At 44.3% G+C, this 144179-nt stretch overlaps 2 protein-coding genes across 3 annotated transcripts; one reads left to right on the top strand and one right to left on the bottom strand.

Annotated features, from left to right (window-relative positions):
- Positions 1-50250: 50250 nt before the first annotated feature.
- Positions 50251-86560, bottom strand: LOC111154302 (cytochrome b5). 2 transcript variants are annotated; one of them, XM_022513810.1, is made up of 5 exons: positions 86336-86560; positions 58649-58777; positions 56374-56403; positions 52300-52334; positions 50251-50621 (listed from the first exon to the last, which is right to left on the bottom strand). In XM_022513810.1, the coding sequence occupies exons 1-5, from the start codon at positions 86462-86464 to the stop codon at positions 50540-50542; spliced, it is 405 nt and encodes a 134-aa protein (XP_022369518.1). In that variant the 5' UTR covers positions 86465-86560; the 3' UTR covers positions 50251-50539. The 2 variants fall into 2 exon arrangements, with proteins under 2 accessions (XP_022369518.1, XP_022369519.1); XM_022513811.1 differs by lacking the exon at positions 56374-56403.
- A 10980-nt stretch (positions 86561-97540) lies between these two features.
- Positions 97541-123435, top strand: LOC111154207 (chromosome unknown C18orf63 homolog). The gene is made up of 12 exons (XM_022513657.1): positions 97541-97695; positions 99374-99452; positions 101877-101933; positions 104473-104584; positions 105178-105219; positions 106761-106837; positions 112344-112453; positions 113357-113453; positions 113567-113652; positions 115302-115485; positions 122188-123207; positions 123379-123435. Exons 1-12 carry the CDS (start codon positions 97562-97564, stop codon positions 123433-123435), a joined length of 2055 nt encoding a protein of 684 aa, XP_022369365.1. The 5' UTR covers positions 97541-97561.
- Positions 123436-144179: the final 20744 nt, after the last annotated feature.

Here is a 144179-nt window from a genome sequence, read left to right as displayed (position 1 = left end):
TAGCCTCTCTACTTGACCCCACCCGCCAACAGCTACCTCCTCCAAAGCCTGGTCCTTCAGCCCTGCTGACCCCCCTCCAGCCCACCCCCTTAACACCAGACAAGGAGTTGCCCTCTCTTCTGCCATCAGATGACGGAGAATCTCTTCCTACACCCACTGCCTCCTCCCACAGTTGAAAGCTACCGACCTAAAATCAATTACTTTTAGAAGATTTTTTTTTTAAAGTAAGAAGAAATAATAGTGTTCTTCAAAACATTAAGAAATAATTCCTTAAGTAGATCTTTCTGGGGCTCTTGTAGTATCTGCGTTTCCTGTATGGGAAAGGATATGGGTCTGAGCTGTGGGGCTCCTGCCCAGGGAGGGAGATTGTCAGCGGGTGTGTGACCTGGAAGCTATCTCCTATGGGACAGACAAAGCAAAGTCTGTGACCCCCATCCCAACTCAGACGAACATGGGCCACAAACCACACACAGAGAGTAGAATACACACGCAAAGAATGGAAGAGAGGAAGAGGGAGACCGTTCTCAAGAATATCATTTTTTATCTCACTCTGTTAAATAAACAGATAAAATCTTTTAAAAAAAAGAATATAATTTTTCTGAGAAACACCTCACAGTCCAAACAGGGCAGGAACCCCCACGGGAGCATACTAGGAACAGAACACAGGAAGTGACAACGCCCTGTGTGACGAGAATGAAAGCCCTATTCCAGGGACACACCCCTCCTCCATGCACCATTCCCAGAGGTTCTGAGAACAGGGAGGAACTCGGTGAGTCAGGCTCTAGAGAGGAGGGGGGAGCCCGCTGGACAGGGCTTGCACTGAAGACGGCTGGTGGATGCCCTCACCTCCCAGGGTAAGGTCTAGATTTTGTCCTCTGGGAAATGGAGGACTTGACAGCAGAGGAAATGCATGATTACATTTATGTTAGGGAGGTCATCGGTCCTCAGAGTGGGAAATCTAGTCTGTCATAGACCAGAGTCCTAGTTTGGGGACCGTAAAATCCCCCCAAATTTGCTTGGGCAGCATGTCTGCTAGGATACTTTTTATTGTAAGTAATTTAAAGTCTGAATCAAACTGGCTTACTAAAGGGAAATTCTTGGCTCACACAACAGAAAAGCCCAGGGGTAGATCGGGGGTCAGGTGGGTTGGAATCGTGCAGCATCGACAGAGACCCGGTCTCTCCCCTTGGCCTCCCAAACTGATCCCATGTCTGATCTTCTCCAGTCTGTCCCAGAGCCACCTCTCTCCTCATTTACTGACAGACGGATAAAGAACAGCTCTTTCCCTATCCCTCCAAGCTGCGCTCCCACAGCCCCATTCAGATCATCCACCCTCCTGATCCCTGTGGCCCGGGGTTTCAGGAAAGATTCTCACTGCTTCCTGAGCCCATCCCTGTGTGATTTGCGCTCACAGCTAGAGCTGAGTAGGGGTATGCAGGAGCTCAAACAACATGGTCACCCAGTCCCGGGGAGCGTGAAGTGGACCTCAGTGAGACGAATGGAACTACAGGCCAAGGAACACCAAGGAAAGCCTAGCATGACCAGGAGCTGGATGAGGCAAGGAAGGATTCTCTGCCTGAGCCTTCAGCAGAAGAAGCATGGCTTGCCAACGCTTTGGCCTCAGACATCTTACCTCCAGAACTGTGAGAGAACAAATATCTATTGTCTTAAGCCACCAAGTTTGTGGTGATTTGTTATGGTAGACCTGGGAAACGAATACAATATTTATCATGGGGATATTTTATCAATTAGGATTATGTTCAGCTGCAAGGACTAGAAACCCTTAAAAAATGTGGCTTAAAACTATGGAAAGAGCCCAGATGTCCACTGATTGATGAATGGATAAAGAAGATGTGGTCTATATATACAATGGAATTTTACTCAGCCATCAGAAAGGATGAAATCTTGCCATTTTCAATGACATGGATGGAACTAGAGGGTATTATGCTAAGCGAAAGTAGTCAGAGAAAAACTATTATCATATGATTTCACTCATACGTGGAATTTAAGAAATAAAACAGATGAACATAGGGGAAAGGAAGGAAAAATAAAATAAGATAAAATCAGAGACAAGCAAACCATAAGAGACTCTGAACTATAGAGAAAAAACTGAGGGTCGCTGGAGGGGAGGCAGGCGGGGGGATGGGTTAGATGGGGGATGGGCACTAAGGAGGGCACTCATCCTGATGTGCGCTGGGTGTTGTATGTAAGGGATGAATCACTAAATTCTACTCCTGAAACCAATAGGACACTATACATTAGCTTATTTGAATTTAAATGAAAACTTGGTTAGGGGAGGGGATGTGGCTTAAACAGGGTTATTTCCATATGTAATAAGGAGGTTTAAAATCAACAATCAGGGACAATCACAGTGCTTCCAGCTGCCCTTGCAGACCTAGGGTCCTCCTGTCTTCCGGCTCCGTCACCTTAACCATAAGGCGCAACACGGCACAGAGCCAGGGGAACGCAGCAGCGCCTTCTGCTCAGAAAACATTGTCTTTTTATTTGGAAACAATGTCTTCAACAGGGCCTTCTGCCTGTATCTCATTACCCTATATCTATCTCTAACATAGTAACCAGTGGCAGACAGTCACTCCTGTTGCTAGAGTCTAGGAAATCGAACGTGTTAACAAATGAGGGTCAAGGACAGCACTAGCCGCAGTATAGAAAGCTCGCCTTGGTGTGGTGAAACTTCACTCGGGCCGCAGCAGGAAACTGTCGGAAAGTGAGTTAGTTGCAATCTTGTGCGTCTAATGGGTCTTGTAGCTGAACGTGGTTCCAGGGTCTCTTTGGCCCCTAGGAAGCTTAGAGTGAAATCTGACCCCCACCTACCATGTGAAGGTCCAATTAGCATTTGTTTCTAGGCTCCTCTTACCTGCTAGCTTTTCCTGTTTCTCCTTTGGCCACACCACATTCAAGGGTTTATTTTGATCTTGGATATTGTCCTGTATTTTTATAAACTGACTCAAGTCCTTCATCACAGGATGGAAAGGAGAGACCGAGTGTGTGAGAGAGAATGAGAGCTCAGTGCAACGGCTTTTTCGGGTGGGGGATAACGAAGTCTCTTTTGGATTTGCAAAGTTTTGAGATTAACTATGGGCTACTGAGATAGTTTTGAGATAACTATGCGCTACGGAATAAAAAGAATATCAAGAATGGGTGAAGATTTGAAAAAGGCGAACAAGTGGTAAGGTCATGGGAGTGGCTCAGACTATCAAGGGAAATGGTAGAATGAAAACAGAAAAAAGATAAAAAAAGAAAGGAATAAGGAAGTCTGTAAATAAGGAGCACGAGATCCTTAATGATTTGAAGCTTCTTTCTGGATTAGGGAAGTACCTGCTCGCCCTGCCTGTCCTCATAGAAGTTTTCCTTCCAAGGAGACAGTCTGGCATCACCTGTCTCATGTTTGTTAGAACGTTTTGCTCTTCTTTCATCAGTTTCATTTAACTCTTTACAACAGATCCAACTCCCCAACTAAAGACAGAAAGGAAGAAACCATTATGAAATCAGTTAGCGTCCCCATACACGTCCTTTATCGGTGACTATTTGAAATTTGGCCCAAACAGAAGCGTAAGACTGTGTCCCTAAGAACCCACTTTCCATCTGCTCCTAAAACAGCCCTTGTAACACATCCTAGGGTTTAGACAAGAAGTCCATTTTATGTTATTCCCTAGTGAATCCTGGAATCAAACCTAGTTGGTTTCCAAAATGAAGACCATATCCGATTGCTGCTGTCTTGTCCCTTCACACTTTGTGCGTGCACATGTGCATGCACTTCTATTTTCACTGAGAACACTGGGCAGACAACATTGGTGTCTGCCCATATCCCCTCACTCCCACCAAGTTAGTGCCGTTACCTGGTATTAACTGCCAGCACCTGTGGATATTGGCAAACCACGGACACACACATTTTTCCAAGCACACGCCCCTCCCCCCAGCTTCTGCCATTTGGAAACCATAACTGTTTTCTATGCCTGCCATAACAAATCACTACAAACTTAATGGCTTAAAACAACACAAATCTCTTACCTTATAGTTCTGTAAATATCATTAGCCCAACATGGGTCTCACCAGGTTCAAATCAAGGTGTCAGCAGCCCTGCAATCCTATCTGTGGACTCAAAGGGGCAATCTGTAACCTTGCTCATTTGATAGGGAGCGCACCGAATGTGTAGAGTGCTTTGGGTCCTACAGAGATTTTAACAGTATTTGTTCTTCCAATCCATGAGTGTGGGACATTTTCCAATTTCTTTGTGTCATCTTCATTTTGTTTCATGAGTGTTCCAACTTTTCAGGGTACAGATCTTTTTTACCTCTTTGGTTTGATCTTACGGTTTTCGGAGCAATTGTAAATGGGATCCATCCCTGATTTCTCTTTCTGCTGCTTCATGACTGGTGTATAGAAATGCAACAGATTTCTGTATGTTGATTTTGTATCCTGCGACTTTACTGAATTCATGTATCAGTTCTAGCAGGCTTTTTTGGTGGAGTCTTTCAAGTTTTCTATATAGAGTATCATAGGGAAAATTTGACTTCTTCCTTATTGATTTGGAGGCCTTTCATTTCTTTTTGTTGTCTGACTGCCGAGGCCCTGCTCACTTGGGAAGTAGGCAAATTCAATTCCTTGCAGTTACAGGACCAAGGTCACTGTTCCCTTGCTGGCTATCATTTGGGGGCCATTCCCAGTTTCCTGGAGTCGTTCTCATTCCTTGGATCCCCGCCTCCATCCTCAAAGCCAGCAATGTGGGTTAGACCCTCTCCCCCTTTGAGTCTCAGCTCCTTCTTCCAACATTTCGGTCTGACCCAGCTGGTAAGGCTTCTCCACTTTCAAGGACTCATGTGATGAACATCGCCCAGTGTCAGGCATCTCATAAGTAGGAACATCTGGGATGAAACCCAGGTATTTCAGCTACTGAGGCTGGGCCCTTAACCACTCCAAGATAATGCTTCTGTAACAAAACTCATTTGGGACAAAGAGAAAACAATGTCATGTGGAGACAGTGGGAAAGTGGGGCAAAAATCAGTCTACTGATACTGCCTTTCCTTAAAATGGTGATATTTGATTTATTATGGATATTTTTAATTAATTTTGATTTCTAAAAATATTTCATAGAAATGTTATCTCGATCACCATGTTTTTAGCCCCCCTACAGTGTGTGCCGGAGGTGAGGGCCTCACTCTCTTCCCCAGGGCTCAGACAGAAAAGAGCACAGGGCTGATTGCCCTTTATGGGAACCTGTGTTTACAAACCCTTTCCCAGATCCAGATGCAAACGTTGCTTAAAATCACAAAATGATGCCGTATGAAAGAAAGTGAGGAAAGGGAGCCAAAGCTGCTCATAATATTCTAAAACACACTGAACAATAAATCTTTTCTTTGTCTTTTCCACTGATCCTGAGGAGAGAGAAGATGGAGAAGACAAGACCCATTCTTTTCCTAATGAAATTGGCAGCATATCTCACTTTTCAGGAAATCACCAAAGAAGTTCAGAACCTCATTGGGTCAGAAGGGGGAGCTCTAGGCTTTTAGTTCTGTTTCCCCAGCGCCTCCGTTTTGGGGGTTTGTTTCTTGTTTTGTAAACAGAGGAACAGTGTTAAGGATTCTATATAATAAAAGGTCAACTCACTGAGTTGGTTACACCATTGAGGCTCGAAGCACCTGTCTTTTGCATTCCGCGCCTTCCCCAGGCGGTTTCACTCTGGTTGACCGACTACCAGTCTCCCAGGTAAGCCGACGGTCATCTTGGGAAAAGCTCAGTATTTACTGAGCCTTAAAATAACGCTTTAACCCTTTGGGGCCACTAGAGGGCCACAGACACCCACTGTAAGGAATTTCAGGCTCCAGAAATGTAATAAATTGGTAATCATTTACAAAGACATTCTTTTAAGACAGGTTCTTTGGGTTAGTCTTTTAAAGATAGCCATTTCTTTAGTATTCATTTGTATAGGATTAATTTGAATTTCAAGATCACCTAGTGAGTCCAATGAAATTTAAGGTAAAAAGCTGTTGACACGGCTTTCACAGATGGAACGGTATTTAACTGTTTCAGCCAAAATTCTGTTCCGTAGGAATCTGTCCTTGACAGCGAGGCCACCACTGACAAAGATCCTTGTCTTGGAGAACTGACAAATTCGAAGCGTGGCTAGTTCATGACAGTACTGGTTGGTGTCAGAGCAGAGCCTTGCCCAGGACAACGGGGTGCTGGCCAGGCTCTACTCGGCATTTCGGGGATCGAGGGGTTTAGCTGAAGGCGTGGAGCACAAGGGACACACAAGGGACTGGGACACACAGCCTTTAATATGACAACTGAGGCGATCTCTGTCCGCCTCAGGCTTTTATGGCTTGAGATCTAGGAAGTCCAGAATCAGTCCCGCACTCTCCTAAAGGGAAGATTGTGTTCACTGTTGGATTCATCGGAGAAAACAAAGAAACAGAGGAAACCCCCCAAACCTGACCACCTTTGAAATCTAAAGTTACCTACCAAAGGTCACTGTGATGTTTTTCCCCCAAGGAGCTTAATTTCTTTAAAATCCTTTAAAAGATATTTTTAAAAAGATTTTACTTATTTATTTGATAGATTGAGAGAGAGAGCACAAATTGGGGGAGCAATAAGCCGAGGGAGAAGCAATTCCCCGCTGAGCAGGGAGCCCCAGGCGGGGCTCAACCCCAGGACCCTGAGATCATGACCTGGGCGGAAGGCAGACGCTTAACCTACTGAGCCACCCAGGCGCCCCTTTAAACATATTTTTAATTACAGGAAGGGTGAAAAAAATCTATCTTCTCCAAAAGCCATGCTGTGTCGCCTGGTCAGGGAACACTCCTGGCCTCCTGCTTTGAGGAGGTGTGGCCCTGGGGCTCCTCTCACCTGGTGAAGCAGGGTCTGTCTTTTGTGTTCTGTACCATGGGGATGTGAAGGAGTCACCAAATAAGGGCAGAGTGTGAGCCTGAAAGTTCCTGCCAGTCCAAAATTCTGAACACTACCCTTTGTGCCACTCACCTGGCCCTGGACTCTGAGCCAGCTCTGAGCAGAGAGCAAGCAGTCCAGGGACATCTGAGCCCCATGGGCCAACCACTCGGTCCCCAGGAGCTCTCCAGATCGCAAACCAGGCATAAATCCACTGGATGTAGCCATCCACCTGAAGACAAATGTCTGACACCCACTGACATTCACTGTCTCCTGTCGGAGGGGAGGGGCTGAGGTGGTGGACATGACAGGGGACACACTGCAGCTCCAAACCCCTTGCCTGGGACAACGCAGGCCCCCAGCAAAGGGAGAGGAGAAAAGCCAGGCCCAGAAGGGGAGAGTGGGCATCATGCTTAGGAAAGGCTGATGAAGCCAAGTGGGGCCAGGAGTGTGGGGGCCAGACGGCGCAGGGGCACCCTGCAGTCAGTACCCTGAGTGGGGCTGCACTCTGGGGCTCAGCACTTGGGCGGGAAGGGCCCGCGATCGGAGCAGCAGGTACCCGTGGAAGGGCACGTGGAAGAGGATGAGGAGGATGAGAGAGGAGACGGGGACGAGGGCCCCCCACGAAAGGAAGGCGGCATGGAGGACCCAAGTGGCTCCGTGGGCCACCTCTAGCCCTTGTGGTGAGGCCTAGACCCAGGGTCTCCGGGAGCCAGGCCTAGGGGAGCGTGTTCGCTCACACAGATGAGCAGGGTAGCTCTCGTGCTCAGATAATGGCAGTGACAGGGACGTGGAGGGACGCACCCCCGCCCCGTGGGAACCCGGCCCAGCTGTGGGGCACAGGCTCAGAGGCCGTGGCCTCCTCCCCCTGCCTCTGAGAGTGGAGTCATGGGCCTGGCAGGAAGGGGCACCTGAGCGGGTGCTGGGGCCGCAGGTGGCCTCCTGCCCACAGACCCTGTCAAGAGGGGAGGCCCCAGAAAGGAAGTCAACGGCGGGTTCCCCTGCGGTACCCCAGACTGTCTCTGAGACCCTCCATGCCCGTTGGGGCTTGCGGACAGAATGACAGGTGTTCTGATGGGAGCTGGAGTCCCCAAGAGGGGGCCAGGGGGCAGGAAGAGGGTGAGCGAGGCCCAGCTGACTCATCGTAGGGAGAGTTCTCTGACTGCCTCGCAAAGGATGAGCTGACGCCGTAAGTCCCTTAAAGGCTGTCCCCACATGAGCCCGGTGTGTCCCTCTGACCCTCCACAGTCAGCGCAGGGCCTGGCACCAAGGATAAAGGGATGCCGTGCTTCAGGCAGGGCTGGGGCAGGAGGCCAGCTGGGACAAGGTGGCCAAGGTCCAGGTGAGGAGCAGGGGCTGAACTAAGGCCACAGCCTGGACATCCAGCCCCAAGAGAAGACACGTCCCAGGAGTAACATCAGTGGGCTGCGGCTTCAAATGACCAGGACGGTTAAGGTGGAAGCAGATCTGGAAATGGCGGCCGGTTTGCAAACCTGGATGACACGGGGCCAGCTGCCACAGAAGAGCTCGATCTGGAAGCGACGGAAGGTGGGGGGCTCGGAAAGAAGCGAATACGACGGAGTAAAAGGCTTGAAGATGATGCATGCCTGCCCAGCACACATCGGCTGGGGCCCCACGGGCTGGACAGGTCTACGCTGAGGCTCCATCCCGGGAGAGCCGGGGCTTGGGCTGCTGAGCACACAGGCGCGGCCAGTGAGCCACACACCAGCTGGGAACGACACGTCGCACACGTGCAGGGCTCTGCAAACCGGCAGTCTGCCACCTCCGTGCTTAGAGACATCATTGAAATCTCGCTCACGCCTCTACCCTGCTCTTGACAGAGAAAGTTGGGCTGCGGAGAGCGGAGTTTGGCTCGCCCACCTCTGGCCACGTTCACGACGGCTGAGACGCGGCTAATATTTGACGCATCTTATGAGATTGGAAGCGAAGGGCTGCCAGCGAGGAAAACTTGGTGCTCACAACGAGAGGTGAAGATGGACATGCGTAGAGTTTACACGCCAAGGTTAAAAATAGCATCCTTGGGGCGTCTGGATGGCTCAGTCGGTGAATCTTCTGCCTTCGGCTCAGGTCATGATCCCAGGGTCCTGGGACGGAGTCCCGCATCGGGCTCCTTGCTCAGTGGGGAGCCTGCTTCTCCCTGCCTTGCTGCTGCTCCCCCTGCTTGTGCTCTCGCTCTCTCTCTCTTTTTCTTTCTCTCTGACAAATAAATAAATCTTGGGGGAAAAAATAGCGTCCTTATTCTTTTAAAGGTGAGATCTTTTCTCCTGGGATATTTTTCTCTTTAATTTTGAATTTCATCTATTTGTCTACATTTTGGTACAATCAAGTCCAAAGAAGAGGCTCACAACCTCCGAAAATATTTCAGATATTAAGAAGGACACGGCAGAATCGGAACAGGCTTCTGTGTGTGGAGCTCGGAGATCGCCGGTCTGTCGTGGAGGCGAAGGATCCGTAACTGACAAAAACAGGACGCGGAGCTCTCGCTTCCAAGTGTCGGTCCCCCGCGCTCTGCACACCAGACAACAAAGTGACAGCCACTACCGATGTCAGAGCCAGTGAGCCATCAACAAGGGATCTCTGTAAGGTCCGAATGACGAGGGAGGGGGGCCAGTCATCCTTTCTCTACGCCGCTCCTTTCAGAGTGTGTGAGTGAAGGTTTCTACCTTTGGGAGAGGGAATCCCAAGGTCCAAGCAGAGGGGGAAGGCCGTGGTCTGGAGGCCGTCAGACAACCCGGAGCTGCAGAAACCTGAAGATTCCACTGTGAGTATTTAGCTTGGAGGAGGAGAAGGAAACAGATGTGGCCTCGTGCGCCAAGAAGCTTTGTCCGCACGCAGCCTTGCGGCTGTGGGGAGCACGAGTCCTGGAGTTCTTGGCTGTGAGCCCCGGAGCGCGTTCCCTGATCTGTAAGCCGGGGGTACGACGGCGCCTTCCTCAGATCCTCGTGGGAAGTCTTGTGGGAAGGATAAAGATGCGGGGGCGAGACGCACCGGTCTCCAGGTGCCCCGCAGGCGGGCAGAGCTCCCTGAAGGCTGACGACTGTGATTATTATCAGCTCCCTGGGAAGAGAAGTGAGACCCAACCAGTCACATGCTACGTGCAATTAAGAAGGGACTTTGCAACAGTCAGCATGACTGGGTGAGAAAGGCCTGTTTCGGGACAATAGTCTTCTTCCACGACCATCACGCCTTGTGTCACTGGTACGTGGGCTCAGGTCACAAGCCCCTGGTGTGGGAAGAAGATCGGAAAGAAGTGGGTCCTGTCTACCCTGCAGGACGGGAGCAAGGGGGAGCTCACAGATGTGGGGGACACAGCGGACGGGGTGGGGCTGTGCCCAGCTGCCGCCTTCTGCCGTCGTCCAGCGGCCATGCCTACACCACACGGGCCACCAGCCACCTTCTCCCCACGGGAGAAGCACAATGCTTGCGTGGTCTTCCCTGGGGCCGGGGGCCGGGGGCAGGGGTGGAAAGTGCCGCTACTATCTCTGTCAACAAAATTCAAAGCACTGATCTCCCTGTTTCCTCCTTGAGTGCCTGCTGTTAGGGGGTGCTTGGTTTAGCCAAAGTCCATGGGGGGGGCGGGGGACTTTAGAAAAATTAAAATTTGGGGTTGATGCATTATCCAGGTTACTGACACGAGGAACAGGGAAGGAGAATGGGAAGTTCATCAGAAAAAAATCCCCACCTCTGTCATTTAGAATGAAACCCGTGCGGCGGGCCCCAGGGGCCAGGAGGTCAGAGGCGGCTCAGAGGTTTGCAGAGTGAGTCCAATGGACTGCGCTGCTTCCTGTTCCCCCCGATGGGCTGAACAGCATGGACACCGCATAAAAGGCTCTTGGATTTAAGTCTCCCTTTGTTCTCCTAACCCTCGCACAATTTCTCTTCCTGTTCCAAGAATTTGGAATCCGCCCGAGTGTGAACTGGAACGCCGGGCTGAGTGCGGGAGGCCCGAGACTAGGGCCCGCTTACTCCGTGGCCCGCAAGCCTGCCGGGTCCGGGGCTCCCTCTCCCCTCCGGGACCATGCTTCCCCCGTCGTGGCCTGGGCACCGCGGGGCGGGCGCAGCCCGTGTTCCTAGGAGGCGCCCTTGGGCTCGGCTTGCCGGGGAGGATGTAGGGTGTCTTCCCTGCCATGAACGCCGCGGGTGCCGTCCTGAGTCTGTCATGGAGCAACGCGCAGGGCCGCGCTGTGCGATCGGAGGCAGAGCCAGTGGGCGACGCCAGCCCCCAGCCTGGCGCAGAGGGAGGACGCCTGCTCGGACGGGGACCGAACTGGCTTTGAGTCCTGCTTCTCCTGCCTCGCAAACTAAAACCTGAAGCCTTACTTCACTGCTTCCACATCTGTAAAATGATGGTCGCCGTTGGGCGTTAGTTCTGTCCCTGCGAGAGACACGCGGTCGTGGTGTCATTTGGACACAGAGTCCTTGCAGGTGGATCCGTATGTAAAGGAAGACACGCACGCGGGGTTCCGCGGGCCTCCCGTCCCCATGGGGAGAGAAGGTTGAGGTTGGAGGGCTGTGTCCACACGGCAAGAAACACTCAGAGACTCCAGCAACGCCAGGAGCTAGAAGAAATAAGGAAGGACCCTCCTCCCCACCCGCCAGAGCCTCCCTGCTAACGCCCGAAGTGGGGATTATGTCCTCCAGAACCGTGAGAGAATGAGCGTCTGCTGTTTACACACCTACCTGGGACATTCTGTGACGGTGGCCCTGAGAAACCCTACAGTAGTGTATCTTGGTCCGGGAGCTAGTAGTGGGGATTGAGTGAGATTATGTAACAAAATGTTTATTACATGTTGGATATCGTCTGTCCCTTTCCTTCCTCTTCCCCGGGGGAGTGGTAGCGTCAGTGCGTTCAGGAAGGAGCTTGAGGGCCCTGCTGTCATTTGAGAACCCAAGGGGGAGTGGTACTGGGATTGTTGCTCAGTTGGCTTTTCAATGCATGGCCCCGTTCGCAGGCTGCAGCCTACTTCTCCCCTGTGCCTTGCCTTACGGGGAAGAGTCTAGGTCTGGGCTGGGGACCGGATGCCTCCACTGGCCCAAGTCCCGGCCAGGGTGGCCCCGAAGTCTGGGCAGAAGCAGAAGGCGGTGGCCCCAGCTGAGTGTCCCCATCAGGGATGGCAGAGGGACCTGCGGCCAGCCTCCCCCCAGCCCTCCGGTGACTCACACCGGCCAGACGATCTCCAAGCACCCCCTGAGCTCTGTCATCCTAAATTCCATGACACAGGGTCTAGGAACCCCAAGGTGCTAGCAGCTCAAGGGTTGTGTTGTTCCCACAAAAACTTCTCGCAATCAGGTTAATATTTGACGCCTCATTCTAGTGAACCCTCTGTGCTTGCGAGAGCTCCGCATTTGCCAGAGATCGTTTACGCTGTTTGCCGTGGGTTCAACAAGGCTCCGGTCCCAGGAACAAAGTCAAGGTCTGAGGAGACAGAGAGAGAAGGCCTTTCCAGAGCGTCCACGTGCCTTCCGGTGGGCACTACAAGACGAGGGGTGGTGACCTGTCCGTGTCACTCCAGCGGAGAGCCCAGGGGAGCACAGCCCTGACCCGGTGGGGGGTCTGGCCAGAGGGGGCACAGAAGCCCGTTCTCTGAGAGGGCAGGGCAGAGGTGGTGAAATCAGCCCAAAGTTGACGGGTCTCTGTGGAGAAGCACGGATTTGTAGCCCCTCTGACCTCAGTGCAGTCCCAGGGCCAGGGAACCTATTAGGGCTTGAATTGTATGTCCCCCAAATTCATGCGGGGGCCCAGAATGCGACTGCAGTTAGAAATCCAGTTGGTGAGGACATAATGAACTAAGGTGAGGTAACGCTGCAGTGGGGTGACCCGTGATTCAACATGAGTGTCCTGATAAAACGGAGACATTTGGACACAAGCCCACGCACACACCAGGGAGAACGCACGTGAACACGGAGGCCGAGATCAGGGAGATGCTGGAACTGAGGAACCGCAGAGACTGTCAGGAAAGCCCTGAGGCTGGGAAGAGCCCAGGGACAGAGTCGTGCGCACCCCCCACAATGCTTGGAAGGAACCAGTCATGCGGACCCCTTTCTCTCACAGCTCTGGCCTCCCCGACTGGCAGAGAAGAGATTCCTGTGGTTGGAGCTGTGCAGTCTGAGATCCCGCGGCCCAGCGACACCAGGAAGCCAGTGCGGGGTCATCCCAGCCACGGAGCAGGAGATCCAGCCCCGCGGGGCACCAGGAAGACAGGAGAGTGGCGGACAGGGCAGCCAGCAACCTGCAGACTCCGGCACACTCGCTGCGGTGGGGCTGGAGGAGGCCCCGACTTCTCCATCAAGTCCCCACAAGAGCCACACAGGTGTGGTCTCCGTGGCAAAGCCAAGCTTGGAGGCTCCAGCAGCCGTGGAAGGGATCTGCAGGGTGATCAGCCTAAGAAAGCAAGAGCCGGCCACCGCGGTGCTGAGTCCCCTGCGCCCGGCCATGCCCTGTGCGTTCCCCACGCCCCCCTCCAACAGGGAAAGCCAAGGGTGCGGGGGAGCCCCGCGTGGGAGCCCTGTGACCTGTGGGGCAGGAATCTGAGTCAGCGGAAGGGAGTGGCCCTGTGTGAAAAAAGGGGCCAGAGGATGTGGGGAGTAGAGCCCCAAGAGGAGCTGACTGCCACGGCTGGGGCAGCAGGGCAAATGTGCGGTGCAGGGAGAGCTCCCCATTGCAAGCTTTGCTTCAGAATGCAGAGTGAAGTCGATATGATGACACGAACATCAATCATTCGATGACAGGATGCTCAGAGACCATCTGCATTGACCCCCGAGGGCTGAAGAGAAAAGTGCCCAACTTATGTTCAAATGCAAACATACCCGAATGTAGAAGGTACTAGTGAAATCAACTCATGTATCAGGAAATAATTGTAGTTTGTTGTCACTGAACCATTAAATCACTTAAAATGGTGAAACGCTCCCCAAAAGTTTCTCTCATGAACAAGTCATGAGAGTTGTTGCACAATTCAGTCACTGAGATTCGGGCAACAGACCCGTTCCTGCAGAGGATGCCTTTGCTTTCTGGACTCCATGCACTGCTGAGGGGAAAGAGTTCTTATATCGAGTTTTTATTAAAAAAATAAAGAATACACCCAAATGACTTGGATGTCTATGTCCCTCTAAGCTTTGAAAAACTGATATACTTTTTTTTTTTTTAAAGTAGGCTCTATACCCAATGTGGGGCTTGAACTCACAACCCTGAGATCAAGAGTTGCATGCTTTTCTGACGGAGCCAGCCACATGCCTCAGGTCCCTCTAAGCTTTGAAATGGTTTAATCAAATATCAGCCTGAGAAGAATGTTAGCATCAATCTACGTACCAGGAAAAAATCAAGTACATTCTGAGAATATTTCTGAAAGTGACAGATTCAAGAATAAGTTTAAACTCCTTATGTATCTTCAGAAAACAGTGTATCTTAAAATGTAATTGGATAGTTGAATATGGAAATAAAGTTTTCTGCCAATGGCAGGATTTCCTTCTTTCTCATGGCTGAATAACTCTCCACCGTACAGTTACCCCATTTTCCTTACCTACTCACCCGCTGATGGACATTAGCTGCTTCCGTGTCTTGACCACGGCGCGCGGGGGGCACGGATGATCCTTTCACGCCCTGATTTCATTTCCTTCGAGTATGTACCAGAAGCGGGATTGCTGGATCACACTGTATTTCTAATTTTTAATTTTTTGAGGAAACTCCATACTGTTTTCCACAGCAGCTGCACCAATTTACGTTCCCACTAACGGGGCACAAGCCTTCTCTTTTCTCCACATCCTTGCTGACGCTGGTGGCTTCTTGTGTTTCTGAGTTTGGCCGCTGCGACAGGCGTGAGGGGATGACTCGCGGTGGCTCTGAGGTGCGTTTCGCTGACGGCGAGTGATGGCTCTGAGGTGCGTTTCGCTGATGGCGAGTGATGCTGGCGTCTTTTCCTGTCTTGTGTCGACAATAACGTGGGTGGACATTGAGCGTACTCTGCTGAGTGGACTAAGTCCAACGGAGAGAGACGAATGCCCTAGAGCGTCACTTATCTGTGGAATCTACAAAAAAGTTAGACTTAAAGGAACAGAGGGCAGAAAAGGGGCAATGGCGGTGGGGAGGTCCAACCTTACCCCACTAGATGGAGAAGGCCTGAGGATCTCACATGCAACGCGGCGACTGTAGTTGATAACGTGGTACTGCATGATGGAAATTTGCTAAGAGGGTGGGACTTCAGTGTTCTCTGCAGAAACACAGAAGATACACGTGGGATGGCCAACCAGATGGGGCCCCCCTTTTGCAATGTGTGTGTACAGCAAATCACCACAATGCACACTTCAAACATCTCAGAATTTTATATGTCGATTTTTACCTTGATATAGCTGAAGTTGAAAAAAGTTGTTTTTAAAATGTTCTTGGTCTACATGAAGAAGGATTTTTTACACTAGGAGATGTGTCAGGGCAGGGAGATAGTGAGCTGCGCGGATCCAAGAGGAAGGAGAACCAGGAGGTGAGGCTCCATGGTCCGGGTCCTGCAGGCGCGAGGAGCACGGCTCCCAGAGGACGCATCTTAGAAGCTTGGCTGCTCCCCTCCCTTCTCGGGCCCCCTACTCACCTTCTATCGGCTAAGTCAGGATGCTATTCGGGAATAAACTGACCTTGTACTTGAGAAATTAATCTCGTGTGGGTCAGACCTTTTACTGAGCATCCAACGTCAGAAATCAAGTTTAAACATAAAAAAAAAAAAAAAAAATTAACTGCCCCTGGAATCCAAAAGAGGTTTCAGGAGCCAAATGTGAGGAACGCCGTGGATGCAGCTGGGCCTCAAGAATGCGCAGAGGCGGCCTTGACACCTGCAGCAATCTTCCCTCTGTAGCTTCTCTCTGTTCTCTCGAAGCAGCTGGCTCCCTTCCCTTCTCAGAAACGGCAGCAGCGCTCTGGCGTCTCAGCCCATGGCCTCTGTGCTCAGGGCCGGGCTCCCCTCAGCTCGACCGCAGAAAGTCCCTGGAGATAACCACCCCCAGACCATCTGCTGGGGTCTGAGCAGAAATCCAGTGTCACCCCAGAGCTCTGTGACGGGAGTCGGGATTGCCAGGGCCAGGGGGAGCCATTCCTGACGTCAGGGGCAAGTCAGCGGTGGGGGGCCAAGAGGAGGTGACATGGTTCTCACCAAGCAACACGCAGACATCCGTCACAGCCAGAGCCAGTGGCAGGAGTCACCTCCCCAAGGTGTGATCAGCTCCCAGGAGCCAGTTAGCAAAGCCTTAAATCCTACAACTTTAGACCCTGGACTAGGCTAAAATGTCAAGGAGTCTTCACACCAAGTCTGTCTGCAACAGCTCTGAGTCTTGCCTATCACATTAAAACCAAAACGGGATCGCGTTCTACCCCATTTCACTTCAGCCCTGGAAGTACGAGAAACTCAGTGTTGAGTCAGCATCCAGCCAGTATCCAGATGACAAGTAAGTGGATTGGGGAGGTGTGTGGTTTTTTTTAGACAACATCCTGGGGTCAGAACATACATACCTCAGTCTTCCTTGCAGTTTAATCTACAGTACTCGCGCTTCACATCAGCCATGCAGAAACACCTTTCCTTCGACGGCTGCTGACAGGCGCGCCTAGCTTTACGTCAGGTGCTGTGACATGTGCTGAGGTCCCAGTGATCAGAAGGACCTGGTCCTTCCTCAGGAGCCTTCTGAGAACCCGAGTCTTGTCATCAGAATAACTGAGATAATGAACACCTACTGTCCCCACGGCTGTAAGGAGACCCACCAGATAGTGCCCATCACACTCTAGAACATCCAAGATTCATTACAGTCTATTAACTTTCTGATGTGAAACAGGTATTACTCTGACGTATTCTCATTTCGGAAACCCAATTATGGGAAATATTGTTTTACCATCAGTTTTCTACATATTAAGTTTATAATAATAATAGTTGTTATCCATTCAAGCAACATTTGAAATATGTTTGACGGTTTGGGACAGTCTCAGTTCTAATTAAACTGGTTAATAGTTAATCAAAAATCCCATGCCTCAAGCATTTTGAATAATTAGAGGCTTCTAGTAAAAATAGCAAGACAAGAAAAATTAAACCTTTTGGAAACAAAGTTAAAGAAATGAGAGTTTTAAGTAAGATTTAAAATATTGTCGAGTTTTTTTTTAAGATTTTGTTTATTTATTTGACACATACAGAGAGAGAGAGAGAGAGAGGGAGAGAGGGAACACAAGCAGGGGAAGCGGGAGAGGGAGAAGCAGGCTTCCTGTGGAGCAGAGAGCCCCATGTGGGGCTCCATCCCAGGACCCTGAGATCATGACCTGAGCTGAAGGCAGAGGCTTTAACCCACTGAGCCACCCAGGTACCCCTGTCGAGTTTTTTTAATGTGAATAATGTCATTCATGTATAAGAAACTCCGTCTGAGGTGCAGTGAGGTATTGCAATGATCTTATTGATATGTTATTTTTTAGTCAAAACTTAATAAGAGGTAATTGGTCATGGTTCTCAGGTTTCTAGAGCATTTTTTGAATTTCTTAGAGATGAAAAGCTGACATACTTATGTGACCTGGGAGTGAGCAACTCACTTTCAGAACCATGAAATTAGTAGGAATTTCACCTTTCGTTGACTATGCCTGAGCACTCAGGAATCCCTTCTAGAAAATTCTACCGCTTATAGGGCAGCAATGATGGATTTGGGAGTAGAATGCCACTGACTGCGGTGTTGTGTGCAGACATTTACACCAGGGCAATACCTGCGAGTGTTGAGTTGTGAGACATTTAGTTCTTTTCTTCCAAAGAGCAAATGCTTGAAGATCTTGAGGGCTGTCAACCAAAAGTAAATCAGCATGGAAGGATGAGAAATGGCATTTTTCCAGATAAAGCTTACTATGTGCGTGATGTGGAAATATTATTTCTAAGCCCATGACACATAACCAAAAGAGAATACCATGTCACATGTAGAAATGTCAAAGTCTGGAAGAGACAAGGCCCATCTGTTGATTCAGTAAACAGGGGCCACGGAATTGCTTCTGTTCACGCCTGCTCAGTTCAAGCCAGTGCTAGAAACCAAAGCTGCTTATGAAAATGAACACCCACATTTGATAATAAAAATGCTGGATGCTTCCCCATGATCTTATTTAGTTCCTTGTAGACATTCATCAGTAAGGTGGTATAATAGCATCATGCTGTATACATTCAGAATTCATGATCTTCAAAGAAGAGACTTAGGTCAAAGTAACAGAATTATTACAAAATGTTTAATTTGAGCTACGTAATTCATATTGCTTTTGAAAATGCAATTCTATGTCAAGATAACCAGACACAGTTCTAGCTGTGGGAAATAATACATAAAAGAAATCCTATTTTTAGATTTGCATGTCCAATAATGGTCATATTATTTCAGTCTTGGCCAGAATTCCAGATTTAGAATATTTTCCACTCTCAAAATAGAAGCACGTATGGGCACATGAACTATATCTCAATAAAGCTGTTTGACAACAGCATAGGCATGCACAATTGCCGATACGGCTTGGATGCCTTCTAGGAGGGTCCCCGAAGCCGCGGCTCATTATTCAAGTTTTACAGTATAAATGTATTAAAATTCTAGCACAGCACATGCTCCTGGATGTCCTATCAAATCCCTGAGAAGAGCTAGCATTTATTGAACACTTACTAAACACCATGAAATGCTACACTTTTCACACACACACTGATTTCTCACAATGACCTTACAACGTAGGTGCCATGACTTTCTTACATGAAAGAGGATACAAAGACATGAAGAGTTTGTACAAATTGCCAAAATTCGCCCTGTTGGTGGGGGGTGGGCCAGCATCCTAGCTCAGGCAGTAGGGCTCCAAGAGCAGACTGGGTGCCAGGCCAGGCGAGGACAGAATCGGATGCCAACGCCCAGCTTGCTCCATCTCCCAAGCCGAGCCCAGGTGGAGGCCCCTCTGTGGACCTCTGGTCACATCCCTGAACCACCATCCTCCCTTTCAAAGCTCCATAAGCATGCCGCGGAAAGATGCTGAACTGGAAGTCAGAATCAGAGGCCCTAGAATAGAGCAGCTGTGAGACATTGGGGTTGTCCCACAGGACGTCTAGGGACCCCTCCCAGCGCTGCCTTCACTAACAAACATGGAACAGCTCTGGGAACTCCATGGGCTTCCTTCTTTCGGGGGGTGGAACTACCCTGCAGGGGGCAGTTCAGACTTGGGGCTCTGGAGGCAACATGGAACAAGCACCGCTGATGGCAGGGGTCACAGGGGCCCTTCCACAGGTGGCCTGGATTGGAGGGCCTCCAGCTGTCCCCCATGCATCCCCACCAAACGCTCTCGTGGGGCCTGGAGGATGGAAGCAGGCGGCTCCCTCCCTTTCCCGGACCCCAGAGAGTGATTCGAGAAGTCGTCCATACGGTCTTCTCCGGGGACTCCACCCTGGAGATGGGGTCATTCACATGGTCCTGCTGCGTGTCTCTGTGAGGGGTGAAAACTTTCTATAAAGGCTACTGGGCTAGGCCCCTGTTTAGCCATTAGAGAGATCCCTAACTAGTCTGAGCCTCTTTCAAAATCATAATGTAAAACAACTGAAATCAATTAAGAAAAAAAACACCCCCCCCCCGCCCTAAATGTCCAGCCTCTGCACCAACTTAGTTTTCTTCCACCTTCAAATGTTCTCATGCTAAGGTTTAGTAATAGCTTACCTAACTTCAACCTTTCCCTGTCAGTGGTCAGAACGTAGCATTACCCCAACTTCAAAGCTTCTTAGTTGCCAAAAACAAAATTTGAAATACTGCCTTGTAAAACAAAAGGTTTCTGAAAACAACGGAATGAACTAACAAGGCCTGAACTTCAGAACACATCGAACGCTTCTGTAATCTCATCCACGCACACAGAAACTAGTCCACTGCCAATCCAGAAGGGATTGTCCAATACGACCAACACAGAGCACAAAATCAACTTCCTGGTCTGCAGAATTTGACCAGACACTGGTCTTCTTCCTCCTTCTACAGACTGTAATTAAAGCACACACACACACAGACACACACACCAAAATGAAACCCCCTCTTCTGGGTCCACTCTCGATCTCTTGCTCTGAAACTTTCATTTGATAGAACTCTTTTCTCTTTATATAGAGAGTGAGGCAATTGTTAATACTTAACTTACAAATACTCTTTGGCCATTTAAATTGATTTTTAGTACCTTTCTCTTTTCTTTTTTAAAATTTTTTTTAATTTAAGTCATTTCTAAACCGCATGTGGGGTTCAAATTCACGACCCCAAGATCAAGAGTCGCACACTTGTCCAACTAAGCCGGCCAGCTGCCCTGCTCTCTAGTATCTTGATCAAATAGTGAGCAAAAAGAATAACAAAATATTTAAAAGGAGTACCTTGGTTCTTGCTAGCGGTATTGCTGAAAGTCCTAGTCCATGAAGAAAGGATAATTTTCAAAAATACTGGCCACCAGATGTGCGACAGCCCAGCCCTGGACAGGAAGCTCCCAAGGTTGCGTATGGGGGGCGGTAATCAAGGCCTTGCCCCCGGGATGGAGGATGGGATGAGAGGAAATGCTCAAAAGTTTCATGTCTGCCTCAGGAACTATATGTCACAGCCCATACGCATTTCATCATCCCTCGTGACCTTTTCAGAAATACACATTCAAAGCTAGCTTTTGCTGAGAAGTATCAACTATATATCTAAAACAATGTGCTTTCTGCTTCTCTTTGACTTTAAAAAGATCATTCTGGGTGTCTAAACCAATGCATGTGGAGGTCTAATATCATGGGACAACGTGACATCGAATGGTTCCTGTCCAGCTTTCAGGCCTTTTGGACTTGAGGTGGTCTGGTCTACAGGCTATCCCCAGCAGTGTGGTTTGAAGGCCTGGGACTGACCTTCTTTGCACCTTAATTAGTTCTGTGATCTCTGCCTTTGTTTCTTCCAGTGTGGAATGAAGCCATCATCCCCCGGGCATCAGTCAGGATCTGATCAGGAGAACTGAAACCACGCCAAGGGTCTGAGATCCAACTCAGTGCTGCTGCATTTGCTAAGCTGCTGATCCAAGAACCAAGAAGCTACACGGGGCTCATGGAGGCAAGGCAGAGCGTGCCCTGCGGCAGAGGGAAAGATAGATGGACACAGGGAAGGGCGGTGGTCATAGGCCTCCCTGGGATGATGGAAGGCCTCGTCAGCGGAGTTGCAGCCCTGCAGTCCTCGGTGAGGCAGAACGGAGGCCACACGCCCTGCTCCTCCCCTGCCGGCTGCCTGGTACTGCTGCTAACGGAGCTCACCAGGGCCGGGGCCTCAGGAGCCAGGGAGGCACCGGCAGCGTGGGTGCTCTTCTGAAACGGCGCGGGCCAGGTAGGGGCAGGGAGGGATAGATTCACGTGCATAATTGTTGGGGACCAGCACCCTGCACGGCAGACTTGGAACGACTAGAACTGACATTCCTAAAGCAGGTTGTGCTCCAAACAGTGAGTTCTCAGGGCGCCTGGGTGGCATGGTCAGTGAAACCCCGACTCTTGGTTTTGGCTCAGGTCGTGATCCCTCGGTGGGGAGACTGAGCCCCATGTTGGACTCTGTGCTCAGCAGGGAGTCTGCTTGGAATTCTCTCCCTCCGCACCCCCACTCCTGTGCTCTTTCTATATATATCTCTCAAAATTAATAAATCAATCTTAAAAAAAAAAAAAACACGTGAGCTCTGGTGTGCATGGGTCCTTGGGACTTGGAGCGATGCTTTTGAGTGAACTCTTGTGACTTATAAATAGGACAGACTGGGAATAAACAACCAGAGGAAAGAAAGTATGATGTAGGAAAAGTCAAACAAGCAAATATTTCCATCTGATAAGGAGTTCATCACTCCCACTGGGATGTCGTGGGCACAGTGGATCCCTGTAAGACATAATGGAGACGAGTATCACTTCTCTGTGTACTTGGAACAGGGGCCAGGAGAATGGCCCACGCACCTCACACCTTCCCAAGACATCTCCAAGCTCACAGGTGTATTCAGAACTGTACAAAGGTACACACAGATCACAGTTTAAAAACACCTCTTTTGGGGCGCCTGGACGGCTCAGTCAGTGAAGTGTCTGCTTTCGGCTCAGGTCATGATCGCGGGGTCCTGGGATCGAGTTCCGCATCAGGCTCTCTGCTCAGCGGGAAGCCTGCTTCTCGCTCTCCCTCTGGTCCTCCCCTCCCCACCCCCTTGTGTGTGCTCTTTCCATCTCCCTCTCGCTGTCCCTCAAATAAACTCTTTAGAAAAACGTCTCTTTTATAATCCTGTACATATCATTTTCAAGACCTATCAGGCATCTCAAAAGATGTCAGATTAAACCCCAGCTATTACCTGAGGGTCGAACAGTGATTGCCAAGCCTCTAAACCACAAGCCTTCGAGGACACTGGGGGCAGCACACTTTCAGGAAGAAGTGATCACAAACACTACACACGAAGGCAGACACAGGCTTGCGGACTCCTGAGCCTCCAAGTTACCCTGTTCTCGTGTTTAAACGGAACCGTCCATGGGCTTCCTCGCCTGGCTTCTGCAGCCAAAACCCTGCTCGTCCCTGGCCCATTGTTTCGCAATGTTATAGTTTATAATTTACAAGGAATCTGGACTCAAAGAGGTTGCAGGACTTGCTGCCTGAGGTCACAGTCTATTAAAGGCAACACGTGAACTTCAGACCCACCTCTCCCAGCTGCCAGCTCTGCGCTCCTTCTGTTTCAGCCAGAGGCCCCGTGAAGCTCGAGGATTGTGCTCTCACTCGCGGTGCAGGGACCTGAGATGGGGCAACAGCGAGCTGCCTTCCAAAATGGTCAGGTCAGCCAGTGCTGCCATGATTGTACCAACCCAACCTGCGTTGCAACATGGCTGGAAATATCAATTCAAATTGCAACAGATTGTACTGCAAAGGCCAATTTTGTTTGTTGAGAAAGCCAGACTTGGCACAACTCCAGTGCTCATTTGGAAAAAAAGCTCTTTGTACTTCTAAGAGCACCTTTCAAGCACATTTGCTTTATATTTTGTCTGCCTGTCCTTCTGGGCTCTCCCTACCTCTGTCCTAGCACATGCCCTCCCCCGTGGCTTCCTCCAGGCCATTGCCGTCTGCCCGGTTGGTGCCCACAGGTCTGTGTCTCTATAAGGATTCTAGCACACTGTAGGACTCAATAAATGAGTGCATGAATGAGTAAAAGGCAATGACCAATCATCACGCTTGCTGGAAATAGCCAATTTCTACAGCAATAAAGATGAAAAGCCTGCATGTCTCAGATGGGTGTCCCCTAATAGTTGACCCTAGGACAAGCCTACAAGTTCAAAGAGTTCATGGGAGAGGTGACCCCAGAGTGTGGGAGTGACACAGGGAAGGGAGGAGACACAAGGAAGGTAGTGGTAGGGATATAGTCACAGGCAACGGGGACTCCAGAGAGGGCAAGGATTCTGTCTCCGTGTTGCCCCCAGAGATGAGAGGAAGCCAGCTATCTACCACCCACCCACGGCTGTGCCCACTAACTGAGTCACTCCTGGGACATTACCTCCCTAGCACATCACGCCTGCCCACTAGCCATCCAGCCATGGTCCCCAGCAGAGCCGGAGAATGCCTCAGGCAGAGACACAGGAAGCCTGTGGCTCTGTGAGAGCTGCCCCAGAGAGCGAGGCTTGGGACTCCCCATGCACCTACTTAGGTACCATTGAGCCCTCCTGACAGGTGAAAATCTGCGGCAGCATTGGGTCATGCTCCAGAGCCTAGAGAAGCACCAAGGTGGGGTGGGGTGTGCCAGGATCCCGTAATGACGTGGTTTCGAAATGCCGTACATTTATTAATGAAAACCATGCGTTCCAGCTGTATACGCTTCTTTACCAGAAATGCCACTTCAGAAACAAATATATTGAGAACCCAAGACACCAGAAGACACTCACTTTTTTTTTTTCTTTGACTCATTAGGACTTTCTTCCTTTCTTTTTTTCTCCTTTGTTTTCTTTTCTTTCCCTTTCTTTTCTTTTCTTTCCTTTCTTCTTTCTTTCATTCTTTTAGTTTCTGAGGCAGAATTCAGTCAGTCATCAGTTGCATGTAACACCCAGTGCTCATCCCATCACGTGCCCTCCTGAACGCCCACCCCCCAGTTACCCCATCCCTCCACCCCTCTCCCCTTCAGCAGCCCTCAGTTTGTTGGCTATGATTAAGAGTCTCTTATGGTTTGTCTCCCTCTCTGGTTTCATCTTGTTTTCCCTTTTTCTCTCCCTTCCCATGTGATCCTCTGTTTTGCTTCTTAAACTTCACATATGAGTGAGATCATATAATTGTCTTTCTCTGATTGACTTACTTCACTTAGCATATAATACCTTCTAGTTCTATCCTCGTCATTGGTTAAGATTTCATTCTTTTTGATGGCTGAGTAATATTCCTGTGTGTGTGTATGTGTGTGTGTACACCACATCTTCTTTATCCATTCATTTGGTGATGGATATCTTGTTTTTTTCCATATTTTGCTTATTATGGACATTGCTACTATAAACATTGGGGCACGGTTCACTACATTTGTACCCTTTGGATAAATACCCAGTAGTGCAACTGCTGGGTCGTAGGTAGCTCTATTTTTAGCTTTCTGAGGAGCCTCCATACAGTTTTCCAGAGTGGCTGCACCGGCTTGCATTCCCTCCACAGTGCAGGAGGGTTCCCCTCTCCACAAAAGAGGCTCATTCTTAAAAAAAACAAAGAAGCTATTCATTAAGTTCTTGCTTAAAAAATGTCAAATATATCTTTAGCTCACCAGTCAGCAGCCCACCTACAAAGGAAGAATGAGCAGTTTGCACCTTTTGGCACTTTAGGGAATCTTAGATGGAGCAGAGAAGGCCGGGTCTGTGCTTGGGTGAGAAAGAAGAGAGGCAGGAGGAAGGGTCGAGAGCCACGAGCGTCACGCCCAGGACGGGTGTGTCTTCGTTCCCGAGGGGCGGCTCCTAGAAACACAGGGAGCAGCCACACCGAACGCAGGCCAGCCCACCCTGCACTGCCTGGGACTCGCAGGACACACAGCAGCCATGGGGCCCCCACCCCAGTCCCTTTCCATCACCCTACTTGGTGAGGGTCCCATCTATATTCCAATTCTGCCGACTGGCCAGCCGATACTCCGTGTAGCACTTTTTCCTCCAGCTCAGCATCTGCCTCCCTTCGTCACATCTGTAGTCATGTTCACTCTGGAATGTTCCTACAGCTTGTCTTTACCTCTTAGGACATTACATTGCTGAAGAACAGTCTCCTCTCCCTCCCAGTGGCACTGTCCTCATTTAGGGTTTGATGCATTCCTGGCCAGTGACCCATGTACGCAATTCTGGGTCCCAATCCGGGCATCCTGCCTGGAGGAATGCCCTGTCCACTGGCCTCTCACTAGGAATGCAAACGAGCACCCCATTGAGGCATCACCAGCTTCCTACCCCGCAGTTACTATGGCTTCCCTTGCGATGAGCACCCGGTCCAAGAGGGGACACACGATGGCCAGCACAGACTCTGACCCTCACGAAATATTCCGCTTAGACTCAGCATCCATGGTGATTCTCGCCCGAGCCAGCGTTCCCCGTGAGGACTGCAGACTGTCCCCACGTCACAGTCACCACCCAGCAGAGGCATTTTCTTAATGCTGGTCCAGATAAAAACTCACCCTTGGGAAGGACACCTCCGTGATAGAAAGGCACTAATTTGTCCAGTCAGTCAAGAAATTGCTGAGCCCTATGTCCCATGAAAGGCCTCCTTGCCCTCCCATTTATTTATTCTTCATTATCATTACGGACTCACTGATCCCCATTTTTTGCAGTGGTCTGTAAGTCATTACCGTGCGCAGCCGCGCCTGCCCAGGTCTGGCGGGATCGGCTAAAGGGAGCCCTGCCGAAGTGGCTCCTGGGTCCTTCCGACCAGTCCCGTCTTTTATTTTATTTCATTTTTTTTAAAGATTTATTTATTTGACAGAGAGAGACACAGTGAGAGAGGGAACACAGGCAGGGGGAGTGGGAGAAGAGGAAACAGGCTTCCCGCCGAGCAGAGAGCACGATGCGGGGCTTGATCCCAGGACCCTGGGATCATGACCCGAGCCGAAGGCGGACGCTTAAGGACTGAGCCACACAGGCGCCCCTAGTCCTGTCTTTTAAAGTCACTCTGTTTTTTGTAGCATAAGGCATCCCAGGCTCACGGACCCACACAGGGTTTCCTGGCCCTGATATTAGCTGTTTCCCAGAGGAGCCCTGGCTCCTTCTGAGGGGAAAGTCCTTGACAAAGGTCTGGGCAAGTGCTAGCTTCTGTGACAGGGGCGTCCTTTCCAAGAGGCAGTTTTTACCTGAACCGGCATGACGCAACAAGACTCTCCCTCTGTTCTCAGAGCTCAGGCTACGAGCAGGCAAACAACACAGACACTCCGACAGAGCAGACTGGTACTGCTGGGGGCTGCCCCACCAGAGAAGCCACCCCCGCAAGACAGGGGTCCCACGATCTGCCCTCAGCCACTGGTCACCTGTATGTTCGTCTTCGCGGTTCTGGAAAGAAAGCTGTCAGGCTGTGGAAACTAGAAAATGGAGGAGTGCCCTCGCTGGGATGCCTGTGGAAACCCATGCGGGCATGACTTGAATTTGTCCTTTGTCATCGTGGTGATGAAATGAATTCAGCGATGGGGGCGCCTGGGTGGCTCCGTCGGTTCAGCAGCCGACTCCTGATTTCGGTTCAGGTATTGATCTCAGGGCCCTGGGACTGAGTCCCGTGTCAGCTCCCCACGCTCTGTGGAGAGTCTGCTAGAGGATCCCCTCACTCCTCTCTGCCCCTCCCTGAGCGCGCTCTCTCAAGTAAATAAACCCTAAAGGAATAAATAACAAATGAATTCCTTAGGGCCCTAATCATGAATCTGGGGACAGCAATGGCCCCGGAGAGCTCACAGCCCATGTACTCTTTCTTCTTTAAACGTCATATTGTGAAAAGTCTACAACATGCACAAACAGGAAAGAGCCCGTACAGCCTCACCCCATCTTCTTATTCATCACCGCACCCCAGCTCTGCTGTAGCTTTTGGCAAGAACATACGAGAGCAAATTGTAGACAAACTCGAGTCTGACTCTCTCACGGTTAAGGACAATACCATCATCATCTCCAGCAAAACATATAGTAATAACCTGCTTACCCAGTATCATGGCGGAGGCAGCCCCAGTCCAGGCGCCCTCCTCCCCAGTTCTCTCCACAATGTCCCATTACACTGTGTTTATTTTTTTTTAAAGATTTTATTTATTTATTTGTCAGAGAGAGAGAGGGAGAGAGAGCAAGCACAGGCAGACAGAATGGCAGGCAGAGGCAGAGGGAGAAGCAGGCTCCCCGATGAGCAAGGAGCCCGATGTGGGACTCGATCCCAGGACGCTGGGATCATGACCTGAGCCGAAGGCAGGTGCTTAACCAACTGAGCCACCCAGGCGTCCCTACACTGTGTTTAAATAAGGATCTAAGCCAACAAGGCCAACACCCTTTACGCCATGGATTTTGCTCTGAAGAGCTTCCTCCTCTTTTTAATGCCACTTACTGGTTGAAGACTCGGGAGTTCTGATAGAATTTCCCATGTCCTGGGTGTGGTTGAGTGTCAAGTCAGCCCTTAATATACGAAGAGAAATGATCCAGGGAACCGAGGGAGAGGCAGACCTGGTGGGTGACGAGGTGCTAAGAAGAGAGAAAAGGGCACGTTCCACAGGTGCCACTGAGGGGGTGACAACGGTTTGAAGAGACAGAAAGAGACAAGGCAGGCGGCTTCGCTCACTAAGGGAACCCCTCTGCAATTATGACACAGACCAGCCAGAAGAAGCTGGCCCCGCGGGGAGCTGGTGCTCCCGCACCCAGAAACTGGTGCGCGGGGGTCACAGGAAAAGCAGTCTTCCCTTTCAGAGTTCTGGAAGGAGGTCGCCAAACCCACCCAAGGCTTCTGCGTGTGCTGCCAGCCCTTGAGGCTGATGCACTGGGGTTCCTACCACCAGAAGGCACCCCGTGAGTATCGTTCACATGAAAACCAAAAACCCATCTCATGGCATCTCACAGCTCTCCAAAATAAACAAAACATTCCTCGAAATCGCTTATCTTTTTATGTTTATTTTTACTTGACAACTTGATCTTGATCTTTTTTTGTTTGTTTAAATATCTGTTTGTGTTAGGAGGTCATGATCCAGGGGGTACAGAGAGATGCAGCACTGGTTATCATGCAGGAAAATGCTGGCCACTCAGGTCCCCCCGACCCGCTGTCCCAAATGGGACACATCCCCTCTTCTTCCTGGACTTGTTTGCTGGGGCCGCCGTAACAAGAGTCCACAGCAGACAACAGCAACGTATTCTCTCATAGTGCTGCGGGCCAGAAATGCAAAATCTAGGTGTGGACGGGGCTGTGCTCCTTCGGAAACCTGCAGGGCTGGGGAGCCTTCCTGCCTCTTCCAGCTTCTGCTGCTGTGGGCAGTCTGTGCCATTCCTGGGCTTCTAGCTGGATCACTCGTCTCTCACCCTTCATCGTGGCCATCTCTGCATGTGTCCCTGTCCTCACATAGCTGTCTGCTCATGAGGACCGACTGAACCAGGGGTCCACCCCACTCCACTGTACCTCATCATAACAAATTACATCCATAACAGCCCGATTTCTGAACAACCTCGTCCTTAGCGACCAGTGACTTGGACTTCTACGTGGCTTTTGGGGGAACCTTCATTCAACCCTTGACATTCCTCTCCCACACACGAGTTCAGCGTAACTTAAGCATACATATGGAGCTCTCAATAAAGTACCAACTACCAACCTCTCCTCAGCTTAAAGATTAATTTATTTAAGAGTGAACGAGTAGGGTGGGGGTGCAGAGGGAGAGAGAGAGACAAAGGGTCTCAAGCAGCCTCCTTGCTGAGCGCAGAGCCTGACGTGAGCCTCGATCTCACGACCCTGAGATCATGACCTGAGCCGAAATCAAGAGTTGGATGCTCAACTGAATGAGGTATCCATGCATCCCACCCTCCCCTCAATGTAAAATAATCTGTCTTATCCCAACTGACAGAGGAAATTCTACAGGCCACCAATACCTCGAGGCTGTGTATGATGTCACTAAAAGAGAAAGTAGCCCATCGCCCTTCAGTTGCAGGTGCAGAATAATTCAGGACCTCCCATCAGTCGGGCGGGACAGGTGGGAGCATGAAATGCTGGCATCCGAGTGGAAAAGGAGCACAACAAGCACGGCCAAGACTCAGAGCAGAACTGTGAGACTCGGAGACTCACGGGCCCACTGTGCGCACACGCACCGCTGGGCGGCCTTGCGCGGTCCCGAGCGTGGCGTGTGGCCAGCTGCCAGCGCCCTCCTTCGGAGAGGGAGCCAGGGTCCACGACGGGGCACTGCTCAGGAAGTGGTAGGTATTGTCGCCTGCCCTAAATTCTGGAGGTTTTTAAAAAGTGAGGGATTAACATCTGAAACGTGAGAAAAGATGTAGTCATTCCTTGGAAGAAAGTAACTCACATCCGTATATACAAGACCCGGCATTTCCAGGTTCTCAACCTGTCAGAGCCCCTAGCGACCGGCTCAGCACCAGTATTTGGAGATGCCATCTTCATCTGATGACTCCTAGATGATGTAACTTCTACATACATTCAGAAAGAATAATCATGACGACCAAAGTCTCATAGAAAGAAAAATAAGATGAAAGGAACCCATAATTAATATTTATTTCAATCTGTAAGTGCTTGGTGCGTACAGTTACGACAGAAGACAAAAAGGTCTCTGCACGTTTCCAAACTCCCCAGAGGACCATCTGCCCTGAGAAGCCCTGGGGCTGTGCTCTGTGACCAGGGTCACTGGCTGCACCACAGAGATCCCGGAGCCCAGCGGACCCGTCTGTGGGGTGCCAAAGTCTCTGGCTGGGCCAGAAAGCCAGCCCCTCCCTGCGTGTGCGCCAGAAGACGCAGAACATATAGCCCAGCCAGAAGTAAAGGAAGAAAAAACAAAGCAGACTCACTGGGGAAGTGACGTTGGAAGGAAGAGAATATGGCAGAGAACGAGGCAGACACTCGCCCCCGGAAATGGCTCCAACTGTGTGGGGTTCCAGGTTCAATGTCATCCCTGAGCTCCTCACACTGCCCCGTCTTTGCTTTAAGACGCTCTAACACAACTTCGTGCCTGAAAATGAACACGGTCCTAATAATGCAGTGAACGGGAAGTTTTAATGAGGCTTTTTATTTTTTTTAAGCTAATAGAAATCCTATCCCATTGCCGGCGGGAAACGTGATGCTACCAGGGACGTGAACAGTAGCTGTGAGGAGGTGTAATTTTTAGTTCTTCACCAGTCACAAATTCAATACAGAGCTTCAGGCAAAAATATGCAGCAAATGCCCCTTCCCCCCAGCTGAAGACTGGAAGTCTGAACTCCGCCGACTCCCAGGGACCTCGACACGCACCCATGCGTGCACAGGGCAGAAGGTGCCCCGGGAAGGCCTGGCTTGCTTTTGCCCATCAGCCTCACGGCACCTTCTGGCAAAGCTCCACTCCCAGCTAGGTGCTGAGTCATTGGCATGGGCACTGCCAGGCGGGTCAGGTTTTCAACCCAGAAGGAACAGCAGGCAGTGAAACCACCTGTTGCCCCAAGTGCCTGTGATGAACAGATTTGTCAAGGCGGACAGGTGGGACTTTGTTCTGGGCTCGGCTCCGCCCCGTCCAGCGGCCCTTGGATTTGCGGAGCGTGTGGGGCGGCTGAGTTCTTCGTCCCAGCAGGGTCTGTTCGACATGCTTTTCCCTCCTGCCAGCCTTGCTCTCGCTCGTCTGGGCTTGCGGGGACAGCTAGACCGAGCTGGGGCCCAAGGAGCTCCGCAGACACCGTTCAGGCCGCTGAAGTTTCCAGGAGCACTGGCCAGGGGGCACGACACCATTTTTCCAGGATAAAAATGTTGGTCTGGATCTGGGTCTCCTTCACTGTTCATGTTTTCCTTTCCACCAAGGAGGTGGGATCACTGGTTGCTTGCACAGTATTTTTCTGCTTTACATGCTAATGAATTAAACAATGGGCCCAACAGTTACAGTTTTATTTACAAAGAATAGAAATGTATTGTCTATCAGAAACTCCCCGTGTGGACTCTGTTCATCAAAACCTGATTCTTTCTCAGGAATATTCCTGGCATTCCCAGGAGGCTCACGTGGTACATTTTGAGCAGAAATGATGAAGAAGAGGTCCAGCAGAAGTTGGACTATAAACAGGGGCATCTGGGGGGCTCAGTCGGTGGAGCATCTGACTGTTGGTTTCAGCTCAGGTCCTGATCTCAGGGTCGTGAGATCAAGCCCCCTGTGGGGCTCTGAGCTCAGTGCAGAATCTACTTAAGTTTGTTTCTCTTGCCCTCTGCCCCTTCCCCCTACTCTCTCTCAAATAAATAAATAAATCTTAAAAAAAGAAAAAGTTGTAGTGTTCGACACACCCGCCTCCTACTATGACCCAGAAAAACCAATGCGACAGACTAACTGCCAACTAACTAGTTGTGCCCAAGTCAATCAGGACAACGGGAGATGCTTCCCTCATCCCCATCCTCCGCTCCTGGACTTTTCCAGGAGAGTTAACTGCCAGGTGAGTCAGCCTCGGAACTGCCCCCAGATAACCTACCTCTGAACTCTTGGTTTATAGCACGGGTTTTGTTACCGATTAGTCAATCGACTAGATTATCAATTATACATAATTGATAAAAATATAATAAAACATACGGTGATAATTGACTCGTGGTGGTTAGGAAATTAGTTGCCAGTTTGGTAGTCTAGCTTTCATGATCTTAGAAAGGGTTTCCAGAAGGGCTCCTTGGCCGGCTTTCTCCAAAGAGAACTCAATTACTTCCTGAAAGTAAAAGCCAAGAAGTTTAGGTCACATGAAAATATAATAATGCTTTGATGCACCACATGCAAAATGAGAACATGAATCTTGTCTATCATTTAATTGTTGGGCTAAACTTAAGACCAATACTTAAAGGCAGGCAGACACAGAAGATATGAAACATATCTTCTTTCTTTTCTCCCGCCCACACAAGAGTTCAAGGCAGCGGGGGCCGTGCGAGGCAAGGCCCTGGTGCAGCCTTTAGCCTCTATGGGGAAGCAGTTACAACGAGAATACTTTTCTCACCCAAATGGCATGCCCTGCACAACGATGGGGACACATCCCCACACCAGAAAGGCAAGAGCCAAGAGATGCTCAGAATCTGACTTTCCTTATTAACATCTCGTGCAATCCTTCACTTTACACCCCTTAGAAAGAAGGTGTATGGGTTTTTTTTTTTAATTTATTAGAGAGAGAGAGAGAGAGAGAGAGAGAGAGAGAGCATGAGCACAGACAGACAGAGTGGTAGGCAGAGGCAGAGGGAGAAGCAAGCTCCCCGCTGAGCAAGGAGCCCGATGAGGGACTCGATCCCAGGACGCTGGGATCATGACCTGAGCCGAAGGCAGCCGCTTAACCAACTGAGCCACCCAGGCGTCCCAGGTGTATGGGTTTTAATAGCTCCTTGACCTTGAACCCTGGCAGTGGAAGCGAAGACCTCGCTAGCTATAGCAACCACGGGGGTAACCTGCAGACGTTTGGGCTCAGGAAGGGGCACGTCCCCTTCTCTCTGGGGACAGGGTTTGGAACTGACAAATCGGGGGCAGGAGGAGGGAGGGGTGTGTTTCACTGATAAACACAGTTCAGTTAGACCCACACATGTGCAGTCGGACTTAGGATTTCTCTCTCCCCACACAAGCCAGTGCCTGTTACCTGATGAAACTCGATGACTCAGTGGTAATGAATTATGGGTCCCGGTTGAGCCTGTGGGCCATCTGAGTGACATCGGTGTTCGCAGGAAAGCTCAGCAAGCCACAGAGCATATGTTCTAACCCAGAAGCACTGCCTGCAGCCCGAGAACGGGCGCAGGTCTGACTTACCCCACCACGCACAAATCCCTCTGGCCGTTTCCAAATATTCACTCCAAGTTGAAAAATTCAAACAATCGTGTGTGCCCTGAGGGCCCCTCGATGCATTCTCAGTATTTATGGGAAGGCCCTTGTTTGGGGCCAAGCCAGTGTTTGAGGGAACATCCATGACAGGGATGGAGACTCCCCTCCAAAGAAAAGCGTCCGTCCCCGACCCCGACTGCCGCCGGCACCCACGTGAAGGGGGCCCCTGAGCACTAACCTGCTCCCTTTTGCCGACCTGACCTTGGATTTGCTCTGAATCATAACTCTTCCAGGCTGGGACTGACAGACGTGGTGGTCGGGGAGGCCAAGGGTGCCCACACCTGTCTCCCATGGGCTGGCCACTGCGGGATGGCCACAGGCGCAAACGCATCTCTGCTACCAGCTGGGACGCAGCAAGAGCAGCACAGAGGTGGTTCAGAGCCATCAGCTCCGGGGCTTCAGTGCGGGAGCTTCCCCCTCCTTGGAGCATGGTTCTAAGGTCCAGCTTGTGTTCACTGCCCGTCTTTTGAGGAGCAAGTGACAAAAACAACCTAAAACTGGCTTAGATAAGCAAGGGGATTTATGAATTTCAACTCTCGGGTTGAACTGACAGAAACTGGCATTCTTGTAGGGCAACACTTGTCAAATGGTCAGCAGTATACTATGCTTCCAGTGTTATAAAAAGCCCCATGATAGATCATGCTAGCTTCAGGACAGGCATGATCCAGCAGCTTAGTGAGTGTCTCCAAGGACTCAGATTTCCCCATCTTTCTAGCCTGCCTTCCACAGGGACAGGCTCATCTCAGACCTCATGAGTCCTCACCCCAGCAGGACCCAAAGTATCTCATGATGTCAAAATGGCTGCAACATGCCAAGTCATATATCCCTATACCCTATTACTGAGAAGAGGAGAAACAGCCTCTTCAGAAGCACACACAGAGGGAAGAGGTACCACCTTCCCACAAACACTGGCAAACAGCTCCTCCACCTCCTTGGTTCTGACAGAGTGAAATACTTCTTCACTACAGTCAGGAGATGGGATGTTTTTAGCTCAAGCTCATCATGGCTCACCCTGGAGGTAGGAGGCAGGTCAATCCCACCCACAACACAGAGCTGAGAGCAAGGGAAGTTGACCTCCTGCCAGTCAAATCGCGGTGCTGCGAGCAAGTGCGAACGGACACTGGTGGCAGAGAGGAGACGCCCAGGGCAGGTTGCTACCATTTCGGTGAGTGTGACCAGAACAAGCCTTTACACTCAGTAAGCGCCCTGAGTGGTAGCAGCCGCCTCGCGAGAGGAAGGCCATGGGGCCAAGGGACCTTACTTCCTGCCTGTGGGGCCACGTGGGGCCTCACTTTGCGAGGACACTGGACAGTGCATTTGAACCCAGCTGGGGATACCAGACCCTGCCATGTGCATGGTCTCTGACCCAGCTGGCGTCTAGGTGCTGCCCAGGCAACCCTCCGTCCCTTCTGCACGGCACTCCTCATTCCGTCCTCTGCCACCTCCCCTCACGGAAGATGCGAGGCGTGGATTCCCATTTCCCCTTCTCTTACTGACTCTTCTGGAACATTCCGGCCTCCTTGGCCCTTCCAGCCCAGGGACCTGTGGCCCCGAGGAGCTCCATTCTCCCACACCCTCCAGCCCCATCATACCAGCGTTCTGGACAAAGCAGTCTCCCCCGAGAAGGCCGGCCAGGACTGTCCTGCCGCTCTCCTAGGGCATGATTGCAGTCTCAATCCTGGCATGTGGCTTCAGAGCCAGCCTGACAGGAATTGGGTCCCAGCTGTCACTTGCTGGTGACCTTGGGGGAGTTCTCTCTCGGCCTCTGTGGCTTCATCTTTAACACAGAGATTACAGCAGGTTCCTACCTCCTGTGCATGTGCGGATTGGGTGAGGTCTTAACGTGACACCCTCCAAAGTGTGCCTGGCCTGTGGCAAAGCTGCCAGGGCTGTGGGCCGGCACCTGCTCTTCTCTGTCCTCCCAAGGATATCTCTGTGGCAGCCTCTCCCTCGGCCTCAGAGCCCTGGCCTCCCTGCGACCTCTGTGCTCAGCCTCCTCCCAGGCCTCCCTGTCCCCTAGATGGAGAGCTGATGGCTTCTGTCTCTGCCTGTATGATAGGGCACCACCAACTCCCAGATGCCCAAGCCAGTCTCCTGGAACCTTCTCCAGCTTGCTCATGTCTTGGCGGGTTTGTACCTCCAGGGCTTTCAACAAAAACTGACATATGGAAACTTCTCACTGGGCTGAATGGGTAGATGGAAGGTTTCTGGTCAAGGGATTCAGAAGGGGAGTGTGGAGTGACAAGGTCATACTTGAGGTCATGACAACAGTTGCCTTCCTCCAGGTTGGACGAATAGAGGAGTGCAGACAGAGCCTCAGGGAACAACCCATTCAGGGGGGCGGAGGGTATTCCTCCAAAGGCCTCCAGAGTAACCCTGCTGCGGTGGGCCGAGATCCTTCGTTTAACAAACTCATGGATGCTGCTGGGCTTCACAACGGACGTGGGGTAGCCTGGGTGGAGGCCTTGTGGACTTCCTTTAAAAGTGAGTTCATGAATGTTTTACTACAATAAAGGTACTAACAGTACCTTTATTGTAGTAAAGACGCAGCCTTTTGCGTTTTGATCTAGACAGATTCCTGCTATCCGTTATAAAGTGAAAAACTATCTTTCCAATGCGATTCCACTTTTCTAAAGGAACTTGAGAAGCAGTTCTGGAAGAATATATATATTGAGAGGCTAACTGAAGTTATTTTTACGTGGTCACCGATTTAAATTTTATTTTCATATATTTCTGATTTATAGGTCTTGTTTTCTTTTTTCTATAAATATGTACAAAGGTAATAACTGTAACTTAAAAATTCCCACTTTGAGAAGTGTAAATACGTGAAAACATATTTATAAAGACACATACTCATTCCTAGGCTTGCGTTCCTGTGCTTGGCCACCCGTAGTCTCTCATCTGCAGAGAGCTCCCTCTACATGCAAATCGGGTGATGGCTGTAGAAGCCAGGCTTGCCTCCTTGTTCCTCTTCAAATATGACCAGCACACTGCTGCCATAGGTCCTTTGCACTTGCTGTCTGGCTCAGGTCATGCTTTCCAACAGCATGACTGGTTCCCTCACTTCATGCCGATCTGCACCCAGAGGTCTCCCATTCATGGAGGATCTCCTAATCCCCCTAGAATCGCACCCCCAGCCCTGGACACTTCCTCCTCCTCCACTTCATTACACCACTCACTGACTGGTGTTCCACGTGTGTGTCTTATTTGCAGGTCCCGCGGATGTCGCTTCCGGGGGGCAGGGGCTGTTTAGACCTGTGGCCCAGGCCAAGATGGTTCCTAACTCAATGCATAGTTGGAGGGTAAATTTGGGGAACGGTTGTGACCTGAAGAGGGATGATTTTGCCTTCTTTCTTACACTGACACTAGTGGTCCTTGATCGTTAGGGAATATCAGCCCCCCCCCCCCATCAGTTCCTAATACCTGTCCCAGAACAACAAGCATGAACGAAATGTTCCACGTAGTTTCTGGGGCTCTGAGGACCTTCTGGAGCGGCTTCATGAAGCTGAAATCCACTGCCCTAAAGCACAGGTGTCCGTCTTCCGAGCCTAATTTGCGAGTAAGTGACCAGAACGATCTTTCCTTCGGGTTCGTCGGGTCAGAGAGAGGCGGCGCGGGCACAGCACAAAGGACACCTTTCCCCTCACGGCCCGAGCTCGCCGCGGGGGAGGACGAGTCAGCAGCCCGGAGTCCGCACAAGGAACCGCCGCCGGAGCTCTGCCGTCCACCCCGCTCAGTGTCGTCGCGGGATTAGCTGTCTCCCTCGGCGTCTCTGAGGGCCGTGACACCCGCTCCCACGGGCGCTGCTGCGCTCCCCCGAGGGGCCGCCCTCCCGGGCCCCGCGCCCCTCCCCCCGGGGCAGCGCTGACCCGCTCCGTCCGTCCCGCCGCGCTGCCCGCCGTGGGCCGTGTCCGCAGACGCGTCCTGCCTCGGCCTGCGCGTCCGGCAGCTGCCACGAGCGCGGCGCCGAGGACGAGAACGTCCCGGGAAGGCCGCAGAGGAAGCCGGACGCGGTGGGACGCTTGGTCAAGGGGCTGTTCACACGGGGCTGGTCACGAGCCAGCGGGACACGACAAAGGCCACGCAGAGGACTAACGCCCCAGCAGGGCCGCGGCCCCGAAGTCGGGGCTCTCGGCGACAGCAAGGGCCTCTGGACGACGCGCCTGACGCCATCCGGGGCGCCCCCCGCGCGGCTGCGGCCGAGGAGACGAACGCCCGAGCACAGGAGAACGCGTTAAATCAAACGGTTCCCGCTTTACCCGACTCTGAGTAACCGCCACCCAACCGCACCGTTCAAGGGGCCTCGGCTGCCCTGTGAAAGCGGGAGGGCAGCGACCCCGCAGCCCGACAAAGCCCGCGGGCGCGAGGGGATTCACTCCCACGAGCCCCGCGTGTTCCGTCCGGGCCTGGCTCCGCCGAGAGGCCGCCGCGGGCCTTCCGGAACCCGAGGGAGGGGCTCCGGGCCTGCAGGGGGCGCAGAGCGCGGACACGAGCAGAACAGACGCGACGCGGGCTGCGGGCCAGAGGAAAGGGCTGTGGGCTCCGCTCTCACCCGACGCGCCCCGGGAAGCGGCCGAGCAGGGGCGCGTGCTCAGCCGGGCTGACCCCGGAAGGGCGCTCGCGGGGGCGCGGGGCGCAAGAGCGAAGACCTGCCCCGCGGCCTCCCTGAAGGGCTCCTCGAGCCCACGAGCGCGTCAGCCAAGCCCCGGAGTCGTTTGAACGGGTATTCAGGGTCTCGGGGTCCGTGACCGGCTCCCCCCGAAAGGAGAGGGAAAATGCTCCCGTGGCGACCGCCGAGCCTCACAACTCCGTCTGGGAAGCGGAGAGCACGGGTTTCCGAGGAGCCGCGCGCGGCTCGGCCCCGCACCAGTGGCCGCAGCGGAAAGGCGGCTCGCAGGTGCCCGGGCTGGCTGCCAAGTGAACTGCGCCGGCCCCGAGGGTCCGCAGACTGGGCCGACGGGCCGTGCTGGAGCCCGGAGATAGCGCCTCGGGCGGAGATAACGGCGCTTCAGCAGCCCCTAATCAACCGGCCGAGAGCAGGAGCTGCCCTGACCTCGGACACGCCACCGGCCATGCCCACCCTCCTGCTCCCGGCTGATAACCTTCCTCCCTCTCCTGGACGGGCTCCGAGGCCGAGGCTCCCACGTAGCCTTTCGGAGGGTTTCGTCAGCCGACGGGATCCAGCCGGTCAAGAGCGTCCGAGCTCTGTCAGCGAACACTTTGTCTGCCTCGGGCCGCGAGAGAACCTTCTGGAGTCCGCACCCTCGCTCCAGTACACAACGCTCCTTCTCCGGACTGCAGTTCTTACCAACCACCACCTTCGAAGGCTGAGGAGGACTTGGTCAAGTGTCTTCAGCACTGCCTCGGACTTGGTGACGCCACCGAGGCTTCGGGGCTAGAGTGACACCGAAGTGGTGTCTTTGTGTGAACCGTCTGATGGTGGTGGGGAGTCCACGTTAGGAGTCGAGATGGGGGTGGGGGAGCAGCTATGGGACTTCATCATTAGTTTAGTTATTCAGTCAACAAACACCTCCCATGCTCCAGGAATTGGAGGAGCATGGGACAGCATGGGACAACATAATGGCATGGCCAGATCCGGGTGGGAGGAGCCGGGGCTGCTGGCAGCCACAGTCCAGTGAAGAGCTGAACGTGTACGCTAAGGTGGTGACACGGGAGGTGGAGAAAAGAGATGGGTATTAGAGCCCATCGTCCTTCCAGCTGTTTCTTACTATTGATTGCAAAAGCCAAACATTTTCATTCAAACTGTATAAGGACAAAATATAAAGAGCCCCTTCTCTGGCTTCACACCCCACACATCACAGGAGACCACTTTTAACAGATGGCTGATTTTAGGAAGGGACACTAAGGGAGAGCAGGATGTCACTCCCCATTTCTGGTGTGACCTGGGAAGACACTTCTGAGATAACAAACCAGAGGACTATTTCTTAAAGGATGAGCATGCTTGGATCTTGAATTTCTTAAATAACAGCTGTGTTGAAATGTAATTCCCATACAATACAGCTCACCTGCCTAAGTTGCACAATTCCACGGGGCGTTCATATGTTCACATACGTGCAACCATCATCCCAGGCAACTTTAGGACGTTTTCATCCCACCAAAAAGAGACCCAGCACACATTAGCCACGACTCCCCATTTACCCTTGAACTAGTGAACTAAGCAATGAATGTGAAGGTAATGCTACTCCTCTTTGTTACAATATTAATTTTTTCCCATTTGTCCATTCTCAATTGATTTCTTCCTAAATCAATTGCTAATTGCTTTAGTTCCTAAAGAGCTATTGGCATGAAAAGCATAATCATGAAACTGAAACTCAGCTCAGAATAATATTAGGATAATGAAACAAGAGTTTTCAAAATTATTGAGTGTTCATCACAGGATACATGTCACTTAAAATGATGGGAATTGTGAATTCTTTCTATGAGGACTTTTAATTGTTCAGTTACTTCCAGAATCCTCCATGGCTTCAAGACTATTAAATCAAATTTCATCATCTAAAAGTGACAACATACCATTTGAATGGTTCCTTATATTATGTGGACTGAAGGTGAAATGCTTGCAATTGCATATTTTGAGTTGTTTTTCTGAGGGACCTAAACTGTTGACAAAAGCTAATTTGTTTCACTTGCTTCTTTAAGTGGTGATGGAGTATACAACCGCCTCACAGCAGGACATGAGTGCTTCTAACAAACTTCAGCCAGGTCCTGGAGAGACTCCAAATGCCCTCAGATGCAGAGACCACCTGTGGGATCGGAAGGACCTGCTGCGCACTCACCCTCCTTAAAGCAACTCCTTTAATGTGTCAGAAATGCTACACCTCGTGCAGGCTTTGGTTCATACTGAATTTCATGACTCATTGGATTCTTTGCATCACCAGCCTCAGTAGGAACAAAAGGCCTGTGACCAGGAAGATACCAGGCTGAGACAAGAGTGGAGAAGCAGGAAAACAAGACTTGCCTCTTTCTCCATTTTTAGGACTTTCCTTAACAGATGCATCGTTCCCACCAACAACCTGGCATTTGTTTTCGATCTCGATGGAAATGTTCACGTTTGACAATCAAAAAACAAGTGGATTTAGATTTCAGAATTTATGTAATGATTTTGTCTCTCTCAAATTCTCAAACATTTGTTGATTGACTGCAGGATATACTTTCTGATAGAACCCTCCCCTCCTCAACCATCATGATGGAAACACTTCGTATCCTTTCTTATTGTTTTGGAGTTTGATACCCAGGTTTCCTGCACAAAACATCTTCCTCACCTGTTGTTGCCCCTCCCTCAGTCTGTCCCTGCTTCTGAGCAGCTGAACAGAGCACATGTGTTAAGTCTAGCCCAGAGCCTGCCATCATGTCTTCACTCCTCCCTGGAGGACTGCAAGGCTCTCCGAGAACAGGGACCATATCATTCCCTGTCACCTTATATGCAAGCCTGTGTTGCAAACGATGATGCCACGGGAGTGGATCCTGATCTCTCAAGGAGGACTCTACTATTCTAGAAAGTACGAGAGTTCCCCACCCTGGGGCCAAACCAAACTGCACCTCCAGAGAGAGTGAACACAAATACAGTCAGAGAGGAACACAGAGAGGAGTTTAGACACTGGATCTCAGCCCAGCCTCACAGACCCTGTATGTGGGTGTGATGTGTCTGTGTGCTGTAAGCATCACAATTACAGTTTGTTTTTCTGGAATTTCGCATACCAAATACCTTATCCTAACTAAAGCAATCTTTCCTCTAAAGCGATCCAGATGGGGGAAGTACAAACATTCAAAACACATGTGCACCAAGCAGAGGGGTACGAGCTTGATGGTCTTTTTGTTTCTCTTTTTTAAGAAATTTTATATGAGGGGGTGCCTGGGTGGCTCAGCGGGTTAAAGCCTCTGCTTTCGGTTCAGGTCATGATCCCAGGGTCCTGGGATTGAGCCCCACTTCGGGCTCTCTGCTCAGTGGGGAGCCTGCTTCCCCCTCTCTCTGCCTGACTCTCTGCCTACTTGTGAGCTCTGTCAAATAAATAAATAAAATATTTAAAAAATTTTTGAGAGAGAGAGAGTGTGTACGAGCACATGAGTGGGAGGGGCACAGGGAAAGGAAGAGAGAATTTCAAGCAGACTCCACACTGCGCACAGAGCCCAACGGAGGGGTTGATCTCACAACCCTGGGATCATGATCTGACCCAAAGCCAAGAGTCAGGCACTTAACTGACTGAGCCACCCAGGGGCCCCAGTCATTTCATTCTGATCCTCACAAGACCGGAGTCCACTCACATGTATGTGGTAGGGTAGTACAAACACAGGAAACACATATAGTAGGTCTGAGTATTTTCAAATCTGCTAACGTCTACTAGCTAATGGCCTAAAACACTAGGTTTGAATTTAGGACTTTCAGATTCCTTCAAGTTCTATGGCAGAAGGTGGCAGCATGAGGAGAACCAGCCCCAGCCCTGGTGATGTGCCAGCCATGTCCACATTCATAGACCCAAGGATGACGATAACCACCACAGACAAAGGTAAATCCTGTCAGGGTACAAAACATTCCTGCTAAGGCAGGACTGTTAATGGATTCATTCCCAAGGACTGTCACATTTGCCCATTCAAGCCAGGGGTCATTTCAGCACATTTGGGAAGTAAATCTCCTGGCCTGAAATAGTCATTCTAAATTCCTGGCAAAGATGGACACTGCTGGTACAATGTTTTCATGACTGGACAGATCAGATTTAGATAATTATGAGAACCTGGGGATGAGTAGATATTTGTGTCTCATTGTGCAAGTACAGTTAGAACCGAAAAAGGCAAAAAACAAGGCACTGGATGTTCTGGCCATGAAAGTCAGAGTCTGTGACTTCTGAGGGGAGTCCAGCTGCAGTTTACAGTAGCATTGGGAATGGAAGAGAAATTGGTCCAGGGAAGACCAGGGGTCTCCAGAATCATGGAAAGATCAGTTTTTGATGACAAATCCAATAGTCTGAAAGGTTACCTCCTCCACCCCTCACCTTAGCAATGGACTGAGAAAGACAGATGGTGGTGTCATCTTTCCAGGAAAATGTCGCAGTGAAGGGGAGAGAGGAGAGGGATTCATGGCTAGGTAAAGTATGAAGTCTTGATCTGGCATCTTGTGTGAAAGCAGTCTGCTCTGATGTTGATTATTTTGTCAGTTTGATTTTGAGGTGTCTGGTGTTTGCACGGGACCAGATGACTGGTGGCACCTTCTTCAGTTGTGATGCACGTGCCCAAGGATTGACACTGTCATTTGGCAGCAGTGTCAGTGACCAAGAATTCTTACTGGGTCCTTTCCATCAGTCTCACTTTTTTTTTTTTTTTAAAGATTTTATATATTTATTTGACACAGACAGATCACAAGTAGGCAGAGAGGCAGGCAGAGAGAGAGAGAGGGAAGCAGGCTCCCTGCTGAGCAGAGAGCCCGATGTGGGGCTCGATCCCAGGACCCTGAGACCATGACCTGAGCCGAAGGTAGAGGCTTAACCCACTGAGCCACCCAGGCGCCCCCATCAGTCTCACTTTTGTAAAAGCATCAGAGTAAAATGGTAACTGTCTCTAAATGATAAAAGCTTGTAAAATGTCCACTGTTAAATCTGATGAGAGTTCATTTAAAAAGGAAATGTAGTTATTTCTGTGATATACAACACTTTAATAACTGAAATTATTACTAAGAACATTATAGCAGGTCCTTGAGGAGAACACAGGCGGCAACCTCTTCCACCTTGGCCACAGCTGCAGCCGCTTCTTCCTAGAAACATCGCCAATGGCAAGGGAAGCAAGGGCAAAAATGAACTACTGGGACTTCATCAAGGTACAATGCTTTTTCACAGCAAAGGAAACAGTCAACAAAACCAAAAGACAACTGACAGAATGGGAGAAGATATTTGCAAATGACATATCAGATAAATGGCTGGTATCCAAAATCTATAAAGAACTCCTCAAACTCAACACCCAAAGAACAAATAATCCAATCGAGAAATAGGCAGAAGACATGAACAGGCATTTCTGCAAAGAAGACATCCAAATGGCCAACAGACACATGAAAAAGTGCTCCACATCACTCGGAATCAGGGAAACACAAGTGAAAAGCACAGGGAAATACCACCTCACACCAGTCAGAATGGCTAAAATTAACTAGTCAGGAAATGACAGATGCTGGTGAGGATGTGGAGAAAGGGGAACCCTCCTACACTGTTGGTGGGAAGGCAAGCTGGTGCAGCCACTCTCGAAAACAGCATGGAGGTTCCTCAAAAAGTTGAAAATAGAGCTACCCTACCACCCAGCAATTGCACTACTGGGTATTTACCCCAAAGATACAAATGTAGCAATCCGCAGGGGCACCTGCACCCCGGTGTTTATAGCAGCAATGTCCACAATAGCCAAACTATGGAAAGAACCTACATGTCCATCAACAGATGAATGGATATAGAAGATGTGGTATAGATACACAATGGAATACTATGCAGCCATCAAAATCCCGAAATCTTGCCATTTGCAACAACATGGTTGGAACTAGAGGGTAATTATGCTAAGTGAAATAAGTCAATCAGAGAAAGACAGTTATCATATGATCTCACTGATATGAAGAATTTGAGAAACAAGGTAGAAGATCATACGGGAAGGGAGGGAAAAATGAAACAAGATGAAACCAGAGAGGGAGACAAAACCATAAGAGACTCTTAATCTCAGGAAACAAACTGAGGGTTGCTGGAGGGGAGGAGAGTAGGGGAGTGAGAGGGATAGGGTAGCTGGATGATGGACACTGGGGAGGGTATGTGCTACGGGGAGTGCTGTGAATTGTGTAAGCCTGATGAATCAGAGACCTGTACCCCTGAAATAATACATTATATGTTAATAAAAAAAAGAAAGAACATTATAATAGGACATATCAGATTTCTAGGAATTTTATACAATTTCCAGAATACTTGCAACATATACTTACACAACACAAAGAAGGCTTAGTATGACTTATTTGACAACACTTCCCATGTAACCTAACATATCAAATAAGGCTAATTAGTTTAACATCTTTCTAAAAAGATAAGGTGATTTTACAAATCTTCTGAGATGCAGTAGGGTCTCTGGAAAATCCCAAAGTTATTTCCAGCTCAAAAAGACATCAATTAGAATTTGGTTTTGGGGGAAGTTTATAAAAAATATCACAAGGTTTTAAAGCACTTGGTCAAATAGGATCACAGGCCACGGTGAAATGATACTTAGTTATCCATTTAATCATAATGACAATGACTTCGGCAAATGCAGACAGTTAAACAGTTGTGTAAAAAACTTAGCTCTAGCAATAGAGAAGACTCAGTTTTCTTTAGTAATCAAAGTCATGAAAAACACATTATGAAACCAGGAAATTATTATATTTTTTAAGATTTTATTTACTTAAGAGAAAGCATATGCATGAGCAGGGAGGAGGGGGAGGGGGAGAGGGAGAGGGAGAAACAGACTCCCTGCTAAGGAGAGAGCCTGACATGGGGCTCAATCCCAGAACCCTGAAATCATGACCTGACCATGACCTTTGTTTTCTAGGCAAACACAGAATCTCTGATTTCTAGATTACTTAAAAAGTTAAGGACAACCTTTTCACAACCTCTTATCAAAAGCAGACCAATAGTCCAAGAACACTTTGCCCTTTTAAAAACGAGAACACCCAAATCTAATTTTGAAGATTACTTTTTTCTTTTCTTTCTTTCTCTTTCTTTCTTTCTTTCTTTCTTTCTTTCTTTCTTTCTTTCTTTCTTTCTTTCTTTCGTTCTTTCTTTCTTAAGAGATCATTCACACATGGATGGGGATACAGAGGGAGAAAATCATTTCTTAAAGATTTTATCTATTTATTTGGGCGGGGGGCGGGGGGGACAGGGAAGACGGAGGGAGAGAGTCTTAAGCAGACTATGGACTGAGCACAGAGCCCAAGGTGAGGCTTGATCTCATGACCCTGAGATCATGACCTGAGCCAAAGCCTGTAGTCCAACACTTCACTGACTATGCCACTCAGGCTTCCCAGGGAAAGAGAATCTTAAGCAGGTTCCACACCCAGCACAGAGCCCAGCATGGAGACAACTCTGAGCTTGAACTCATAACCTTGAGAGCATGACCTGAGCTGAAATCAAGAGTCAGACGCTTAACCAACTGAGCCACCCAGATGGCCCTGCAGATTACTTTTAACATTAAATTTATTCACTGAAAAAAAAATCTTAAATTTGTTCTAAGCCAGCTTGACCATACACAAAATTCTTTTGCAAAGATTCCTTTTCCACAAACTTCTACAACTTTTCAAATATCCCTTCAAATTTTTTGCCGTTTTTCCTTTTTCCCATTCTGAAATAACCAGTCTCACTTTAGAACAAAATCACTCTCTTTTCTCTCAACAAAAATGTACCTTTATTCCCCACACCTTCTCTTACCAAAAACATGCATCTTACTTTCCTTGCTAATCTTTCCCTTATTATTTCTAGTACCTTACACCAGGTTCTAATTTTTAATGCTTCAAATATCTTAATTTCTGAGGAAAATAAGGAAGTTAACAATTGTGAGCTGTCTTTTACTTCTGAATTCTCTGGCTTGGCAAATTCATAAATATATGTTATATTTCCTCGAACACATGCTTTCTCAGTATGACACAACACGTACTCAGTCATACACTCAAATAGCTTTAGCTGCTCTGTAAAGAGAAGCCAGAAAGTAGACAAACCTATCCATACTCAGTAATCAATGTTTCAGTATTTTATTCAGAAATGGCCTAGGTATTCCATGACTAATTTAACTTAACAAAACTTCAAGGTTTCAGGTTACAAAAGCATTTGGGAAACTATTTAAAAAGTTAAAAACTAAAAAAAAAAAAAAAAAAGTTATAAACTTCTGACCCACTTATAACTAGTTATTCATTCTCTCAACAATTTACTTATGGAAATTCCATCATACCAGGTTATTTTTCCTGATGGCAAATTTTATAAACCGAAACATGAGCTTATTCAACTAATAAATCCAGGCAGAATAAAAGATATAAGTGTGCATATTTAATGTTGATAATTCTATAGACATGTCTATTTCAATTAAACCAACAAATTCTAATCAGCTTTAATACTGAGTATTTTCCCAGATCACATGAACCTGAAAAGCATTTAGGCCTTTATGCTATTTGTGAGAATTTTATGAACACTTAATTCATTTCAGCACCTAATTTTCTTTAAGTCAACTGGATAGAGCTCTTTTACAAACTTTGGCAAGCCATATGGAGGTGGAAAATACCCCACAAGTACAATATGTATGTATAAACACCTATACACATAGACGTCAACAGAGACCTTATAGCTTTTGTTTTAAAACTTTAGGCATGAGGTAGAATAATGCAGAACTCACTACCTGGATCCAAATTGAATGTCTGGAAGATGAAATAAGTAAATGTTACCTGCTCAGTTGACTAAAGCTTTTTACTGGTATTTGTTGAGAAGACACTTAAGATTTTTCAATTGCCCAAGTTTCATATAACCCTTTCCCCCTTTTGTTTTTCTTCTGGTAAGAATGACCTCCCTGAAGTGTGTATTCAAAGGCGAGGCCTAGCTAAGGGTGTGGGGAAAAGACTAGGTAGAGCATTTACATCCCAAAGGCAAGGTGGGGTGGGGGCAGGTAAGTTCCTCCCAGAAGAAACTTTGTTTCCTAAGACAAGAGTTTTTACAATACTGACCAGCCATTCGAGACGATAGACGTGGTTTTAGGATTGGTAACAATAGGTGAACTTTGAATTGATCCCAGAGTTGCAAAGGGCTGCGAAGGGTTGATCTGTCTGTCCGTCTAACCACATTATCTTTGATTTGTTATGTTTCAGGGAGATTTCCAGCGAAGATGAAAATCAAAGATTTCTATATTCTGTATTTAGACCTGCTTGTCTTTGGGAAGTTTTAGTAAATCCTTTTTACAAAGCCTTCAGAAGGTTTTTCTTTCCTTCTGGATGCACAGTTTCATTTTAGCTCAGGGGAGAAGGCCTACAATAAAGTGACGATTAGGCACTGACTATCAGCTTCTGGTCTGGCTATCTTTTGACCACAGAGCTACTTTACAAAAATCTTTTAAATATTTGTTAGTTTTTAGCTTGGACAAACAATAAATATTTTTGGCAGGAGTGAACATCCCCTCTTGGATGTTAAGAGGGGTCCCCCTGCAAAGAGATACAAAGATGACTACCTTCCCAAGATCCAGGGAGTAACTCCCAAAGACAGCCAAAACAAAGAAGTGACAACTGTCATGTCCAAGGCAGGCAGAAAGCCAAGCCAAGTTCTTAGGACACAAAAGGAGACCAGCGAAAGGGCAAGACCTATCCCTGCGGGGAGAGTGAGTCGATAACCAATGGGTTTTGGAAAGGAAGAGACAACACAAGAAATTTTATTTTCCCCTCTTGACTGGGCACTGCAGACCGCGATCCAGGAGAGCTGGCTCTGGTAAGGATCCTCACCCTTAGCCCGCCTCTGCTAGCTTCCCCAAGACCTCACCCACAGGCTCCACGCGGACTTAGTGCAGCTGCAGTGTCCACCAGAACCTGGCAAGGTTTTCCGTTCATTTTCAGTTTCCCTGGGCTGTTTAAGAGAATAACAGTCATTTACCAAAAACCCCTCAAGTCCCATCAACTCTGGGAGGGGCCCAGATAGGAGTTCTCCTTTGAGAGTAGATACAGAGGCATCCATAAGGCCACACCAGCTTAGCAAACTTTGTAGTCTGGTTCCTCAGTTCTTTTCAAAGCATTCAGCTGCGGTCATGAGTTCTATCAAAGTGATGGGAGCTCAGTTCCATCATGGTTTGCTTTTTTTAACTAGTCTACTCGTCTCAGGAATTGGTCCATTTACAAATAGGGCAGCAAGAGCAAGGTTGAGTGACCTCGTTTATTATACGCAACTGGGGTACCACAGGAAGAGAGCTTCCAGATGGGCTGGAAAGTTGGCCAAGGTTCATCTTGCTTGTTTGCTTATTTGAATAAACCAAATGGGGCAGGCAGGGAAAACTCCTTCCTACAATGGTTTTTAAAAGGTCAATCACCATTCTTGCAAGCATTTTCTGGGCTGTGAGGGAACTGTAATTAAGAGCAAGAACCCTAAATGTCTTCAGGTTTATACCAATCTGCTTCAGGCATCCATTTCGGGGCTTCCTTGGGGCTAACCTGCATGCGCATAAGCCCACAGAGATCTGGAAGCCTGGGTCCCTGGACCTGCTAATGACTCTGAATTCTTCAGGAAACTTTTGGGAATCCTCCCTGGTCTGAGGAAATTCTTTGACTATGGCCCCTTAGTTCAGTCTTTGACCAAGGAGTTTAAGATATCTGAGGATGATCTCCTGCAGCCTGGGGGAACCCATTCTGTTTGTTTGGTTTGGGAGCCCTGGCCTTCAAAATCTTGCCCAATGGGAACATTCCTCATAAGAGCCATCGTAATTCTAGGTTGTATTCAGTAAAACTTTGTCATTGTTGTAAATATCTACAGCTTCTGGACCACAGTTCTTAGACAACAAATAAGAAGTTGCGCCAAAAAGGTGGTGTGCTCAACTCTTGGAACAAAGGCTTTGGGTTTTCTGGGGCCTGAGTAATATCCAAAGGGATGTGTTGTTGGGGTGGGGACTGTGTGGTGTTCTCTAGTGTATCTCACCATGTGGAGACCTTCCTGAGGTTGGCGGGTAACCTAGTGTCAATCTAACCTGTTCCGTGACCAACTTCTGGGTGAAGTTGGGTGGCAAGCTTTCCAACAGCTATTAGATGCTCAGCCCATGCCCACCAATCATACAGCTTTGGGCATCCAAGATTCCCATTAGCAATAGCCCTTAACTACACAAAACACACTGGATCCAGGCCAGCTTACGTGAACCACCAGCAACACGGAATCAGAGACTTAACCAAGGGCTGAGGATCCTGACCCGATGGGACTTCGGACTGGACTGCCAGCAGTTTTCAACATGAAGTCAGTGACAGTCATCTAATGTGAGCTTGGGAAGCCAGTTAGGTCAGGAGCTTGACACAAAGAAAGTAGAGCTCAGAACGGAGAGGAAATTACCCACGGCCCTTGGGAACAAGAAAGAGAATGCGGTTTGTGGGTGCCATGCCTATGTTTCTCATGGCCCCCGAAGCTGTCAGAAGTACCCTTCAGATCCCATCACTGCCACCCAATCTGTTAAAACCCAAAATTCATCTGAATAAAATGTAAAGATCTTATTAGTTTTATTCAATAATTCATCAACCGGGCAATATCCTGTCAGGCAAATAGAAACTCCAAGAGCTGTACCAAATGGAAGACATTCACGGGCAGAGAGAGACTGAGCAGAGCTGTTTCAAGCAAAGTCACCTGAGTTTGAGGGGTCGGCGCGTGGGGGTGGGTGTCCACCGGGGATTATCTTGCTAGCACTGACCAGATTAATTCCAGACTGGCTGGCCTAAGATGCCACTCCTGAGAGAGGCTGAAACTGCCCAACAGTTTAGGTATCAAATCTTGGTGTGGTGACATGGGTTTAGCACAAGTGACTCAATTTGGGGCCTGTTGCCTCTTTTTAAACAATACTCTGTAATTAAAAAATTCCTTTCTAAGGTGTTTCAGTTACTTCTGAAGAACTCCAGTGCTTATCAGTTGGTTAGTATGCCAACAGAAACTTGCACAGTCATACATAACCACAAAGTACTTGGAATCTAATTCATCCCTTAAGCTTCCACATTTAAAGGGAAAAAAGGTATGGGGAAGAGAATAAAGATGACAGAATTAGTGTACTGGAACTCAAATGAGAAAATGAATGGAGCCATACCAGACTTCCTCTGGGCTCACCGCCACCAGCTACATTTCTTCAAAAATTGGATTCCAAATGTCCCATAATCTCTTTCAAATTTTGCTTTTGTGAAGTAGGAAATCAACCATTTCCTTAATGAGTATATAAAGTTTTTGCCTCTGAATGAGGAATTTTTTTTTAAACTTTAGAACCTATATGACTGAGAATCTCTTCAGTAAATTTTTAGTCTGTGAGAGGGAACAGTTAAAATGTCCTCTCATGGTTCACAGGTTTCCTTTTACGTTGACTGTAGTTTTTAATCAAAGAAGAGATGAGAGTCTTTTTCATAGGTCCTATAGGTCACCTTCTCATTTTATCATCTATTTCAAGTAGAACAATTAGAAATCTTCATTTCTGAGCTTTTCTTAATTCCCTGGGAAAGGAAACTATGCTGGAGCAGGCAGTACTGGCTTAAGGGAGACAGAAAGCTGCCCAAGGAGAGATCTAAGGACACTGTCCATCTCACTTCATAGAGACTACTTGAGTCTGAATGATTAGCACATTAAATGAGTCTGCTAAATAATGAGATTCTAAATGTTGGAACAGTTATATTCCAAATAGACAGGCAAACGTGGTATGTTTTAAAAGCCAGATATATTTTTAAAAGATCATGCTTACAATAAGTAAATTATGTAGTGATGAAACATCAAAAAAAGTTGATGAACAAAAGGCACATTCTAAGAGTTCAGGTGTAGAAAGAACAGAAGAGTTCTTTTTGGTTTGGTTCAAAGTAGGAGAAAAGGGAAACAGGTATGTTAAAATTATTTTTCAGGTGAAGGTTTCTGTCAGTTGAAGCAGTGAACATTAGCTTCTCTCTCCCTGGTCCAAAGCAGTCTCTTCTTTCCTTGGCTTCTGAGAATGTGTTTAATCTTCCGCGGTGTAGAGGTGATACATCAGAGCCACCACAAGCGCCGAGATGGCTGGGATCACCCAGTTGGTCCACCAGCTGGAAGGAAACGGCAATAATGCTTGCGTGATGTTCAACGCATGGGACTCAAAACCTTTGCTCCTTCTGATTACCATGAAAATCACTGTGGCATGTCTGTACTACCTCTGTAACCTGCCTGGACGAAACGTCAACTCTGAGTTGCTTAAATCAATGTGAGCGCAACACATGCCCTAGTATACCAGCAAGGGCTCTAGCTTTGTTAAGAAAATTAATGATCCCCATCCCCAGGCCACTTAAATCTATTTCTCTAAACTTACACAAAGAGCTATCAATCGCTCCCCCAACAGATGCTCCCTACAGATAGTGACTTACCTAAGGACACCAACTCTGGGTTATGTCTCACAGGTTCACAAAAAGTAAATATTCCTTACAGGTTTTATTCTACTTACATATGTTAAGAATTTAAAATAGCTAAACTGAGAACAAGAAAATCAAGGTTCTCATCTTGGGAGAGCCACTAGCAAGCTTTACACCCAAGAGAAAAAGCACATCTCCAGGACTGTGAAGTTAAGGAGTTTGAGTCATAGGATTATTGAGGTTGCTATGAGCACCACAGCGCTATGTTCCGTGATTCTGTTTTGAAAATCTAATCTTTACCCACACACAGTAGATTTACCACATTAAGAAACCGCGTGCCCAAACTACTTAATCTGTGGTTCATAGGTGTAAACGCAGAAAAATCCCTAACTTACACACTGTTTCAGTCCAGGTGCCTAGAATTTTTGACTGACTATAAAATGACAGATTACAGATCAAACCAGAGACAAAACGAGAATGATCTTCAATTTAGATATGAACCTATAGTTTCTTAGAAAACAAAATAATACAAGCTGTAGAATGTGAATTAAGTCAGATAATGCCTGTAAATATATTTTCTGTCATAAATTTACTGTCCTCTAATACTCTTCAAACATCAACCCCTACAAAGACTGAGTTCAATAAAAAGATCTAAACTGCAAAAGGATTACAAATATCACTTTCCTCTTGCTGGGGTTTTCAGTTTCCATTTAGAAGGAAACTGACCTGTCAACAAACGTATGGTGAAGGACTACTGCCTGAATGCAGGGAACGTACCAGAAGCCCAGCAGACTGGCGCAGTTACATCTGACAGGGTGAAATAAAATTGGCACAAATGTGTGGTTTTGAGCTTGGGGCCAAATCTCTCTGTCCACCAGAGAGATATATGCGGTTATGCAAGATGATATGGTAGAGCTGCCACAAATGTTAACAGGATCTTGGACTGTGACACAGAAATCCAGTCCCTAGACCAAGTGTTCATGTTACACTTAAAGGAATGCTGAGCCGAGGCTCAGGGAGAAATAATCACTACAATTTAAGAAACGGACCATATACTGAATGAGAGAGCACGTTTGCCTGGACAGTAAAAGACTGTGTAGGCCAGAGGACGACCCTGGAGGAATGGAGACCTAATCTATTCAGTCTGCAGCTGGAGGGAGAGATTTGGGGTTGTTCTGAAGAATGTCCAGAGGCTGAGCTCTCTGACAGTTGAGGAGGGGATGTCCTCAGTCATCTGGGAGCCAAGTGGAGAAGACCCTGGGCTGTCCACTGAGAGGGGGTGCAGTGGGACCCTGAGTCCTCAGGTGGGGAAGAGCCCCCTAATCACACCCTGATTCCACGGGTCTTCTGATCAGTTTAAGAGAAAACGACGACATACCTGGAATTAGAATCAACAGTAGTAATGAGAGTTTCCTGAAACACAAGAGAAAAAGTGAACTTAAAGGGAACATCTGAACATATATTCAATTGACTAAGAACTTCTTTTAAAGTAAGATCACAATACTCAGTACATTCTTCAAAACACATTGGAAGGGAAAATTATAACAAACTTTTCACTAAAAGGCCTAATTTCACCATTTTTAGAAGAAAAAGATTAAAGAATCATGTGTATTTAAATTACTTACAAACATAAGCTAGATAATTTGAAAAAAAAATGTTAAAAATAGGTGACATAAAATATCTTCTACACAGTACACATCTGAATAATGTAAAATTGAAAACAGATATCATGTACATGGGCACATAACCCCACGACTACCTTGAGGAAGAGAAGTTTAATTCTTTAAAAGCATGAATGAAATCTTCAGTAAAATCAGTTATTTCATTCAAATTTTATATGAAGTAAAAATGTACCCAAGTTGTATTAAAAGGCATGTCAACCAAAAAGAGAAAAATAAGAACTGTCATTTAAATCACCACACTGTGGACCACCACCTTTCCTGGCCTTCTCTAACTGACCAGACAGCTCTAAAAAGTGGAGGCCTCAGGAACTGACCTCACAGGGTCACCGGCCAAGAAACCTCCAAATAAGGACGGCCTTTGTGTGTCCTGGGGTCTTTCACAGTTGGCCTATTTTGCCTTCCAGAACTTTCTGAGAGAAGTTCTGTCAGTACCATGAAAGTGAACTAATTTTGGCTCTAAAAAAATACACACTTCCCCAAACAGATGAATAACTAAGGCCTGAGGAAAAATACACTTTTCTGGACTTGAAAGCTAAGAAGCATTCTTTGGAAATTTCACACCAGCAAAAAGTATTAGTGCCTCAGAGGAAGGTAGCCGTAAGTAAGGTAGCTTCATCTGAGAGTTCATCTCTGCAGTTTCCCAAAGCACAAGGTAAGCCATTAGCAAAACAACGCACACTCCACAGTGAGGCAAAGCGTTAGCGAAACCCCGTGAAAAGGCACAAAACTGTTAGGGAAGAGCAAGCATATCAGTTAGGAGACCCACAAACCTGGAGATACGGCCTTTAAGATTCCTGACACAGTAGGGGGGAAAAATAAGTCATTTAAAAAGAAAACTTCACACATTTATTATCTTTTTAAGCAATGTTAAATCTTAGTGACTACAAAAGTATTCATAGCTACTGCAAGATTATTTTTCAAATTTTGTGTATATGAATAACAGTAACAAGGATTACCAGAAGTCACCAGACTACATGAAATGATTACTCAGCTACTAGAAGACGTAGTAAGTTCTGAAACTGGAGCACAAAGGCTCCCTGAAAGTGAAACATTATTGTCACAATAGAAAGTTAAGCCCAGAATAGTAAACAACGCAAACACAGATCTGTTATTTTGTTATACCAAGCACGTGCATTTTACCAAACCTGCGGACAACTCTATGGAAACTAGGCTGGCCTAGCCTTCCTCCCCCGTCCATCACTGCCCTTAGCTTTAATGCTAAAACTGTTAGGGCACCATCACTGCCAGCAACAACAAAGATTATATACATTTCTGAGTGTTTATTATCTGTTAGGCTCTTAACCCAGAGATGCCTGAGAGTTAAAGCAAGTTGAGTTACCACTTACCACACTGATGAAAAAGGAAACTAAAACCGTCCTGCCCGTCCAATGGTCTGAGGGGCCCAAGCTGGGCCTCTGCGTGTAACTAACAAATATGTCAACAACCAACAGGCAGAAAAGACCATTTTTTATTACAGGCTCTGCCACTTGTTCACTCTATGACCTTGAGGGGCTCAATTTCACATAGCAAAAATTAATAATTCCACCAGTACATGAGAAGCTATATATAAAATCATGCAAAGTTCATCAAGTTTTTGTAAAGCAAAATCATCTCATTTATACATTCATCTACTTCAGCCTATTCCTTAATTGGAAGGCTTTCCTAAAAACATCAGGGACACTGACGCCTTGGAGTACAGAGCCTACAGAAGAAGCTTAAGAAACTGCACCAGCTGAACCTGGGACGGGTGTTAGCCGTGGTTCTGCAGTGTGACCTGAACAAGGTCAAAGCTTGCAGCAAGATCTGAGCTTTACTGTTACCTTCCCTGGAAGGTCTATGGATCCCACAGGGATATCATAAGGCCCAAATAAAGTCACTTAAACTGCAATGATTTGAAAACCACAACCAAAAAAAGGTATTGATACTACTGATATGCTCCATGTAAGCAAATTTAAAAGATATAAATTTGTTTAAAAATGCAACATTTCTAACTCCACAAAATACCTTATTTTGGCAACTAAACACCATGTTTTCTTTTGGGCAGGGTCAAGCTAATAATCTTTGTTGCTTCTTATTTCATAGTTCAACTAGGTATTTTCAGGGACAGCAATGAACAGATTCAGACCACAGCTTACACGTATCAGCCTGGACATAGACAGAAGGCTGTACAGAGACACACACACCAAAAGAAATACCTAAGGACACACTCTTCTGGCAAACGAGAAGTATAAGAAAGATAAACCCCAAAAAGTGGTCATGTATTTTTTTTCCATTGTATTTACTTATGTCCTCTAAAAAAGACAGCAAGTTCTTGTCCTACTTCTGCTGATACAAGCAAAGTCACGTATGTTTGAAAAGAGGAAAGAGACTGTCTTTAAGTAATACAGCAGCACGGAGGAGACCTGCTTACCAGCTCCGCTCTAACTTCTGTTTGTAGGCAACATTGTTTGGGATATGACTGGATCTACATTAAATCTAAGTGAATGTAATGAGCCTGATCAAATCCTTGTTTATTATAGCTGAATGATTTGTACTAAGATTATTAACACACTGAACACCCAACAGGAAAAAAATACATAATTTTTCCCTGACCTGACTGTGCAGAAAAAGTAAAATCTACCCACATCAAAGGATTTCAGTTACCCCAAAAGTAGCCTCAAAAAAGGTGCTAATGTCATATGACCCAACAGCAAGGACTCAGCAACTGTTACAGAGGCAATTCAAACTCTGAAGTCCATTTTTTATCTTCCCAAAGTACTCAGATCACCAACACTGAACTTGTTGAATAGGGAAAGGAGAGGGTATAAATGAAATTGCTTTGTAGGAAATAGCATTAATCAAGACTTATATTGTACCATCTGGGGTATGAAGGTAAATATGGCCTTTACGCTCTATTGGATTTACTGCTCTGATTTTGCTGTAGATTAAAGACAACATCTTGTCAACAGCGGCTAGTAAATGAGTTCACCAGTTCTTCATACAGGCCCTGTGGAGTCCCACTGTTGGGCTCTAATAAAAGCAAGAACAGGAACCATAAAAGAAAAATTATTCTCTCATTCTGTGGTTTAAGCAAAATGTTCCTCCATGGTCCTTTAATTACAGGCCAACAACTATTCTGTCTGCTTGTACTTGTCAGGGACTCTGGTTGTTGTCATCAATTCTTATTATGGATTTATCTTCAAACGTTAAGTGAGAAGACCAGCTCAGAGAGAAGGGCAAGTGAACCAGGGCGTAAAATTAATATCCCCTAGAATATATTTTCCTTTCCTAAGGGAAAATGCATCAAAAAGTTATTATTTCATTTGATTAACATTAAATTCATCCAATAAATACTTATTTAACACCTATTACGTCCCAGGGACAAGGAGATGAAGAAAACATGGGTAGTGTTCTCCAAGGCTCAAGTAGTAAGACCTCTACTCAGATTTTAACTTCTCTGAAAATAAGGCTTGTGTCAAATTTTTGAGATCAGAAGCATAGTGCTTACTTATAAAAGTAACTCTTCAAGAGGTATCTACTGATACTTAGATGAAAAAATGGTGTACTGAGAGTCTTACAAAGAGAACACACAAGCAGTCCTAATGAAACAGGATGGCTAGTCTATGCACAAAGTATTTTGCTAAGTCAACAGGTTACATGTTCATCTAACCTAGAGAGACCTATGCTGGTCTCATTCAGATAGCTAAACAATGCTTGTCCTGCAGTTTGACAGGTATGAAATACAGTGAAGATAGGCACAGCCACGGAGACACTGGAGATGACACACTTACCGAAGGCTTGGCTAACTTTGCTCTGTCATCCTGCAATTAAAAAAAAAGGGCACATTGTAGAATGAAAGGACACTTACAAAAGTACCATGTCCAAAAGTAAGTCACTTTTACTGAGATTTTTTAAAAAAAACACTGCTATTCAGTAACTAGCACTTTAGGTCCTTCTATCTAGATTGTTCATTACAAAGTCTGATCCATCTGACTTGACTGTAAAAGTTAATAGCTGATTAAGTGATTAATTTTCAGTCTAAAGTTCCGAGTTTAGAACATCACCCATGATAATCACATTTATGCACTTGTGCACATACACATTTACTAGACTTGGATTTTGATCTTCAATTCGGGAGCAGACCGAATTGGATCCTCCCCCACTACCCTCGGAAATGAGCGCAGGTGTGTGTGTACCTGTGCGTGCGACTGGGTGCGGAATCCTCAGTGAATCCCTTCACTCTCCCACCTGCGGGGTTATACTTTTCTTAAATCTCTGGCTGAGGTAGTTCAAACTAAGGTCACCTAGAGGTGACTACAGGGGATCACAGTAGGCAGATGGGGCAGAAACGCTGTAGTCACAGCCACAACCCACCTCCTCTATACCCGCAAGTTTAGAAAGGGAAGATTAAGGATAGAATCAAACATTTTAAAGGAAACCCCCTCTGGTTACCATAAAACTACCTCAACTTTGGTAAAGTATGAAGATGAAGATGAAAATATGTGGGTGAATAAACTCTCCAGCTAAGGAAAGCTCATTCTTTCCTTAGGGCGTACTCTTACCCCTCCTACCGCCAAACAAACAAACAAACAAAAAACCCACCTCCCCATTCAATGGAAATTGCTCTAGAACAGATTTCCTACTTTCAGACCTTCCATAAAGAGCCTTTAAGCTTTCCTTCCTTCATAGATATTGCAAGAAACAAAACTTTTCTTTGCGGGGGAGCAATGTTAAATTTCTTAGCTTGCTAATTGGTATACGGGAGGCTATTTGATTAATATTTTATACGACACACCTATTGATTTGTATTTACAAATGTTTTATAATAAATGACAACATTAGAATTATTGGCAAATATATTTGGCAATTATATGTGAGTTTTATTATAATGACAAAACTTTTCATATGGGTTTTGCTTTTCATTGGTTTCTCAGCATCGGTACTCGGGCTAAGACCACATGCCCTCATTAGCCCCTTTCTAACAGCACCTCCTCCCGCCTCTCGCTGGCTCCGGTGAAGCAGCATGAGCAGGGAGCAGAGAGGAGACCGCGCACCGTGCTGAGGGACCCAGGCGCTCTCTAGAGGTAAGAACAGCTGAATGTCAGGCAACGGATTCACTATCTGCTTAGAGATTTCCGCCACCCCTTCCCAAGAGTTCAGCTACATTCCAGATAACTTCGGTTGACAGATTAGCAAAGTTTCATAAGGTCATTCAAAACCGTCACAGAAGGACCTAAATTCATATTACAGCCCTGCGTTTATATAAAAGCTATATTAGGCAGCATTTTCCCCAAGTCAGTTCAGGGACTGGCACCAAAGTTGATGTTCTCAAAGATCTGGGGTCATGTGGGAAGAGTGAGGAGAATGTGTGGGTTTTACAGAAGACAGAGTTTATTCATTTAACAGAAGTGGTTTAAAATTTTTTAATCATTTTTTTAGAACTGAAATATTCTCAAATTATGACAGTAGAAGGGAGTTTCTTAAGAAATATTTCTTAAGGGGTGCCTGGGTGGCTCAGCTGTCAAATGCCTGCCTTTGGCTCGGATCAAGATCCAAGGGTCTTGTGATCGAGCCCTGCATCGGGCTCCCTGTTCAGCGGGAAGCCTGCTTCTCCCTCTCCCACCCACTGCTTGTGCTTCTTTTCTTGCTGTGTCTCTCTCTGTCAAATAAATAAAATCTTAAAAAAAAAAAAAAAAGAAGAAAAGAAAAAAAGAAAAAGGTCTTAAAATATTTTAGTTACAAAAGAAAAAAAAAAGAAGGAAACCGTGCAGGGTCAATGACCCCCACCTTCTAAAATATGTTGCTCCATGACACTTCATAGTCTGAGAGGCACTGGCCCTAGCTTTGGGTTAGAGGGTCCCAACTCTAAGTGACAGTGAAAACTGCAACCAGGGAAATACAAAGAAATTTCTGGTCGATTATTTATGACGAGAATGGTATTATATAATCAGGAGGAATTGTTTTTGCTTTACTACTTCTTCAGTTTTGTAATATGCAAGTCTACAGTTTTGAGAGAGGTCAAGCCACAGCCTTCAAGAGAAGTGGGGTCCCCAGTAAGGTACTCACCGGATGGAGCTCCCCAATGATATATGTTTGGGACAGTTCTCTAGCGTCTGTAGAGTGTCCCACGTCTTCAAAACTCTCAGTAGCATCCCCTCCAGCTTGTTCCCTTAACACTTCTTCCCCACCAGGATGCTGTTTGAAGGACAGATACAAAAAAATAAATGTTTTTTCCAGGTAAATAAGTTAGAAGGAAGTGGCCAGTTTTCTTAACCAAACAGGCTACTCTAGAAGTCGCAGATGTCAATGAGTGAGTACGATTCATCCAATATGTGGATGAAAAGAGCATACTTTTCTGTATTTAATTTCCCTCTTGAAAATTCATTAGAATCTTTCTCCAGTAGTCCAGATGTTCATTTCCCCAGATCACTCTTACAGCTACAAAACTTTTAGACACGCATTTTTAATCCTTTGGGAATGTCCTCTTTGCTTTTCCCTAAAGCTCTCCAAATTGTTCTTGACCTTTACCCAATCTATTTTTTCTGGAGTCCTATACCCTCATCTTTGACTTCTTTGTTCTAGGTGTGGACTCATACTATTACACCTTAGATGGTAGCTGTGTGGTAACTCATCTTTGAAAAGCACCCAGCCTGTCGGCCAAGTACAGGAAGCGTAGCACCTGCTGGGCAGGTAAGCATGGCCCCTGCTTCTAGCAGAACTCACTTTCTAGTAGGAAGAAAAAGGAAAGCCAGCAGGTGCGGCGGGAACTTGTGTAAGCTGCTGCCACATGGACAAATCACTGATGGGGACAAGGGCGGCAAAGAGCACCACTCCACTGGGGCTGGAGGGAAGGCCTTGTGCAACCCAAGGATTTGAGAGATCTCAGCCGCAGCTTCGCTGCTTCAATTAGTGAAACAGTAGACGGTCACCATGGGGGGAGGGGCTGACCAGGTGGGCCAGGCACCGACACAGATGATGTGTCAAGAGAGCCTCAGGCAAGGAAAGGCTGTCTCAGTCAAGTAAAAAAAGTGCTTGGCTCTATCACCCTGAACACTTTTATGGGAGAGAGAAACCTTCTTAAATTGAGCCTATTTCCTTAGATCAGATTTACCCTGCCCTTAAGCAAAGCACCTGTAGGCACGAATCCAATAACTAAACCAAACAGTCCCCGTCTGCATAACTCACAGTGCTCTGTTCTTAATTGCTCCCAGTGATGGAAAACACAAAGGCACCTAACAGAGAACGGTGGACAATTTGTTTTGAAATCCATTTCTCCTCCTACTTTGTTTAAATATATCTACTGCTATAGAAATCTACTTGTTTTTTCCCTCTACTATTGTAAAAGTTATCCATCTACATTATAGTAAAACCGGAAAACACAAAGAAGAAAATAAAAATCACCGAAATCAGCTACGGTCCTGACATCTCAATGGCGCTAAATATACACACATGTACCCAGGTCAGTAATTTTTTAAAGAAAACAGAGATCATTATCTTATGCATATGGTTTTGTTAGATTAAAAGCAGGTTATAATACATGATAGAGAGACAGTACTGCCTAGTAGTTACTTACTACTACTATGTGAACTCAGGAAAATAATGGCATTTATCTCTTATAATTTTTTAAGACTAAATGTGTTAATATAGGTGTCTGACACATAACATAATGACCGATAAAAACACTGTCCAGCATTTTCATTAAATATTTCCCAATGTCATAAAGCATCTTTCCTCAGCATGACTTTTTAAGCAGCCACCTAATGCTGCATACTATAGGAATTTCCAAACTTATTTAGATGTCTTCTACTGGGGGCACAGAAAATTGGAAGTCCACTTTAGACAAACATGAGAAGCCACACCAGTGGTGTAAGTGGTTGAGTGGCTCACTCTGAAAGCCAATCTGAAGCTTCCTGATGCACCCCCAAGGCTATGGCAATGGAAACCATGATTTGTTGATTCTGGAACAGTCTATTTACTGTTGGGTATGGACTGAGGAGTACTGAAGCAAAACACAAGAGATATAAAATGACAACTTACTCAACACCCAGAAATTATGTAAGTTCACAGACTGTTTTTCCTTTCATGTGGGGAACACTCATGTGTTCCTTTTAACTTTTGTTTCCTATTAAGGATATGTGAATATCGACAAAATCTCTCACAGCAAATCATTAGTTTCTAGTTACAGTTTATCTTCAAAGGAAATTTTCAAATAAGGTTAAAAACATAGACTGGCATTTCATAAAGCATCATAAAACTAGACAAGTTTTTAAAATAGATAATTTTGATTTTTAAAATGCTAAAACATACAAGGTAAACATTCTACTTCACAGAGAATAACACAACAGTCTTAACCTGAAACAAAAGGGCAACTTCCCAACTTAATTTTTGACCAAGGAAAACAGGAGAGTATGTCTCTATAGGTACATATGTGTGTATCTAGCTATGATTTAGACTTTGCCTAAACCATCTCTGTGAGAGTTTTTTTTTTAGGGGAAAAAAAGGAAAGACATCTTGGCTTCCACTGGTTCCACCAACTGCTATTTAAGAAAAATTATAAAATGAACAAATTGACATTAAAATACCTTTGCCCCACTCTAGGAATTTTTTTTTAAACAGTAAAACAAAAACAAAAAAAGCCAAACGAATAAACAAACTAAAAGTTTGTTTCTTTTTCCCAGAATAAAATAACTCAAATCTTGGCAAGATATCAAAAGATATGGGACGAGCTTATTATAATACCAGGTATTTTCCTTGAAATATATTTATGATGTGGGGAGAGATAGAGACATACACTTTGTGAAGTACATCAAGTCTAATCATGATGGTTTGAAACTTGGTGGTTCACCTTGTCACTCTCTTCACTCTTGTGAGCAGATTCATGCTGTCATCTTAGTATGCACATGTCTCATTTTCAGCCCGAAGGAAACTTTTCCTTACCTGTCAGCTCTCTTAAGAGACAGGCGCACTGGTGTTGGCGCCATCTTGGTTACTCCCAGAGATGGTGTAGGTCTACAGTTTATGCCCAGAAACTCTGAGAAAACTTACTATCTGTTGGGCAGCTTCTAGAATTTGAGACAGATAAAGAAAAGCCAAGGCAAGAGGAAAGCAGTAGAGTAAGAGGTGACTAAAATTATCTGGAGATTTTCTGAAAGATTTAAGGAAAAGACCAAAGTTCCTAGTCACACACAGGCAAGATCAGAGCTAACAAAAGAGGGGAGACTCTCCTCAAGAGTCTGAGCCAAGCCCTGGTGAAGCTGTAACAGAATTCTGTCCTCATAAAGCAGCACTCTCGAGGGCCCCCACTCGTCCCACCATGCGGCAGCGTCAGCAGCTCTAAAGCCTGAAGAAAGAGAGATGGGAAGGAATGGCAGGGGTGACAGTAAGGAGGACCCAGGAAGGACAGAATTGGGTGCAACTGTGGGAAAACTAGCCATTTCCACTATAGTTGTCCTTCTAACATTTTAAGTCTTCCATTTTTCCAAAGGAAAATTTTGTTTTCCATTTGTGTTATTATGTCTTAAAGTGAATTCACACAAGAAACACATACCAAGTGTCTCCATGTGCCAGACACCAAGGTGTGCCAGACACACAGAACAGAGCAGGTCCCAGCTCCTGCCCTAGGGGGCTGACAAACTAATAGGGATCCTATAGGAAGAATCTGTAATTGCACAACGAACTGCCAGTGAGAACCAATGTTCTGAAGCCGAAGAGCACAGTGTCATGAAGGCTACAACACCAAGAACTCAGGAGGGGCCTCGCGGGGCTGAGGTACAAAGAGGGAAGGAGTCAGGGTCAAGGGGCAGAGAAAGAGGGGATGAATGTCCCATGGTGCAGGGAGAGGCTGGGGCAGGGGAGGGAGAAAGGGCAAGCCGCAGAAGGCCCAACGGGCCACAAAGGGCTCTAGGCCCCTTCGAGGATTCTGAGCGCTCTCCTGTAAGCGAGGAGAAGCCTTGGAGAAGACCTAAGAAGGGAAGGTGATGAAAGCAGACTTCGTTTTAAAAACGTACCCTGGGGGCGCCTGGGTGGCTCAGTGGTTAAGCCTCTGCCTTCGGCTCAGGTCATGGTCTCAGGGTCCTGGGATCGAGCCCCGCATCGGGCTCTCTGCTCAGCAGGGAGCCTGCCTCCTCCTCTTGTTTCTCTCTCTGCCTGCCTCTCTGCCTACTTGTGATCTGTCTGTCAAATAAATTAAAAAAAAAAAAAAAAAACGTAGCCTGGTCTTCCGAGTGAACAACAGATAAAAGGACGGGAAAAGATCCAGGAAGACGATTCGCTAAGGCCAGAGAGCCTAAGGCAGGCTGCTGGCAGCCACGGAGATGAAGAAGATGAAGACGAAGACAAAAGGCAAGAGAGGAAGGACGTCGTGACCATGTGAAGACGGTGGATGAGAGACAAAACGCGACACGAGGATGCAGGTTTACGGCTTCCCCCGTGGAATGGATGACGGCGCCCATTGCCGGGAACGGGGACCTGGAAGCGGACCAGGTGTGGCGGGCAGACTGGCTCCAGCCGGGCTCTGCACGCTCAGCGGTCCGCACACCTGCTGATCCAGTAGTTCCCTCCGTCTGCCTCTGCGGTTTCTCCATTCCGCGAGGCTTCCAAACACGCCCTGCTCCGACACCGTACGGGAACCCCCAGGTACGAACAAGGGAATACCAATAAAATAACTGGGAATAGCTTTCACTCTTGACATCCATATAGTTAAGCGTTATTTATAGGAAAATATATTTCTAAGATAAAAGATTAGCACAGTCCATAACTCAGAAGACACGAACTGCCACAGCCCCACTCCTAAGGACACTTTCAGGAAGACACGGTGAATTCTGTGGTATCAACGGGAATGCCGGCCACCAGGGCCTGAAATTACAGCTGACTTTCTACTTTTCGCAGCATAAAAGCCCTTAGCAACCTTGCAACAGCAGATCTCTTCTTGAAATGTTGGCCTCTCGTAGCTGCTGGGACAGTGGACCCTTCTGGTTCCCCTTCAACCTCACTGGCCACTACTTTCTAATCTGTTCATCACCAAGTCTTAACACAGGAGCACCCCAGGGCTCAGTCCCTGGCATTCTTTCATACTCTACCTACACCAGCTCTCCCAATGATTTCACCTGGCCTCCGACCCAGACAATCACTGCTCCCTAGTGAGTGCAGGTGAGTAATACCCAACCTCCCCTGAGCACCAGTCCTCCCACCTGTAGCAGCCGACCTCACACGTTCACTCAGCATCTAATGCATGTCTCAAGCACAACATAACATAACCAAAACCGAATGTTTTATTTCCTTCAAAATGCACTGCTTTCCAAGGGCGCCTGAGCATCCAACTCCTGATTTCGGCTCAGGTCAGGATCTCAGAGTCATGGGATCCAGCCCCATGCGAGGCTCTGTGCTCAGTGAGGAGTCTGCTTGAGATGCTCTCTCTTCTCCCTCTGTCTCTCCTGATCATGCTCTTCCTCTAAAATAAAGAAATAAATCTTTAATTAAAAAAAAAAAAAAAAAGCACTGCTTTCCAGTATTTCCATTCTCAGGAAACAGTGCCACCACATACCCAGTTGCTATGGTCCAAACCAGAAGTCAAACTGTATTCCTCTCTCCCTCCCACTCCAACCCACCAGCAGGTGACTGGTGAAGGTGACTACCTTCAAAATATACTCAGAATCCAACTGCCTCTCCCCACTTTCAACACTGTCACTCTAGACCAAGCTACCAACACTAAGCACAGACGACCACAACGGTCTCCTAACCAGTCTGCTTCCTCTTGCCCCTTCTACAATTAGCAGCCTCACATCGTCATATAATGGGGACCTTTAGAAGAGGATTAAGGTAATCTAGGGAAGGGCTAATGTTAGCCTTGTCCAGGGCAGCTGGTCATAGTGGAGGGGAGAAGAGGTAAAAGGGAAGTAGAAAAGGAAAACAGACATGCCCACAGATTCTGCCCAAACTTGCAAACATCCAATATCCCAGCTAAGAGGGCAAAGTGAACCCTCCCTTGCTCAGGTCTAGCCAGTGGGGCAAGTCCTCAGTCCTGCCGAACTTGTTCTCCACGTCCGAACCCTCCCATCTGCTTCTGCTTGGAATGTTCCTCTCCCAACGTTTCTGTGATCCAGTCTACCCTTCATTCACACTCAGGTCGGCCTTTCAGAGCCCTTCGAGGATTTCCCCATCTACAGACCCCCCACCCCCAACCAGGTTCCCTACCCACTTCCTGTTTTGTTTGCCTTCACAGCACTCATTACTACCGATATTTATATCAATTTGTTTGTAAGAGTCATGAGGACAGAGACTTTTGTTTGTCCTACTCATCACAACTGCCCCAATACCTAGTTCAATGCCTGGCACATGGTAGGGATGAAGAAATATTCAAAAGTAATTACTGGATAAATAAAGGAGATAAACACAGGTCACTGTGCACTGCCTTTGGAACCATAACATCTAACCAGTTATGTGGCTGATGACAATTTTCTCATTTCAACTATTCTAGCTCATACCACTCTCCTTTTCCTGAACTATAATAGTTCTTACCATTCAGAAACCATATAATTTCATGTTTAACTGCTGTCTAATTTATTTAATCAAAATATTTACTGTCTACTCTGAGCAAGACATTGTGTGGGACACACAAAAGTTCATGAAAAATTCAGCATGGCTCAATCCTGAAGAACCATGTGCTTACACTGAGGTTAAATAACAGAAAAACCCCTGGGCCTTCACTGATACAGCCTCACAGTTATGCCTCATCATGAATGACCCAATAGGTCCTAAACATGTAGTAATGTGCAACATTGCTGAGCATGGATCTGAATCCCTCTCCCTGAGAGTCGGGAGCAAATGAGGCACGTAACTACCGCCAGCATCCATAGCACAGTGCGATTCAATGATTTGCGACTTATTTTCAATACTGTGACTTGTGTGATAAAAGCTTTCTTTGTGACAGATGGCTCTGAAAAAAAGTCACCTGCTAATAATGCTGATGGAAGTGAAGAGAAAAATCAAGAAGTACACTAAAGCAATGGTGTTGTTGCCAGACATCAGAAATGGGGTTTGGAGCAATATGTGAATTCAAAAATGGCTTCAAATTGTGATACAAATGGTTCCACCAAATACTCTATCTACATGGAAACCAGTGGCTCCTAAAGCTGCTTTAGTGAGTGTCTAGTCCAGTACAGTCCAACAGAATTTTCTGTAATGATGGATATTCTTATATCTAAACTGTCCAAGTTTATAAAACTGTTCCAAGATAGCAGCCGCTAGTCACAAACAGCTACGGAACACTTGAAGTGGGGGTGAGAAACTGATTTTATTTATTTAAATGTAAATAAGCCATGTACACCCATTAGCTACCACACGATAGCTATAGAGAACACAAACCTTTTTCAAGACCTATAGACAACCTAGGTGAAAACTGAAAAAGCATTTCATTTGCACTGAAAGGTATGTATATTGTGTGTGTGTGAGAGAGAGACAGAAACCCCACACAACACAGGCAACCCCACAGCTTTGGTAGTGCGCTGCCTCACAAGGTGAGGAGACTGAGAGACAAGGGCTAACAGCTAGACAGGCTCAGCACGAACCAAACTGCCTTGGAAGGAAAAAAAAAAAAAAAAGCTTTTGTCAACTAATTAATCCAAGAAGGAGAGGCCAAGATAAAAGCTGGTGATGGCCAAGGGCCAAATGACTCTTCTCTGTGGTTATGGCAGGTTGTAGGATCAAGTCTGACTTGTTTTTACCAACCCTAAGGCATTACAGGGTAAGGCTGTTGAAATCCTCCTCATACATAATGACAATGCAATAAAGACAGAGCAGTTCATTCATACTAAGTTAACAAATTATTACTTTATGGCTTTAGTCCTTTTTCAATCACTATAGGTCTGAAGTGGTCTCTTAGGCTTTTCAGTTACACTCTACTTAATGTGAGCAATGCAGTTGTAATTGAACTTGTGAATTTGAGGATTTATCAAAGTCAAGGGACTCACAAATACATACAAAAATGAGAGTAATACTAATAAGGCAGAGGGTAATACTAATAAGGTAGAAAATAAGAAGTGTTAAATGACTATCAAAATGCAAGGGAAGAATTAGGTCATTCCAGATGGAGGACAGGCAACAATGGCACCCTCCACATGCCCAATGACTGAGAGGGAGGGTGAGATCACCCCTACCTCGTTAATGGCACTCACTGAGTCTGTATGGTACTCAATGATCTAATAGGTATATAACCTGCTTTCTAAATAATAGTTCAAAAAAAAAAAAAAAGAAAGAAAAGAAAAGAAAGAAAGAAAATATTACGAACTTGATCAATATTTCTTTCCTGGGCATCAAATATCCATAATGAATTCACCAGTACTTACAGTCCTCTGGACAATACTGAAATAGAAACAAACTCAGATTTTCACTTTGTCTTAAATCATGCTCTGATTATGAGGTAAACACTGATGAGTTACGTGCTGTGAAAAATCCACACGCTTTGGGGTGGCTGGATGGCTCAGTCCACGGAGCACGACCCTTGTTCCTGAGGGTGTGAGTCTGAGCCTAACACTAGGGGTAAAGTTTACTTAAAAAAAAAAAAGAAGAAGGAAAAAGAAAAATCCACATGCTTAAAACCAATAACCAGCTTGTCACTCTTCACCTACAGAGCCAGCCTAGTCATGATCCTACCCAAATACATCCTCCTGGTAAGAATTTGCTTTAATCTGAAAAACACTCAGGAGAGGTGCAGCTCAGGTGCTCTTGGGACGGCTCGGTTTGGGAGGATACCAGTGTTATCAGGGTTAACCCCACACTCACAGCCTCCACTCAGAAACCAGATGATAAGCTTTATTTATAACCAAAATCTAATCTCACTGAGAAGACGTGTGGTCTGTTTAACACTAAGGAGCTCAATGGTTTCCACCCCAGAGCATTACAAAAAAGCACATGACCCGAACCTGATGGCAAGACTCTCCAGGTCCACTGATGTCACAGGAGCACTGCCTAAGGGGTGAAGGCCAGTCCCAGGACAGCTGCTTTTTCGAGCTCATGCCCTGACCCCGGATAGTCTCTACTTCAGTAATAACCAGTAGCAAGAGACACCACATAGAACATGCAATGCCACATACAACATCTAACTTTTTTCAAATGAAAATAAGTCCAATTTCCCATACACAGAAAAAAAAAAAAAGAGTATCAGAATAAACTACAAGGCGCTTTACCAGAGCACAGCAGTGTAAACATATCAGGGGATCAGGTACAGAACAAGTACAGTCAATGAAGGCAAAATCTTGGGTTATTTTTGTGTGTGAAGAGGTCAAGAATAATAACATCAACATAATGAAAGTGAGGCCTCAAATCCTTTTTCGAATGAGGCCAAAGAGAAATGCTAAGTAAAAGAATAAATGCATAATAACAGGATTTTTTAAATGGCAATAAAATTCGACTTCATATTTAGTAGTGTACAAAATAACAATAAATAATGCTAATAATACAGTAAAAAGTGGATCTGTAAAAACTGGCAAGATAAAAAAGATAAACTTAGATGCTTCCCCTGATACAGATGTTTTCAATAAGCAAGAAATTATTTTTAGGAGTGCAATAATCTTTTTTATTTAAAAACATTTTTTTTCCTCAAGAGTACTTTTTGAAAAAATTTGAATTCCCACTTTTATCACATGCAATAGAAACATTTTTAGAAATAGTTCAATATTTTTCAAATGACTAGATTATTATTAGTTATCCTTTTGTTGTTAAACACCATGAAGCTACAGAGATTCTGTTATATCCTTACTATGCCATAACATGATTTGTGAAATTCTCTTTTTTATTTTTTTTAGTTTATTAAAGTTCTAGTTAGTTAGCATGCAGTGTAATATTAGCTTCAGGAGTACAATACTGTGATTCAACACTTCCACACACCAGCGCTCATCACAAGTGTCCTCCCTTGGTCCTTATCACCTATTTAACCCGTGCCCTGCCCACCTCCCCTAGGAAGGCAATAATCTTAATGAGAAAGAAAATGTAAAATCCAAGTCACTCTAGATTCAAATGGTGCCTGCAACTACTATTAATTCCGAAACTAATCACTGAGCGAAAATACTTTCCAGGTCCCTCCACTCTGCATCCCTGCTGTTTGCGTCTGTGACTGCTACAGTTCCTCGGATTCTCTAGCCAGAAAATAAAGATGGGTACAAATTATACTTTTGGAATTATTTGTACTAGTTATACTCCCCTTTAATGTAAACAATTTCACAAATGAGACAGTCTTAGGCTTGATACAGAATAACATTTTTGCTTAGTCTTTGACCTTAACTCCTAGAATTCCAACATTTTAGTGACACTGGAAAAACAAATGGTAAAATTTCCGAGTCAGCATTAGGTGTTGTTCACCTGACAGGAAAGCCTTGCACTCTTGTAAATAAGACCAGAGAGGACTTCTCACGGAGTTCAGGGCTCCAGCCACCAAACTGGTCCTCTTCTCCCCAACTCCTCTCCCATTCTTACTCGTCTTCCGAATTGCTGGTAGAATGTTCATCCTTAAATATTGGCTGTTTAGTGTATCCCACTCAAAAATGGACAGTGGTGAACTTCTGCATGCCAATCAAATGTCTCCTGAGTATCTCGACAAAGAAAGCCTCAACAATGGCGCAGCCCAGGGGATGGCCTCCGCGGCCCAAGCAGGTCAGTAGTGGCGAAGGCTGCTCACTGCTCATTGTGCTCTCTTCCCCTTACCCCGCACAACACTTAAACTTTTAGCTAGGAAACAGCTACCTGGAATAGAGATTTTCCCAGCCTCCCTTTCAGCCATGTGATTAAATTCTGGCTAACAGAATAGAAGTGAAGAGTCAGAAAAACCTTCTAGAAGTCTTTTCTTTAGAACGGTATGCCCCCTTTCCCCTTTCTCTTCATCCTGCTTCCTGGAATGGAGATGCTGCCTCTCAACAGCGGGATGAGGACCAGACGCTAGGGATGGCGTGGAAGTAAGCCAGAAGTACAGCTCTCCGAGGTCTGGTGGGACGCAGCCAGCACACCAGGCCTGGGCTGCCTGGCTTGTTTCTTTACCACAGACAAGGAAACTTATTTAAGCACAGTTATTTGGATTCTTCTGAGGTTAATTCTAATCACTGCATCCATCATTTTATCAATACCGTGCGCCAGGCACTAAAGTCCTAAAGCATTTAAAAGATGTGAATAAACATTGTTCCCAGGGTCAGGACACTTAAAACCGTATTAGGACAATGGTCTTCACACACATTAAACAACGAGAGCAAGGTTAAAGGATTAACAATATTAACTGCTGACTGAACGGAGAAGTCCAGAAAGGCAGGGGCTATTAAACATTATCTAGGTCCCTCAGGAGAGCTAGAATTTGGGGAAACAGCAGGTTCAGATGAACGGGCTCAAGAAGAGGCCGAGCCCCGAGGAAGGCCCGCTTGCAGAAACGCACGAGGGCTTGGGGCCAGTGAAGATGTGAGCTTGAATGAAGCACATCACGTAAGACTGTGTGATGTCACTTTGTGTGTTAGCCTGACTGGGTCCAGGGATGCCCAGAGTAAACACTATTTTGGGGTGTTTCTGCGTCAGATGAGTGTTCACACCAGCGGACTCAGCAGGGCAGACTGCCTTTGCGCCAATCCATGGAGGGCTTGAGTAGAACAAAACACAGAGGAAGGAGGAATGTGCCCCCTTCTCTGGCCTCAATGATTGGGCTGGGACATGTCATCTTATCTCAGGCCCTCAGACTTGAGTCTTTCCAGCCTCCCACTTGCCCCGCAAACCATCACAGGCTCCAGCCTTAATCATAAACCACTCTCAGCTTCCTCAAAGTCCTGCTGTCTTCCACCCCATTCGTGAGCCTGGCATCAAAAGCATCAAACTGAGCTGATGATCCTGACTCCAAAAAGTGGGCTGAAGGTTAAAAATCCCGGAATGGCAAAGTCTGAAAGAACCTTCAGAGACTCAACATCCTCAAGTTCACAAACAGAGGACCTGGAACCCAGAGAAACTAAGTTCAACGGCACACTGATGAGGCAGGACCAGAATCCTGGGGTCCAACTTGTAGTTCAGCCCCCACTATTTGAACAGACAAATTAAAAGACCATGTTTATGTTTCTAATCAAAGTAACCTTGGATAAGATGCCCTAAAAATAAAGTTCCTCCATAAATTTGGGGGGTCTTGCCAACTAAGAAAGATTCTTAGGAAACACACACACAAACACACACATACACATACTGCTATTACAGGGTTTTATCCAGCTACGAGGTTATCGCTATTAAAAACCCAGAAGGGTATGCTAAACTACACTACAGCATCACAACGTGTCAGGTCAAAGTCATTCCCTCCAAGGGCCTATTTAAACAAGCCAAACAAAGGACAACAAAAAACCCCTTTCCACTTAAATGTAATGTTATGTGGACCCCAAGTCCACCAGTTCTCAAGTTTTAAATAGGATCTTTCATCCAAACACTTAACACTGCCAAAAAAAGGGTCAAGTAAACATATTGTCCATAAACAATGACTGAGCAAAAAAATTTATTTAAAGAGATTATCTACAATAGTTAAGCCAAAAATGAAAACAATTCAAAGGAGTGTGGAACATAAACAATTTACACAAGATTTAGAAAAAAATAATAAGAGGCCCAACCGAATGTTTTATAATTTTCAGAGACGGTTTTTGTGCACTGCCTACTGCTTTGCATGCACCCTCCCTCGCTGTATCCTCAAAGCTCAGGGACAAGAGGCTCACCAGCATCATCTGAATTACTTCTCCCTGTTTCCCTTGAACATCACAGGAAGAAACTCAAAACAAGGGCTACCTATGCACTCTCCGTAATAGCCTGAGAGCCGTCCACTCACTCACACATCTGCTAAGTCCCAAGCCAAGCTCTTCTGTTTGCAAGATGGCTAAGTACTGGCCCCCATCCTCCGGGAGCTACCGTCTAGTGAGCAAAGAGACAGAGACAGACAATGGCCACACACAGTAAGAAGCAGGTACAGGAGCTCCAGCACAGCAGGTGGCGGGATCAACTCCCCCGAGCTGGAGGCCGAGAGGGGCCAGGGAACGGCACTAAGGGGAGATGCCCAAACTGTGGCATGAAAGGTTCACCAGCCGTTCCCCATGTGAACAAGGGAGAGAGGGTCTATGCAAAGGAAACACAAGGGCATCCTGGAGGACCCTCAGGCACTATTCATAACCTGATTTCACAGGTATGAAGATGCATTGCAGGAACAGTTTTTTTCACCTGCTTTTGTTACTGGATTGGGGGAGGCAATTAGAAAGAAGAATTAAGCACATATCACCTCCCACCAGCTTTATTGATAACCCTTTCTATTGTCAGTGATCAAAGTGTGGTATGAGACCCCTCACTAGTCACTTCAAGCCCCTTAACCTTTGTGACCTCTCCCTGACCACTGCAGTGGGCTCTAACACCTCCACCTTCTTACACTCCTCAGGTCCCTGTGTCATGGTTATTCCGGAAGCCGCGATCTGTACGCCGGCTGTGCCAGCATCCGTGTGTCGGCAGTACTTTTTAAGCTGAACAAGGTCCAGCTCTGTCACATCTTAGTGAGGTGACCAGGAAGGTGCCAGACCTTTCTGAGCTTCCGTTTCCACATCACAAATGCCTGACGAAGACAGCAAACACCACCGCGGAATGCCTGGCCTGTAACAGTAAGCCACTAACATCGGTTTAGCTCCCTTTCTCCAACACCCGCATCTGCTGTTGCCACAGAGAACCTGACCAGAAGTTAAACAGCACCAGCCCCCATGAACTGCTGAGGGCCAAGTCCAGCACCAAAGCCCAAAGACGCCCCACTTCTTTCTACCCTACTCTTCAAGAGATTTCTGTGGATTCAATCACATCACTAAGCCTGATTATACAAAGCCACAGAACCCAACGACGAGAACTAACAGAAACTGCAATAAGTTTGCAAACATGACACACGTTGCCTACATGAGAGATTCTTGAAGGTCATGTGGGATGAGAACAGATAACGCGATGCAGCTGTGGGCTGGTGATTATCCCAAGGAATGCTGTTAAGATTTTCTCTCCTTGAAAAGAGAGAAGCAAAATTCTTCTTGGTTATTTTTAGGGTTGAGATAGTGAATGTTTGGCTTAAAGTGTGCCATGAATCAAAGGTAATTTTGCTTTTAGTGAGTACGCCTTGGCCAATACTATTAATTCTACTGGTACTGATCACCTCTCAGTAGATACGATAAAGCAAGTGTGGTAATTACGGACAGAACTATTCCTCTGATCTCTGAAATGAGCCTAAGTCCCAATTCTGAAGTAAGAAGAAGAGACTTCAGGCAGAGGGAAGGGACAGGGACAGGCCTGCTTCTAGGGAAGAGCACAGGGCACACAGGAAGAGCCCAGGAGAGGAGCGGGGAGAACACACTATATGCCTTGTGATGCAGCTCAACCCAGTGTTTCTCAGGAGAATAAGCAAAGCCACCAAATTTGAAGACCCAGTGACAGGCAGGCAGTCATCCAAGAGGCACTGTTAGTCCCACCTTGGCCAAATGATGGCCCTAGAATGGCCAAATGATGAGACGACAGGACAACCTGTGTTGACAATGAAGGGGGAAGGAAAGAGGATTGATGGTGGCACTGGTCTGTCTTTTCTCACGTTTCCCCTCTAACCTTCGGCCTATTTTTCCTTTTATATCTAGTGTTGAGAATTATAAATTTGGCTCAAACCTGGTATCCAAGGGCAAGACAGAAATAAAATAAGCTGCTGGGAAACTACTCAACCCAGCCCAGCAGCCATTCTGAATCAATTTTCTAATACTTAACACTTAAAAACTTTCCATTTTTCATCCAGCAAATACTTGTTGAGTCCTTTCTATGTGCCAGCATTGTTCTGGTTGCTGGGAAACATCAGGGAATAGAGGAGGAAATAGATCCTCCAATATGCTAGAAAATGTAAGCTCCTGCATTTGCGGTGGGAGACAGACAAGCACTAAGTATAGTGAGTAAATTACACAGCATGTTAGAAGGTGGCTGCTATAGAAAAAAGAAGAAACAGAGCAAGGTAATGAAGTTGGGATGCATGGGGCTGGAAGAACTTCCCCCTTTAAAACAGGGGGCGGGGGACAGGGCAAGCCTTACTGAGAAGATGAACAGGAAAGCTATGCAGGTATTTGGGGGAATAAATTCCATTACAAGGTTTTCAAGGTGGGAGAGGTCCTGGCAAGAATGAGGGCATCAGTATGTCTGAAGCGGGACATGACAGGAAGAAGGTGGCAGAATGGAATATCAGAGATGGAACCTGGCACCAAGTGACACGGGACCCCACAGCTATCAGACTCTGGCTTGAAGCAGAATGAGAGAGCGAGCCACTGAAGGTATTTTCTGTTTTAATTATATTGACATAGCTACTCACAAGGAGTTGTAAAAATAGCACAGACAGATGCCATGCACCGGACTTCCTCAACCGATGACATCTTAACAGCACTACAGAGCATTACCCTGGCATAAGGCAGGATGACTTTCTCAAGGAGCTGCTGTGGGCGCGCACAGCGTCTGCCTGGTGCGTCCCGGCCTGCAGCACCCGCACGTACGTCATACACCACAGCCCTATCACCACAAGGGGCTCCCCACTGCCTGTTTATTCACCCCCATAACCTCTCATCTGCTCCTCACTGTCCTCTCGCCGTTCTGAGAAGACCCCATAATGGAATCACACCGCATGCAATCTTGTGAGATTCTCTTTTTTCACCAGGCGTAATGCCCCTGACACTCGTTCAGGTTGCTCTGTTCCCTTTTCAGTGCCAAGTCATACTCTGCTCTGTGCACTTCCCAGCCTAACCACGGATGCCCTGAAGAACACTTGAGCTGTCTGCAGTTCAGGGATATGATACATAAAGCTACTAGCCAACAGCCGCTCTGTATCGATTCTCTAACATTTCACAATTACAAACTCTTAATTGTTCAGCCAATAAATACCGGGTCCTCTCTACGCACCAGCATTGCTCCAGTGGCTGGCACTTGTGTACAGACCACATTTACCATCTCTCTAGGACAAATGGCTAGGGGTGTGATTTCGAGCTCATACGGTAATGTATGTTTAACTTTTTAAAAGCAGGTTGATTTCCAGAGCGTCTGTACCTTTCTGTATTCTCACCAGCAATGCATGCCGGAGTCAGTATTTCCATATCCCTGAAAGCATTTGGGTTACCAGTTTGTTTGTTTTTTTAACCACAGCCCCCCTTTTTAAAAAAGATTTATTTATTTAAGTCAGAGAGAAAAGAGAGCACGAGAGCGCATGCACAAGCGGAGGTAAGGACAGAGGGAGACAGAAGAATCTCAGGCAGATTCCCTACTGAACGTGGAGCCCCACATGGTCCACATGGCTGACCCCGTGACCCTGATATCATGACCTGAGCCTAAATCAGACACGTAACCAACTGAACCACTAAGGCACCCCCTTCACAGCCTTTCTAAGAGGTTTGTAGTGGTATCTCACTGTGGCTTTAACTTGTATTTCCCTCGTGGCTAATAATGCTGGACATCCTTCCATGTGTTTATATGTTATCCATGTATCTTTTTGAAAGAAATGTGTATTCAAGTCTTTTGCCCATTTTCTATTGGGATTGTGTCCTCATTGAATTTAGAGAATTCTTTACATATTTTGGATTAAGTCCTTTGTCAGATATGAGATTAGAAACAAATTTTCTGCTGGTCAGTGGCTTGTCATTTCATTCCTCAAAGAGGGTCTTTTAAAAAGCAAATGTTTTTCATTTTTAGGAAGTCTAATTTATCCATTTGCTTTTATATGGACCACACCTGCACTGTCATGTCTAAGAATTCTGCCTAAGTCTCTTCAAAATATTTGCATTTTATATTTATATCTATGACCTATAGTTGGGTTACTTTTTTTTTTTATCAACTGTGAGGTTTAGTTCAGGATTTGTTTTTCAACTACGAATGTCAAATTGTTCCTGAACCATTTGTTCAAAAGGCTGCTCTTCCTTGATCAAATTGCTTCTGCATCTTTGTCAAAAACCAGTTGGAAGTATTTGCATGGGTCTACCTCTGGGTTCTCTGTTCCACTGAACTATGTGTATGTTTCTCTGCCAAGGAATGCACTTTTCTTGATTGCTATAGCCATCACCCAAATCTTAAATTAGGTGGTGTAATTAGTCATGAAAAAGTTTACACAGGAAAGTGATGCATTCTGATGTACCTTTTAAAAGACTACTCTAGGGGAGCCTGGGTGGCTCAGTGGGTTAAAGCCTCTGCCTTCGGCTCAGGTCATGATCCCAGGGTCCTGGGATCGAGCCCCACATCAAGCTCTCTACTCAGCAGGGAGCCTGCTTCCTCCTCTCTCTGCCTGCATCTCTGCCTACTTGTGATATCTCTCTCTGTCAAATAAATAAATAAAATCTTTTAAAAATAAATAAATAAATAAATAAATAAAAGACTACTCTACTGTAGTGAGAGTCTGCTGTCCCAGGCAAGGGACACTAGGTGAAGAGCAATGTTGATCAGACCAAGGAGACAGCAGGAAAGGTGGGAAAAATTAGTCAGAATCTGACAATATTATAAAAGTGGAGACCACAGAATGTCCTCCTGGACTCATGCGGACTGAGAGATAAGAGAAGGGTCAGATAGGACCTCAAGGTTCTTGACCTGAGCCAATGGACAGAACTGTCATCAACTGAAGTGGGTAAGTGTGACAATGGGACAGTTTACAAGGGAAGGTCAGCTCAATTTTTAATATGTTAGATGTAAGGGGCCTAACAGACATTCAAGTAGAGATGTGAAGCGGGCTGGGGATACAACAGTCCCAAGGCTAGAGAAGAAGTCTTTTTGCCCTGGAGATACAAATTCAGAAGCTGCGGGCATATTCAGAGTCAGGACATTGGAAGAGATGGCCAGGCAAAGTACAAAGCACAGGGCTGGAGGGCGCTCCCCTGCTGAGATCAGACGGCAGACAGAGCAAGACCCGGGAGGCAGGAGAGAAGGGCACTGGGAGCCACACGCAAAAAATGTCTCCAAGAAAGGGGAACATTAGGTCACGGGGTGCAGGAAAATCAAACAGAGGAGACTTGAGAACGGAGCAGTGGCATTACTGCAGACCTTAGCAAGAACGGTTTGGGTGAGAGAACAGCAAAGACAGACTGAAGGCAGGAGGCTTAACAACCTTCTCGAGGATTTTAACATAAGGGAGCAGAAAACCCGCACCAGGAGTGGGGAAGTAAGGAGGGGCTACGTGAGTGTGTTTGAGGACAGCACCAGTAACAGCGCGCTTGAACGTGAGCAAGAACAACCCGGTGAGGTGAAGGCTGAGGAAGGGCTTGCTGACGCAGCAGGACGAAGGGACTCTGGGTGAGCAGAAGGAAGGGGGATCACTGGCTTTTGGCAGAATGTACTGGAAACCCCTGCCTTTGACTCTCCACTTCCTTCTCCCTACTTCCTGGGAGCCGGGCTCGGCGTCATTCTTCCAGTCCACACTCTGATGCTATGCCATAATCTGAACTCTGCTGATAAAGTCTCTCCAGTCTCTAAGTGTTCTCTGGGACGGAATTCCATGCAAACGTCTACAAACTAAGAAAGGATCATGTCATAGTAAAACTAGAAGATAACATTTGTGTGGAAAGAGAAAAAAAAAAAGACATAAGACAGTATAGAGAATGTGTCTGTGTCCTTCCATCAGGGAGACACATTTACTGAGCACTTACTACATGCCAGGATACAGAGCAGTGAGTAGGACGGACAGGGGCCTCACTGCCTGGTGGGAAGGCCGCAAGCCGGTGAATAGGAAAAACAGCAGGTACTGAATGACGTATTAACAGAGAAGCAAAGCAGGACGATGGGACAGAAGATCCCCGTCCTGGGAAAAGATCCCGAGCTGGGAGCTCAAGAGGGTAGTGATCAGGGAACACACACCATGCAAAGCGGGAACCAGTACAAAGGTTTATGACAGAAACAAGCCGGACGTGTCTGAGAAACAGAGAGGGCCTGAGCGAGGGGTGGAGGACAGGGGGATAGTATTACTGCCTGCAGCGGGGGCCAGATCATGCAGATCTTATTAAACCAGGACACAGAGATGGGATTTCATTATAAACGCAACAGAAAGTCATTGAAAAGAATTAAGCAGGGAAATGGCAATCTGTTTCCACAAAATGAAGTTCTTTGATTTTCTCCAAGAAGTTCCATTCGCTAATAGAATAACAACATACTTCCTCAAACTGAAAACTCAAAGCAACCACCAATTTGGCGGAACCCGTGAAATCCTGGAGCCTGGGTGAGGTCCTGCTCTGAGAACACGGGACAGAGCACCGCAAGGGTATGACAGATACACTCATAGAGCAGTAAGAAGACAGAAGGGAAGCAGCAAGAAAGGGGGGAGACCTCCCGGGGGGCTCCTGAGGCTGCAACGTTAAGTGGAATGGTGACACGGCAGACAACGCAAGGCAGGGTGTTATGCACAGCGCCGGGGCTGAGCACCCACAGTCGGTGAGGGGGTGGAAGGGGCAGGCGGGGATTAGCTGAACCCACGCGGGGATTTTATCTGAGCAGTAACCTCCTCAGATTTCCATTCAGAACAAGCCCTCCCAGGGCACGCACTTAAGAAGCGTGTCCAGAACAGCAATTAACTCTTCACACATACCTAACATTTACGTACACAATCTCTTCCTTAAACAACAGGACACTGATTCTTAAGACCACCCACGTGTCACTTGTGTTAGGAACAGAGTCCTTGAAGACTCCACCAAGACACGGTGCGTGAAAAACCTGTGAGAAACTGGAACGGCTGGTCATATCCTTCACCTTCTGTAACGCAACACAGTAAAATAACAGAAAGGCAGGCACATTTTTGCTCTTTGCCCTTCTCAGGGTTTTCTTTTTGTTCAAATATTTCCATTCTCAACTTCCCTTTGCTTTCTCCCTGGTTCCTGCAGTGACCTCTGGACATGGGGTGGAAAACTCAAAGCAAGTAACAGCAACTATGTACCAAACGGATGGCTCTTGTCTTCTAAAGCTCTCCCAGTTATCCCAGGTCTCACGCCCTGGCCACAGTGTAAGCTGAAGAAGGTGGGCTGGGAGTCCTGCAACATGGACTTAAATCCTGGCTTTGTCCTCACTGGCCGTGGGACTAGAGCAAGTCCCTGACCTTCCCAGCCACATTTCTCTTACGTTTAAGAGGAGAATACCAACTCCAACCTAGGAGGATCATTTTGGGGATTAAAAGTATAAATGCAAAGGAGGGCTTTGTGCACAAAAAAGCACTCCGCATACTATCTGGCACATTTTCAACACCAATCAATGTTCAGTGAGTGTCCCCTGCTATCACTTTTACCATTAGTCCACTGGGGATCTCCACCAAGGGAGGGAGAACACATGACATTAGTTAACACTTTCTGAAGACAGAAGAAGGGAAAGCAGGTTGGGTATTTTGTGCCCTGGGGAATTTTCCACACAGCTGTGCAAAACTCAGGGAACAGCCTGCCCGTGACAACCAATGGCAGGAACCGCAAGAAACTGGTGGAAAAGGACACACTCTAGACATTTGCTGCCAAGGAGCGACAGGTTGTCACCCCTAGAAAGCCAGCACAGGAGGCCTCTGACCGTGCCTGGGGCCATGAATGCCTCCCACGCTGGCTCTCCCACAGCCACCCAGCATCCCGCTCCTCCCCAGCAGCAGTGGAGACCTCACGGGCCTGACTAGAGACACAGCTCAGCACGCAAGAATGTGACATCTCTCTGTCATTCACGACCGTCAGCTCCCCCCGACCGGAGATCACTTTCCAACAGGCTGCTCACACCAAATTCTACTCACCCAGAGTGAACTGAGTCCCACATCTTCAACTCACTCTCCCGGTCTGGTCTAAGACACAAGCAGCCAGTTAACAAATATGTGCACATAAATCGGAGTTCCCAGGAAACCCAGGTTCAAAGATAACAGGAAAAAGCAGCACACTTCATCAAGACACAGAGAAGAGCCCTGAGCCACTGCTACATCCAACCTCATCGTTCTGTTGCTACCTCAGGCCACTTTTCCTGAGTGCTCCAAACTGGACCAGCCCTGGAAGTTTTAGGATAAAAAAGGTGTTACTTGCTACAGCTGCATTTTTAAGAAAATGTATATGCTAAAGGAGAAAAAAATGTTTCATATGTTGCCCCTGCTGAGAAAAATACACATCCAAGTAATTCCAGAGAGAAGGAGGGTAATCAATTCTCTCAGTTACTAATGAAAACAAAGGTCTGGGAGAGCAAAGTCTCACTAGCATGTAAGCCCGGGTTGTGGCCACTCCTGTGATCACCACGGGCACTCTGGGAATATGCGACAAAATGCAAAACGCATGTAACTTCCCACCCAGCAATCTAGTTTACAAAGACTCACCTAGGGAGACATCACTGGTGGCAAACAGCACAATGAAATGTGCAAAAAAAAAGAAAAAAAAGGTTTGGTTACATAAATTATGACACATCTACCCAATAAGAAAGTAGCTAGAAGAATACAATTTACCGACACAGAATGGTGTCCTCCACATATAGGGGGACAAGATAGATTACCAAACAGCACGCAGAGTATTTTATCATTTACGTACAGCAAATCCCTATACAAGGGTGGATGTGTGTAAAGCTCCTGGAAAGGTGTTCATCGAGACATTTCACGGCGGTTACCTTGGGCAGTGGAACTCGGTGAGTTTTGACTTTTCCCTTGTTCTTTCCCACACGGTCCAATTCCTTAGAGTAACATGCATTCCTTCCCCCACAGCAATAAAGTTGTATTTTTAGGGCACCTGGGTGGCTCAGTCAGTTAAGTGTCTGCCTTCAGCTCAGGTCATGATCTCAGGGGTCCTGGGATGGAGCCCCACATTGGGCTGCGTCAGACCCTCTGCTCATTGGGGAGTCTGCTTCTCCCCTTGTCTCTACCCCTGCTCATGCTCTTTCTCTAAAATGTTTTTAGAAAAAATTAAAGTTATATTTTTAAAGGTGCCAGAAAAGAGAGGATATCCATAATGCACAGCACATATTCCTCAAAAATTATATTTCAAGTGAATATTTGTATTTTGAACCATTTTTGCTTTTAACATTATAATTTGGTGTGTGTTCCTACTAAATAAATATTGAACCTTCCATACAACAAAATTTTAACTTACTCGGGAAGAAAACTTTATCTTAATCAAAATATTTATATATTTTCCAAGTGCTTACACACATATTTTTCTAGTGTTCACAAACGTGATACAAGGGACAGAATAGTCCCCATTGAAGAATGAAGAAAATGATCTACAGATTTTACCTGACTCACCTCAAAACAGGTCTAAGATGAGACATAGTTTTCTTAACCCCCATCCAACACTTAGAATGTCTATCAGGAACTGGCCTGTTCAAACTTCATTATATTAAAAGGTACCCACTGCAGGGCACCTGGGTGGTTCAGTGGGTTAAGCCTCTGATTCGTGATTTCCACTCAGGTCAAGATCGCAGGGTCAAGGGTGCCTGGGTGGCTCGGTGGATTAAGCCTCTGCCTTTGGCTCAGGTCATGATTGTCAGGGTCCTGGGATCCAGCCCTGCATCAGGCTCTCTGCTCACAGGGAGCCTGCTTCCCCACCTCTCTCTCTGCCTGCCTCTCTGCCTACTTGTGACGCTGTCAAATAAATAAATAAAATCTAAAAAAAAAAAAAAAATGCAGGGTCATGGGATGGAGTGCCCCCTGCCCTTGTCCTGTCAGGCTCTCACTCAGCAGGAAGTCACCTTGTACCTCTCCCTTTGTTTCTCCCCCAGCTCCTGCATGTGCACATATTCTCTCTCTCCCCCCCCCTCAAATAAATAAAATCTTAAAAAAGAAAAATAAAAGGGTACCCATTGCTTGTCTTCTATGGTTCTGGAGGACTTTTGGAATAAAGACACCTGCATTCAATAGAAATTAGCATTATTTACTCCTTGATTTAGCCAAACTGGCCTGCATAATCTACTCTCCCTTCCTTTGGAATTTCCATCCACGTTAAAGATAAACAAAAGTCAAAAGTTAACAATCTCAAGTGTTGCTTTTTATTGTTAAGTTTTTAATGTTTCAAAACAGAGTAGTAGCTCACAGCACTCTTGAAACCTCCTCTCAAAAGTAGCAAAAAGTTACCAAGGGGAAAAAAATGCAGAAATATAAAAGACCCTGCCCACAGGCTCACATACCCCAAGTAGACTTGTGGCTCTGCCGCCTGTTTACCCAAGACACCTGAGCCACATGTACCCCTAAGAACCCCTTTATATTTTCCTCCTACGCGCTTCATTATTTTCTAAAGTTTTATTTACCAAACTAGGAATGTGAATAATAACATTCCTACTTTACAGTCATCAAAGACATATTTGCAACCACAGCTCTTTAGTCCTATCAGATTCAGAGTGTTATCAATTTTCCTCGAAAAAGCAAAGGCACTTAGGATTTAGCCCTAAATATGTCACCCCCTTACCAAGCTATACTGTCCTCGTGTTTTTCAGAATTAAGGGCTTAAGTTTTAAGCACCTACTTTCTTCCTGGGTCCAGGAGAACTGAGGGCCCCCAGGATAGGAACCACTGGTTTCTGAAAAGTAGGCAACCATGTTCAAGGAAGGTAACAAAAAATAAATTCCTACACCAAAACTTGCTATTATGAACACAGTCTCTGAAAGCAAGCATGAACCAGGAGCCAAAGCTCTCCGCAGCAGAATGTTGTCAAAGCAAATCCAGGATGACAAGAAAATGTGCTACAGGAACAAGGAGGCACCAACTTGACACAAAGGCATTCTCCTCTACCACATTTTTAGGAAGATACCAATTTTATAAATCAAACATCTATTGACTGGAACTGAAAGCAAGTTAATATAACTTCATGAGTTATAAAATGCTTTCTTCTTGCTCCCACAACTCTTAAAAACTGAATACACACTGCGGCCTAAATCACAGAAAGGGAAAAGCAAACCATTTTTTTTTTCCTCCTGGCCCCAAAGGCCTACGTTTTCATTTCAAGTAACTGCCTCTCAAAGCTTTATAGTCATTAGTCCTGCTAATAATATCATCAGATGAGACAAAACCAAACTTCACGAAAATAAATTAAAAAACTAGAACTGAGGACTGAAAAAAAGAAAATATTCTCTAAAAAATGCAAGCAATAAAATCCTGTAGGTCAACAGAGATAGTAACTAAACACCTGCTGGTACCTAGCTTGCCATTAACAACGAGCCGGCCTGCCCTCTCAGGTAACTACCGTCCTCTTGAACAACAAACCAGTTTTTTAAGGCTATTATTTCAAGAGATAGAGCTCGCTGCACAACTTAGAAACTTCACCTGTGCTCTTGACTGGAAGCATATAATTTTTATAATCCTTTCTCATTTCAACATCGCCTGCCAGATTTACACCTTTACCTAAAATCTCCCATTAATACTCAGCTACATAAGATACTACAGAAAACGAGCCACCAGCCCTCCCTGTGCCAAACTAAAACAGGGGTTTTCGTTTATCCACGTGCCTGGTATTGTGTCATGTGTTTAACCAGCATTATTTTAATTCTTATAATAACCCTGTGACATAGACACTACTACATCCTCCACTTTACGTTAAAATAAGGCATCTGAGACACGGAGAGTGTAGGTAGCAGAGGAGTACCTCCTTCCACCCATCACACTATACATCTTCTCAACACGAATGCAGGAAAAAATACTCTGCCATGAAAGGTCTTATTGTCCATACAGATGGGTGAACTCATAGTAGAGGGAGATCTAGAGCCCATAATGACTGAAAGTTCACTTTAGAGGTAGGAAGTCCCAAACTCCGAAAGAAAAAAGAAAAACCTTTCATACTTAGGTAAATTAGGGAAAGCAGAACATTCTTTAGTTAACACAGAAAAGTTTCATGAAATCCTGGAGCTTTTAAAATGACGGAAGAAATCAGCAGGGGAGGAAGGAAGAGACAGATAACCTGGGGCCCCTTCTCTGTTTCAAAAGAAGTGAAGAGATAAACAGTACTGGCAGAATAAAGTAATGGAAACAGGACAGATCTAGGAAGAATTTTACACCTGGCAGAGTGGCCTGCAGAAGCGGAGATTTGTGTTTAAGATGCAGGAAGCCACAGGCAGGGACCCTAGGATGGGGTCTCATTCCAGAGAGGCCTCCACTCCTGCCAGTGGGTCCAAGTGCAAAATGTCAGCCACTCTGCTCTGCTACCTTAACCCAGTCCTCACTCTGTGCACCTGCATTGTCCTTTCCACCCTGCCACTGTGGACTCCAGGGCCTCTTTACAGAGCTCAGGCCCGAGGCTTCACACCGCCCTCCTGGGTCTGCTCCCTACTCAACTAAACTCAGTGGACCCCAGCACAGCACTGTTTCCAGTGCTAGTCCTGCTTCCTCCAACAGAAGCTTCCAGGAACAGAAAAGATGCATCTTCCTCTTGGGTCGTAATCTCCTGAGGGAGACACACTCGAAAGAGTTCAGAAGATACTGAACTTACTTCAAAAGGAAGGGCACAATGCCCAGACAGCAGTGGCACCCCAAACTCAAGTCACAGGCAGGCTATACCGGGGAGCATTTTACCGGAAATGGAAACAGGAACCACCGTAAACTTGTTTTTATTTATCTCACTATAAATAGTTTTTAGTTATCTCACTGTGTTGGTTATCAAATATTAGTGAGAAGCTCATTTCACTGTATTTTACCTATTACCTAACACATTCTTCTCAAGCTACTTTCAGAGTACTGAAAATGAGTAAAGAAAAGAATTGGTCCTCGGCTAATTTACCCAACAGCTTGTTCCCACCTTTTACAATTTTACTCAGAAAATTCTGTGCAATTCTCTTTCCTGCCTCATAAAAATGAAATGTAAGTGGCTTAAAGTTTAGTAATCTTCTCTTCCTTGTTATCTCCTTCTGAGAAATTTACCTTTAAAAGTTACGCAAAATACATTTTTAGGACAGTGATTCTCCACTAGGAGTGATTTTTGGACACTTGGCAGTATCTGGAGACAATCTGACTGTCACAACCGGGGAAGGAGTGCTGACATCTGGTGGGGGGAGACGCCAGGGCAGACGCCTGTACAACACAATGGACAGAACAGAACCCACAAAAGAGGGGAAAAAAATTTTTTTTCAAAAAATATCCTATTACTATTTCATAAATGCTGTTCTTTTCTACAGATAGAAACAAAGAAAGCACACACTGAATCTTAAAATTCTAGAATTACACATACCATGGGAGAGGAAAAAGGAACAGGTGAAAGTAGACCTTTGGCATCAGTTAGCCCTGATGTAAGGGCGCCAGGTTATGAACTCCTGATGCTTTATGGCCTGTGACTAGATAAGAGGGACAGATCAGGTGTGCCTTCCTACTATAAACCACTCCTCAATCGGAACACCATTTTTTCTTCTGGCACACCACTAACTGGCAATTTAGGAGTAAAATATCTTACTAATAAACATCACTTTCAGCTCTTTTAAGACACAGCTTTAAAAAAGTTCTCAGCAAAAGTCCCTTGATGTAGGGCGCCTGGGTGGCTCAGTGGGTTAAAGCCTCGGCCTTCCGCTCAGGTCATGATCCGAGGGTCCTGGGATGGAGCCCCACATCGGGCTCTCTGCTGAGCAGGGAGCCTGCTTCCTCCTTTATCTCTGCCTGCCTCTCTGCCTACTTGTGATCTTTGTCAAATAAATAAATAAAATGTCTTTCAAAAAAAAAAAAATCCCTTGATGTAAATTGTGATTTAGCTGAGACCAGGCTTTTACTTCCATTTCCCCTCCAACAATGTAAAAAAATTAGCATCACTAAACATTCTCCTTTGTTTGGGGGGAGGCGCCGGGGTGGGGGGCGGCGAAGGAGGTTAAGTGTTGCATTCGGATTTACGGTTCAAGCTCACCCACAGTGATAAAACAAATCCAGAGGTAGCAAAGAAAAACATCCTAGAATTCACTGCAAACATTGTAACCTAATGCAAAGAACCTCATCAAAGCAATGTTTTCCTTTGAGTTAGGCAAAATTAGTCTACAACTCCCAAAGCTAAAGCTCAAGTCCCACTGGCGGTTCTCACCACCCATCCTTCCTTCTCCATCAGAGCCTCACACAGGCGGGGTTGATTCCCTAATCCCGAGAGTCCAGCACCGTACCTCGCCGCGCTGTCCTCACTGGATGCGGTTAACAATCCCCGAACTCCTTCCCGGCGAACAGGCTGCGCGTGGATGGTGCGGGTGGGCCTGCTGCTGCCGGGGACAGCGGGGGCGGACTACACCCGGACCTCGAGACTCAGGGTCCTCTCTTGTACGATCTCACAGTTCTCAGGGCGGGTGGTCTCCAACCGGCTTCTACTGGGAATCCAAGTTTGAGGATCCTGGTCTCCGATGGAGCCCCCCACCCCCCGTGTAAACTCATAAAGGGTTATTCAAAATCCTTCCGCAGCAGCGCCCCCTCCCAGGAAGGCAGCTCCGGATGCGATCGTGCTCCCCACCCTGCTCTAAGCGGTGCCCTCCGGCGCGCGGAGGGAGGCAGTTTCTGCGGAGCGCCCGCACTCGCGGGCTGCTGAGATGGCTCGTCCGGCAGCGACGCCGGCCGACGCGCGGCGGGACACTCCCGAGGGTGCACGCCCAGGTGTGCAGACCCGCGGCCGCTCCCAGGCGTGCGGAGCCGGGTGCCACTCAGGTGTCCGGATTCAGGGGGCGCACCCACAGGTGCAGACGGAAGGAACGCGCTCAGGTGTGCACGCACGGGCTAGCGCGTTCCACACAGCCGCACACCTCGACCGCGCCACGATGCGAGCGCCAAACGGTTCGCCGCACGGAAACCCCAAACCCAGCCAGCGTCACGTCTCTCCAACTCACCTCCTCCAAGAACTTGGTCAAATCGTACACCTTGTGGTGCAGAATCAACCAGGTGCTCTTGCTGTGGTTGTGCTTCTGGATCTCTTCCAGGGTGTAGTACTTGACAGTCTGGTCCGACTGCTTGGCCATTTCGGAACGCGGAGAGCCTCGGGTCGTGAAAACACCAGCGAAGCCGGGAGGAGCGGAGCGCGCGTCTCAACTTGCTGGGCCCGGGACATTCCCGGGCCCCGGCTCCGCGCCCAGAGCAGGGCGGCCCGCGCCGCGGAGGGGGCGGTGGCGCACGGCCTCCGATGAGTGGACAGAGCGCGTGTCACTCAAGGGGCCCGCCCTCGGCCGACACCGTCCGCCAACCCGAGCGCGCCCCCGCCCAGCGCGCGGGCGTGCACTGGATGCAGAAGGTGCCCTTCAGGACTCCGTAGTTGGAGCGCGCGGAGGGCGTGGCGAGCTGGGGCGGGGCTTCCGTTGCGTCTGCGCAGAAGGCTGCGGGGCAGGGGGCGGAGGCCACCCAACGTTGGGTATCTGCGTGGGGCCGCGGCCCAAGGGTGGTCCGCGGGAGCTAGCTATCGCACGCCACCCTCGCCTCCGTTTCGCAATCGGGTCATACTAGCTAGCCCTGGATGTCACTGTGTAACCAAGTCGCTCCGCTGCGAATCTGTTAACTATTAAAATCTGTTAACGTGATGGGAGAGTCCCGAGCCTCGGGGACTTAAAACACGCAGTGCCATCACTCTGCGTCAGAGAAACAGTGTGCTGCCCAGAATCGCCACTCAGGAATTGTGCTGGACATTCCCCTTCCCAGGCGTATCCAATTCTCACAAGAAGACCCAGGGAAATTATTTGTGCGGTACAAAGAAAGTCCTAGTTACTCCTCAAGCTCTGCAGCGCTTCTCCGCTGTTGACACTGACTGGGCGAGTACTTGCGTTAGTGTCCCCTCTGTCTCTTCTCAACGGTATATTGTTTACATAAATCCCAAAGGATCAACAGCACTAGGACTCCAGAACAGCAACTCCCCAGCTTAGAGCACTCAGAGGAAGATTTGCAAATGTTTGGGGGTCGGCGGGGGGGAGAAAGCCCAGCGTATTATCAAGTCATCTATTAAGCTCCTTTTCACCAACGGTAGTGAACTCTAAAAGGACCTACATAGCAGGTTACACATGTAGGTCATCCTCCTAGAGACTCAACACAGCTCGTCCATGTTAGAAGCTTCATAAATGTTAGTTCCCTTCCTCACTGCTTACCTCCTCCATAGGAATCCATGACCATGGAGAAGGAAACATTTTTCCAAGCTCTCTAAATAGCCTTTACAGATGATGGAATACACTGGTCTTCATATATTGAACCAGCCTTGCATTTTTGAATACACCCCACTTGTTTATTGCTAAATTATATTCTGTTAAAGAATTTTTTTTTTTATCTGTGTTTGTGGGAGAAATTGGTGTGTGGTTTTCTTTCACGCATGGTATTTATCTGGTTTGGGAATCAGAGTAACACTGGCTTCAGAGAATGAATTGGAAAGTATTCTCTATTTTTCTATTTTTCTGAAGAGGTTTGTAGAATTGGTTTTATTATTCTTTAAAAGTAGAATAGGTAGAGTTCTCCAAGGAAGCCATACGGGCTTGCAGATTTCTTTTTCAGGAAGTTAAACCATGAATTTAATCTCCATAACAGATACAGGACTATTCAAATTATGTTTCATACTGGGAGAGTTGTGGTATTTCATACTCTTTGAGGAATTGTTCCATTTCATCCATTCATAATACTCCTTTATTAACCTTTTGATGTCTGTAAGATTTATATTGATATCCCATGTTTAATTCCTGATATTAGTAATTTGTGACTTCTCTCATTTTTTGGTTGTCAGCATTGCTAGAGGCTTGTCAGTTTTACTGATCTCTTCAAAGAGCCAGATTTCTTTTTGTTTTTCTCTATTTTTTTTCAACTTCATTAATTTCTGTATTAGTTCCATCTGTTTACCTTATGTTTATTTTTCTTTTTTCTAGTTGCTCCAAGCAGGAGTTTAAATTATTGACTTGACACTTTTTCTCTTTTCAGATGTTTACAATTCGTGTTATAATGCTCCTATATATTTTAAAAATAGTAAACCAGATTATACTACTTCCCTAAACAGTTCTTAGAACAGCTAAATCTTCCCATGACTTCTAGCAGAGCACTGAGTCTCTTAAGATCATGGCTATATCTATAATCCACCATCAATATTGTTCCAGATTTCAGTCTCAGTTCCAAATCCAGAAGTGGTTAAAAACAAAACTTTGGCACTAGTGATCTGGATCCTGCCCCTGGTTTAGTGATGATTTATTCAGAGATGCATAGCTATGAGCTTGTCAGTTACCTATTCTAGGCATATCACTTATAATATGCTTAGGACAAGGTCTGGCACATAGACAGCATTCAATAGATTTCAGTTAGTGCTGCTACTATTATTCTACGAGGCTTCCTTTTTCCAAAACGCTGGTATGAGGAAACATCCTATATGGCAGGTGCTCCAAGGTGAAGTAAATCTAGGCAAATTTGGAAACAAACCTGAGAGATTAAAGAACACAAATACTTATAAACTCCTGACTTCCCCTCCAGCAAAGACATTTTTATAAACATTTGGAAAACCAACACCACTTCTAAAGTTCCTCGGGTAAAAATGTACTGTAAAAAGCAGTTTCTTTTCCACTATAAGCCAAAAATAAGCAAACATAATTACATTTTTTATTCATTTTCTACTTCTGTCAATCATGCACAAGATGTGCTTGAACAGCCTTTCCCTGCCCATTGATAGTTAAATTCTCCATTATACAGGTAGAACCATAGAGAACTGGTTCCCTCAAACAAATGGGCCCTTCAACAAAGATGGGACTCCCAATTCAAATATCTACAGATAATTTGCATTATATCCAGGCCTTTTAAATACTATATTAGCAAAATTTAACTTTCTCCTTCAAAAAATGTCTAAATTTCTCATCTATATAGTCTATTTTGTTGATTTCTAAATAATTTCCTATTAGCAATAATTTCCAAAATTTTCTAAATATTTTACATTTTTATTCATTTTCAAATAAAGTACGTATGGCTTGAGGTTGTTTCTATCCATGTATAATACCAAATGTCGGTTGAGAATCTCTATTCAATTGGACTGCAGAAGCAGAAATGAGGAGGAGGGAGCAATGGGTATTATCTGATCACAAAGCTCATCAAATGTCTGAAGTTCATTGCTGAAGTAGGGCAATTTTCCTAACTTCAAACAACAATTATATATCTTATTGTAAATACATTCTTAGGCACATTTTCCTTGTATGTCCTTCTTTAGAAGCAGGCAAATAAGGAGAATGTTTGATAGTAGGACATGGCTGCAATATTATATTTTTAAAAATCTTTTTGTCTCTAGCACAAATAAACAGAACAAGAGCAAAATGGTATGCATAACGAAAATTCCAGGTATCCTATTTAACTTTGTAAAGGATTTAGGGTTCCAGACAGTTCTTTGAAACAGTTGATGGTGTATTTCCCAAGTAAGAAGCTTGCAAATTATCCAAATCATCCTCAGAATTGATTTCATCACCAAGTCCCAGAGATTTTCCCTCTTAAATATCTAATGAGTGTTCTCCTCTTTTATCCCTAGTACCATTCTGCCACATCTGCCTTTCATGATTACCTGCCTACCTGCTTACAATACCTTGACAGGTTCTCCTTCTAGTCTTCAATTCCTCACATCCATCTTCCATAGAATAATGAATCTAAGTTAAAATCTGATCACATCACTACTTGCCTAAGACTTTCCAAGGTCTCCCAGTAACTAAAGTTCCCATTCCTTACCAGAACATCCAAGATCATTCAAAATCTGCCTCATTCCTGCTCCATCTTTTGTCATTTCCAGCTCAAACCTACAGCCTAGCCTAGCGACAGTGAGATCTGTCGCTGGAGACACAGCATCCTATCCTTACTTCCATACCCTTGTTCAAGTCCCCTTTCACCAGAGGACTCTCTTCGTTCCTTTCTCCCACTTCCTTTTTCTTGCCCTAGAACTCAGGGCCCTTTTTGACTCAGCTTAGTAGTCAACACCGGAGGCACATGCTGATCACACTCTTCCCCTCCCACTAATGCCCACTCAATACTCCTTGATTCTCTGATTATCACACACTCACTAAGTCATCAGTCTACACATCTGCCCTTCTCACTGGGCCAAGAGTTCCTCAAGGGCAGGGATAATTCACAGCTGTGTCTTCAGCCGAGTGCCCAGAACTCAGTGTATGCTCAATAAATGTTTTTGGATGAATACAGGTATAAACTTACATAGAAGATTGCATGTAAGTACTTGGAAATGTCACAATTTTACTTTAACCATAATGAAAAATGTGGATTAATTTATCTGTCACTAGCAAGAGGACTAGCCAAGTTTTCTAACTTTTCCCAAGAAATATATTAAGATAAAGCTGTTTTCTTTCTTTCTCAGGCTAGGACACACAAAAAAAGAGAGGCTAAATGCAGCAATAGCATGAAAATAGTTTAAAATGAACAATGTACACACCTAGGAGCAATCCAAAGTGCTCAATGCATCTGCATAAGTGTACAATGTGAATGATGGAGAGGGCAGTGGAGTTCTTGCAAGCTGGAAGCACCATGTCAGAAACAGTTACTTATCTGTATAAAAATATCACTTCGGACCTCTAAAGCTGATGCTACAAAGAAGTCAATATTAGTCTCTGGATATCTTTACTTCCCTAATTCTCTTACTGATTACGGATATCACTCCCTGCCACCCACCACCACCCTACTCTCCTCCTTGGCACTCTGGCTTAAGTATGAAGATATAGCTCTCTCTTTGCTTTCTTACAGCAGGGCCAGAATATTCAAATGAACTTTGCTAAAGGAAGCAAAAATAATTTTCCACCACATACAATGATGCTAGAGCCTGAGAGAGTCGATTCATCTTTAATAAATGCAGCAGTGATGTCAACTGAATCAGTTCATTAGATTGTCAATTCTCCTGTGACCATGAGGCACACACCCAGTGGGAACCCTTACTAGGGTCAAATCATACAGGGTCCCAGTCCCCCTATGTTTGAGGACAGCTGATTATGCTCTATCACAAATACGCTCTTAGACATCCAGACTCTTCAAATTCCAGGTCAAGATGCATGCTGAACCTCAGTCCCCACCTGGAGCTTAGCATCCTAGTTCCAGCTCTGAATAAAGATTTGACTCTTCCCCAGGTAATCTTTCTCAGAAATAACCTTCATTTTAACGTGGTACCTGCCTAGCCACAAAATATGGCCCAATCTTTGTGTGCTCAGTTTAAACGTCATTTAACATAATGCAACAACCTTGACCTTCATAGGTGGAATCTTTAAGAGATTCTTTCCCATCTTGAATGCCTGTGAGATAAAAGGAAAAACAATAAGTGACTCATATACCTGGTAAATTGAATAAGCATGTCCACAAGGTTGTCATCAAAATGTATCCTGTCAGTAAAGTTTTTCCCTAGATAAAAATTCTGGCACTATGACATTTTGTGTTTTATTAATTAAAAACAATGATGTAATGTTCATATAAGTGAATGCACATACATATTTTGAAGAAAAATAATATAAATGAGCATCAATGAACGCTTTACTTGACTTGGGGACTATGGGCTCCTCCTACATCCCATCCTTCTGCCACCTAAAAATCATTCATTATTATCCTGAATTGCGCTTATTGTTTCCTTGCTTATAAAAAAATTTATGCATGTATAAATATATCAAGAAACAATTTATTGTTCAGATTTTCTTGGAGAACTACTGAGCTTTATAAAAATAGAATTATACAACTATTTAGCATTCTCTGACTTTTTTCTGAACAAAAATGCTCTTCACTGCATTCTTCATAATAATCCCAAACTGGCAGCAATCTAATTGTCCATTTAACCCCAGAAAGGACAAATTGGGGTCACCTGGGTGGCTCAGTGGGTTAACCCTCTGCCTTCAGCTCAGGTCATGATCTCAGGGTCCTGGGATCAAGCCCCGAATCGGGCTCTCTGCTTGGCAGGGAGCCAGCTTCCCCCTCTCTCTCTGCCTGCCTCTCTGCCTACTTGTGATCTCTCTCTCTGTCAAATAAATAAATAAAATCTTAAAAAAAAAAAAGGACAAATTGAAGTTTATATACACAATGGAACTCTATCCAGTAATGAAGATGAATAAGATGCTGCTACCCTCAATAATATGGATTTCACAATCACGTTTACAAAAAAAAAGCTAGACACAAAAGAATTCATGTTGTACGCTTCCATTAATACAAGTTTTCAAAAGAAGCAAGATTAACTTATGACATTAGCAGCCGAAACAGTGATTACCTTGGGGTAAGTGGGGAAGTGTCTGGGAGAGGAAACGAAGGAATGTTGGAGATGCAGGTAATATTCTACCTTTAGGTCTGACTGGTTGATAAACAATGACAGTATTTTTCAAAAAACCATAAAATTATCTACTTATGATTTATTTACATTTTAAAAAGATTTATTTATTTTGTTCCATAAGGCAACGTTTCATTTTAATGGACTAGAACTGGACATTTAGTACTTGGGTGTTTGGTAATGTGGGCGTATCTGAAAATTGCAAATCTTTAATTCTGCCTTGTTGAAATTGTTGAAGCCAGAGACCATAAGTTCAATAGCAGAGGTACTAAGAACACGAAGTGCTGACAGGTGTGCTTTACAAATGAAAAACACTAGACTTTACCTGTACTTAAACAGATAAAAAAAAGCTAGTGAATATATACATTTATTTAAACTGAATCTGTATTTATTTTTCACCTTGTCCTAATGCGATTTTTTTCTTTCTATGTGCATATGCCAGGTAGGATAGAGATCTTCCTGTCTTCAAAGATTTGTTTTTAATAATTCCAATGACTGCTGACATAAAACCAGACCATAAAAGTTTAGGATAGGTGTGCCTCAATCCATTAACTGAAGGACTCTTGATTTTGGCTCAGGTCATGATCTCAGGGTCAAGAGATCTAGCCCCGCCTTCAGCTCCACATTCAGCAGGGAGTCTTGCTTCCCCTCTCTAGGCCTTGGGCACAGGGGAGTTTCTCTCTCGTTCTCTCAAGCAAAAAAAAAAAAAAAAAAAAAAAAAATTTAAAAGGACCAAAAGTTTATTTGCTGGTATATTTGTTTCAAAAGAACATTACAATCGGTCATAGGCTGATTTTGGTGGTCACTCTTGTGATAATCACTTACGACGACCTCCCGGCTGGACCACTCGCGTACTGAGCACTTCCTCCTGAGTTAGGAAGATACTTAAACGCACTCCTCTTGGCCAAAGCTTATCTTGCAAACACAAAACAAGTGAACTACTGCAGTGGGCCAAACGTTCAACACAATACCAGATCCCATCCTTTCACAATACACCTTCCACTGACTGGTGAAATACGAGGTTCAGAAATGGCTCTTCTCTGCATAAAAATACCCCGGCCCTCGACCTATGCGATCGCCCCTCACCTCCAGGAACTTACACTGGAGTGTCCCAGGCCCCCGCGTAAGGGCTTCTGTTCTTCCTACACTCCCTCTTGGTGATCCGGCCGCGGGGTTTTAAACTATTACACGCAGATCCTCTTCACTTCCCAACACCCATGTGCCCGGAACCGCACCCCTCCTCGCCTTCATCCCCAAACGCACTCCTCCTTCCTCCAGGGCCTTCCCCTTCTCAGCCAATGGCAACCCCGTCCTTCCAAGTCCTTAGACAAACACCCTGGGGCTCTACCTGGCTCCTCTGAGACCGCAGGCCTATCCGTGTCTGAAACGTACTTGATGTAATTCAAAGCACGTTCCCGACCCAGTCCCACCTGCCCAGCCCTCCCCTGATTCAGGCCGCACCACTGCTCTCCTGAAACACCGCCCTGGCCTCCTTAGGAGGCTCCCCCTCCCGCTCCTGTCCGTCCCTCGGTGCCGGTCTGTCCCTTCTCAGCACTCCTAGAAAAGCTCCAGGCACACAGCAGGCGCCTCATAAATACCCGTCAAATGGAGGAGGTGCCCGCGATGGGCTTGCCGCCAGCTGCTGCTCCACAGAGCGCTGCACAACCTTCCAGTCAGACGGTTCAGACTCCGCGGGCCCTTCATGGGAGGGAAAGGGCGCACTTGCCTAGGTGAGCCCTGAAAGCGGGCCAACGCCTACAGCTCCCCAGTAGACCCACTGTCCTCTCCCTCCACAGCTAGAAGGCCTCTCGCGCCCGGGATCCCGCTTTCCCGCTGGGGCCAACCCCAGCTCTTCTCTAAACGAATGCGAGCCGGCGTCACCAGTCACCAGCGTTGGCGGAAAGAGCTGAGGTGCGCAAGGCATGCCGGGGAAGCACGAGGCCCACGGGGCGTGTTGGGGGTGGGGTATGTGGGGCATGCTGGGAGAGCACACGTGCCGCACGTGCGTGGGGCTTGCAGGAAGCGGCGCCAACAACAGCGAAGGGAGTGCAAAAGAGGCGGCTGAGGAGTATGGGTATCCCAAGAGGGCACATGAGGCGCGCGGGGCACGCTGGGAGCACGTGGCGCACAGGGCATGCTGGGGGTGAATGGCCCTGCTGGGAGGGTGCGTGGGGCGTGCTGGGAGCACCTCAGAGAGCTGCCAGGAGAGCGCAAAGGAGGCGGCTGAGGAACGTGGGTGTGCGGGAGAGCGCCTGAGGAGCGCGTAGCATGCTGGGAGCACGTGGCGCGGGGGGCGTGCTGGAGCGCATGGCCTGCCGGGAGGGCGCGCGGGGAGTGCTGGGAGTACAGCCAAGAGCCCTGAGAAGATCGCGGAGGCGGCAGGTGAGGAGGAGTGCGAGCCCTCAGAGCAAAGCGCAAACGTCCCTGGGGAGATGTCAGCGTGAGGGATGCAGAGAGGCAGCACGGAGGCCCTTGGGGGCCCTGCCATCGGCTGCACCCCTTCCTCACGCCAGTGTGAAGGCCTGTGGGTTCGCCTCACAAGGCGACGGCTCTGAAGGCGCTGCTGGTTCTCTGTGACCGGCAGGGAGCGTCGGCGGGGGGCCCCGTCCCAGCACCCCAGAAGCGCAGCGCATCTCTGCGGGGCGGTGCTGCTGGCGCGTAGGGTGGGACGCGGCCCGGACTCCCGCGCGCCCGGCTAACTCCTGGAGGCCGCGCTCAGACAGCGTCGTCAAGCTGAAGAAAGACCTGGAAGGGGCTTTCTGCGCCGCCCGTCCCCGCCCGGAGAACTCGAGGCCCGCGGGGGGCGGGGTAGGTTACGGGGCCCCTGCTGGCCCCTGCAGCTTGCTGATGGCACGTGTCGCCGGCACCGCATCAGGGGCTGAGGCTGAGGCGTGCAGCGCTCTGCGCGGCTTCCGGGGCAACGCGGGGAAGGGGGACATGCTCTGAGCGCTGCCCGTTTACCGCTCCTGAGCTCAGAACGCGCCCACGGTAGCGCCGAAGAACGGGAACCGTTCCCGGAGTGCTCCTCAGCGGGGCCCTGGTGCTCCCGCGCGGCTCTCTGACCGCCGCCGCCGAAGGCCGGCGCAACTTCGCCGCGCCTCCTCCGCGGGAAGGTGTTAAAATCCGCAAGAGTCATCTTAGGGGAAAATAGGTCAGACGTGAAACTGGGCCGCGGACGCGGGCCTGCGGCTCTGACCTGGGTTCTTCCGGGCACGCGCAGCGTGTGCTCGGCCGCGCCGTCGTGAGCTGTTCGCTTTATGCTCTGCCTGGTGCGCTTTGATGCCCTTTATCACAGCGCTTCAGAGAAAGTGGGTTTTAGGCGAAATTGCTAAGGAGGTTGTCTTTGCCTTGGAACTTGTACTTTTTAAAAAACCTTTTCATAACAGTAAACGTTAAAATAGAGCAGGAAAGCGGAAGGAAGGACAGTTTCTACTTTTAACGCTATGGGAAATCCCATTGATGAGGTCATTAACAACGTGTGGGAATTTGTGTTAACCTAAGAGTAGTTCCCGTAAGACAACCAAGTGCCCCTGTAGAGACGAAACTTTGAAACACTCCTTCTTGAATGAGGAAGCTGCACGGGAGCCAGCCAGAAGGGCACTGTCCGCCATCGCCTTAGACCACAACACATGTGGTTCCCTCAGGAACCCTCAAGATCACGCGTGCTGGTTGTATTCCCGATTCCCGGGCTGATACGTGATTACGTTTCTTCTTAAAGGGAGAAAATGTGCTGTTTAAAGATCGGAAGTGTTAGAATCTCAGTTACCTCCCCTGCTGTGTGTGTGCATGTGGGAGAAGCTGAGCTTAACTCCGCCACTGGCACATGCCAGTTTTCTCTAATGCCCAGGACAGACTTCGGAGGTATGCTCTGTGAATTACCAACTGTGAAACTCGTCCCAAATAGAAGTTCTAAAGCTAAGTAATTGTGGAAAAGGAAACTGGATAACAAAAATTAGACATCTTAGTAAATACTTCTTTTCGTGTAAAAAGATGAAAAATATATTCAGACTTGAAATGCTTTAAAAATAACCTGAATCAACAGAAGACTTCGCTATACATTTAGATTTTCAAAAAATTTTTACTGTCATAGGAGATACTTTTTTTCTGAAAACAAAATGAAACTTAAGAATAGCCAGGAACTTTAACTTTCTTAAATGAAGACAATGGGATAGAAATATATCTAGTATCTAGATCAGAGTAGGCGTTTAATAAACAGTAGCTCATTTTTGTGTTGTTATACTCAAGTTATTTTTACTTATGGTGTAGAACTTCAGCCTTGTAATTCTATATTATCTTTTTGGAATAATGAAAATTTTCCAGTATGTATCGTGATGGTTGCGTAACTGTGATACTAAAAACCATTGACATTGATAATATAAAAAGGTGAATTGGAGGTTATTTGTATTACATCTTAATGATGTTTGTAACAAGTTCTAGCAGGTTAAAGATTTTATTTATTGAGAGAGAGTGTGTGTGCGTGGGAGAGAGGGGCAGAGGGAGAGAGCACCTCAAGCAGACGCCCACTGAGTGTGGAGCCAGGCTTGAGCTCAGTCTCACAACCCTGAGATCATGATCTGAGCCAAAATTAAGAGGCAGTTGCTCAACCAGCTGAGCCACCCAGGATAAACAATTCTTAAGGGTAAAATGGTAATGATATTTAAATGCTAAAATCTGCTAATTTGCTTTTATTGCCTTATTCCAATACAACATCAAATATTCTGTGATGGGTTCATATTAAAACCTTTTGATAAGATAGTTCACTGCTATTTTATTGCTGTTTGTTTATTTTTAAAGGCCTGACAGAGCTGAGACATTCAGTCAACAGGAAAATATGAGTGATTCTGGGCAGCAATCACTGTTCTTCATCACATCTCCAGATTTACATGAACTCTGTGCTGTCAGGATAATATTGAGTAATGAAGTGGCTGACACTGAGATTAGAAGTACACAAATGAAGATGTGCAGGTAAAAAATCATTTTATAAGTAAGGCTTTCTAAATGTTTTGAGACCTGTTAGAGCTGTTTCGGAAGTATCTCCTTTAAAATAAAATACTCTTTTATTTAATCTGTGTATATAACTTTAAATAAAGGAATTCAGTTTTGTTCTGACCAAATAGATTGGATTACATTTAGGGAAGGACTTAAAATATCTGTGATTGAGTGTCACATTATTGAATTTTTATATTTGTGACTTCTCGTGTGATCTTTTTAAATTTTTTATGGATGTTGATAAATTAGATTCTCAAAAACTTAGAGGTAGAAATTAATAAATATTTACAGAGTACCTGGTGTTTATGAACACTTTAGGAGATACTATAAGCATTTTAGATTAATGCAGTTTCTTAATTTGCAGGTCAACATAAGATAATTTCTGTAGAGTATTTCTCCAAGAACTATTTTGAAATGACTGACCCAAGATTGATTGAAGCCTAAAGTATAACTCCATGATTGCTAAGAACCCACCATTTATTAGTCCCTTAAATTGTTTGAGTCAGACAAAGAAGGCCTCTTAGAATACAGATAATATCTGTAACTGAATTTCTTGGAGAGGAACAAACACAAGATTGCTAGGAGCCAGAAATAAAGAAGATGCTCTTGGGGGTGTCCTCCCATTTTGCTCTCATTTACAAAAGTTTTCTTCTCCCCATTGTATAGTTTCCCAGTAAAGTACATCCAGGAGCCTGTACCCTTTGTGCTAAGGTATAATTTGATACTTACTGGACATTTACCTGTGATTCCTTTAAGAAACAAATGGGTGGGAAACCTGAGATTTTCTCCTGTTTACCCTCAAATTGAAGATGGCCATGCCCACAGAGTGAGGTGTCTTGATTCATTGTAGGCATTGTAGGCTTAGCTATGTCAAACAAAGGCAGGCCTTGCAAACCCAATTATCTGCTGCATCTGGTTCTGCACCAGGGTCTTAACAGAAACAGAAGTGCCCATCTAACTTTTTGAGGTAACCCCTCCCCACTACACACTCTTATTTTTTTAAAGTTTGTTTCCTTGATACTAATTTTGAAATTTTTCATGTGTTTTATCCACCTTTTCCTGATCTTTGAAACAAAATTCTTGATGATAATTTGAATTGTGATTTTTGTTGTGAGTTCATTTGGCTGTTGAATACTAAAATGAAACCACTACCTACTTCATTTAGGCTTGGAAAAAACTTCTTTTTTGAAGGAAAAGCATCTAGTTAGTAGTTCTAACATTGAAGTAGTTGATAATATCACTGATAGATAAATCCTTAGACTCTTGCCTCCTGACTACCACTTAAAAAAGGAAAACAGGAGTTAGAAGAGCTGGATTCTTAACAACATTAAGATATCTTCAAGTCTCTCTTTGGACAGAAATGGAGTTTTAAATGAGAAATCTAGGTTCATGGATGAAAGAGATTGGGAAAATCAGATGCAAGGACAATATTCATATCAATATCTGAAAGCTTATAACATTCTTAAATCTTGGCTGAGTGGCTAAATGTTCAAGTTAACCTGTTAAGTGTGGGGAGAGATACAGAAGTCTTTATAACACAATCCTTCCCTAGGAAAAATGTAAACTTTTGAACTAAGCAATTTTCAAAATGTTCTGATAAGTAAAATCAGACAGAAGGCAAGTCCAATTAAAATTTTATGTTTCATCTCTACAGGCAGTTGCTGTTTTTGCATCAAGATATTCTTACATCACCTGTGCCTGGAACATTAAGCCAAATTTGGGTGGTGATGGCGGTTAGTATTTTAAAATTTTATGAAGTGTTATTACTAATTATTGGGAGCAATATTGATAAGCAATAATTCAGGTATTAATTTTAGCTCGAATTGAAGGTGGTTTATGAAACCAAATTACCGTGTTATAGTTTGATTGAACCATTTATAGACTTTAACTTCGGTATACCTGATGTTTAATATTCATTCTTGTGGTTCTAATTTAATATTTAGTTTGTCACAAGTGCTAAAATAAAGACTATTAATGAATAAAATATAACATAATTTTAAGAGCATGGCCTTAATCTTTTTTTAAAATTTTATTCTTTAGAATTCTATTTAATATAAAGGAAGAAATTTCCTATTCCAATACATCTCCAATTGTTTTAAAGAACTTAGATCAACAGTTTATTTATTTATGTTAAACTTGATATTTCTTCTCCCCCCCCCAATATTTGTTTATCTGTTTAAGAGAGAGAGATTGTGCTCATGCTTGCATGCACACACACAGGGAAAAGGAGAAGCAGACTCCTTACCAAGCAAACAGCCCAACATGGGGCTTGATTCTGGGACCCTGGGATCATGATCTGAACTGAAGGCAATGCTTAACTGACTGAACCACCCAGACTTCCCAACAGTTTTTATTTTTAATTTGAAATTTTATTTAAAACAAAATTTTTAGGGATGGCTGGCTCAGTCAGTTAAGCCTCTACCTTTGGTCAAGGTCATGATCCTAGGGTCCTGGAATCCCAGTCTCACACTGAGCTCCTTTCTCAGCAGGGAACCTGCTTCTCCAGTTGCCCGCTGCTCCTCCTGCCCCTGCATGTGTTTTCTTTTTCTGACAAATAAATAGTCTTTAAAAATTTTTAAAAATTTACACATAATAAAACTACAGTAAGAAACTTATTTCCCAGTGCTGTATGTCACTGGAAATGATAATGAAAAGCCAAAAATCTTTATAAAAATTATATTATCCTCAGATTTTTATCAAAAACCTTTCTGAAAATCCTCATATTCTGAGATTTTAGTTCTTCAGAATCAGGGAAATGAACATTTATTAATACTAACAAGCCATCAAAAAATCTTTAGTTCCTTTATTTTTCTTCTAAGTTATATCGTTACATATTCATCTTTTATTTTCTCATTTTTTATATCATTTTTAAGAAAGATAAGCTGTTGATGGACAAGTAAACACTACTACCTCTTACTTGTGTTCCTCTCTACCTGCAAATCTTTATGGAACAGGGGGAACATTGTTTCAGAGTTCTTGTAAATTCAAGCATCCTAATCTTAGCAAGAATATTAAATGAAAAGTAGCCATCTAAAAATGTGTTTTGCTTTCTTACAAAGATATTACATACCATAAGTTTTTTGAAAATATTTAAAGTAGAAAATTGGATTTTTATACATACTATTTTGAAACTTTCATTTCTCCTTGAACATCCTCTCTTGGATGTTGTTCTGTTTCAGTACATACATCTTATCCATTATTAAGGCTGTCTAATATTTCATTGTATGGGTGTATAATAATTTAGTTAATATTTTCTTATGTACATCTGAATTTCTAGTGGTACTTCTACAACAATTCAGAAAGCATCATTGAAATTATATAATCTTTATTTGGTAGTTTCTGTGGGTTAACTTTCTAGAAGTGCAATTGCAGTACATTTTAAACTGAAATCTAAGTAATGCTATTCTCTGAAAAGCTTGTACTAGATGGCATCTTAATAGTATATTGAGAGAGACAGTATTTCCACATTCTCATGAACACTAGATATTAACAACCTTTACACATCTGCCAATCTGTTAGGTTAAAAATAATACCTTCTTTGATTTCTTTTTTTTTTTAATTTTTTAAAAGATTTTATTTATTTATTTGACAGACAAAGATCACAAGTAGGCAGAGAGACAGGCAGAGAGAGAGGAGGAAGCAGGTTCCCTGCTCAGCAGAGAGCCCGATGCGGGGCTCGATTCCAGGACCCTGGGATCATGACCTGAGCCAAAGGCAGAGGCTTTAACCCACTGAGCCACTCAGGCGCCTCTACCTTCTTTGATTTCTATTTCTTTCATTAGTTAGTTGAAACACTTTGGCCTTTTGAACTCTCTTTTGAGTTCACATTTGTGTCCATTTTCCTTATCCATGCCTAGAAACTTATTAAGAAAGGTGTTAGATATTATATGAAATTTATTAGCCTTTTCCTTTTCTAGGTTCATGTCACTTTCAGGTAGTCTTTTCTTCATTTTGAGAATGTACCCACATGTTCTTTTTTAGGGAGAGAACGATTATCACTTGCTTCTCCAAGGCATACAAGCTGTTAGGATGATAACCTGATGATGGGTCAGCTGCTGTAGAATGTTTAAATTCATTATGTCCCACATTATTTAACAATGTATTTGTGTTAAGTAATTTTTATAAATGTGGATTTTTTTGTTGTTTTATTGTTATAGATACCATTTTATAAAGCTGGGAAACTTAATGCCTATATTGAAAAATATGGAGCTAAAGTAAGTTTTTAGAAGTTTAATAATTCCAAATACTATTTATATCGATTATGTATTCAATTTTTTGTCAGCAAACAATTAAAATGTCTTTCTCATATGATAGTGCTTTCTGTGAAAGAACCACCTTTTTAGTTTTTAGAGTTTGTATAGAATTTTTATTTCTTCCATAAAAACTTAGTAAAATTCACCAAATTATCTGGGCCTGGCATTTTCCTTGTGGGAAGGTTTTTGACTACAATTTCAATATCTTTAATAGATTATAGTACTATTAAAATTATCTATTTCAAGGAATTTCCCCATTTCACCTAACTTGTTAAATTTATTGACATAAAGTTGCTTATAATGCACTCTTAATTTTCTTTGCTGTAGAGTCTGTAGTTATGTCACCTGTCTTATTCCTGATAATGGTAATGTGTCTTGTCTTTCTTTTTCCTCTCTAATCAGTCTTACTAGAGGCTTAGCAAGCTTACTGATCGCAAAAAACAAGATTTTGGTTTGGTAGATTTTCTCTGTTGTCTTACTATTTTGTATCTCATTGTTTTTCTTTTCGTTTTTATTATTTACTTTCTTATGCTTACTTTGGGTTTATTTTGCTCTTCTTTTTTTAGTTTCTTAAGGTGGAAACTGAGGTCATTGATTAGAGAACATTCCTTTCTAATATAGAGACATTTAGTGCTCTAAATTTACTCCTACGTATGTGTTTTGTTTTGATCTTCTTCAGTTCAGAATGCTTTCTAATTCCCCTTTGATTTCCTCTTCGAACTGTGGGTTAGTTAGAAGTATATTATGTAGTTTCCACATATCCAGGGATTTTCCAAGGATCCTTCTATTGTTTTCTAATTTGATTGTGACTAGAGAACATGTTTTATATAGCTTGAACTTTTAAAAATTTATTGAGACTTGTTTTATGGCCCAGAATATGGTCTTCCTTAGTAAATATTCCTTGTCTACTTTAAAACAATGTGTATTCTGCTGCTGTGTCAGGTAGTCTAGAAATGTTAATTGGGTCACAGCGGTTGATAGTGTTATTAAGCTACTATATTTTTCTTATTTTCTACCTGTTGTATGAACTATTGAGAAAACATGGTACAAAATTTGGCACTGACTTTAGCTGCAGTGGTCAATGACACCATCTTTGTCCTGAAAGGCCTCCAGGTCATGAATCAGGATAGTTATTGATGACAGAATTGCCCTACATTTCCTCCTTGTACACCAAGGCTGAATGTATGTTGATACATTCTACTGTATCTGGGTTAATACCTCCATCCAAGCAGAAAGGTCAGTACAGAATCAAGGAGAAAGCCATTTGGCTTTCTAAGAAAGATCCTGATAGTTTATGGGGTTCGTTCAGGCATTTAGGCCTGAGAGCTTGGGTTCATGTTTGAGGTTAGTGTTACAGGTTGGCTTCATCCTGCTGCCTGAACTCCTATTGATAGAGAGCATCCTTAATTAAAATATCTATGAAACAGATTGAACAGATTTGTCCTCTTCACTGCCAGCAAAGTAGTTATCCTGGGAAAATTCACCAGAAACTAAAATAGTACAAAAATGAGGGGTGAATGATATTGGAAAACAGTTCTCCTTGGCTCTCTCATTTTTTCTGCATATATTACTAAGAGTGGCAATGGCTGCATTTTCTTTTGGACTATATTTACAAGGATATTTGTATAGAAGAAAACCTTGGTTCTTTTCCTAGCTCTGTATATTTTCTTATATGTGTGTGGCTAATCCATACTCAGCTGATGACTCAAGAGGGACTCTACTGATCTCAGAGTTTGCTCTCTGTGCAGCTCCCTCCCCTCTATAATGTTTTGCCCCCAAAACTAGCTCCCTAGTCCTCCTGGACTCTTAGATATCCTGTCAACTAAAGTAGTCCACTGGGTTTTCCAGGGTTCTGCCTCCCTGCACCACAGCCTAAAAACCCTATTTAATCAATATATTGGGGTCTAATTATAGGTTTCCCATCTCTTAAGGATTGCTATTACTTCTTGTTAGATGTCCAGTGTTTTGTGAATCACTGTTTCATGTAACTTGCTCAGTTATTGCTTAGTTACCCAAAGTGGGAGGATAAATCTGGATCCTATTACTTTTTATTAGTCAGAAGTTAAAGTCTTGATTTTAAAAAATACTCTACAGGTAGAGATAGTCTGCTGGTTTCATGTGTGCTCATGTAAGTAATTGTTTTCTGATGTTGAACTAGAGTGAACAACAATGAAAACCATAATACAGTTCTTTGCAGAGCTGAATACGAAGTATAGTGTAGGGTCCTAGCACGGGAGCTCTAAAACTTACGCTTATTGGGCCAGGATAAGGAGGAAGAAGACTGCCATTGTAGCATGATAGTCTTCATGGTTTCAAAGTGACTATGTTTTAACACTAATTAACTTTAGAACCAGAAAAGATTAGCTGTAGTGATGACTATAACTCATATCCAAAATAACCCATGTTTTTGGATGGTGATCTAAATACACATTTTCCTTGAGTTTATAGGACATACCAACTGCTATAAATTTGCCTATGTTTTGTTCTTTAATATGTTTAGGTAGAGGCTCCACAAAGAGTAATTCCTGTAATTCTTCAAAACTGCCTTTCATATTCACTCACAGCTAGACTTGCTCCAGCCTGGAATAAAACTGGCCATCTCTTGGTGCAAGGTGACTATATCTCTTTCAGTCATTGGGGGTTTCTGAATTAGATTACTTCTATTCTGTGCATCTGTTAAATTTCAGGATATATTATTTTTAGGGAATAGTTTTTAAAGTATAGCCACCGCTAAGCCTTCTCAGGCAAGTCCACAACAACATAAATGTCATCTTCTTACCTAGGATGATATCGAGAGGCCTGCTGATGTTTTTTCAAAGAATTTTTTAACATTATATAATACTTGATATTTAGAAAGGAATAAATATAAGTTATGGTGCATTAGAATACATTGAATACAAATTACCAAAAACTGTTGGAACCAAAAGGCTATTCTGGATTTTGTGTTGAGGTCTGACCATATTCTAAGAATTTGATGCCAGGAAATAAATGTTAGAAGGAAGAATTGGGTATTTGTCCTTTTAATTGAAAAGATAATTTTTGAATGGTTATATTTTTTCTTTGAACTGTCTTTAGGTTATTCCTTTGTGTAAAACTGCATTTTAAGGTATTTTCCTTGGCTTTGATAATTAAACATAAAAGGTTATATTTATTAAGCATGATTTATAAGTTATAATAATACTGACTATCTTATGAATTTTTTAAGGAAGAGAATTTCTTTCTCAGATGGGAAAGCAAAGTGCTGTTGGTAAGTAAAAATGAGTAAATAAATAGATAAAACGTTAATATGGTTAACAGTCATTAAAGAAAACAATGTTACATATTGGTGGGTTGTTATAATTTTGATGATTATGAGAATATAATCATGTATTGTTATAATCATAATTTTATCCAGGACATCCTCTCTGGGCCACAGTATATGTTCTTATTTATAAAAGAAAAAAAATGACTTCTCTTAATTGGAATAAATTCTATATTTTTAGTATCCCTACTTAATTCAAATTATTACTCTGAAGAAGTTAAATTCTGCAAGCATTTGTAATGTATAGTTTCCAGAGTCATATCATTGAAAATTCTTTAGTACTGTTGTAAGTAAAAGATGTATTTCTTATGAGAACATAGTTCTTTTCCTTAAAGGAGAAAAAAAGATTGTCTAAAGAGACAAAGATGATCTAAAATACACACTTTATAGTATGGTCTAATTCTTTCATTGATAAGCATGGCTGTTCAAGTAGACCTGTTCCTAAACGGTATCCACAGATAGCAGACAGGTGGAAATCCTAAGCCCCAGTAGACATTAATCAATCATGCTAGCTTTCGCCACAATTTGGGCATAGCCTTAAATCCTGAGCTACCACTTATAATCCACAACTATTTAATTTGAGTTGACTTTCAGGCTGAAGCTTATTTGCCCTCCTTCCTCTAGTTTTATGTTTAAACTGGACATGACAGTCACTGTGCTCTTGGTCCAGGCAAATGGGTTCATTACAGAAATACAGTTTCATCCTCAGACACTGTCAAGAGACTATAGATGTCAGAGGTTAAAGATAAAAGTTGAGAAGAGCAAAATTCTTCACTCTTGTGTTAGAACTTTTCTTTTAGTTTTGCCAAATATAATATTTATAGCAGAATTGATAAATTATAAGTGTATATAGCTCATTGGATTTTCACAGACTGAACATATCCTCATAACCAGTTCTCAAATCAAGAAGAACATTACCAGTACCCCAGGAATCCCCTCATGCTTTCTTTCAGGTATACCTTTTCCCAAGATGACCACTATCTGACTTATATAAGTAATTCTAATTATGAGAAAGCAAGGTAGGAGCCTTGGCGCTCTATGAGATCTGTATTCTATCTACTGGTTTATTGATGGGCATTTATTAGGAAAAGACTATAAAGTTAGGAGCTGGGCATGGCACCTCTCCCACTTTAAGAAGACAATGTCCATTTTTCACATGTAATAGAAATCAGGCTTGTAAAATTACTTGTTGAATTTTTCTAACTGTGGGATGTCTCATTGTTCTTATCGTAACCCTGCCCTGTGACCTCCCCAACACATACACGCCCATATTTCCGTTTTGTTTCAGGCCTCTTTCTCATTTGCAGACTCTCAAACATTACTGGGTGATTTTTTTTGGATTTTACCATGTGAGGAAAAATTACATATTCTTAATTGAGTTTCTAATGTGAATAAATTAACTTAAAGTTACTTTTTATTAAAATATTTAGCTTAATAAAATGGAGTAATAATTCCAGAAAATTCACAGTTAAATATTTTATTTTCAGTATTAGACATCAATGTAAGCGAAACTCAAGTTTGTCTAAGTATAGAAGCTTACACAATCAGACTGCCATTACCTGAGGTACCATGTATTTTTATTTCTATAATTAACTTTGCTATATTTACTATATGCTTTATTACCAACATACTAGTAGGTTTTAATTTTTAACAAGTGATAAGAGTTTTTTATTATCAAAATCCATATTATTAAATGCTTGATATGTTGAAATTGTTCTAAATCTGTTTACTCAAAGAAAACATTGTCAGTTTAACACAGATTTTTAAAATTTTTTTTTTAAAGATTGTATTTATTTGAAAGAGACAGAGCATGAGCAGAGGGGAGGGGCAGAGGGAGAGGGAGAAGCAGACTCCCCACTGAGCAGGGACCCTGACTCTGAGCTCCATCACAGTACCCCAAGATCATGGCCTGAGCCAAAGGCAGATACTTAGCCAACTGAGCTACCCAGGGCCCCTGACACAGATTTGATCATATCATTCTCTTGCTCAAAAATCTTTTTAGATGGCGGTGGAGACTCTCCACAAACCTGTGCTGCCTCAGCACTCACTTCTTGCCTCTTTTCTCATCTCCAAATATTAAAAACACTGTTTCAGTTCGTACTAAATGTAATATCCCCTCATTAGCATTCTGCTAGCATTTTTTATACTTGTAAAAAAATATATGTAACACTGTTTGCCTTCTTAGAAGGATATGTCTTTTACTAATTCCCATAGCACTCAGCATAGAAACTTACACATCAATAGTAACTCAATAAATATTATTTTCCTTCTTCTGTGACAGTGGTTCTCAGTGGAGGGGGGTAGAGAAGGAAATGAATGACTTTGTTCCCCATGAGCCATTTGGTAATGTCTGAAGAAAAATTTGGTTATGACAAAGGGAGAGAGGCATTTAATGGTTTGAGGTAGGGATGTTGCTAAAAAATCCTACAGTCACAGGACAGCAACCCCATCTCCACCCCAGCAAAGACACAAATTTCAGTAGTGTCCATATGAGGCAGATGACTTCTCCTTTGCTTAGAGTGACCCTTTTATTAGCTATTCATCCTGCCCATCCTTTAAGGGCCAGCTCCAGTGCTATTCCATTCATATTTCTCTTTACCTTTAATTCTTTGATTACCTGCTATGTTGAGGCAAGAGACAAGTCAAAAATAAATAGGATCTACTGTCTGGCCCTCGGGAATTGTGTAAGCCGGTAGGGAAAATGACCTGCATAAAAACAAGTGGAATGGGTCTCATGACATGAATATCTTGTACTGATGAGGAACCTTTCCAAGGCTTGGACCCACTGTGACCTCCCAGCCTCTTTTGAACCTTTCTTCTATTCTGCACCATGTTCACATACAACATAAAACATTGTATGTTGAGAATTGTACTCATTTTATATCCCCAATTTACTTCATAATAAGCTTCTTAAAGACTAATATCATGTCTTACTGCCCTTTGAGTTTTCTACAGATGAGACTTGTGGTTTGTATATCTGAGTTTTGAATCAATTAGAGATTGAAAAGAAGAATAAGACATATAGAGATCAGAATACTGTCTTTATTACTAGGATGAGAATGTAATTTATGGTCCCAAATGGATACTTTTGAGAGTGAAAGGGACACTAACCTAAGGAGATACTGATCCAACATATATGAATTGGGGTATGTTAAAAATAAAATCAAAGCAACTAAAATTAAATTTATTAAGTTCATTATACATAAAAGAATAGTTTGTGAACCAAGAGTCTTCAAACTAACAGTGTAATGAGACTCAGAAGGGTGTTGTTGCAGGATAGCTTCTATAATGGAAATGTAGAGGGTATTTTATCTTCATAATGATTGGTTACAGTAATGGTGTTTTCCAAATGACAGGGGATTGGTTAAAAGCGATTATCTTACTCTGTTTTGGAAAACAATTTAAGTTTTATTTATGATTTTCAGAGGCATTTACAAGAAATAATTGAAGTTAAATTTCAGTTGTGTTATAGAATGAGCTAGATTAGGTTTTATGTTGCTTAACTGGTTTTGTCTGCTTAAGGAATTTTCAAGTTTGGTCTCCATTTTATTTATTTTAATAGATATTTGGTCACGCTATTTATTATTGAAAAAAATACAGTTATTAGAGAATGTGTCCTATCTGAACCCTAGAATTAGGCAGATTCCCCTCCTACTTGTGGGAGTAATGGAGACTCCCAGGCTCCCTTGGGAGATCAGGCACCATTCCCCATATGACAGAATGCAGTACACTACCTTCTGCTAACAGGCCAGTCCCCAAGAGGAATAAGAAGGAATTGTTCCGGTTTTATCAACCAGATAAGTCACCTGATCTGCCCTGGGGAAAAATGAATGGACAGAGAGACATCAGGAGTATGTGTTAAAGCTTTCTCAACGTGGAAGTAAACACCCAAAATGGAAAAGATGTAATCCTCTCTTCTACTCAACATTATATACTCAGTGTACACTGACTCTTTTCATTTAAATTGATTGCCTAAATTATAATTGACTGTCAGCCCCTCCAAACCTCACTTTACCTAAATTTTTGATATGGCATTTTACCCATTAAAATTAGTTGTAAAAATTAGTTCCGTACATGTCTATGTTCCTACTAAGTTGTGATCTCTTTTGAGAGTCTAGGTTTTGCCTTATTTATCCTTGTTCCCCATATGGACTAAAAGATACTGGGATTGAGACTTCCTTTTATCAAAATCCAGTGTTGGGTACAGGTCTGGTGCGGGGTGGGGAGGGGGGATGTTCACCATTCCTCTTTTTTCCAGTTTATCTTTTACACTTTCATTCCCCTTAAGTAACTGAGCTGGGACAGAGGCTAAGTAATTTGCTCTAGGTTGTAAAGGTATTAAGAAAGTGATTTAGGATTTAAGAGATTTCTTTTGACTCTGTTCTTTTTGCTACATTATACTTCCTTCACCTAGTCTTAGGTGTCTTGACTCAAATTCATATGTCCCATAGAGCCTGACAGGAGAGGATATTTATTACATATTTTTAAAAAATCAGGTAACAGTGGTTGACAATATAGTACCAAACTAAGTATCATAAGAATTACATGACTTTAGGAGTTCAGGAAAAAAGGAGATATTTGAGGGAATTCATATTTGAAACTGTGGCATTATTTTCTACCCTTTCCTTCTTGAAATCATATCCTTTTTTGATTTCTCTGAAACTGCTTTATCCAGAATTTCCTACCACTTACTAATGATTCTCTCTTCTCTTACTGTACTTTAAATGTTGCTGTTCCCTAGAGTCCCATTTTCAGCCCACCTTTCTTTTCCTTAGCAGGTTCAACTCTTCCAGTGGTAACCCTATACACTTACCTCCAAAATATTATCATATAGTTGCAGTTTGTCCTTTCTCAGATATTTTCACATGCATGTACTAATGATGCTCAGTCTCAGTTATGCCTGAAACGGAATTATTTGTCACCCTCAGTAGTATCAGCTAGGTTCTTCCTTGTATTTGCTCTTGGTTACTGGCATCAATAACCACTAAGTTAACTAGCTACAGATATCAGAGTTATCCTTGGATCTCACCTCCTATATCCAATCAGCCATTAATAGCCTATCTTGGTCTCAAATATCTTCCTCCCCTCCATTTCTGCTGCTCTAATTAAAGTCTCTTCTGTTGCCTGAATTATTAAAATGGTTTTCATATTGGTCTTTTTTTCCCTTATTTTTTCTCTAATTCTTCTTCACAGTATCAACAGAGTTCTCTTTCTAAAACAGATGACCCCAACCTAAATATCTCTAGTTAATCTCAACATTGCCTAGAGCAAATAAAGTCCAAATTCTTTAGCTTGATATTATAAGGAAGAAGGGATATTTACTGAGTAACTTGTTAGTGCAGATCTGTTCAGAAAGGGCACATTATAAATATTTGTTAAGTAAATATATGTAAGAGGTTAACTTTCTTTTGAGGCATATGGGTAGTTAGCCAGTCTTCAGAAAAATCTATGTTGAGAAAAGCCAATATAGACATTAAGTGCTAGTACTTAAGATGAAAATCTCTGCAGCAGTTTGAGTCTCTGAATAGTGTTGAAAATAGCCAGAAGGATATAAACTCAAGCTATGTAAATGGGTGTATATGAGAACCCATAAACTGAATATTTGGACATGATACCTACCCTCTCTGAATTCAATTTTAGGTTCTGTTTTCCCTCAATCTATTCATTCACCTGCAGTCAGTCTTTCCTGACATTCACAGCCATCCCAGCACTGACCATCCTTTTCTTTTTTTTAGATTCTATTTTTTTATTTGACGGGACAGAGCTCATATGCACACCAGCAGGGAGAGTTGTAGGCAGAGGGAGAGAGAGAAGCAGGCTCTCCACTGAACAAAGAGCCCAACGTGGATAGGGCTTATCCCAAGACCCTGGGATCATGACTGCAGCCAAAGTCAGACCCTTAAATGACTGAGCCACCCGACACTTCATGACCATCCTTTTCTTAGGTCACACACTAGACAACTTTGCTCTTAAGCACAGTATATCACAGGGCAAGATTTATCTCGTGTGCACGGACAGTTATGCATCCTTACTCACGCTTACTGTCTTAGCTTTCTTACCTCACAACATAGCCAGCAGTTCTTACCTTCTTATTTCTGCATTCGTGTTTTTTTCTGCTCTGCCTTGCTCCCTCATTTCCATTAGTTTCAATAAATGCTATAAGAATTCAGGGAAGGATCAGTCACTGATCATAGAGGAGATGGGTCTAACTCTACACCTGTAAGGCTCTTATTGATAGAACTCAGATAAATCACAGTAAGAGCAGTGCTTAAAGCAAATGTTTTGTTATTTATGACTTGTCTAGGTAATAAAAAAAATGGCCAGCTTAGTTGGAGTTTTGTTGAAAAGCAGTACTAGAGAATGAAGTTAGAACATTATTTCCCAAAAGCCATATGATGATAGGTTAAAAAGCGGTTGAGGGATTATGAAGCATTCTTTCTGATTGTAACACAGTGTCTTCTTAGGAGGACATTAATACTTCACTTGAAGTCTCTCTTTATCTTTGATTCACTGTGTTAAACTGCCCCACAGGGTAAGGAAACAGTAAGTGGAAAAGGATTGTTAAACTATAAGCTTAATTAAGTACCCTGCAGATAGGGCTCCTGAGGACCAGAGGAAAAGCATTCGATGAGAAGGAAAAGGAATACAGAAGGGGGATACTGGCTCTGTGCTCTCCCTTCCAAAGAGCAAATAGAGGAACAATTCCCAAACTCATTGTCCAGTTAAAAAAAAAAAAAAAAAAAAGTAAGGCACTATTGTTACAAAATGTAAATACCTTCCTTTAGAAGGAATTCAGCTTCCTATAAACATAATCAAAAAGTTGAAAACCAGTTGAAAAGTATGAGAGCGGTTCAGGGTTGGAAAATGAGAGAAAGCATGAAATACTTGATATGTTGTACAGAGAGAAATAGGAAAAGCTGAAACATTGATTACATTATGTAAAGTGTTATGCACCTCCAACTTAAACTAAGCCTTTAAAACTACTTTGTAATTGACTGTGTATGTGTTTCTTTGTTTGACAAATTCTTTTGATGTCTTACTTATACATTACATCTTATTTCTCTTAAAAGCTGAGAGAATTTGGTATTTCTCAGAGTATTATAAAGGATTTTGATAATAACAAGAATGCTGTCGTTGAAGGACATTCAATTTTGAGCAACTGGTGCTACGTTTTGCCAAGGTGAGATTTCAATTTGTGTCATCTGAGATGGGTCAAAGTTAGGTTAGTTCTGTCTCATTTTGCTTCAGCAATGATGTGTAGAAAAATATGAAGGTATTTTTGAAATTGAATTTTTGAAAGTGGTTTATAACTTAAAAAAGATGTCGTACAAAGCCATCAATTTCCTGTATCAAATTACTAAAACAATTTTATTATACACTTACATTTTTGTTAAATACAGTCTTTACAAAAGTAAAATTTCCAGATACCTCATTATGAAATTATAACTATTATAATAGTATCAGTAAAACCTTGTAACTTGTGCATATAATTAATGATTCATTATCATATTTTAGAAACTGTTTTAAGTTTGTACTGTCTTTAGGAGAAAAATGGCTTGTTATTAATATAAATAGGACTATTGGGATGAAACTTTAACCTGCTTAGGAAAAAGAGCTTTAATTAACTAACAGAATATGCACAATAATTTAATCACCAAAGCAGGTAAGAGGAAGGTAGGGAACAAAGATTTGACTCTGATTCATTTAACTCTTTCTTTTTTATTATTTTATTTTTATTTTTATTTTTATTTATTTATTTATTTTTTTGATTCATTTAACTCTTAACAGACTTTTCCTTAAAGTCTAAGAGTTACTAGGCATGCTTCTACATGGCAGCATTTACTAAACATTATTTTGTGTTTATTATTGGCACATTGCATTAATTCAGTTTAGTTTTTCTTAATAATTCTGGCTGTTAAGATTTAATACGATGGTGTACTTGGAACTAGGAGCAAATGATTAGTTTATTACTTATGTATTGGTAGTGGCTTAATCTTTTTGAGTATTTTCTAAATTAAATTACATAGTTAAATTATATCCAAGTGCTGGCTCATAATGTTTTATCAACTCTTATTTTTTATAGTATGAAAAGGGGACAAATAATAAGTATTCTTCACACCACACCCCCTGACTGTCCTTTTCACTCATATGAAGATTTCCAGATGCACTGGGATGACCTGGTAAGGAAAAGAAATGTGTATTATGTTAGAAGCTATTTGATTTTTGCTTCTTATAATTTAACCTAAATTTAGTTTTCTCTTAAGAAAATTTCAGCTTTGTTCTTAATTTTTAGTATGGCTATAAACTTCCAGAAGATTGTGGAAATACTAAAATATACTGCAGCATCTACTTCAAAATGATAGGAGGAAGGATCTTCACATATCCTTTTACATGCCACTTATAAGAGAAGCCCGTTGCCAACTCATGATCCAGTCCTACTCCTGGCTTTGATGTTGTCATCATTTTCAACCTTCTCTATGTCTAAATGCAACTGCATTCCCCCTACTTCTTTTTTCCCTGCTTGAATGTTTGTTTTCCTTAGACGTTTTCAGTTTTTGAAAATGAGCTTAATAATTATTTTTTTTTCTCTTAAGCATCATTGCAACAATTTAGGTAACAAAAGGAACTTTAGGGTAGACAGAGAAATGTTGGGGTGCCTGGGTGGCTCAGTCCTTAATCATCTGCCTTCAACTCAGATCCTGATCCCAGGGTTCTGTTGATCCCATAATCCTGGGGTCAAGCTCCCAGTCCCTCTCTGTGCTCAGCGGGAAGCCTGCTTCTCCCTCTCCCACTCCCCCTGCTTGTGTTTCTTCTCTCGCTCTCTCTCTCTCTCTCTCTGTTAAATAAATAAATAAAATATTTTAAAAAACATGGTCACATCATTGTTAGTAGACAGTAAGAAAATCTTAGGATTCTCCTTAGCCAAGGGCTCCCTCCAGTGGTATTTTGGATATTATTGAAAGGGCAAAATATAAAAAATTACTCTTTTAACAAAGATTTTTGTCTATGCAAGATTATTTAATTTTACAGGCAAAATTTAGAGGATCTGACTTGCACTTAATGCACCCCAATGGTTTAAGAAAATATGTCTTACCATTATTTTAAATAAGTTAATGATAATTGAAAGTGTTCAGGTGAAACCTTTAGATTGTAACTGGTACTGATATTATATTCCTGTCTCTGTATTCTGAACTCTGATTCAGATTGGAAGACGGAAGAGTCATAGTGTTCTCTTTCTGCATTCTACACTTCCTAACCCAAATCTTAATATAAAATTGAGGCTGACAGGGATCAACTACTCCCTTTCATTAGATGCAAAGACATTATTCCAAGTCCTCAAAATTTTTTTCGTCAGAAAATTTACTGCTCTCTTCAAAGAATTGCTTTTGGAGCTTGAATACACTCTATACATGTTGTTTCTTTGTATTAATTTTTTTACAGCTTTTGGAGATGCAACCTCTTTATTGTTTAGTGTCAACACTTATTTTTGTAATCTCCGAAGGTTGTAGTGTCCTTCTTATAAATCATTTTTGGAATATCTTAGTCTGCCAGTCTATATAGAAAGCTCTATAATAAGGACACAATGAATAGTCTTGATTTTGAGTGTTAAAATAGAATGAATCAAGATCCCTGTGATAAAACACTTTAAGTTTCGGAAAATATGAATTAACCAATATATGAAATAGCTAGGATTTAGTTGTGTGTGCTTTTTTAACAGTTAATATTGTAATACTTTTTTAATTCCATAGAAATTGCTATCTCTTGGGGCACCAGGATGGTGCAGTTGGTTAAGCGTCTGACTCTTGGTTTCAGCTCAGGTCATGATCTGAGTCATGAGATCAAGCCCAGAGTCTGCTTTGCACTCAGCTCAGAGTCTGCTTGAGATTCTCTCTCCCTATGCTCCTCCCTCTCGTGTGCGTGTGCGCATGCGCATGCTCTCTCTCAAATAAATCAATCTTGAAAAGAAAAAAAGAAATTGCTATCTCTTGAGTACAAAACCTGTTCTACTGTTCTTTAACATTTCTCAGATACCCTCTGAGCTGCATCAGAAGTCAGCCCATACAGTTCTTTCCAAGGGTAGATTTAGAAGGTGTGTTGAAAAGTTTCGTTTCAGACTTAAAATCTAAGCTGCCTCATATCTGTGGCTTCCCCGTAAAGATGACAACTAAACCATGCTACTACACACAAGAACTAATGAAACCTCATGTACAGGTAAGAGATTTCATGCCCTACTGAGCTCTCTAAGACATAGTATGAACTTATCTTGGATCTCTTACTTTCTGTGAGGGATTATCTAACCCATTGTACGAGAATTCTTTTCTCTCAGTTCAGTCTTTCCCTAATGCTGTTTGTTACTGTACTTGACCATTTATCATTGCCATTTGTTGTCTTTTTGTATTTATCATGGAATTAGTTATAGCTGTTTACTAGTCTTTTCTAATTTAGCGTGAGCTCCTGGAGGGCACAGATCATATTCATTTTCTTAAGCTAAGTGCCTGGTACAAAATAGGTGTTCATTATATTTTTTTCAATGAATAAATGATCTTATAGGGTAGTTTGGGAACATTTGTCTCATACAAATCCAAGTTAACTTGGAACTGCCACTTCATATGAGTCTGCTTGGTCAAAAAACCTTTGTATAGTTCCGTTTATAGACACTGAATTAATTCAATAGCATTATTCCTTGTAAGATGATATGCTAAGTAAAATCTTACTAAAAAAAGGAGTAGGAGCAATTAAGCAATACTGACAAGGAAAATATGCTGATGTATCTTCACACTCACTAGAATAAGATTTCTTTATGAACAGATAATAAAACTGGACGTGAAGTTTTTAAGAAACAAAGGAATTTAATTTAAAATTTCCAACAGTGACCTTTCTTATAAATGACAATTGTGTGTTTTTGTAAAAGAGAAAGACAAAAAGTTTGAACAATTTGAGCAGTTTGAATTGTAATATGAATTATATTAATATTTCTGTGTCTGCTTAACCTTTTTTCTTGACTGGGTCCTCTGTTTATTGTAGTTTCCACTGCTCCAATGATTTCAGCTTTCACATGGTGTTGACTTGCTATGAATCATGGCATTTTTTCAGCATTTGCTTCTATGCTAATTGTTTTATTCTCTTTATGATCCTCAATTAAAATTCACCAGAGCCAGGGTCTGATAGGCCCCATTCATCTTTTCAGGCCAGGCTATATCTATCGTCTCTCACCAGCTAGTATGTGGATTTGGTATCCTTGAGTCAAGGACACCTCATCTAAATGGTATAAAAACATGGCAGCCTAGATAGCCCTCAGGGCCAATAGGCAAGGCCATTTCCTAAGAAGAGAATGCGAGGGGTGCCTGGGTGGCTCAGTCGGCTAAGCATCTGATTCTTGATTTTGGCTCAGGTCATGATCTCAGAGTTGTGAGATCGAGCCCCACATCAGGCTCGGCACTCATCAAGGAGTATGCTTGAGGTTCTCTCTCCCTCTGCCACTCCCCCTTTCTTGCTTGATAGCTCTTTCTCTCTCTGGAATAAATGAATCTTAAGAAAAAAATATGTGAGTGGACAAATTCCAATCGATATCCTTATGATAATGAATCTTAAAATTTTGCCCAGACATAACATTTTTAGTAGTTACTGGCCAAGTCCAAATCTGAGGAATTTAGAAGTAAATACTTCATTGCATAATACATTTTTATTGGATATACTTATCAAATACTTATTATTTATAGCCCATGTCTGTTTTAGAAATAGTGAATCTGGGTAATACACTTGTGCAAATTTGCTTCTTAAAAGTAAAGTAATACTTGGGGCACCTGGGTAGCTCAGTCGCTAAGCATCTGCCTTTGGCTCAGGTCATGATACCCGGGTCATGAGATTGAGTCCAATGTTGGGCTCCCTGCTCAACAGGAAGCCTCCCTTTCCACTCCTCCTGCTTGTGTTCACTCTCTTGCTGCCTCTCTCTCTCTCTCTCTCTCTCTCTAATAAATAAAATCTTTAAAAAAGTAAAATCACACTTAATTGGAAATTCTCGTCTTTGTATTTCTCCTGACAATAAGAAGTTATCTTACTCAGTTTTACTGAGTGCCTCTGGGTGCCAGCTTCTTTTATGTGTATTATTTCATCTTCATCATTTTGGAATAAGGAATTTCCCCCCACTTTTTGCAGAATGAATTGAAGCTCAGAGCATCCAAGTAATTTAACCATAGCCACACAGTTAAATACATTGCAAAATTAGAACTGAAACCCAGAGGAAGATTCTTAGTCATGAAATTAGGAAGAGTTTAGAACTGTGTGTAAGAGCCCCGATTCTAGGAACCCATACTACGTTCATAGTCTTAGGCAAGTTATTTGATCCCCTTATGCCTCAGTTTCCTTGTAAAACAGGGTATGGCAGTGGTGGTAATAACATTTGTTACAAATTGGGCTCTCTAGGAAGTGGACTCTGGAGTCTAGCACACATGATGTTTATTGGGGACTGAATTTGGAATACCTGTGGAAGGAAGGATGGAAGAAGATGGGGTAAAAGGAGAAGTCATTAGCAAATCAGGTACCAGGTAGCTTTGGCCAATCTTCCCAGGAGCTCTAAGGCTAAAACAGCCCACCCTGGTGGTTTTGCATTGTCCAAATAGCCAGGCCTTTATACCCTCTCCTTCATCTGTCATTGGATTTGGGCCACCCAGGGATAGGCATGTCCTTAGGTAAGGTAAGTTTCTGGAACTAGGGTGTCTCTGCAAGGGCCAGCTCCCAAAAGTAGGGACAGCAACCCTTTTGTGGAGGGGATCTGAGCAGCATGTCACCACGTCCTTCACGCGCTTCACAGGGTGTTTTAATTTTTTGTTTTAGGGTTAGATAATGCCCAGAATGGTTCTTAGTACTAAGCTCTCAGTAAATGTTAGTTCCTATTACTGCTACACCACGTTAGCTCTAAGATTCATGCAGTCTAAAAAGCGTAAGTTTAAAAAGTGAAAAACAAATTGATCAGACTATTTAATAAAGCTTAACCAACTTTTAAAGAAATTAAATTAGCAGGAGTGTTTAACCAAAATAGTTTTCTTTTTTAATTGTTGGAAGTTCTCAAAGATAAATAAAAGAAATTCGTATAACAAGCTCTCATATGCCTATCATCTAGCTCTTCTTTGATACAGTTTTTGGGTGGGGAGTAAACTAGACTATTTTAAAGAAACCCAAGATACAATGTTCTTTCATCTGTGAAGACTTTAGTATACATGTCTGACAGTAACTTTTAAAAATTATTTACCATAATTCCTTAGTATCATCTAATACCAGTCCATATTCCAATTCCCTATTTATCTCAAAGATTTATTTTAGAGGATTTGTTTAAATCCTAATCCAAGCAAGGTTCACATATTTTCATTCAGTTGTTATACCTTTTAGGTCTCTTTTACTGTATAAAATTCCAACCCCCTCCCTTTTTTATTTATGTCTATTATTTGCTGGAAAAACTAGACCATTTTCCCTAGAGAATGTCCCATATTTTGGATCTGACTGTTGCTTTCCTGTGTTTTGTCATTTGCAGTTAACATATTCTGAACCTCCTACTTCCTGCAAGCCTGTGGTTAGATCTAAGTTTAACTGAATTCTGGCTCAACTTTAATCAAGAAACACTCAGGTGGTGCAATACACAGGACCAGATTTTAATAGATAAAACACATTTGATCAGTCATTTTGGTCAGTCATCAAGTTTTATTTAACCAATACCTTAATTCAAGGACTCCATTAAATGACATCCATTCATATCTAAATATGTTAAGACTTTTAGTTTTCCTCTACAATTTATGTTAATGTACCAAGTTATGTAAGATGTTCGTAAAGTTCTACAAAGTAAAAGTCAACTTAGCCACTCTTGCCAGTGGCCTGGCAGAATAATGGTAATAATCAGTAAAAAATAAGATTTTTTTTTTGATTTATGACTTCATAAAGCTCTGGTTTGTTGACCATTTAAGTATTTTAAGTTCCATGAATTATTTATGATCTCATCTGCTGTTTACATCGTCCTTTATGTAGTCTTTTTATAAATTTTGAATATAAACCTAGAGGTGTCACCCTTTGGGCTATTTACTATATTTTAACAGTTGAAAGAATGAGTAAATAATACATCAACAGGCTATGGGGCCAAACAAGCCCTTGGAAGTTATTTTCATCAGGTATGTTTCTGAGACAGATGAAGATGAAACGGTATGAATATAAACATATTTCAGACAATATTCTACATAAGTTTTATGTCAGAATGCAAGTGATTCTAGTCTCATGTGAATCTATCTAGAATGAGTTTTTCTTCTGGAATCTCAAGTAGTAGATACATTATTTAAAAGTTACTAGAGTTTGTAAAATGCAGGAGTCAAAAAAATGGCTTAGTTCTTGAACGTTTTTTTCATCAAATGGAAAAAATATCTAAATATTTTAAGATGGCCTAGTTACTGCTGATAAAAACATCTCTTCTAGATAGAATTTCTTTCAAATTTAAGAATTGTTCTTCTCCCCATGGTCACATCTGTGGGCAGGGAAAGGCTGTGTGGGGGGAGGGCATTTGGTATATTTACCTAATTTGGTCCAGGAGAATGAGTGCCTTAAGCTGTTTCTGGATGTGTACAAAGACAGTGAGTTGGATACTTGGCTTCTGCTAACTCTGCAACTGAAAAACCAAAAGCATTCATAATTGAACTTTTGAGCAGAAACTGCAGAAGTGTGGCTTTACCTTACTTCTTCCTTCCAAATAATGTATATGTCTGATAAGTTGATCCTAAACTGCATCCTGCACGCTAACGGCAAAGCTAGCGGATTGTAAGAGATGCTGTGAGTTCTGGCTAGAGACAGCATGCTTTCTGACATGTACTCCCATTTTTCAAGATTGTCCATCTACATGCCCTTATGACCAGTGACAACACTCATGCTATTTCAAGGTAGGCGGTCTGTGTTCCCTCCTCCTGGGTCTGGGCAGGACTGTGACAGAGGTGGTGCGGCATGACTTCCATGGCTAGGTCAGGTGGAAGCTGTCTTTTCGGGACACATGCTGTGGGATTCCAGACCACATGAGGGGCTGCCTAAAATTAGTCCAGTTTACAACCAACATCTAGCATCACACATGAGTGAGCAAATGACGTCAGCCCCAGGGTCTTCTCACTACCGCTCCATGAGAGACTCTGAAATAAACCAAATCAGCTCCCAGAATTGTGAGAGAGAGGACCTAATTATTGTTTTGAATCACGAAGTTTTAGTGTGATTTGTTTGGCGTAATAACTGGATCACTCACTCACTGTTTCTTTGCCTATTTCCAACTCCTATCTCCGAACACTCTGCACCTCTCAGTTCTGCTCAGTAACTGAACCTCCCGTAGTGGAGAGGGGCAAGCCAATTGTTCTGGTTTGCACAATATTCCTAGCAATTTTAAAAATTTTTATTTCAAGTTGTGACTGTTTTTGATGTCGGAAGATGAGAAAAGAGCTCTCCATCCCATGTTTCACATTATTGTCACATGTCACTTTTTTACAGACTCTAGGACTCAATAGATACGTATTTTACAAGACTATAAACACTTCCATCAACGGGTGAATGGATCAACAAAATGTGGGATTTCTATACAGTGAAATATTATTAAGGCATAGAAAGGAAATTTTGTCCCTTGCTACAGTATGGATGAACCTTGAAAACATGCTGAGCAAAATAAGCCAGACACAAAAAGACAAAGATTGTATAATTCCACTTGCCCTAGAGAGGGCAAATTCATAGACCTAGAGAGTAGAATAGAGGTTCCCAGGGTCTGCAAGGAGAGAAAACTAGAATTGTTGAAGACTATAGAGTTTGTTTGGAATGAAAAAAAAGTGGTAGAAATGATAATGGTGATGGTTACACAACAGGAGTACAATAAGGAATTTACTCAATGCCACTGAATTGTATACTGAAAAATGACCAAAATTGGAACTTTATGTTTTATTTATATTACCACAATAAAAAAAAAAAAAGACTAAACACTTGGCTGTCTTTGGGTTGTCTGAGTCTTTGAGTCAGTCTGACAGATTCTTATTGAATTGTTACCAAGTACCAGCACTTTTTTAGACTATGAGAACACAAAATGATCAAGACACAGCCAGCCAGTGTCCTCTAGTCAAACTCCTACTTACTCTTAAAGGCCTAGTATAGATGCAACCAACTCTTCCATTCATTTAATTTCTTGGAGCAAGCATTTTGTAGTAATTGTGAACGATTTAAGAATGTGAAGTATAGGGGTGCCTGGGTGGCTTAGCTGTTGACCAACCAACTCTTGGTTTCAGCTGAGGTCATGATCTCAGGGTCGTGAGATAAAGCCCTGCCTTGGGCAGCGGGGAGTCTGCTTAGAAGCCTCGCCCTCTGCCCCTCCCCCCACTTGTGCTCTCATGAGCTCTCTCTATAATAAATAAAATCTCTTAAAAAATGTGAAGTATATAAGAATAAATACATCATGGTTCCTGCCCTCAAAGAATCTACTATCTCCATAAGGTGGTGGAACAGGCATGCTGGTAAGAACACCACCTTTTACTACTATTTTTTTGGTGACAAATACCTGATAGCATATTCTTAGGAAGTTGAGGGAAAGAATATAAAGAAAAGGGGAAGATATTCTGAGTGAGAGCAGCACGGACCTACTTGGACGACAATGGATAGCTAATTGTAGTTTTCATAGGATTTATATAGGACGTAGAACATATCTTCATCTAAAATATTTTGAAAGGTTTGTTTCTTAACAAGGACGCAAACCATTAGGAGTGTACATGTTTCCTCAAGAAGACTCATTGGGTTTTGTGTGTTTTTTTCTGTATTATATTGTAGTGTTACTTCATATTCTTATTTTGATATTTTACATATATTTTTCTTTTCCATTAATAACATTTTGACATTTTAAAAATTTCCTAATCTCTGTTCTTTCAGGAAAACAAAGTCAAGGCACCTAATCTGACCACTAAACAGATGTTCAGGTTCTCTCTGACTCAGGCCCCTTCCCCGAGACCTGCTGTGGCTGAGCGTCTTCGACCGCGCTCAGTAGTCACGCACCACAAGGTGGAGCTTCCAGACAGCCACCTGGAGAAGCCGGGGGTGTCCTCAACTCCGCACCTCCGGCAAGAAGCTGTCCAGAACAGAAAGAAATCCCGGTCTGACAAAGCACCCCAGATACACTTGCAAGTACCAGAGCCCAACAGAGAGAAGATTCGAGTTCAAGGCACAAATTTTAGCTCCCAGAATAATATTGCCCCCAAATTCATACCAGTTTTCAAGAGTCAGTCATTACAAACGAATAACAATATCTTAGAACCTGGCAACCTGAAAAGAAAACAGCATGTTGTTACAGAATCTAAATTGTTCTCACCGAAAAGCAGCGTGATGCAGAATGACAAGCTGAACTTAGATGCAGCTGTCAGAAAGAGACCTGATCGTCATAGTCAGATGAATGCTAGAAATTTAAATCAGAATGCTTGTAGACTACAAGAAAAAAACACTAGGTCCTGTGAAAATATGGTAAAATATCCCCCTTTTAATGAAGAACCATCAACTGTGAGTTTAAATGAAAGTAAACACCTGTCTGATAGCTCAGCATTTCAGATGTCAGATAACAGTTCAGGTGTAATAACCAGAGCTGTTGAGTTCCAAATGAGTGGAAAAGAACATTTAACAAACAAATATATAACACAAATTTTAGAGGAAGGACACAAGTCACGAAAAATAAAGAAACAACCACACATTTTTGAATCAGACACAGAAATGGAAGATCCCCAACTACGACAGCAACAATCAGTAAATCAAAGTATAAAAGTTAATGTAAATGATCACAAACTGATAAGCAAAACAGCCCATAGGTCTAAAAGAAAATTGTGTCAAGAATCTTCAAAAACTTCAAAGAGACTTTATTCCAATACTCTGCATTATGGACAGTCCAGTTTCTCTGGAAACAAGGTAAAAAAAAAATCTGGGGTATTTATCATATTGTAGGCCTTTCAGACACCTAAATAAGGATTTAAATGATTTGCCCCAGATCATCTAGAAACAACGAGAACCAGAGGGTCTGCCCTCACACAAGTGCAAGTATTAAGTTGAACCACGTGTGATTCTTCATTCTGAATACAGATACCTGATGTGGACAAATCAAAAACTCAGAAATCTGTCATCATCCCTAAAGCTTAGAACATGGATGTGAAGGGAGGAAATGTCCACCAGGTAAGTTAGGTGATACATTTTGATTTATTTTTTGTTACGTTATCTGAATTGGTATTGCCATGTTTTAGGGATCTCTGACCTCTTGGTAAGAAGGAGATAGTTTTAAATTCCTTGAAGCCTTATCATCAGCAAGGAAATAGGAAATATTGGGAACAGTGCAGCACTTGAATAAGGACTGTACACAAAATCAATTGCGTATATAGTAAAGGCCCCTGCAGAGGGATGAGGTGGAGAGAGGTCTCACTGCTGGCTGGTTCCCACACTGCTCTGTGGTCTAAACAGACTAAAAAGAGGGCATAGCAATAGCAGACCGCCTAAAGATGTAAGATTCCACAACCATCAGAACATGTACCTTTGGGACTTCTCCCCAAGATAATTAACCTCATATGATGTTTCAAAGGTTAATCATTAAGTTAAAATTTACTCCACAAAATCGCAGTGCTGGCTAAAGTGAAACTTGAGATTTAGCTGATAATGCTGAGTTGAAGGCACAGAATTCACAAACCATGCATCTGGAAATTGCATTCTATTCCATTCTGCCATCTGTTTTATTCTGAGATAAAATATCAACAAATACTTTTTTTGTGTGGAATTATTGGATTATTTTCAATTCAAATTCCTGTGAACAAACTAGAAAACATTTTCTTTTTTCTCATAAATGCTGTTTCTTTCTGTAATAGAATTTCAGCCTGATTTCAGTTAACTAAAAGGTACTTAATTCTGTTCCTATTTTTTAAAGCATCTTGTGTTTTATGTATTCTTTGACTTATATTTTAATGCACTCAATAGGTGGCTAAGGAAAAAAGTGTGTGCTAGAATGCCTTAAAATTTCTCATTTTCATTTTTAAAAATTGATTCCAGATTTCATAGTTTTGTTTTATTTTGTTTCGTTTTTTTAGAAATACAGCCCTTTCCCATTTTGATTTACTTAAGACTTCGGATAATTTTTATATCATTCCATCACCTAGAAAGAATAGCGTAATGAGAAAATTTATGGATGTTGTTATAGAAAATAATTTCTGTCATATATAAAGTTAGTATATACCCTTGTAAAAAAAATTGAGTAATACAAAACACTTTCAGGAGAAAAGTAAAAAATAAAAATAAAAAAACAAATCTGTAATTCCTCTTTGCAGAGATAACCACTCTGAACAGGGATGGACATTCAGACACACCTGTGAGCATGGAATCAGGCTCCATGCCTGCTGTGGAACCTCCTTTATCACTTCACAGTTGTTGTTTTCATGGATGCCTAGTATTTATTCCGTGGCTTGTGGGTATATTATATGCACTGCCACTACTAATTGACACTTAAGTTCTTTCCAGTTGTTCACTGTGGCAACAATATTGTACATACGGTTTTGAACAGGGTATCTGGGTGGCTCAGTTAAGCGGCTGCCTTCAGCTTAGGTCATGATCCCAGGATCCTGGGATCGAGCTGCATGTTGTGCTTCTTACTCAGCTAGGAGTCTCATTCTCTGCTGCCTGCCAGTCCCCCTGCTTGTACTTGTGCTCTCCCTCTGTCTGTGTCAAATAAATAAATGAAAGAAATTTTTTTAAATAAAACAAAAAAAAGGTTTTGAAGAGACATTTTTAAAAATATCTAAGTATACAGTAGTTTTGTTAGTTGAAAATACTTTTATTTTGCCCTTACTGTTTTTATGGAGATTTATTTGAATGTATTATTTTTATTATTGAAGATTTCAAGCTTTAGAAGATATAGACAATAATATAAAGATTCTCTAAGGAGCCATCACCCAGCTTTAACAATTATTAATATTTTGCCACTCTGTTTCACCTGTATTTCTCACAGATGCACTTTTTTTTTACTATCCTATTTAAAAGCAAATTCAGTACATCAGACAGCTCATCCATAAACACTTCAGTATAGCTCTCTACCAAACAAGGGATAGAATAATTTTAAAGAAAAAAAGAATATGTGTATGTATATACATTTTTGGCCTATTTATAGTATCTTTACTAACTCACTAAATTTTACTTTAGTCTAACATGCAAACTGACGGAAAGCCCTCAGTAAACATAAAACCTATTTCACAGGACAGCTAGAGCCTTCAGTCATACAACTAAAATAGTGGCGTGAAGATTTATTTGTTCAGCCATACGTATGTGCTCTGTGCTACTGAAATAACAAAACTGCCATCGGCTGTGTAGTCTAGTCCCCAACCAACCCACTCTGGGCTCCTAGCAAGGACTTAGGGGTGTATGTGCAGTGAAGCAAATGCCAACAATGATCTTTTGGTCTATATTACAAATAAATTACTGAGCTTTTTGTTTTTTTAAAGATTTTATTTATTTGACAGAGAGAGAGATCACAAGTAGGCAGAGAGGCAGGCAGAGAGGGAGAGAGAGGAGAAAGCAGACTCCCTTCCAAGCAGAGAGCCTGATGTGGGACTCGATCCTATGACCCCGAGATCGTGACCTGAGCCGAAGGCAGAGGCTTAACCCGCTGAGCCACCCAGGGGCCCCTATTATTGAGCTTTTAAAAAGGGAGAAACAGAAATAGAGTTTCCCACCTAATTCTGGCTTTTAAAAAACATTTTATATGTTTAATTTACAAAATGTGATGTAATTTTTGAAAAATACTTAAAAGAAATACAAAATCTTCATTAATCTACTGAAAGAAATCTTCATTGTATTTTTAAAAACCCAGCAGAGAGCTGAATGTAAGTTGAACTTTGATTTTTTTAAATGTGATTCACTGTTTTTGCTACTTCACTAAATCACTGCAATTAAAGGCAAAAGTGAATACAAACTCCACTTCAAACCTGTAAATATAATTCTTGCTCTTGAAGTTGCACCTGGTTAATTTACTGTATGTCTTTTACTGTAAGCATTTCTTTTTCCCATAGTATTTCTATTTTGAGATATTGTCATTTTCAGAGGGAACACAGCTGGTTTAAAGCCCATTTTGAGTGGGCCTTGCTCATACTAAAACTGGTATGGTAGAGAACTAGTAGACTGCGGTAAAAAAAAATTGTATGTCATTGTGTTTGTGAGGCTGTGGTGACAACATTTGTCAGTGAAAATACTGTGAATAAGGATATATTTGGTTACTCAGTCGTCACAGTATGTATGTCCTTGAAACCAGTCTTTCCCTCTGCTCCCTGCATTCCTAGCTGCCTTCCTGCTACTGACCAGTCATCATGCCTTAGGTAATAAAAGATTTAACTTTATTATAAGACTAAGCAAAATAATTAAAAAGATAAATCTACTGCTTAGTGTGTAGCATCTCTTTATATAAATAGTAACTCTTTATATAAATAATCTCACTAGCTCCTCCTCTACTCCATTAGTGTCTAAAACTAATTTATAAGATAGTATTTCATTTAGATAAGTGTTAATCTACATGGCAAAGCCTGCTTATGTTATTAGGATCAGTCTGTTTTCTGGTATAAAGTAAGTTTATTTTTCATCTTATAATATTTATCTTAAGGAAAACTTAACACAAAATATATGTAACATGTGTATATTTGATATATATGTATATGTGATATACATGTACATATTATATATGTGTGTATATATATATATATATGATTTGATATAGAGATACATGAACATACAGATTATTTACTATTTCGTGTTCAGAGAAGAGGTTCCAGGCCAAATTGCTGTGCTCAGACTCACTGAAAAAATTAATGAAGATTTTGGTTCTTTTTAAAGATTATAATTTTGAAAGCCAGGGTAATTCCAAATCTAATTAAGGAAAACTGAATTGCACTTCTTTAAATTTTTGTTTATTTATATACAATATGGACACCACCTCCACCCTGTCCTCAAAATCATTCTACATATTCCAATTCTATGCTAGTTTTGGAACCATTACAGTTTTAAACCATAAATAATTTTATGTTTGCTTATATGCAGAACCTTAAAAGATTAGCCATTTCATTTTAAAAACCTATGGCAGGGGCCCCTGGGTGGCTCAGTGGGTTGAGCCTCTGCCTTCGGCCTAGGTCATGATCTCAGGGTCTTAGGATCGAGCCCAGCATGGGGCTCTCTGCTCAGCGGGGAGCCTGCTTCTCTCTCTCTCTCTCTCTCTCTCTCTCTGCCTCTCTGCCTACTTATGATCTCTCTGTCAAATAAATAAATAAAATCTAAAATAAATAAATAAATTAATAAAAATAAAAACCTATGGCAATATGCCCTCTTCATAGAAATAGAAAAATGTTTTTTGGGTACTATTTATATTTTCAATTTCACAGTATTTTTTGTTTACTATATTTACTAAAATTATACAGTATTATATATTATTTTCTTTGTATTTGTTTACCTTATCAAATAGGTGAAATATATGGGTTTGTCAGTTATTACTAATGAGTTCACTAACCAGTTTTTGCTCTTTTTTCCAAATTGCACATCATCTGGTGTTATGCTGGAATTGACGATATATTTACTGATACTTAGTAATGATCAGTACTTATAACTGTTTAAAGATGTCATGTCATTATGTATTGATGTTTAAAATGTCCATGTTGTATCCTACATAGTGTCTTATTTTAAATATGAAAATAAAGGTATTCAGATAGGTGTATTTTCATGTTCTGGAGTGACTACATATAGGAATAGAAAGACTTGGATAAATTCCAAGCTATTTTACATTTATGGTTCCATTTCTTCACATGCATTTGTTTCTGGGTCCATGTAAACTAGTTAGGTCGTCACCACTTCACAGAACTTCTGTTCTCAAAAGTTTCTTCATTTTGCTCAACAGGTATTTATTTAGTATCTACTACATGCTGAGCACCATTGTAGGTGCTTGAGATATTTCAGTGAACACTAGCCTTGGATACATCAGTGAACACTGAGAGAGACAGATGATGAACATGACAATATAATGTATTAGAAAATGGCAAGTATATGAAAAGGAAAAATAGAGAAAAGAAAAGGAGATGGTTAAGGTAGGCTTCCTTGAGAAAGACATAAGGAACAGGCTATGTATGTCCAGGAGTGGCTAGAGTAAAAAGAGCCAGAGCAGGGAGACCAGAAGATCAGATCTGATGATGTTGGGCCTGTCAGCCAAAGCAAAGACAGTTACTTTTACACCGACTGAGATGGGTTTGGAATCAGAGGGGTGACATGGTCTGACTTGATTTTCAACAGGTTCATTCTGACTGGTGCATTGAGAATAGACTGAGGCTAGGGGAGAGCATGAGAGAAGAGAAAGGGGAACCAGCCCAGAGGCTGTGCAGTCATCCAGGCAAAGATGGAAGTGGTGTGCTGCCATGGCAGCTGTGGAAGAGATGAGGAGTGGTTGATTCTGTGCTGGTTGAGAATGACACCGTACGCTGGCTTAGGGGTTGAGAGAAAGACAGGGGCTGAAGATGACTCCAGCGTGTTTGGCTTGATCATATCTCACTAAAGATGAAAAGGAGCAGGACTAGGGACTGATTGTGGCATTTCACAATATGGGGGCCATTGATGATGAGCAGATCTATGGAGTGATGGAGGCAAAAGCCTGACTGGGTGAAGGGAGAAGGGAGAATTGGAAATCACGAGTGTAGGCAGCTCTTTCGAGAAATGTCATAAGTGGACTTCTCTGAATCGTTGTTAATCACCCTTAACAATATTATCCTTTGATTTTCCCCTTCTTGAAACCATATTTTCATACAGTGTCCGTAATCTTACAACTCTGGACACAAATTTTCTGTTTCTCTTGCTGACTGGCTCTGGGTACCCAAGGATTTTGAAAGCTGAACAATAGTTGTGCCAGACACATTTGGGACACAGGAGGAATGGGAGGAAGGGCAATCCAAAGAGAAATCAAATGAGAAAAGGCACGAAAAGGTACCCATGTTTAGAAACAGTGAATATGGGTCCTCATGTGGTTAGTGTGAACTTCATATGGGGACCAGAATGACTTCAGACCAGACCACAGTGGTAAAGAAGAGTTTTAGGCTGGGTAGTATAATCATGGGGAGGCTCTTCCAGAAACTTAGTCCTGGCAGCAGAGAATAGAAAATAAGTACTGACAGACCTAGAAGTGGCCATCAGGGAAACTGGGTGAGGAGGTAGGGCCACAGGTGAAGCTGGATTTTCAATCTTGAACCACTGTAAGAAGGTCACCTTTCAAAAATACAGAAAATGGAGTCGTGGGGGGGAAAATCTAACAGAAGATGGTGGATTCAGTCCATCGTAAACTGAGTTAGTGGCATTAGCAGAAGATAAAGACCCACCATAAATACAGGATAGACCGACTATATTAAAGCTCAGGGAAATTGAGTTTGGGATATCATCCACATAGAACTATTGAAGATGCATGGGAGCATAGGGAGTGAAGAGATGATGAATGACAATTTCGAGTATGCAATATTGGTGTGTAAGGAATGGGGAAAGGGAGATGGTGCAGAGAAGAGCAGTCAAGATAAGGTCAGAAAGAGAGATGAGGTATCCCAGAGCTAAGGAAAGGACAGCATGGAGATGGCAAGGTCAGCATCAGCGCAATGGCCAGGAGGAGACTTGAGAGACAGCAGGCTGTGGTCTCCAGTTCAAAGGGGAGATGGTCAGGTGCATGGGAAGCAAGTGCTGGGGTCCCTGCAGGAGGTCTGGCTGTGGAGGAAGGACCCATGCACTGTGGTTCAAAGGGATGGCAAGATCAAAGGGACATTCGTGAACTGGAACGAGAGGGTCAAACACTTCAGGAGCAAACACTTGTTGAGAATGTATCAGGTGGATGGGATTTTCCCATCTTAAGCTTTTCCTCTCTGATTTTTTAAAAGTTTAGAACCTGCTGCCAATAATGGAAAAATTCATAAACAGTTGATCATCTTGCTTATTAGCTTTGTGTTTAAGAGGAATGTTCGTGATTGATTTTCTTAATATTGCATGTTTCTTTTGTTCTGTTTTCTGCCAGAGAAAATTTTCGTAGTCACACACACACACCACAAAAGCATCAGTATTTTATTGTATTCTACAAAGATCTTCCTGGCTGCTGTTATAGATTAATTATATTATTTAGTTTCTGATTTTAAATATTCAAAGAATGTTTTGATATTGATGTTTTTCCATAAAAGAAATTACATGTAGTGTGCGCATAATATTTAAAAATTTTGTTCCACTAGCTTTTTTTCCAGAGAATCTATGGGGATTATTTCTAGTTGGTAGCCTGTATTCCTATATAAAAGTAGTAGAATCTGCAGTTCTAATTAAGGAGAAACTTGGCAAAACATTATTGGTTCTGTGGTTTATTATATATCTACTTATCTCACCAATAAAAAATTTAGGAATAAAATATTTAAATTTCTGAAAGATAAGTTACCTTAAAATCCTGGACCTACACTTCGAGGAAACATCATTAACATAATCATTTAGGTAAAATGAGTGATACAATGGGATTTTATAAACATACTGTTAAAGCCATTAAAAATTTTATTAAAAAAAATTTTTTTTCCCAAATCCATTCCTAGTTTTGCTCTGTACCAGTGTTGCCATACTGAGATAAATAAACATGGGACTTGTATCAAGCAGAGAACCTCCCCTACCCTCTTTTCTGCTTTCAGCTCTGGACTTGGTGAACTTGTTTTCATCTGAGTCAGAATTTGAAAACTAGCTTCCTCGACGAGTTCCTGTTTTCGATAATGGCAGGCTAGATGCTAGATTATTTAAACTAAACCTGTCACAGAAAACAACTAATAACACTGGAAACATTTTTTTAAAGTTCATAGAAACATTCAAGAACCAAAATGACAGAAGGAATTACCACTGTAAATGCTAAGAGAAAACCAGAAAGGTAAACAGAGAATTCAAAATCACTTCTGCTCTTAAGATATTTGGTAACCTGGACTGGAAATGGAGCTGCATTTTGATGATGTTGAAGAATGAAGGAAAAGAAATGTAAACGCTGAGTGCCTGCCAGAGGCAGGGAGCCTACTGGAGATGCCCACCTCACTCTGCAATAGACCTGTTTTGCTGGGACCCTGAAAGACTGTGTCCAAGGTGAAGGCACCATCAGCTGCCACCCCCCCGAGACTGTGGGGGTGCACTACCTTGGTGTGAGAAGAATAGGAGAAAAACATGGGCCCCAGTGGATCTCTGCCCAGATTCACCAAGGTGATCCAAGAAAACTCAAACCAAGAATTTAAAATAATATCAGAACTATAAAAATGCCAGAAATATCAAAAACTTTGGGGAGAAAACTAAATGGTTTTGAATGGTATTAATATCAAAGTAAATGGAGGGCTGTGCCATGTTTATGGACTGGAAAATGGAGAGCTTCAGTTGTGATTTTGGGCCACACTTCAACATGTTTATTTTTAGAACTTGATAAGCTTACTCTAAAATTGATATGGGCATGCAGAAGTCACAAACAAAGACTCTTAACAGAAAACAAGGAGAGAGAGAACTTGCTCTCCATATAGCAAGATTTATAAAAAGCTATGATAAGTAAAACATGATACTGGTGTTCAGATTAAAAAACCACTGAAACTGGGGCGCCTGGGTGGCTCAGTGGGTTAAGCCGCTGCCTTCGGCTCAGGTCATGATCTTGGAGTCCTGGGATCGAGCCCCACATCGGGCTCTCTGCTCTCTAGGGGAGCCTGCTTCCTCCTCTCTCTGCCTGCCTCTCTGCCTGCTTGTGATCTCTCTGTCAAATAAATAAATAAAATCTTTAAAAAAAAAAAACCACTGAAACAGAAGAGACCAGTTGACCAATATATAAATATCATACACACACACACACACACACTACTGGTATATATACCAGTACACCAATATATAGATAATATTTTATACTACTACTGTTCATAATGGTTCAAAGGCAATCTAAATGACCATTATGAATCTTACATGATAAGTGAGATGTGAAGTTCAAAAACAGAAAAAATTCATCCATGTTGTTTAAGGATTTTTGCTATAATTAATATCTTACTCTTCCTCTCAATGTTGTTTAAAGGCTGCAATATATTAGACAAAGAAATCTTTGCTAATGTAAGTGTTAATTCCCTTCAGACAACCGTATAATCCTTAAAAATCACATAAGCAAGATAAAAGTTTCTGCAACCTACATATGCCTCTACATATGCCTTTTGGGGAAAGAAGAAAAAGCAATGTATTGACAATTGGAGCTTTAAAAATATGGTTTTCTTACCAAACTTTATAGTAAATGAACCTATCATCAAAGCAGTGAACTCAAGTCAGATCAAGCAAAAGAACCATGTAAAAATTATAAAGAAAATCAAGGGAATTATTATTTATAAATCCAGCATAATGGTACGCCATGAGGGAGAGAAGGGAGTATGGCTGGGGCAGGTAGATGGCAGGGCAGTTCTTCCGGGATGCTAGCAATATCTGTTCTATTTCTTGTCCTCGGTGGTAGTTATACAGACATTGACTTATTCATTAAACTGTAGCTATATATTTATGTACTTTTCAATGTGTGTTATATTACACAGGGTTTTGTTTCTTAAAGAGAAAAATGGAAAACTATCTTCATGTAGTGTAGAATACTGAAGGGGCTTTCCTTTGGGACCGTAAGATAGCCAAGTTGGGCTGTAGAGGTAAGGATTGCGTTCTGACCATTCTCCGGAGGATGGTGTGTGCCCCGCACTCTCAGAGTGAACTGCTTTCGGAGATACAGGGACAGCAGGTTGCAAGAGAGCAGCAGAGAAGGAGGACCCTAGGCTCAAAACAAAGTCCCAGCAGAGGCATATGGGCTGAGTGGTAAGGGCAGAGCGCAACAGAACTGTGGCCCTATAGCATGCAACTAAGTGGTCGAATCAGGTCAGATGCTTTGAGGAGTTTTAACTAGAAATGGTGAGTGTGAAAGAGTGAATTGACCTTTGGTCTACAGTCATATCGCATGGTTTTTACTTTGTGGACCCCAGTTTTAAGATCAATTCATCTGTGTTCTCTGGGGGGAAAAACCCTATAATCTCTGCTCCCGACTTCGTTTTATTCAAGCCTTATTCATGTAATGAGGTTGCTGAGGACTTGTCCTGAGTAAAACGGGGAGGGAAGTCCTATGGCAGCGAGGGGTGACCAATATGAGTCTAAGGTAGTATTTTTTTTTATTTCATGGATTTGCTTCAGGGTTTGATGCAAAGAACAACAGTGGATTAGAAAACCATTCCTTTATTAACTTGAAAGGCCAGTATAAGTCGTCATACTGTGGAATATAGGAAGTGTTATTTAAGGAACAGCCAAGTCCTAAGGCATCACGGAAACTGTAAAGAGAGGAGGGAAATGCCCCCACCCCTGCCCCCCCCAAAAAAAAAAGAAAAAGAAAAAAAAAAGAAACCCAAAACAAAAAACCTAGTTATTTGGGAATGGGGTTTGGGGGGGACAGGACTTAAAGTTGCTGTCACTCTCGCAAGTCGGAGGGGAGAGTCGGCGGGGTGTGCCCAGCTTGCAGAGTCGCAGGAGCGGCCGTGGGAACCTGCGAGATGCGCCCCCCCGCCCACCCCGCCATGCTCCCGTCCAGCAGCTTCGGGCTGCTTCGGGCCCTGGCGGCCTCTCCCGCGGCCAAGCCACTCGGGGCCTGGGCACTGGGCCCTCAGAGCACGAGAGAGCGACGCTCACGGTCGCTGCACGCTGCGGAGCTTCGGGGTCGGCGTGTTACACGGCCGTGGGCGACCAGTACCGCGGCCCCGTGCGGGATCGGGGCTGCGCCGCGGCGGCCCCGGGGACAGGAGGATGAGGACAGGCGCGGGGTCGGCGCTGGGCTGGCTGCATGTCTCCGGCTGTGCCGGAGGCCGTTCGCGCGGGGCTGGCGGGCCGGTGCCCGGGACGTGGGGACGGCTGTTTCCGGGCTGCGGCTCGGCAACTCCTGACCTCCCGGCTGGGGGTGACAGCGCCAGGTCTTGGTCCCTGGTTGGCGCCCACGCGTGTTTCCCACGGACCTGGGTCCCCCGGGAAGCCTGCGGACCCCCGGCACCCGGCGTTTCCCTCTCAGGGGACCCGTGAGCGTCGTCGTGGCCCTTCCCCTTCCTTCCCTGCGTCCGCGAGGACCTCCCTGTCCCTGACTTGGAACCACGTGGGGCCGGGCGAGGCCGAGGGGCCCGATCAACTGGCCGGGGACGAACGGAGCCTGCAGTGCGCCATCGTGTCCCGCCACACCGCACGGTCGCGACCGTCAAGGTCGTTCGGGTGTGGCGTGTGGGTCTTTAGGAGACACGGTCTCCGGATCGTCCCGTGGGTGTTGGCGAGCCCCGCGCGCCTCTCCTCGGCAAGCAGCTCGCCGCCTTCCCTCTGCCTCACGCTCCGAGCGAGCCCCGCGTGCAGACACTTGTCGCCGCACTCGGGGGATCTGCGGGTGGACGGAGGCCGGGCAGCGGCGCATGCAGCTCGGACGCCAGGGGCCGCCCTTGGAGAGCCGGCGCGGAGGCCAGTCCTTCCCTCCCGCGTCTCCCCGGGCCTCACTCTCGGCCGGGGGACCCAGACGTCCTCCCAGCGCGGCGCTGAGCCCCGCAGGACGAGCCGGCCTGGGCTCCTCTCCGTGACCGGCAAAGGCCTGTCCCCTTGGACGCCAAGACCGACGCTTCCAGAGTCCTCCCGGCGTCCCCATGTTTCGCCGCCAACCTCGCCCCGGCCACGCGGGGCCTCCGAGCTGCTGACGAGGCCACGGGCTGCCCACGCAGGGCGCCGCTCCAGGTGCCGTGAGCTCCCGCGAGCCGGCGCGGGCACCTGGTGTCAGTGGCAGGTGATGGTCATGACCCGGACGTTCCCGGCGTGTCCGCAAAACGGAGCTTGTGGGTCACAAAACTGCGAGCTCTGCGTGTCCCACCGCAGGGAACTCCGCTCGCCTCTCTCCTCCCGGGGTCGAGTCTGGGACTTTGCAAACCAAAGTCAGCCTCGCTCTGATGGGGCCGCTGAGATGGAAGGAAGGGAAGCATTTTTAGTCCTATTTCTCTTTGACCACATTTACCACATTTCATTACTTCGCCGCCCGCTCTTGCTCTGCAGTCCCCGAGGAAACAGCTAGATGAAATTGAGAATAAAAACAACACGAAGCAGGATATTCAATACGCCAGGTTGCCTATACCCCGTCAGGTCACACGACGACTAAATTGAGCTCTGGCGAGCCTGATTTCCAGTGCGGGTCGATCTCTGGGGCTCTGAGAAACGGAACACTTCTTCCCGGAGTCAGAAAGTAGTTCTGTGGGAACACACGGCTTTGCGGTCCCTGACATCCGAACTCTGACACACTCAGGCAGGTTCTCCTTTGAGAGATCACCGAACACTGTGTTTGTGCCGTCAGCTTGACGGGGATTTTATTTGGCCCAAGAGCCCATGTGCCCAGAGTTCGTCTCCTCGTGTGCGCCCGTCAGGTTGTGCTCTAGGAGCAGGTACAGAGCTCCGTCTGGGTGTGGGGAGACATGACATAGCTGATGGGCATCCCCTTTTGGACTTAGTCTCCCCAAACTTTCCAACTTTGGATGTATTGTCCCATTGTTTGAAACGAGGCCTCAAAGTGTAAACCAGCTATGTAAGTCGGAAGAATTTTCAGACATTTAATTATATAACAAGGCTGTGTAATTTCTTCCTGGGAAGACAGAGAGTGGGATTTCCGAATCAAACTTGTTCACTTTTGTCTGGACTGGTTTTAATTAACTGGCAATTCTTCTGGAAAGTATGGAGATACACCAGATGTCCTCTCGAGGTCTCTTCAACCAGCCTGCTCTGTGCTGAACGACAGAATGTAAGAACAGAAAGACAATGTTGGCTGAGGAGTTCAGTTCTTTCAACTCAACAGTGAGGGAACCAAGATACACAGAGTAAGCACTGTTTGCATTATTATCATAATGCTAAGGAAAAAGTAATTCTGTTGCTTTATAGTCCCATCTTTAAAAAAAAAACTTTTTATTGTAAAAAATGCCATGGATTCAAAAGCACTTAGAAAGTATGCATGTGTAAATTAAAGATAAAAAATGAACTATCTTATCCTATTCTCCACTTTAAGGGACAACCTTACTGAACTTCAGAGGCTCCCTATGTGCCCCTTGCTGTCCCCATGGAAGGAAAGTCACCATCCCCTTGACTACTTTGTTAATCTCTTGCTTTTCATCATAGTTTTACCACATACGTGGCCATATCCCCACACAATGTATTTGAAGTCGTGTCGGTGAACTCCACACCACATGCATTCTTCTGTGACTTCATTCTCTCGTTCACCGTCACGACTTGAGGTCCAACCATGCTGGTGCCCTTGTCTTGTTCATTCCTTTCCCTTCTGTACGATCCCATCGTGGGGATATACCACAGTTTATCCATCCCACCATTGATGGACTTCGGATTATTTCCAGTTGGCATTTTTCTTTGTTTTTCGTCTGTTTTGTGTGTGATTTGCATGTGGGCAAGTTTCTCAGACTCTGGAATTGGTATGTGAAAGGAGAGCCAACTTTCAATTGTAAAGTGACATGTGAGGTGAGTCCCAGTGATAAGAAGGAAGCAGTCCTGTGGAGATTGGGAGCAGAATGTTCCAAGGAGGAGGAACAGCAAGCACAAAGGCCCTGGGGTGAGAAAGGGCACATGGGAGAGGAGGAGCAAGACTGCTTAGGTGGCTCGAGAACCCGTGGAAGAGCTGGAGGAGGTGACACGGAGCGGAGAGCAGAGGCCAGATGGCAGGTGCAGTGGGGGGCCAGTAAGGAGGCCGCGCTGCGGGGTGTGTGGAGAGCTGGTCACACGTGGACCAGACCTAAAGCCTGGAGTGCAGTGAAGCACCCGCCAGGTCGTGCAGGCACGGCACAGTGAAGGCTTTCGATGAGCAGAGAACCCGTAGAGATGGAGAGTCAGACCGAACTCAAAAACATTACGGAGGTAGACAAAGGAACCTCACAGTGGGTTGGATGTGAAGGTGAGAAAAAGAGAGAAATCAGCATGAATCCTACATTTTTGCTTTGAAAAACCAGTGACCCATTGTGGGAGTTCCTGAGTCGCAGAAGGTGAGGGGAAGGACGGAGATATTTTGGAGAGATGGAGAAAATACATGTTTTTGTTTTAGCAGTTAGGCTTGAGATGCCTAACGGACATCCAGGGCACGTATCACGTGGACTGTTAATCTGTGCATCTGGAGAACGTTCTGGTCCGAAGAGACATGTTTGCAGTCATCAGCAGATCACTGGTAGTTAAAGTCCTGGGAGAGAGTAAGATTACCCAGGCGAGGTGTAGAAGGGAAGAGGCCCGAGATGTGACCCTAAGATACCCCCAACAGTTTCGGACAAGCCGAAGGAGAAGACCAGCAATGGGTGTGGAAGTGGGAGGACCGACACAGTGGTGTGGTGCGCACCAGAAGCCGGGACCATCTCTGGAGGGAAGGCGTGCGCTGCGGAACGGTGCCCGCAGGTCAGGGACACAGAGGACAGAGAAACGCATAGACAGGCAGAGACAGAAAAGCTGTTTTCCCTGAGGGCTGGAGCTCTCGCCGCCCAGAGCAGATGCAGGTGACAGAGGCGAGGCCCCGGGGGTGAACCCGGCATGGTATTAAGGCAGCGCCTCAGTGGCTGCAGCGGGGGTGGGGGGGCAGCTGGGGAGCGCATGGGGCGAGAGAGACTCCGTGCAAGACGGAAGCCCCCAGAGAATGTTCGCACGCCGATGGCACACGTTCTCAAGCAGGGAACGCTGAGGTGGCAGGAGTGTCCTTGCTTGAGAAGGGAAGAGAGGATCCAACACAGGAGAAGCCAACCTGTGATTTTTTTAAAAAATATTTTATTTATTTATTTGACAGAGATCCCAAGTAGGCAGAGAGACAGAGAGAGAGGAGGAAGCAGGCTCCCCGTTGAGCAGAGAGCCCGATGTGGGGCTCGATCCCAGGACCCTGAGATCATGACCTGAGCCGAAGGCAGAGGCTTAACCCACTGAGCCACCCAGGTGCCCCGGCTGACCTGTGCTTTGAGCAGAGGTTCTTGTGAAGATAAATATTCAGCGTGCTCAGCGCCGAGTAATTTCCAACAGCAGAAACTTAAACACCTGCATGTTCAACAATAGAAGTATTTCTTGTAAGTGATAGCACGTCTTTAAAACGGAGGCTGCACAGGCTGCTTCTTGGAGTCATGTACGCAGACACACGGAGATACAAAGACCTACATATGAATGTTGAAGAGGAAAATATACATCTGTATCATATGTATAAAAACTCCTGAAAGGAGTTACTGATGGTGGTTACTCTGTGTCCTGTTCTGGGTGATCTCTCTTTTTTCTATACCTTTTTAAAATGTCCCAAGTGTTATGACGAGCGTGAACTATCTGTGTCATCAGGAAGAAGATATGTCACGTTACTTTGAAAAATAGATGTGGCAGGACACAGCATTTTCTCTTTTGTCCAGACAGCCATTTCCTTTTGCTTGATACATGCAAAAATATTGAAGGAGTGATATTTAAATTTAGATGAATTCCACATTAGTTTTTCCCTTTTTATTCTTATCTGTTGCATCTCCTCATGGTGTTAGGCATGTTTGATTCTGACATGTGCCAAGTTGTTGCTTTTGCTCTTTCTAGAGCACTGGGCAATCACCCAGTTACCTCATGATGGGAAGATGACGAAACCGGAGGGCCCTGGATCCTTTTAGGGAATCCCAATAACTCATTTAATTGAGAAATTGCGTCTTCAAGCAGTCGAAGCCACAAGCAGATCAGCTTTCTTAATGGTATTTAAGTAATTACTAGAGCCAGGGTGAGTGTCTGGATCCCGGGAACCACGCAGATTCCCAAGTAGAATTCAGGGCTGTTGTCAGGCTGGAAGAGCCAGTGGATGCCTGGAAACCACTGACGTGGACTGCAGGCTGTGACCCAAAAATCCGGACCTCATCGACCTGTAACCATAAACATAGCGGTCATATTTCCACTAAAGTAGGCTTTCATTCATTTTCAAATATTCCTTTAGCGTCTACAAGGCACAGAAGTTATGCTGGAAGCCAGATATGCAATATCAAATATAAAAGGGCTGGTTGCTGGCGTCCCACCCACGGGGAAGAGAGACAGGGCAACACATTTCGAGGATGCGTCGAATGCTACCATGAAGGAAGCTCTCTGTGCCATCACGGGAGCGATAGCAGGAGCATGGCTTCTGGAAAGAAAGGAAGTTCAAGCTAGGGTATTTCTGTGGGTGGGAATTAGTGGGGTAAACTGGAGGTACGGGTGGTGGGGGTGGAGAAACAGCTGTGTGAGAAGACTCGGAGGAAGGCACGAGAACTCCAAGGAGCCAGAGAAGACCAGCAGGGCTGGAACATGAGACAGAAAGGGCAGTGAGAGCAGCTGGACAGGAGAGACTGGAGACTGAGGCTGGGGGAAGGCTAGACTGGAGATGGGGGATCCCGTCGGGGACTGCAGTCACATGATGTGGAGAAACAAACTGGTTAAGAAGTCTCCCCAAAGTAGAGCTGCCAGGACTTAGTGGTTAACTGCTATAATGCAAGCTGAGATCACGGGTGTCCGCTCCTTCTTGCGGAAGCCTTCAGGGCTATGCAAGTCCCTCTAAGCCCTGCTTTAGCTGCATCCCACAATTTTGGCTTATTGTATTTTCATCTTCATTCAGCTTAAAATACTTACAAATTCTATTTAGAAACTCATTGTTTAGTTTCCAAATATTTGTAGCTTTTGAAGATCTCTTTCTGTCATTGTTTTCTAGTTTAATGCTACTGTGGTCATTCACTTTCATTTACTGAGGCTTATTTTATAGCCCAAGATATAGTCTGTGTACTGTGCTACCCCAAGCCCAGTTTTTTACCTGACCTCATCTTGCCTTGCCTGACTTCATTGTCTTTTTCTTTTTCAGTGATTTCTCTCCAGTACATTGGAGTGAAAAGAAGATCAGGCCAGCATGCATGTCTTCTAGCCTGTGGATTTTTTTCTCGACAATGCCTGTGAAGAGCTATGCACCAATTCCACAAAAACAAGCAAGAAAATATTGGCACACTGTAGTCTAAATCCATATTTGGAAAAGGAAATTACTCTAAAGAATCACAGTCTGCAGAAATGAGACACTGACCACAATAATTACAACCTTTGCATTATTATGCAGAGTTTAGCCTCCCTGGAGCCAGAGCCATAGGGTTGCAAACATCTCTTTCCCAGAAGAGGGTCTCTACCCATAAGGAGTGGCTTCCCAGAAGAAATAGACATTCAGCTTTAAAGACCAGTTCAAATTCCTATCTCTTAAGATATTGCAGGAACTTAACTTTAGAATTTTAATTACAATTCTCTCTTCAATGAAGGTATATACATATAACCTGATAGCTGGTCTCCCCCAGGGGCATCACCTTTTATTACTATTGTTCAGTGAGGAAGAGAGTCAGGTGTTGGGCTGGAACATGAGCTGGGAATTGTGGGTTCTGCTTCACCTGCCCTGAGGAGCTAGAACGTAAATTCATCTTCTGAATGCACGGGGGTGCCTATTGATGTCTAAGGCCAGCTCCTAATGCCTCTATCTTCCTCTCTTCTCTAACCACAATGGCCCCTGGAAAGTGCTTATTCAACTTAGTTCTCACAACACTTTAATTCTGCTAAGTTTTGAGACACTGGTTTCCATAGAGAACTCATGGCCGAGATGGGTTCCTCTTTGATCACATCAAAGTCATCCTCAGGAAACACTGTACAGGTCCCTGCCTTGTGACCTAACAAAGGAGCAATTGATAGAACTGAGTGAAGAAATTATGGAATTGGTAGTTTAAATTGCTCTAAGTCATTAAAGTCATCAATCCTAGGCAATGTAGTAGTGTTTAAAGGGAGAAAAGGAGCTGTTTGGTTTTTGTTTTCCTGTCACCCAGAATGTTGTCCTTGGAAAGCGGAAGTGGGATAGAACAGGGGCCATAAAGTGGCTTAAGAAGTCATGTGGTAGCCTGCAGCAACTTTAATGGTGACCAGCTGGAGGGCACTTTTTATTCTCTGTTGAAGGTTATTTCTTCTTGGGGGACTTAAAGTCCATGAAGTCTACCCACATTCCTTAACTGGAAATTTCTAGCCACATCCGTCCCACATCTGAGAAGATCACATGTGCTTCTGTGGACATCTTGAGAAGCTCTGTTCGAACCCTCACATTTTATTTCACTTCTCCATCAGGCTCTGGTTTGGATTCCAGAAGTCCTGACCTAACCACAGCCATAATGAGAGAAGATGTCATACATTCTCAAGTGTCCCTAAGGAGTATTGGGAACCTCCATGTCCCATGAGGCTGCCAAGCCAGGGTAACAGCTCAGCTTCTCCGTGAGTGACTATGTGTCCTTAGGCCACTGGCCTTGCTCCTGTCACTTTAGGACAGAGCAGTTGGCAACTGTCTACGGTCGTCAGGGCCCCAGCCATCATCACAGGGGACTTCTACAATAAAGTCATGCTCTGAATGTCCCTGTCCACACATCATAGTGCAGACTTCTTCATTGTAGTCTGCATTTGTAGCCCAGAGGCTTCTACTGGCCTGTTGAGCAGCCCAGACCTGTTTTCTGGGTGGATCCGGCAGTTTGCATTGGCACAAGGTAAGACGTGGGAGCCTGCACAGTTTCTTCTAAGATGATTATAAAGAAGAAATTCAGGAAAGAATGTGTTTTTAAGAAAGCAATGGTGGAAATTCCTGGAGAGGCATGATGTGGAGGCTGTTCCCTCAGCCCCTGACAGCAGAAGCATCCACCCCAGATGCTGGTGGTGTTGAGGAGAGAGACCCTGAGCCGGGGGCTTCCTGACTATCAGCTCCTGGGGTGACAGTGCTGCGAGAGTCAGGTTTCCTGTCCCCCAGTTCCAGGAAAATGCGGCCTCTTCCGCAGGGAGTGTGTACATGGGGAAAACAGCTTTGCCTCACAGCACACGTAGCAGAGCCCCGTGAGCGAGTGCGGACAGGGGTGCCCAAGGAGGGTGGGGGACGAATGTCCCTCCCGGGCTGGTTGGGGGAGACCTGAGGCACAGGCTGAGGAAGGGTGTGCTTACAGGTCTGTTTGGGCACAGACAGCCCCTGGCGGACCCCAGTAGGGCTGGTGAGGAGACGCTGTGGGAGGGAAGGTGTGAAGGCAGGTTGGGGTCCAATGAGAGGCCCTAACAGGCCCTAACAGACTTCACTCGAGGCTGGCTGATGACTCGTGGGCACTTGGTAACTTTGTGAAGGAAAGGGCAAGGGGAGAAGGAAGACACGTACCTCAGTCCCTCCTCCCCCACAGTCATGGGGCCTCTCGGGAGCCACCCAAACCTTGCTCCCACTATCCCGTACTCATTCATTCAACAGAGAACTGATTGAGGGCCTTCTGTGTACAAGGTGCTCCCAACACGTGTTCCTCCGGGGGTCAAATCTCAGGTGCGAATGAAGCTGAGGTGCCATCCAGGGCCTCAGAGAGGAAATCATCAAAGAAATAATTCAAGAAAACTTCTGAAAGTACAAGACATGAGTTTCCTAACTAGAAGGACCCACTGAGCACCCAACATGATGACTGAAATTTTGCAACATTGGAAGCGCAAAACAAAACAAAAATCGTACAGATGTCCAGAGAGAAAAAATAGGTGACACACACACCCACAGGAATAAAAAAAAGTCACATCCCAGCCATGGGAACTAGAAGGCAATGAAATCAATTCACTGGTATTCTGAAGAAAAATTAAATTTCTGATTTAGGAGTCTATGTCCAGCCAAACTGTCAACCACATTTCAGAGAGATCAAGATATTTTAGACACACAAGGTCTAACTTCCCACGTTGCTTTCTAGGAAATCTACTAGAAAATGTGCTTCCCCCAAACGAGAAAGTGGAAGATGGGGACACGGGAAGTAAGGGACCCAGGACAGAAAGGCAATGAGGAGAGCCTGGAGCATCCCAGCAAAGGGGGTTCCCAGGTGTGTTCTGATGGCCTGCAGGCACCTGTCAGACCCAGACAGAGCAGACAGGTCTCAGACCTGCTCAGAGAGTGAAATCAGTGCCTCCACGTGTCTTGAGAGGAGATTTGGACAGATGCAGAACATTCTGAGGCTGAATTCATAATAAAAACAAGGAAATCAAGTAAGCAAAAAAAAAAAAAAAGATGATTTTAAAGTTCAAGGAAAAGAACTTTGCACAGCAAATTGCTCTTGGTTCATCGATGAATAAATATTCTTTGGTCAAAATAACATAAATATAACACACTGACCTACACAATGTCATGATAGGCTGGTATTGGGGAGGGAGGGGCCTGCTCAGGTGCCCTGTTAAATCCCAGGGCACCTAGCGCTCGCCTCTAGATCAACGCAGGGCTCCAGCCCCCACTGGCAGAAAATGAGGGACAGATCCCAATGCCATGAGAACGCACAGGAAAGAAAAATGCTTGAAGTCTCTAACACACACCATATTCTCTTGTTAGACTTGGAAAACATTTGCCCAGTTCCAGATCTCCAGGCTTATTCTCAAGAAACATCGCTACTCACATCTATTATAAGAGTTCCCAGGGAGAGCGTGGTTGAGTACTTAGGATTCCAATTTACATATTATGCTCTCGTGTTTCCCAACTTGAAATACCACAGTTAATGTGTCAACATTCAAAACACAGCACTCAAGGTATCTGCTAATGTTTAATTTAATCTTGCATTTCTCTGGCACCTGGAGAAATTAAGAGCCTGGGAAAATAATGATTAGCAAGTGTTTGTGACTTAGATAACCCTGCAATTGCGAAAAGCACTTTTAAGTGTTTTTAAGGTGTTTATTTCTCAGCACCTCTCCGTGAGCAGGTGGCTCCTTTCCAGACAAGTTAAGTGAGTTTGGAGTATGTGAGGGAGAGCGGAATTCTCATGACATTCCGTCCAGGTTCATCCCTGTGT

Source organism: Enhydra lutris, unplaced genomic scaffold (genome assembly GCF_002288905.1).
Source record: "Enhydra lutris kenyoni isolate GAN:26980312 unplaced genomic scaffold, ASM228890v2 scaffoldscaffold36, whole genome shotgun sequence".
Lineage (NCBI taxonomy): Eukaryota > Metazoa > Chordata > Mammalia > Carnivora > Mustelidae > Enhydra > Enhydra lutris.
The sequence above is the reverse complement of the archived record's forward strand: the minus strand, read 5'-3'. Positions and strand labels throughout refer to the sequence as shown.

Excerpts from the sequence above, each read along its gene's own strand:
- LOC111154302 (XM_022513810.1), bottom strand. The coding sequence starts at position 86,464 with ATGGCCAAGCAGTCGGACCAGACTGTCAAGTACTACACCCTGGAAGAG. Across the intron at positions 52,335-56,373 it reads CAAAGTTAGCCAAGCCTTCG|GAAACTCTCATTACTACTGT; the intron begins GTAAGTGTGTCA and ends CTTGTGTTTCAG. Across the intron at positions 50,622-52,299 it reads ACTGTTGATTCTAATTCCAG|CTGGTGGACCAACTGGGTGA; the intron begins GTATGTCGTCGT and ends GTTTCCTTCCAG.
- LOC111154207 (XM_022513657.1), top strand. The coding sequence starts at position 97,562 with ATGAGTGATTCTGGGCAGCAATCACTGTTCTTCATCACATCTCCAGAT. Across the intron at positions 97,696-99,373 it reads ACACAAATGAAGATGTGCAG|GCAGTTGCTGTTTTTGCATC; the intron begins GTAAAAAATCAT and ends TCATCTCTACAG. Across the intron at positions 99,453-101,876 it reads AAATTTGGGTGGTGATGGCG|ATACCATTTTATAAAGCTGG; the intron begins GTTAGTATTTTA and ends TTATTGTTATAG.